We start from the raw sequence: 104,300 nt of genomic DNA, 5'->3' as shown, positions 1-104,300 counted from the left end.
TCTTATGTTACTCAAAAGGTTTTTAAGGGTTAATGAGCACCTGTGAACCTCCATCCTCATCTGGCCTCCAATGTTTAATTAGTTATAAGTCTTTTGGTTCCAAGTCCCTTGGCCATAGGGATCCCACCAAAGAACAGAATGAGCCTGGGGCAGGTAACCACACCACCCCGGCAGTGACATGAGACAAAATAAATGTTTGGTCATCAATATTGCCTCTCGCATATCTTGGCTAAAAGGGGAGAATGTCAAGTAAAAATAAAATCCTAACACTCCTCCCCTACAGACTGAATGGACCCCCTGTTGGCCAAGGGGATCCAGAAAATTCTTAAAAACAGAGTTCCCAGCCATGACAGGACAGGAGGTTAGACACACCTTGTTATACTCCCTTCCCTTTTTTGGTTTACAGACAATTGACGCACATTAAAGTTAAAATAGAGATCCTAAGATTGACAGAACAGATTCTTTGTGGCAACAACATAACAAATTATCATGCCAGGCCAGGTTATGTACCCCAACGCTTGACTCATGCAAGGCAAGGGTTAAGTTAGCACCCCTATGCTTAAAGAATAAACTAGGTCTAACTGCCACAAGGTTTCTCTCTAGCAGCTAAACAAGCAGTGTCCTCACCATCAACACTACTAAAACGCTTGCAGCCCCACCAGATGCTGATGAACTTAACTCTACCAGCCATAACTACAGCTTTGACTAGACAAGAGAGTGATTTCAGTAGCTTTCTCCTGTTAAGAAGCCCACCGACCATGGACTGGTTCTAGTGGGTTTACAGAGATTGCGTACTTTGGTGCCTTCCTGTCCTGAAAAACCTTTTGATGTACTGGGTCTGACTGTAATATTTACATGCCAAGTCTTCCCTGTGAGATGAACATGGCTCACATGTAACATGCTTGTCTAATGTGCATGCATCAGGACCACCTTCAAGAACATTCACAGCTCCTCCTGTAACCTACTGAATATGTATATTTAGACAACTTGTTCAGCATAAAGCTCCTAACCCAACCCCTCCTCCTTTGAAGTGCCTGTCTCTGGGCTTCTGCTGGGGGAGGCTGTGCTTTCCGGCTTGCAAGATAACCTGACAGGCTATAACTCTTAAGAAGTAATAGTTTCCTCTCTCCTTTTCCAAACTTAAGGATTTGTGATATTAAAAAGTTAACATGGCTTACTTCATTGTGAGTGTTACTTAAAGGAACTGATTTTAAATCTCAAACACACACACCAATTACCACATGTATGGTAAAACTGAAGTCTATGAGGGTGAAGCAATTTCTCCGAGTTTCCACAGTAAGTGAAGGAGCTTCAAACTGCCATGCCGTTCATCAACTTTGGATGCTCTGCAAGTGGAGATTTCTCCCTCAGGCAGTGGCAGGAAGAGACTCTGCCCATCTCACTTCTGCCCACTTGATACAAAGGTATGGGATTATTTCTCCTCTTTTTCCACAAAACAACATCAGGAGTGGATTGCTAAGTTTCTCCATTACCGTGCATGGGTCTCACTCCTCAGCTTTTTCCGGTACAAGGTAGACTCTAATCTCAGAGGTGAGCACATTCTATTCTATTCATCTCTAGAATACAAGCCACAGGAATTTAGTGTTGACAAAGATGGTTCTTGGTGTTGCTAAAGCTGCAGAAATGACAGGAAGGACTCAGGAGAGCTTCTGCTGTTTTTGTTTTGTTTTGTTTTGTTTTCAGCTCCTATCAGACATTCCCAGGTGGAGCTGGGGTATTGTACCATCTGGCTTCAGAAATGCCCTAAGACTCCCTTTCACTCCTACCATCTGCCAACTTCTGTCAACACAAACTGATAAGAAAGGGAACCTATTTTTCAGCCTAGTATTCTTACTATGGCAGAGATAGAGAAAAGTCATGCACATATGATGTAAGATTGTCAAGATCTGCCAGGGATTCACCCTCTGCCTCTGAGCAAGACTGTTTCTAATGTGAGTAGGAAGACACCAGAGAAAGGAGAGAGAAATCGTTTCCTGTTTTCAACATCTCCAGAGCAGATCCCTCAGTCAAGAAGAGTCTTAACCCCAGTAACAGACACAGCATCCTTGAAACAAACAACAAAAGTGATGTGGCCACATGGATATGTGTTTAATTCTTTGACAGTGTATTTGATCTTGCCCCAGTTTGGCCTCACTTAATCAAACTCAAATCCAACAGCTTGGAATGCAATTTTAAAATTCTGGGCAATGGCAAATGTCTCACACATGCTACCTTTAGTGCTTTCCTGGTCAAGCTATTATCCAGTTATTTTCAAGAATAGAGTTCATTTTTGTTCTTACTTCTGAATGGGGAAATGACACGAGGCTTGATTTTGGCCACAGGGGAGGCATGGACGTTCAACCTAAGGAGGAGCAGAGTTTGCTATCACCTACATTTGATGATTTCAGGTCGAAACAGCAAGGCATGCACATAATCCAGAGATGACCAGACTCTCTGGGCAGCTTGTTTTCACCCTTGCCCTCCTTGAAACAGGTCACATTCACAGCACTTATATGCATCCCCTAAAAATACCAACTCCAAGCACATTAGTGAAATGCATGTTGCACTGAATACTCAGTGGGGAGATGAAAATTCACTCATCCCAGACAGAATAACTTAAGACTAGGATGCCTATGGACATTTGTGCTTCCCCAAGCCCCTAAAGCTGCCCTCCCCTGCAGCTGTCCATTGCTGTTGTCTTCACCCACTTCCATCTCTAAAATTCTCCCCTTATTTAAAGATAATCTTTATCAACACCAAAGCCAGTAAGCAGCCAGAACATCTCCCCTACCACCAAGTTCCCCCAGAGTGCCATCTTCCTTCTGCTTTCCTCTATCTTGGTGCCACTGCAATGCCTCAAGTAGTTCATCAACGTATTTATCCAACAAACCAGAGCTGTTCCTAAGGGAAATTCTGCTGCAAAATAAATTTTAGTTTTCATCCTATTTTGCCAAGCTATTAATATATGCTGTTAGCAGTATGTGCTCATTAATCTTAACAATAACCCTGTAAGCTGTTATAATTCCCAGCATACTGAAAAGGTAACAGGGAGGGGTGTAGAGAAATTCAGACTTACCCATGCTAAGACCCCCATTCCAGGTCTGCCAGGGTCCTTACCCACAATACAAGCTGCAGTGCAAAGGTGAGTGGCCCTGGGCAATGTAAAATGGAAGGCTGTGGACAGGGCCTGGGTCTGGAGCTGCTTTCTCAACACTCCAAGCAGTACCCGTTCACATAGTCAAGCAGCTCCTGTGAGTTCCCTTTGGCTGAGAACGTCCTGTCTTCTCCTGGGCCACCCTGCCCACAGATAAAATGGGATTTATTTTGTTGCTTACAAGGGTTAAGGGACTTGCGAAGGTCACATAACTGTTAAATGCTATTGACATCTGGATTTAATAAACCTAAAATATCTAACATCCAGGTGGCTATTTAAAGCACTATGTCATTATGTCTCTTGAAAGGAAGTGTAGTCCTGGGTTACGTTTAAATGAAGGAGCATTTCTTTCCTTTCCAAATTGACTGTAGAAAGCCAACTATCTAAGCAGGGATTAGCAATTCTACTTCTGATCAGGTGAACTGACCTATATGGGGTAAAACTGCAGGGTGGGGGAAGCCCTATTTCCCCATCGCCCTCCTAATATTCCCCTGCCTGCTATAGGTAGGACTTACAAAAATGGCTGGAGACTGAGCTAGATTTATTACAGGTCGTTAAAATCCCTAATAGATTGTTTAAACATCATATACATTTCCACTTCCTGCTCCATGCTGTCAACCAGGCACAAGCACCACGGCCTACTTTTTTTTTTGAGACGGGTGTCTTGCTCTCTTGCCCAGGCTGGAATGCAGTGGTGTGATACAGGTTCACTGCAACCTCCGCCTCCCAGGGTCAAGTGATTCTCCTGCCTCAGCCTCCTGAGTAGCAGGTATTACAGGCGCCTGCCACCACGCCCAGCTAATTTTTTGTATTTTTAGTAAAGATGGGGTTTCGCCATGTTGGCCAGGCTGTTCTTGAACTCCTGACCTCTAGCGATCCACCCACCTCTGCCTCCCAAAGTGCTGGGATTACAGGCATGAGTCACCGTGCCCAAGGGCCTACTCTTTCCAAGCAGGCCCAATGAGACTTCTTCCCTGTCTTAGGCTTGGCAGTCAGTTGGTGGTAAGATCTGGATGTAGGAGGCAGATGACAAACCTAAGCCATGAGCCACAACCTAGCTGTTCCAAAGATCTCTGAAGTAAGCTAATACAAGGCAGTATGTTGGTTTCCATTTTGCTGTCTGCTCCTTGTGCATTTGGCTCCAGGAGGGAGTTAATAGGAGAGGGGTGGGTGGCAAGGCAGGATATGACCATTCCCTGGGCCCTGGTTGTGATACTAACTTAATATAATCAAAACCTAGGGTGACCATATAATCTATAATCCATACCAGGACAATTTTGAGAGTGAAAAAGAGCACTATTAATTATGCTAGGTCAACAATCCATCCTCCGTAAGCTGGAATGCATGGTCACCCTGTTAAAAGTAAGAAAACCTACCCTGGGTCCTACCCTTACCTTTGATCACATGGAGACTTTAATTTTTATATATAACTAAGAAAACCTAAGTCCAATAACAATAGATGATTACAAAGACAGCACTGGAATACTCAAGGTCTTAGAAGAAATAAGGTTAAAATAAAAAAACAGCAGCAGACCTATTTAAAAGTTGTTATGTGGCTGGGTGCAGTGGCTCATGCCTATAATCCAAGCACTTGGGGAGGCCGAGGCGGGCAGGTCATTTAAGGCCAGGAGTTTGAATCCAGCCTGGCCAACATGGAGAAACCCCGTCTCTACTAAAAATACAAAAATTAGCCAGGCTTGGCAGTGCATGCCTGTAATCCCAGCTACGTGGTAGGCTGAGGCAGGAGAATCGCTTGAACCTGGTCAGTGGAGGTTGCAGTGAGCCAAGATCGAGCCACTTGCACTCCAGCCTTGGTGACAGAGTGATACTCTATCTCAAAAAAAAAAAAAAAAGTTATATTCTTCCCAGGCCCTGGATTTGAAGTTTTCATGAAACCATCTCATTTGTAGAAAGCATTTTAGGTTACAGTACTTCTATGGGCATGCTCTTACTAAGCCTGTGAGGCAGGTCACAGGTTTAGCGCCGTGACAGAAGCCATGCAGCAAGCAGCAGAAGTAGGACTCAAGTCCAGTATCTGGGTTAGCCCAGTGTTTCCTCCTGTACTCATGCTGTGTCCCCTCATGGCATCTGCTCTGCATGGGCCACAAGCTTGTGTCCTGAACTTAGAATATCTGGGGGAATGCAGGGGACCACATGAAATGACGCCCACGGGAGACAGGGAACCAAACAGAACATCTGTTGCCTGAACCAAAATTAACTGCAAAGCCAGTCATTAGCACTGCACATCATCAAAACAGAAGGAGAGATCTGTGTCTATTTATCTTCAAAGTCATCCTGGACTTGGGGGAAAAAAAATGCTGCCTAATCCCAACACGATTTTTCAATTAGTTTTCCAAGATTCTAAATCTTTTATGTAAATTAACTGGCAAAGGATTAAAACCCAACATTTAAAATAGTGATACTTAATGAGGGACAGCACATACCGTCAAGGGGGCATTTGGAAATGCATGTCATCTGAGTTGTGACTTGGGTCGGGGGGGGGGGGGTCACAAAGAGGATGACTCCTTTTCAACTCAACAAATTTTAGTGACATAGAAGAAAAAGGTGGCAGGGAGCTCCACAGTCAGTGACTTGCAATTACAGATAAGCCTATCATTTGTGGGATTATTGGGCTTCTAAGGGGCAGCCCATGGCAGACAGAGGACAATACAGCACTTGCTGTCCTCCAAGGCTACACTCAGCCGAACACCTGGGAGTTCTGTAGATCTGCCAATCTCATTTCAGGGAAACAGGACTTTCATGTGTTCATGCAAAACATGCTGTCCCTCCTCAAAACAGTACGCTCTGATGAAGTCTACATAGCACATATACTGTGCCTGTATGAAATGGATTTGGAAAGTACATGACTCATTTAGTTCTTTCTCTCCTTAGCCTGTGAAACTAATTTCTTCCTTGAGGTATTCAGATTTAGGTGAAACAGGGTTAGAGAAGCACAAATAATCCTGCTACATTCAAACCAAGTCAAAAAGTATCAGAAGATCTAAAGGACTAAGTTGATTTAAACTTTTCCTGGCATGACAAAAAGACAGATGTTTCCAAAAAGAAATTCCCCAAACTGCCAAAGATAGGGGCTGCTGACAGAGCCATACTTACTGATCTGATTCATATTGCTGGGAGGATCTGATAAGAGTAATGAAGATTTCAGAGATAAAAGTTTCTACTCTGTGGTTCTAAGAATGTCTCAGTTTTGTCCAAGTCACAAACAACCCCTAGGCTTTAACTAACCAGAAACTATGATGTCATCCTCTGTTGGGGTTACTTTAAATGGGCACCTGTATGTCAAGTTTGATGCAAGTGTGTAGAGTATTGACAGGATGGCCTACAAGCCCAAAGTAAAGCACTCCTTTCTCTCCTCAGCTAAATGAGTGATGTTCTACCTTGCAGATCCATTTTCAATCAATGGATAAGGGTGTTCAATTCTCAGCAGAGCACTGAAGAAGTCTTTTGCAGACAATAATTAGCAGCAATTCACAGAGAAACGAGTCATTTATGCCTTTAATGTTACATGTACAAAATAGTGTATTAGCGACCACTTAAGAGGGTGCTGAAGACAGAGGTGACTGGGCACCAAGAAGTCTGTACACCAAGCAAAGAGGAATTGGAACTCAAGGCAAGAATGAGGACAAGAAAAAAAGAGAATAAGGGCTTTGTTATTTTCTTATTTAGTAAAGGAGACATCATCCAGAAAGATGAAAGTTGACTTAGGTAGAAATGGGAAAGACCGAAAAGTTACCCAAGTGTTTTAATATAACGAAACTTTCTCTCCTTGAGGCTCTCAAGTAGAGAATCGTAAAGTGATATAATTCTAACTATTGTAGTAAATTTCTCAGTTTTTGAGTTTTTAAAGGTTCACTGATATGGCAGAGACTGGGCCAAAAGAAAGTCTTTTCTTCATGAGACCACCATCATAACTTACTGCTTAAAAGGAGTATGAAGAGAAATTGTGCTCCCCTTCCCACCCCACTTAAAGAAAACCACCTATATATACAGCCAGAGTAATGTGGTAACTAAAAGGCCTCAATTACAAAGAGAAGTGAGTCCGTCGTTACCCATGGTTTTCCTAACCCACCTGCTTGTTGGGAGGAAGCAAATGCTATTGCTTGCTCAACATCAGTTGTGACAGCTGTTGGGAGGATCAGGCAAAGGAGGACTCTGGAAAGGGTTAAGAAACTCATCAATAACGGTGCCATGGTTCCACATGAGACACTAATCACATCACAAGAGCTGCAATTTTCACCGATATACTAGTACTAGGTCAAGAAGATAACTACTTTCCAGAAACTTCAAAGCATGTATGTAATATACAAAGATCAGTAAGACCACAGAAGAAATAATACACCAACCAGAAAATAACAATGACTCTTTATAAACTTGCATGGGGTCTAAATTATCCCTTGTAATATATATGTGTGTATTCATTCCACAGAGAATTAGGTGATCCGCCTTCAGGTAACCTGCTGGGAATTTCTTGAGCTTCTGGCTCCCCTTGAATGGCTGCATCCAACTTGTTTTGTTAGAACTCCCAGCATCACAGCGATGGCAGCTCTCTTAGATTCCCCATACATCCACAACCTATATCATGTCCAACTGTAAACAAGAACAACACACTTAGAAAGGAACCAGGACAATTTCATACCACTGCTTCTCTGGTGAGAGAGGGTTTAATGAAAATGACTCTCTACATTGGAAGACATGCATGTACTTGCTCATTTATTCACTGCTCACTATTTTAGGAGTTAAACATCCAGGTATCCACTCATTTTAGTAATGAGAATGTCTCTAAAAAAGGTTGACATCATAGTATATAGTGTTTGTTGGACAGTTGTCATATGAAGCTTAAAGGCGGGAAGTTTCTAAACATTAAGGATAGATATAAAAGACAATATTTACTACACAGCTTCTCAGGCATCAACAACATGGTGTAACGGGGTCCAGAAATCCTCAAATGCCTATCAGTCTATTTTGTTTACATTAAGTTAATTGAAAACATTTAAGAAGTAGCCTTTTTAAAGGCTGTTTTTATTTGTCAACCCACACAAACTGCATGTTGTATTACTTATTTTTGGCTAAGAGCAATTTCAATGAATTACAACATTTTGCTACTAATGGAATAGCCTCCCTAGTTCTTTTTCAGCCCTTCAAAGGAAAGGATTAATCTGAATGAACAATATAGCTGACACCATGAAACACAGGAATTTCCATTATGAAATTACCTATCTGATTAAATGTATAATGGCAATTAATAATGGTGTAGGGAGCTTCCGGTGTATTGAAAATTAAAACACAAACAAACAACGAGTCTATGATAATCAGCCTTTGTGGCTGTATTTACAGCTCAGGCGACTTCAATCACAGAACACCAGGTGCATATTAAAAGTACTTACTAAATCGTCCACATCACCACCTTCTTCAAATACAGCTGCTGTGTCTCCACTTGGTTTGTCTTTGGGGGCCAGAAACTGTAAATAGAAAGTCAGTTATCACACCAAAATGGTATTTTTGCCCCTTTGAAGGAGGGAACAATCTGCTAGCATTGCCACAGGGAAACCTAAGGCAGCCTGCTTGGCAAAGTCTCACTGCAAACCGCCCAAAAGAAACATCATCCTGGCTTAAGTTCCTTTATTTGGCTTTGGGTGAGAGGCCCAGTTTTGAGGTTCAAGTAGTCCATACTAAGTTATCACCAGAAAAAGTGCTCATGAAGAGGGAGGAAATGACATGGCTTGTCAAGACAGTAACTATGTGTAGGGTCCTGTATAAGCATGGTGGACATCTGCTGTTTCCAGTTCTGCTCCCACAGGAAATAAGTTGGCTTGCTAAGGTTAAGAAAATAACCAACCATCCCAAACTAGTATGCTCTTTTGAAAGGAGCATGAGAATCAAGTCAAAATTAGAATAATCTCAAGTTGAATGATGAAGAATCGGGGGGGGAAAAAAAAGATTAGAATAATCTATTCTTAAATTCCACTGTGGACAAAAGCAGTACAAGGGGGACTTCTTATGAGAAATGGATGAGAAAACCGTTCAGCATCACTGTTCAAGATGTGGAGCTTCTGAAAGGCAGATATGTAATAAAACATAATAAAACAAAATAAAAACAGATACATAATAAAAGTCCAGGAAGTGAAGTCTGTGAGGATCTAGGAATGACACTCAGATTTTAAAAGGGTAGTCAGGTGAGTGCCCTTGAAACTTATCTGAACACTCTTTTTCCATCCTGTCCCTCCAAGGGATAGCAGTGGGGAGCCTTTTCCTTCAAGGCATGTGGCAGCTGCCTCTAAGAGCTGGGTTCTAGCAATGCGTATCTATCTTAACACAAGAAGGTGATCTTCTGGTAGCATGCCTGCCTGTAGAAGTGAGTGTTTTAGAGGGGGCAGTGGAAGGTGGGGCACTCCTACTTTTCATTTGGGGGCCAGAAACAGTAAATAGAGTCAGTTATGGTACCACAACTGGCTGGCCCCTAGAGGCATTCTGGCATTCCTCAGGGTGAGAGTGCATGGAGCAGGCATGCGGTAAGCGAACCTTTCAGCCCACTCATGCTCTCCTGTAGTTGCTTCCACCCAAGAGGAAAAAGTATAGTTATACTTTCCTCACTCTCTCAACATGAAAAAATGGTAAGAACTGCCATTCTCTATATTCCTGTTATTTTTATGGTACAATGGACACAATCATGACCTCTGAAACCTAAGACCTATAAACTAAAATATGTCTCTTTAAAAAGTCAAACCAAAGTCAACCATGAAATATGAGGCTGCATGCAGCAAGTTTCAGGAAGCAAGAAAGCTCTGGCTGTCCTTCCATTCCTCATATACAAAAACACACACAGGTAACAAAGTGGTAACAATGGAGGTCATGTCTGCCTTAAGTACAGGGCCTTCGTCAGCACCATGGACATAATTGTTGACTCAACCACTCTCTTGGACTTTGTTTTCCTTCAGTTAAAACTACCTCACTATTCATTAACTTCTTTTTTGACTGAGCGAATAAGGAATTTATCTTCTTTTAAGGACATTTGTGGATCTTTCCATAGTCCTTTGTTGACCCTAAACTGGGCCATGTGCAAGACTGAGAATCTATGATGTAAGAGACAGAAAATCCCAGCAATGGGGGCAGACAATCTGTAAGGAACTTCTGTTTCATTCATTCTATTTATTCTGGGTGATTATGAATAAAGATATCTGAGAGCCAAATACAGATAAATTAATAAAAAATCTATACATTCACTGGCATATGATTTATGTGTAAAGGTTAAATAAACTGTACTTTATCCTAGATACTGAAATTGGTTTTAATTTGGGGTTTTCTGGGTTATTATCATACTTTTTACGTTGTACCTCTCCTCTCCTACTCATTATCATTAACCCCTGCAGGATTTTTGTGATATCACGACTATATGGCTACAGGATAAGACTTATCCAGTTGAGGCAAGAGAATAAAAAGCAGAGTTGCATCCGGCCATAAATCTCTGTGGGGCCACAAATGACCAGTATCTTCCAAACATCTGAAAAACTCCATGGGCTCAACGGTTCTGTAGTCCACTACACCTTGTATGACCCCTTACTTAAGGACTTATTGATGAATCTAGAAAAATCCCTGATGTGTTTTGGCACTCAGCCAAATTTAGAATTTGCGATTCTAAAATCTCAAATTCCCACTCCCTACCAACCTGCAAAGCCCCCTTCACACTGCAATTAAAGAATAAGTTAACATAGGACTGGTGGCACAGTATGACCACGGTAGATATACTTAAGCACAAATGGTACATCTCTGAGACTAGGCCAAATTCCTAGGAAGAAAGGAGCAGCAGCAAAAATTTTCATCAAGTGCTAAGTATTGTCTGCAACTGATTTGTCTGACAGATCTGCTTCACATTTCTGTGTAAGCAAATTATGTTTAAAAGCTGGGCTGCCATCCATTATCCTTCCCAATGCCCCAGGCAAGGCTGATCTCTTCCACATATCACTCCTCATCATCAGTGTTTGTAACTGTAAGTAATTCCAGCCAATGCAGTGACAGGGAAGCAAGATAGAGCAGAGAACTCAATGACTGGCCTGCTTTCTCAATAAAAGCAAGAGATTCTCTGAATCTCTTCTGCAGAGAGGGGTAGGAGTCAACTCTCATCTTTTTTCATGTGTTCCTTCCCTCTGCAACATGCTGAGAAAGTAGAGAACAGATAGAAAGGGCACGTGTGTGACATATTCCTTCTTCCTCAAACCACCACCACTTACCCGGGGTTACCATTAAAGTGCCTCCTTACCTGAAGAACTTTATGAAATGGATAACCTACTACTTTACAAGTACACTGAAATATAATCCTGGCCACAAGCAGAGAAATGAAATCAATAACCTCTATATAGAAACTGCCAGTCCTACCTCCCCATAAGACTAAAAAACTATCATCTTGTGCTCAGACCCTTACCAACCCCCAAAGTAAAAACACATGACTTCCACTGGGTTGTTTCCAACACCATCAGGTGATTCCAAAGGATTACTCACAATCTAGATGTGTAAAAAAGCATCAAAAGTCAGTTTGCATGTACTCTGCCTAAAATGACATGTATTTGGATTTCATTAATGCCACTAGTAGCTTAATGGATGCTATAAACACTAATATGGTGCAAGAGGGAAATCCTGTAGCCTAGTGTGGAGAACACAACTCTTGTCAGTTTCTCAGGAACCCTAGGCAAGCCACCTGACCTTTTCATAACTAATTTCCCTCAAAAATAAAATGTGAATACTACTACATACCATACCTATCTTAGGGGTTGTATGAGTCTCAGATAAAATAAAGTATGAAAAAGTATTTACGGTATTGTAAGTTTTATGTTCTAATTCCTAGGAATACACTTAACATATGTCCACCAAGTGATATGTACAAGAATATCTACAGCATCTTTATTCATAAAGCCAAAGGATAAACAAGCAAATGTCCATCATTAGGAGAATGGATGAATAAATTGTGGCAAAACCATAAAAGGGACACTACATAGCTATAATCACATAATTGGTGAAAAAAGGCATGATTCCAATTATATGAAGGTCAAAAACAGGCCAGACGACTCTCAAGTGACAGAAGTCAGAACAGTGGTTCCCTCGAGGGATGGGGCTTCTGACTGGGAAGGTACCAGGGAGCCTTATGGGGTGATGGAAATGTTCTATTATTTTGTTCTGGGTGGTGAGCACCCAGGTATATGAATAAGAATTTATCAAGTTGCACAGTTAAGATCTGTGCATTTACTATACACATGTTCTACCTCAATAAAAAATTTAATATCATATCTTAAATGTATCAAGTCTTAAATAAACAATGGATAACACTGTGATATTTTCATTATTACTTTTCTTGTACTAGCAAACTACACCAGAGAATTAAGGCAGAAAATGAAAGCAGAAAAGAGCAAAGAAAAATGTCATAGGGTCCAACAGGGGCCAGCAGTTTGACAAAAATGCTCTCAAGAAATGATTCTTAACCTTTGTCTTCAATCCTTCACTAAGCTTTGGAGAATTCCTGTGCGCTCTCACACACAGAACTGGATGTCCTCTTGACAGAGGGAGCCTGGGCATCCTTTCTCTAGGTAGATGTGGTCGGTGGCATTATAAGTTGAAGGCGTGAAGAGTTGGCACCATGGTGTGGTGATAAGGTGACTGTAGCAGGCATCTGGGGGTCTGGATTCCAGTCAATTCTGCTGGCCACTAGCTTGCTGTGAGGCACTGAGCCAGAAAACTTTACCTCTCTAGACAGGGGTGTTGGTAAAATGGCCACATTGCTATCTATTAATGTCTGTGATACTAAGGTGGAAAATCCATAAATATCAACAACAAAGAAGGATAAATTAGGCAGTTACAAGAAAAACAAGAGCTAAAATAATAACTATTTTTTTTTCATAGAGCTTACATCAAATAATTATTTAGACATAGCTCTCAGCCTCTTGGAATCTGGTAAAAAAAAAAAAATAATAATAATAATAATGATCCCAATGCCATGGAGATAAATCCTCTTTCTTCACTGCTTTCTCAATACTAAAGGATAATGAAGGACTAGGGCAGTGCTAGAACTAGATTCCAGGCCAGTGACTTACTGTGAGCTCTCAGACACACCACTCAACCTCTTCTACCCACTACAGAGCCGGGAGAACTGACAGATGAAGGGCACACAAAGGCTATACAAAGATTCTACCAAAGAGCAAATGCTAATGCCATATCCCATCATACAAACTAGAAACAGAAAAACTGGATGAACTGACAGCTTATAACGATAATAAAAATGAACATTAAAGAATGATAATATTTATGCCTAGGTTTCAAAATTAAATGAGAGGTACCAGGAAACTTAAAAGAAAGTGACTGTCTAAACTTATGCCATGGAAAAACTTTCTATTTCTGTAGCAGAGCTGACTTCCTTCTATTTCTCAAAGGATCATACAATCCACATATTTCTAGAACACACTGGAGGGTAATAGCTCTTAAGATGTTATACAAATGTAAAGTTGTAATTTAATTTTCACTTAAAATGAACATCCCTGGATAATTACTTCCTTTCAAATGTCAACATTTAATAGCAAGAATTTGACAGCTTGCTAACTTTAAATAACTTATGGGAAATACCTCAAAAGAATTTAAATGGACTGTGAGGATTGTTCTTTAACCTCACTGATTATAGTCAAGTTTCCTTAAATGATTATTTGGGAAGTGACCAAATTGAACATTTGAAGGCAATATAAATGAATATTTCAGTGCATGGTCAAAAGGGATTATACTTCTCTCACTTGGCTAAGAGAAATAGCTAAAGCATGTCTCTTCTATTAAAACCACAAGGAATCAGCTTCCTTGAGCCAGAATCTTCCTCCGTAATTCTCCCCATTATCATCTACATGTATACTCTTTTTTCTACACTTCTCTCCAAAAATCAACAGATGCCATTTAAACGCATTTTCAGGCCAGGAATGGCTGGTATTACATGCCTGTAATCCCAGCACTTTGGGAAGCCAAGATGGGCAGATCACTTGAGGTCAAGAGTTTGAGAACAGCCTCGCTAACATGGTAAAACCCCGTCTCTACTAAAAATACAAAAATTAGCCAGGTAGGGTGGTGAGCACTTGCAATCCCAGCTACTCGAGAGGCTGAGGCACAACTACTTGAACCCGGGAGGCAGAGGTTGCAGTGAGCCGAGACCATGCCACTACACTCCAGCTTGGGCAATAGAGCGAGACTCTGTCTCTAAATAAATAAAGCATTTTTAATACAAAAGATCAAGTTTTCACTCTGGAAAACAAAATAAAGGGTCATGTGATATTAAAGCAGACACAAAAGCATAATCTCACAGTCAGGCACAATATAGTGACGGGCGGTAGGGGGGTACTCACCACTACACTAATAAGAACTGACAGACATAATACAGTGTACACTGAAGGTGAGTCAAAATTACAGGGTCTACTCTGACTTTCCAGGTTATTCTAACCACCACCTGGTTCTAGGCCCAGAAAGTCATCTGTTGAAATGAAGCAGACAGGGACTACTGTATTTTAGAAATGACTGGTCCAAGATTCCACTTATAAAACTTAATCCACTTGAAAATGAAGGTCTGGTGTGGTGCACAGGAACATGCATTTTAATTCTCTTACTACCTCCGTGAGCTCCAAGTGTAACCTTTACCTTTCTGGGACTTGGCTTCCCAGAGGTAACAGGGATGGTAGTTCCTGCTCTTGGTAATTCTTAGCAGATAACTGTGAGAATCACAGAGATAATACTGGGCTCTTTGGTTCGGGAATTGAATACAAGTAAAATTCTACTACTCTTATTTTCTACCATTATCTAGATATGATGTATATAGTGTTCTAGGTACACACCATACAAAAACAGTTCTTTAGAAGTGAAAGAGTTATATAAATACCTGGCATACCTACTACATTGGCTGAAGCACTGATAAATGTGGGGGGAAAAAAAAGGAAATGGCATTTTCTAGATGTGAAAGAGAGTCTGCTAGGTGAATGTGCAATGTACTTCTTTTGGAGGCTATGAGATAATATATATCAAAGTGCTTAGCACAGAGCTGGTACTCAATACATTTTTGTTGAATTTCCTAACTTCTTATCTGCCATGACAGTGAAGTTCAGTGTTGCTGGTAGTACTGGAAGCATACTCTCTGTGCCTTGACTATCGAAACACTATGCTCTAAAGGAAGAAGAGGCCAGTCAGAGCAAGGCAACCCATGGCTGAAGTAGAAGAGATTCTCTCCACTTGTTTTTTATGATGTTCTCTCTATTCAAAGATGGTGACATTTTGAGAGGTTTTTTTTTTGGAGACTGAGTTTTGCTCTTGTTGCCCAGGCTGGAGTGCAACAGCGCGATCTCAGTTTACCCCAACCTCCGCCTCCCGGGTTCAAGCGATTCTCCTGCTCCAGAAGAGTTGTCTTAAACTACAACTGACATCAGTTCTGGTGATACCAGAATTATCTAAGGACACCATCTTATACCTACCCGGTCATTAACTGAAATTTCTTTCTATAGCTTCATCATCAGACATTAAAATTCCTCATGCTTAGGCTCAGTGCCTTTACATTTCAAGGAAGACATCCTATTTGCATTATAGAACAAGCCTTGCACAATTTGCAAGTGCATCATCCGTTTTCAGATTTCTTTCCTGTCTAATACTCTGGGTTAACTTTGGCTAAGATACGCTGCTGGGAGGAAACACAAGCTTTTTTAGGTCACGGCTCCTCATTTCTTCCAAAAACGAATATGTACCCCATTGTCACCTGGATAACAAATTTTCTTAATGTAATAACAACAAAAAATATTTTTCCTGATTTACTTGTTTAGCAAAAACTGATTGATAGGTCTTCATGCCATGTGACAATTAATATTATGTGTCAACTTGGCTAGGGTATGGTCCCCAGTTGTTCCATCAAACACTAGATGTTGCTGTAAGGGTATTTTGTAGATGTGATTAACATTTACAATTAGCTGATTTTAAGCAAAGATTACTCTTAATAATATTTGTAGGTCTCATCCAATCAAGTGAAGGCCTTAAGAGCAAAAGCTGAGGTTTCTGCTTCAGGACTGTAACATAGAAATCCTGCCTGAGTTTCCAGCCTGCTAGCTTGGTCCTACAAATTTCAGACTTGCCAAACCTACAATCACATGAGCCAATTTCTTAAATTCAGCTAATAAATCTCTCTCTATATATATGTGTATATGTGTGTGTGTGTGTATGTGCACACACACACACGCACACATGTATGTTCTCTTGGTTCTATTTCTCTGGAGAACCTTGACTGAAACAGTCCAGTTCGAGGAGGAGATATTATCAAACATTGTATAAAGTGACAAACAGAAATAAAACCGAACAGTTAAATGGCATACTCAAGCCCATGGTGCTCAGTACTGACTGTGGCAGGGGGTACAGACACCATGGAATCCCTTCTGAGATATAATCACCACCTTACGGTATGCTTTGAAAATTCCAGGATCCTACTCCCTGAAAGTAGGGATGACATCTGTTTTGTTTTGTTTTGTTTTTTAACAAAAATCTTTTGCTAGGCAAAGTGCTTAATAAAAATTCTTGTATATTTTAATTTCTCTTTCAAACCATACTATGGTTTCTGCCAAATGCCTTACTTAGTTGAAAATTGAAGATATTTAAATTTTGGCCTGAATTTAGCCTTCTGATTAACATTTCCAGCTTTGCGTCTGTCACTTCCCTAACAGATTCCTATCCACCAGCCCCAGACCAAGCTCTCCCTTAGTGTGTATAGTTATTTTCTGAGTCTCTGTTGTTTCCCTCTGCTCCATTTTAACTGCCTGAGCTTCTAGAGGACAGGGGTGCTGTCTTATCATCCAGCACAGTGCCTAGCGCATTGTAGAAGCTTAGTAATTGAGAGCTGTCAGGTGCCAGCAGGACTACATTAGTCAGTGACTGTAACTGAAATTGAATGTTATGAAGTACATACTTCTGAGCTATTCAACTTAATTCATTAAAATTTCATCACAACCTTGAGGTACAATGAAGGATTACTGAACTAAATAACTACATGTATTTGACTCATGGCTGAATCAGATTCAATACACACCTAACAAGGAGGCCTAGGCCTAACAATGTGTGTGAATAAAAAGTTCATGGGGACTGTACAGGGTCTTTAACTGAAAATACCTGGACGTCCCTTATGCTAGAATACTAGTGTTTCTCTATTCACTTATAATACAATCACCGGAGGGGTTTTAAAATGCAAACAAACCGGCTGTGCTCAGGACCCATCTCAGACTAACAGAATGTCTAGAGTAATTCTAATTTTTAATCAGTATTAACAGCAACAGCAACAAAAAGAGGGAGGGAGGGAAGGAGGGCTCACCAAGTGACTAATGTGTGGCCAGGGTGGGAATCACTGTGAATTTCATAGCCTTTACCAGGGCTGAGGCTAAGTTTGTGCACTATGGAGTTCAACAGCATGCTCTAGAGGTACTGAAGCTGGGATTACAGATGAGTTCCAGAAATATAACCACAGCCTACAGGAAACTGAGTAAGATTATAATTTCTCCCATGAGGATGCTGTGATTGAAGCAATTTACATACTGAATACAAAATGAGTACACTCATTTAGTTACCCAAAAAATTTAACTTCTTCGAGGGCATCAAGAAAATAAAGTCCACTATAATAATTCAACTGAAGACAAAGAGTTACCCCTCAATACCTTTTTGGCTTCGTCAGCTGTGACAGAACTTCCAGAGGCTTCCTCTTTGGTGATCAGAGTAATTCCATCTAAAAAGTAATTCAGAGTAACATCTAAACACAAAGAAACAACCCCAATCCCATTTTCCTTTCCACACCTCCTCCGACCTTTGAGTTGGAGATTTCTTTTTTTTTTAAAATAGAGACAGGGTCCCACTATGTTGCCCAGGCTGGTCTTGAACTCCTGGGCTCAAGTGATCCTCCCAAGGAACAAAAGTAGGTCCTTGAATAATGTTGTTTCATTAAAACATTGATGAGAAAAAAAAATGGTTTCATTATGTGTCATTTTGCTTAAAGTCAGAATTTTCAAGAACCTATGGACAATGTTAAGGGAGGACTTACTGTAGCACACAGCAGAAGTTCAATAAATAAATTATAATTAAATGCTTTTGTTCAAACCATCAGGCGCCCAATATGGAACTATGCATACATTTTGTCTTGTGGCCATGTTACTGCCGATTGATAGAGTGGCCAGAGGACTAGGGAGGAAGAAAACATGGTCTTCACCAAGGGGCATGTCTATCATTTAGGATAGTTCATCAATTTTTAGCTCAGTAAGAGCAAATCAAGGGTAGGAAATCTACTCTTTAGTTTGCTCTTCTTCTTAAGATATTTTCCTACATCAAATGGCTGATGATACCTGACATACTGTCCGAAAAGCATATGTGTTTAACATCTATTTGTACCTATGAATGGCCTTGGCCATCTGTATTCTGTCAGTGGCATATAAGCTATCAGAAAATATGGATTTTGCATATGTCCTATAAGTTTCCTTTTCAGCAAATATGCTATAGGCATTCAATAAATACCAAAACCAATCTCCTTCATTTACTGGGTCAACAGCAGAGACACAAAAGTGATCTGAGTAAGCACCCTTCACTACCCATTCCAATTCCTTTTGTTCTCCAGTGCAGAAGTGAAAGGGCTGAAAAATTAACTGTCAGAAAAACGGTTACCTGTGTGATGAAGAGCTACCCATTAGAAGGTGGACAGATAGGTATGCAACGCTTTTTATACAGAATTTGCACACAAAGAGAGACTGAAACAAATTTTGCATCTCTAGTATAAGTGAAAAGTTTCTCTGCCTCATAAACATCATCATTTTCATAATATGTATTTTAAACAAGAAATATCTTATCCTTGGGTTCTAAAAGAAAATCAGGTCATGTTCTAAAAAAGGTGGGGCAAAGGGCATGAAAAAAAGCAAAGATCAAGCCTAACACTGAAAGAATGTGTGCTGTCTTCTTTCTGAGTTTAATTTGCATTGGTTGCTGTGCAAGTGAGGAACTGAATGGTTTTGGTGCATGAAGATGCTGGTCCGCTGAAATGGAAAGTCCAAGTAAATGGTAACCGAAAAATAGCAGGGAGATAAAATCTGGGTGAGGTCAACCAAAGGGCTGTGGATCCAGCAGGAGTGAAATTGCCTAAGGATCTGAGAAAGCGGACAATGTTCACCCACACAGCTGCTCCATTCAACAAACAGAAAGGCACAGCCCTGAAATAGGTCACACTGAGTAAAGAGTCTAAGATGGAACTTACATGTTTGTTTATTATTTGTCACTTTGTATTTATGCTTATTAAGGGAGAGTTTGAGTTCACTGAACACTGAGCATTTCCCAAAGCCATGTAGAAAGTCATCATGTTTCCCACGTAACTCATTATACAATATAGTTTATATTTAGAATTTATATGTATATTTAGAATAAAATAGCCTAAGTATTTGCAGAAAAAGACAAATGACAACTTACCCTGAACAACAATTTCCCAGAAATGATTTAACTGTTTAATTTCCACTTTCTCTCGAAGGGCTTTCAGGAAGTTGTTAAAGCGCTGCTCTTCTGAAAACTGTGGTAGCAAGTTGGGGTAGAGGAGGCGGCAGGTCAGAGCAAACACAAAAACAAATTCAGCCCCAGACCAAACAAAGTATTGTATATTCTGAAGCACCTTACTTATTACAAAAAAATAAAATGTTCTTCTTTGGTACATGGGAAGGGGGCATTCCAAACTGAGGTGTGTTCACTGGGGACCAGAAATCCTTCCATCTGTGGAAGGCACAGAGCTTCCCAGAGTCAGTTTTTTTGTGGTGGCCTAGCCCTTTGTTCTTAGCATTCAATGTAGAAAATCTCAAACAAAAACAGAACAATTTTGTGAGTGCTCACACACCCATAACCCAGCTTCAATAATTATCAACTCAAGCCGGGCATGGTGGTTCATGCCTGTAATCCCAGCACTCTGGGAGGAAAGGTGGACGGATAACCTGCGGTCAGGAGTTCAAGACTGGCCTGGCCAACATGGTGAAACCCCATCTCTACTAAAAATACAAAAATTAGCTGGGCATGGTGGCATGCGCCTGTAATCCCAGCTACTTGGGAGGCTGAGGCAGGAGAATCGCTTGAGCCTGGGAGGCAGAGGTTGCAGTGAGCCAAGATCCGTCACTACACACCAGACTGGGCGACAAGAGCCAGATTCTGTCTCAAGAAAAAAAAAAAAAAAGAAAGAAAAGACAAAAAGAAAAAATAATAATCTCTCCATTAAGATTGAATGATATGTCACTGAAGTCTCTTCTGCTCCTCTCTCTCTCTGTTGTTTTTTTTTAAGAAATACAACGTGACCTGGTATTTTTAAGGACACTGGGTGGCAACCATGCACAGAGGTGTTGTAAGACACCCCATCTAGCCTGGGTAGTGCTTTAAAAAAACAATACACTTTTACTATCTCTCTCCATCTAACCAAATCTTTCTCTACCAAACGGAATCATCTGCAGGCTTGTCCTGACTCTACTTTTCCAAAATTTGTTGTTATCTGAAGAGTATTCAGGTTATCTACTTCTGGATCTTTTATTGTAATCTAATTTTAATGAATTTTCTATTTTCTTGTCACTCTTTGTAAACACCTAAATTATTTAAGCATTAATTTATTCATACATTCAGCAAATATTTAATAAGTACCCACACAAGAACATACACTACAACTGTGCCCACTTTAAAAACATACTTTCTAATTTAAACTTGCTCACTTCTTACCTAAAGATACAAAAGCCTATACAAAATTTGGAAAATGTTTAGAAATATTCTCTAAAAATTCCTAATAAAACAATCAAACAGACAAAACCCACACAAAAGGCATGGGAGGAACTTACGCTCAGTGTTCTTTTTTTTCCTGACATTTAGATACCTACTCCTGTCTTCATAAAATCTTTCTCACTAATTATACCAATATATATTTTCCATCAATTTTCCTAAAATACCCCTTCCTTTAGAATAAAGAGCAGGCCACCAGAGGTTATAATGGAAATTTCCTTGGTTCCCTAAATAGGAAAAGAAAGCAAAGGCCAGGGCTTCTGTATAATAAAAAGCCAACTTTCAGGGATAAAACATCCTACCTACTCATCTTTATTCCACCTCAGAAATGACAGTGATAGTAACATGAGTTTAAGTCATTTCTAGTTCCATTGGCATACACTGCTATTCACATTGAAAATGATAATTTCCACGGCCCAGGCTCATTTCCGGGATGCTGTATGCCTCTTTCCCTGTGATAGTGGCCAACTGTTTAGGAAGAAAAGAGATGCAAGGATAACAATACCTTAATGGCTTCTTCTCGGAAGGCTCGGATGCAGTCCATGCTCTTCATAAAATATGGTGTTTCGTTAGTATCCAAAAACTGTTCAATGTGATTTATGAGCTGGTTACTCGCTAAAACATAAGACAACACATTTTCTTAGATTTGAGTGATGCTTGAGAGAGGGTATGCTTCTGTGTTTGTGCCTATAAGTATGTATTATAGTTCACAAGACTCATGGTCAGCAAGTACAATTGCCATACTTCTTTTAGGAGAGAGAGGAGATGCAAAATCCTGAGTTCAAAACTCTATATTTGAGAAGTCTGAATAATATCTATTGATATTTGTCAATAAATTAATTTCTAAAATACTGAGAATTACAGTTGAAATACTCCTTTTTGGGATATCAGAACCTAGGTTGTAGATGTTTTTAAAATTGTTGTTGTTATCTTATTTTCCCCCAGAATTTAGGGGCCATTTGGATAATTCAAAACTGCCTTTCCTATTGTATTCACAGAAAACAGATCCTCTAGTCCCTCCCCTAATTCTACTCAGGATAACTGTCGAACAGTGCTGGGCAGTGAAAAACAACGAGCCAGGGACACCCCATCTTCTACCAATCCAAGGTTAAATTAGGAAAGATCAGCCCCAGTCTTAACAAAATAACCCTTTTGAATGAGAAATCATTACTATCTATCTTATGCCCTTAGCTGGACCTGAATATTCTCCCTATTGCTCACCACTCCGAAAGCCACAAATACTTAATAAACAGTAACTGTCAGCAAGCAATGTCATAAATGCTACAGAAGGAAAAAATGCATTCACAGTGTTATCATTTCCAAAGTAGGTTACAACTTATAAAGAAACAAAAAATTATTCAGTATGAATAAAAAGCAGAGGAAAACGGAAATCTAAGTCATGAGGAAGCTTAATTTGCTGTGCAGATCAAAACTGACCCTTAAGATCTGTGTGGAAGAACAAATCAGGGAGATGTGGGTATTCATGCCTAAAGGCTCCCTCTCCTGTGTTCCCTCAAACCATTCACTATCTGTGGCTGTTTGGCAATTTATGCTGAATGTTCAAGATAGTCTATGACTGCATGTTTCCCCAAATCACAGCCTCCTGTAAGCATTCTAGCAGCTACGTGTGTGTGCACAGTGCTAAAGAAAACTACTTTCAAGCTTTACTAATAAAGACCCCAGGCCACTAACTCTGTGAATCACAGTGACCTGAACATTACTGAACGCCTTCCTTATTAAAAACATGAAATGGGTGCTAAGAATCTACTTATTTCCTAAGGACCACACAGCATATAGAAATGATTACAAAACTGGATGAAGTATTTTTTAATACAGCAATTTTCCAGCAAGGGAAAAATATCCCCAGTAACCGTTTCATCCCTTCTACCAACTCGGAAATTATGATCTCCATTATAAGAAAGCACTTAACAAACTTGAGGGATTAAAGAAACATTTCCCTGCAATTTCAGAAATCTTTACCAACGTATCCCGCAGCAGGGAATTAATATCCAACTACAATTCAAAGTAGAGAATGTCCAGATGAATCTTTTTAAACAAGATAAATAATACAACCCTGATTAGCAGGCAGAGCAGAAAACCATCAACAAAAGCTCAAAGCAAACAGAAGTTATCTCCCCTTTTCAGCTTGAAAAGTAAAATAACAGAAATGTTCGATAACAGAAAGCGGTGTACTTTCCCAGATCATTTGATAGAAAGTTCACTCGAAGTTACATATCTGGGCACAAATAAAAACCTTTACAGGCCAAGGACAATAATCCTAGAGACTCTAAATTCTCCATTTCTTTTGAAATGAGAATAGGAAACCTTAGGAAGCTATAATGGAAACGTTTCACTTTGTTTGATAGTATATACTTACTGTATGACTACTATGTAGAAGATACTATGTTATGTTCTATGGGAGACAGAATTAAGTTGAAGATAAGGCCCTTGCCTTTGAGGAGTTTGCAGTTGAATAGGGGATATAATGCATTTACATAAAATTAACACTGGGAAATAATGTGAAGAGAGCTATGAGTTTTAAGGAATTATATTAATTGGTTTGAATTTTTAAAAAATCTTTGGTGATTACAGAAAGTTTCATAAATCAATATGGCTTTTTAGTTAGGCAATGAAAAACAGAATCTGGCAATTACACAGCAGGAAGCAGAATCAGCCTAAGTACGAAGAAGAAAGCACAAGGTGTGTGTGGAGAAAAGCAAATGGCCTCATACATGGACAGAAATAGGGGAAGAAAAAAGAGTGAGGATTAGACAGAAAATGGCTGGAGGAAAGGGAGTTCCAAGAAGACAGTATATGTGAGAGTCCTGAGGTAGGGGGTAGAGCTTGGCTCCTTAGAAAGTGTAGAAGAAATAAGAAATTTTAGCGGTTGGATCGTGGAAAGGAAGCTGAAGAAGGCGGCTAAGAAGAATTAGTCACAGAGAGAGAGAGAGAGAGAGAGAGAGAGAGAGAGAGAGAGAGCGAGCGTGTGTGTGTGTGTGTCAGGAGTTCATGGCATCACAGATACTACGAGAAGAGATTACTCAAAGGAAAGAGTTGTCTGCTGTGTCCAAACTATTGCAAAAAGACTACAAGGAAAAGAGTATAAAGAGCATAGGTAATTAAGGATAAAAACATAGGGAATCCTAAGAGCTTGGAGCCCATGAAATGACTACACAGGTACTAAACTGCTTTGCAAAAAACCAAAGCAAAACAAAAAAACAAAACAAACCACCAGCTTCCTGATTCATTTTATCCTGAACTATGATAGAACACACACACACACACAAACACACACGCACACACATGCTATCTTACAGAGAAAAATATTCAAAAGAAACAAAAATAAAGCCAATACCCAAGCCAACAATCCATTTGCAATGATACAGGAAAGAAGGTAGTCCGGTCTGCCGTAACTTCTTTATAAAAGGCAGTAGCAGGAGTCTTAATACCCAGTTTCTTTGTAAAAAATGAAGTCCTAATGTATCTGTGGGCCTATTTGGATTTAGTTTTTCTTATTTACACGTTAGACTGTTCTGCTCCTTCCTCCAGAGGGTTCACAAACACAGATGGATAAACATATCCAAACTTCCAATAAACCAGTGAATACAAAGAACCAGATTTTGGCCTTCTAGGAATACTCAGTTACATGGCTTGTAAATCTGGTCCATGATTCTAAATTCTGTCCCTCTACCCAGACTACTTCTGTGGATCACTGACTATGATGAACCATTTAACACCAGGGAATAGCTGTGATGGATGATGTTTGAATATACTGAGTATCAAAAGGGATACAGACAAGAGACTTCCCTTCCAAAGTTTTGTGGCAGTTCACATTTCCCTGCCATTTTTACTAAAAGTAAAATGCAGAAATGGCTAACAAAAACAACATTCCACTTTGGCTGGATTACGCTTTTGATTCCCCTGCCTCACATAAAGGAAACGCTGATCATCAGGATGCTTTTCTCTGCTTCTACATCAATTACAGGGCTAAGGAACAGCTTATCAGTCTTCAAACTCAGTAAATCACCGCCCCAATTATAATTCACCAAAATGCTCTTCAAAATTAGTCAGTGACTCAATAATACTCATTAGTAGCTAAAATAAAAAATGGCCATTGGAAGGGCCATCCATCTTAGGATACTAAGTCAGGCAAATGGCTGTTATTTATTTCCAGGATTACTTCAAATGTCGGTTTTGGATTTTGAGGTTTTAGATATGGGCATCATATACTAACCCAGTATCTCACATGAGTACAGATGTTGATAACCAAAATTAATCTCAATACTTTAGTATCATATTCAAAATGTTATCAAGATTTAGAAAAGTTACAGAAGAGGAAAATGGCAGTTTTCTTGTTTAATCTGAAATACACATTCCTCTTCTCTACTGAAAACATTCACTACCACCCAAAGTCCCATAAAATGGACTACACCTCCCTTCTCATTGCAGTCTCCAAGGTCAAAACACCCAAGGCCATGTGCATGTCTGCCTCTGACTTTACATTTACTCACTACCTCTGTTCTTTGCAAAGATGTTTCCAGCAAAGTGAAAGGAAGTCATTTATTGTGGGATTTTCTCCTCCATCTGACAGAGCTCAAAAAGCAGTAAGTTCCCTCATCTGTCACAGATTATATATAAAAGACTGTGAAGACACCTCAAACAATTTGGCTGAACTCAGCCATCATTTAGGATATTTCCCAATTTAATTCTTCTCACTTTCTCAATGCCTCATGTAAATGTTACTTATTGAAATGCTGTACATTTTGCAAATGTCAGCAGTTAAATAACTTTTAAATGTTAAGAACAAATTTATGGCCGGTCGCGATGGCGCAAATCTGTAACCCTAGCACTTTGGGAGGCCAAGGAGGATGGATCACTTGAGATCAGAAGTTCGAGACCAGCCTGGCCAACATCGTGAAACCCTGTCTCTACTAAAAATACAAAAATTAGCTGGAAACCGCTTGAACCCAGAAGGCAGAGGTTGCAGTGAGCCGAGATCATGCCACTGCACTCCGACGTGGGCAAGAGTGAGATTCCATCTCAAAAAAAAAAAAAAAAAAAAAAAAAAAAGAAAGGAAAGAAAAAAACAAATTTATATAGCCAATGACAATCGCATCTTTGTAACACAAAATTAAAAGTGACAATAAAAATCAAGCACTTAAATCAAAATAAGTATAAGGACAGGTAATTCATTATTAAGAGAATAAAAAGGAGTAACGCCCATCAGCAAATAAAACTCCAGGCAAGCAGTCCAGTCTCCCATAAATTAAACCCACTTATAAATTACAATCATTGTTTAAGCCAGAAACTTATAAAAGATATTTGCTTGATAAGAAAGAAAGCCTGTTTTAACACAGGCAATTTAAGAAACGTATCAAAAACAGGCTTTCTTTATGCCTCTTTACTATCGGATATAAATTGGCCACTGTGGGTAGACGCAGTATGTACATCAGTCAGGGTCCAACACAAACAATATAAATCATTCCAAATATTTAACACAGGAGATTTAAGACAGGCAATTGTTTCACAGGTTATGAAGTGTGTTAAAGCCAACTGAAAATGGTGCTGTAACCCAGGGACTGGTAACGGCAAGAAACCCTTAGCATCCCTTGGTACACAGGAAAAAGAAAAGAAAGGGTATAAATAGAGCTCTGAGGACCAAAGATGCTACCCAACACAGAAAGGGAGGAAGAGCTACCCTGGTTTCTCCCTCCCTACTTCCCACCAGTATCTCTCATGCTGAACCCAGTAGGAAGTCTTTAGACACGGGAGCCTGGAAAATGCAACCTACAGGAGCCAGCTCTGCCCACACCTCCCTCAGATGCAGGGCATACAGAAGAAGGGAGGGGGAGGAGGGGATCTAAGGGCACAGTGTGTTATGAACTCACAAGGGGATGGCCCATTTTATGAACTGGATATTTCCAGGAGACAGAAATGCAAGGGATCAGGCTGGGCCCAGTGGCTCACGCCTGTAATCCCAGCACTTTGGGAGGCCAAGTTGGGTGGATCACCTGAGGTCAGGAGTTCAAGACCAGCCTGGCCAATATGGCGAAACCCTGTCTCTACTAAAAATACAAAAATTAGCTGGGTGTGGTGGCACATGCCTGTAATCCCAGCTACTCAGGAGGCTGAGGCAGGAGAATCATCTGAGCCTGGGAGGCAGAGGTTGCAGTGGGCCAAGATCTCACCACTGTACTCCAGCCTGGGCGACAGAGTGAGACTCCATTTCAAAAACACAGAAATTAGCAAGGCATCATTTAAATTATAAGGGAAGCTAAAATATGCAGGTTTCTTTCTTGCCAGCGAGGTAGGATACAATGAAATTCAATTAAAAGTTACTGAAGAAGTTCAAAAGCATATTTAAAGCTTTTCCCAGCCATTTTATTTTTTTTTAAAAAGCTGTATTTCTGTAAAAAACAAATTACGTAAAAAAATATTGTTTTCACTTCTACTTGAAACATCTTTAGAGCTACATACATTTCCTTTCCTTTGGGTCTAACATGGTTGTGACATGCAACTGTGTGGACCATGACAATAAACAAGAGGTAATGGATGCAACTGAGCATTTCCCATGGCATTCTGGTCCTCTCAGAAATCAAATGTACTTCTGAAATTTTAAGTACAAAAAGAAGGTATCTTAAATATTTTTTCTCTAAATCACACACACACACAAAGACACAAAATGCTGACTTATTTCTTAAACACCTTTCTTTCTGCTTCCACTTCTAAAGAGTTCGGACTGAAGAGTGCTCTTTGCTCTTGGTATTCTTTGTTTTTTAGTTGTATGGTCTTTAACGAAATATTCTTATTAAGGAAAAATAAATCACTGGATGGCAACAAAAGAGAACTAGGAAAAAAGCATAAGCTTGAGTAACCTCAAAATGACATTGGAATTTGTCATCTTTTTTAAGCAGCTGGACTGAGAAGCAGACATAGCTCTGCTCTTTGCCTTAGCCTGCCCTTCTTCCACCTTCTAGAAACTATTCTGTAAGCTCTTTGCCCCAAACTTCCTCAATCTAACAAAAAAGAAGTTCCCTGCCTCCCTTTCAGAACAGAAAAATCAGTAGATAGGATAGAGAAAACACCACAGACATAATATTATGTGTGACCAGTGGCACAGGAAATTGGACTAAGGTATGCAAAGTGCTGACCACCTCAACACACAGATGCAGTCCCGTATTTTTAAATTATTATTACTATTCTTACCAATAACTAAAAAACTCAATTAAAACCTCACCATTTAAGTTCCACAAGTTCAGTCAGAACCCATTTTTTCATGCTTAACGATTTTCTCATTAAGTGCAGTAATTTCTTACAAATTGCAGTAATAAAAGTAAGTCCGGCTGGGTGTATTCCCCCCTTTTTAAATGCTGCCTTTTCATTGATGTGTTAAATTAAAACCCCAGGCACAAAGAACAGACTAAATGCAAGGTCTTTATTGTCAGAATCCATTCCTGCAGACTATGAGATCTCTCTCCTTTTATTTCTGTTTTTATTTGAGCTAGCTGTGAATCCTACTTTGTAGCCACAGGAAGAATGATATGGAAGGTCTCTTGGCCTTAGCTCACTCTGTATAACAAATATGGTAGTGGGAGCTAATGAGAAACTAGAAAAATGATATCCAGTTAGCCCACTGGCTGTAAGCTCATTTTATGTAAGACAACATTATGATATAACATTTTTATTGTGATGAATAATAGTTCTCATCTTAAATAGCCTGGGTTATGACTAGATCTGTTACCAGGTCAGCTGGCAAATTTTAAGTTTCCTGGTAAGTGGAATAGTTCTGTGGCATTCTACAGTCTTGTAATTTTTTATTAAAAATATTCAGTTTAACCATTAAAAAACCACTGAACATATCCCACAAAGCCTGAAGGTCATCAATTAATATTTACAGGGCATACAACAGTTAACTAAAGACCAAAGAACATGCACTGCCTAGTGTAACTAATTTCCCCCAATTCTACAAAGGAGTGCACTTAAAGTAGAATATTGAGACATTATGCTAACATAAGAAAGAAACTAAAGGAAGACTTTCTCATTAAATGAGGAAATATCTTTCAGCTTTTTAGGAAATACGTATGTCACATGCCTGAAGGAATGTGTTGTGGTGGGGAGTGAAGGCTAGGGAAGGCAGGGAAAGAGGGTCTCCACAATTTTCCAAGGTCCTAGAATTCTAAAACTTGGCAAGGCTTACTAGAATTGATAGAGAAGAATTAAGAACCTTATCACCATGCTTGATTCCATTCCAAATGAGCAGTAGGGGAAAGGAAAAAATGCAAGATAATAGTCATAGGTACTGTAGCAAATTTATAGTATCTATCTAGCTTCATACCTGAGTAAATGTCATCAAACTAACACAGGAAGTAAGTAGAAGACACCAAGAAGTCACAGTAACAGTGCAGCCAAGAGGAAACAGGAACACAAAACCAATCTGGCAATGGGATCCAATTAAAAGTTGGTAATTGAATGGAACTGAAACACAGGTATCAGTTGAAGAGACAGAGTGAGTGATGAGTCAGACTCCTCACCAAGGAAAGAAACAGGCAGCCATTGCTGAATGTGCTTTTGGGGAAGTTGGACAATGGGGACGCAGCACACAAGTCTTCTAGGATGCCTCAAGAATTTCAGTCTTTTTTGAAAGGAAATATTAGGTACCAGAAATTTTATAAAGACAGTATTCTATCTGATAACTCATAAAAACTGATAAATAATGCCTTGTGTTTATACGGTCTCTTTCCTTAGGGACCTCTCAGATTCTTCCTTCTTTTCATTTTCCCCCCTCTATCCTTTCTGATTTTATGAAGGAAGTTTTATAATATTCTAGAGGTCAAAATACAGACATGTTAGATTCTCTACTTCTTCTTTGATGCGGCTAAGACTTAGGAACTAATCCAAAGAACCAGAGAAGTAAATCTGCTACAATTCAAAAATTCAAATCATTATTACTCCCAAGCGCTGTTTTATTAAAGTCGGCAATGAAAAACAAAAAAGCCAGATGAAGGTCATTTTGTCTCACTGATGGTAGAGCACCAGCAGTATCTAAGATAATGAATCATACTACAATAAAAATACAACACGGCATTGGGATCCAAAGATATACTGGTTCTCAAATCACAGACATCTCTTTAGAGTAGGATTTGGGGGTAAATACAAGAATGGTCATTTTTAATGAAGAGTTAATCAGCTTTAGAAAGCCAATGCTGCAAGGGCATTAGCAGGAATATGGTTTGAATACAAGGTTCATAGAGGGAATCTGTATAAGAATGGGTCAGGAGAGGCAGAATGGGACCAGATTGTGGCAAGTCTTGAATGGGGGACTGAATGGGAGTAATTAATAATGGTTGACGCAGAATAAAATCTGTGCTATAAGAAGTTAAATCTGTACAAACATATGGGCAGGAATGAAAGAGAACTTTGAAGGTTATTAATGAAGGATGCTGGAACTGTCCAATGACAAAATAATGAAAGCCTGAGTTAGGATAGTGATAGGATGAAAAGGAAGAGACAGACCTGAGAAGTAAATTAGAAGACGATTAGAAAGCAGAAGAGAAATGGATACAAAGTTGTCAGAAATGCTCATTAAACTCAAGGCCAGCCATGGTAGCTGATGCCTGTAATCCCAGCACTTTGGGAGGCCGAGGCGGGCAGATGATCTGAGGTCGAGAGTTCGAGACCAGCCTGACCAACACAGAGAAACCCCGTCTCTACTAAAAATACAAAATTAGCTGGGTGTGGTGGTGCATGCCTGTAATCCCAGCTACTCAGGAAGGCCGAGGCAGGAAGATTGTCTGAACCTGGGAGGTGGAGGTTGAGGTGAGCCGAGATCACGCCATTGCACTCCAGTCTGGACAATGAGAGTGAAACTCCGTCTCAAAAAAAAAAAAAAAGATACTCAAGGGGCAAAACAACAGCAACAACACCGCTTATTTCTAGAAAGTCCCACTAATAGCATCAGGACATGCCATCGCTTAGGTGGTTGCCTTCCTTAGAATGCCCTTCTTTGGGCCCTCTCCTATCCACCTGTACCATAATGGACCAGGTTACGCCAACCTCCTCCAGGAATTATTTTTAAGACAGAGTCTTGCTCTGTTGCCTAGGCTGGAGTGCACTGGCATGATGTCAGCTCACCGCAACCTCCTGCCTTCCAGGTTTAAGCAATTCTTGTGCCTCAGCCTCCCGAGTAGCTGGGACTACAGGCCCACGCCATCACGCCCGGCTAATTTTTGTATTTTTAGTAGAGATGGGGTTTTGCCATGTTGGCTAGGCTGGTCTTGAATTCCTGGCTTCAAGTGATCCACCCGCCTTGGTACGCCAAAGTGCTGGGATTACAGGTGTGAACCACTGTACCTGGTCCCTCCACGAATTCTTCTTCAAAGGAATCACCTATCCGCATTTGCACCCATAATTCTGCCTTCCGTCCTATTGCCTTTGCTGAACTGTGTGTTATCTAAGTTACCCCCTTCCCCTTGTGCCCTAGATCCCATGCCTCTCCGCTACTCCAGGATTTCTTCCAGTCTCACGTCTTATAGTCTCTATGGCGCCTTCTCCATGATTTATACATACAACTCAGATCTTTTTCCTGAAGTCCGGACCTGTGTGACCATCTTCCCCTTCTCAGCAAATGGCAATTCGTCCAGTTGCTCAGACTAAAAATCTTGGGAGTTATTTTTAACCTCTTTCTCTCTCACACACTCTACATTCAAATGATCAGCAAAACTTGACAATTCTACTATCAAAACAGATAAAAAATTAGACCTCTTCTTACTACCTCCTGTCACGTGGATTAACGCCAAAGCCTTCTAACTCATCTGCCTACCTTAACCTTGCCTTTTTCCTCAACATGGTATGAAATATAAAATCAGATCATCCGCTACTTCAAACTCTTCAACGGTTTCATATTTCACTCAGAGAAAAGCAAAAGGTCTAGGAGGCCTTATGTGATTATGTACCCCAGCCAGCTCTCTGATCTCAGCTCCTACTTTCTTTGCTCCAGCCACACAGGCCTCTCTGATGCTTCTAGCCAAGCACACTCATCTTGAGCTTTTCAAGAACATGCTGCTCCCTCTGTCTGCAAAGCTCTTCCCAAAGATATCCACTAGGTTCTCTCTCTCTCACTATCCTCAATTCTCAGTTCAACAGTGAGGACTTCCCTAATCCTCTACATAAAATTATAAGCCCATCTCAACCCAGCATTCCCTATCCCACTATCCTGCTTTAACTTTTCTCTATAGTGCTGTCACGGGTTGAATAGTATCCCCACCCCGCCCCCACATTCCTGTCCTTACCAAAACCTCACGTGACCTTATTTGGAAAGAGGGTCCTTGCAGACTTGTGATCAAATTAAGATGAGGTCACTAGGAAAGGCCCTAATCCAACAGGACTGACATCCTTATAAGAGGCAAATTTGGATACAGACATACAAGAACTCCCTGTTAAGAGAGAAGCAGAGATAAGAGTAATGTATCTACAAGCCAAGGGATGCAAGAATTGCCAGCTGTCACCAATGGCTATGAGAGAGCACTGAACAGATTCTCCCTCACACCTCTCAGAAGGAAGCAGTCCTGTGATTTTGGACTTCAGTCTCTAGAACTGCAAGGATAAACTTCTATTGCTTTAAGGCACTCAGTTTGTGGTACTCCATTACTGCAGCAATAGGACACTAACACAAGTGCTTATCACCATTTGACATATATTTTCTTATTTGTTTACTGTCTGTATCTTGGTATGCCTGGCACACAGTAGGCATTCAACAAATAACTGTTGAAGGGATGAACAAATGGTGTAGGCCTCACTGGTTTACTCTTCTAAAAGCCTAAGGAATGAACATGTCTTTTTGTTGTTCGTTCAATTTAAACCTGTAGGCTGTGTATTTAGTACTGGCTGCCCCTTAGGGGAGTAGACAGTCTAACGCTCTCTTTTATCCCCCTCCCTGCCCTTAATTTTACAGAGATGGAAATAGTTACAATAAAGCTCTACTGAAGGGGGAAATGCTGAAAGAATAACAGGCTATGTAAGAGATATATGCAGATGCACAGGGATGAGATATCACATCCAACATTATCATGATTATATGCATGAAGACATCTTGGCTTTTTATTGTTGCTTACTAAGTATGCCTCATCTCATCTTGGTGCACACCTTTTTCTTTTCTTAGCTCAAGCTGCTTGATGCCACTGGGAATGGAGAGTTCTCCCAAAATGTACTGTCTCTGACTATATCCCCAATTCATTATACCCGAAAACAATTAACCATCTTGATCACAATACAGGGCATTAGTAGGGATGAACAGGGTTATTCCTATGAAGACAGAGAATGTGGGTATGGGCAGAGTTTCAAAGGGAGGGAGACAATAAAGAAGATGTCCACTTTTTAACTTTATATGCTATTATATTACTATTTGCCTTTTCCCCCATATAAGCATGTACTTATTCTTAATGAGAAGCCTAAGCAGCAAGTAAATCATCTCGAAACAGTTAAGAGATTGTCATACAAGGAGACAATAAACAATTGTTTCTATTTCTAGTGAGCTCTCAACAGGAAGACAATTTTCATGGGGTGACACTTAGGATACTTCTATTTCACTGATCCTTTTCTTTCTTTTTTGTTTTATTCTTTCTGAACCAAATACTTTGTTCTTTTCGTTTATTACTCATATACTTAAAGAGCAGTGGTAAAAAAGGCCCTTAGAAATAATTTCGTCTACTGTCCTCAGGAAATTTGAAGCAGGTCTGCAGGCATATCTTATCTTTGGTTTGTGGCTTTTACTGTTCTTACAATCCCATACATTTAAAATTCCTATGTATACGTCTTGCTGGCTTCATTACAATCCACCTAAGAATAATCAGACACAGGGCAAATTGTGGGAATAATCCAACCTTAGTTATATTTTCTTCTCAGTCCATGAGACAAAAAAGGAGTCAAACAAAATAAATACATGCTTGACAAAAATGGGACAAAAGAAGAAACAAATGAAAGGAATAATGAACCTATAAATTTTCAAAATCTATAAACATCGATCTAAGACTTGATGTACTTGATATACCTGTTGCCACTAAAATGGACTTTCATTTCTCACAACTAATCACTTTTCTGCTCCAACAAGTTCCTAAAATCTACACAATTTTTCCAGTACTGAGTAAACTTATCCTCTACTAATATAAATTTTTCCTCGAAGCAAAGGATTCAGAAACACACACAAACTTGCAGCACACATAGCTAAGTTTATTTTTCTTAAAACGCCAATACCTGAAGACCCGTATTTAAAATATACTCTATTACCTGAACTGACAATGTTTTCTTTAGTGTTACCCTGTAAAAATTCACTAGGATCTCATGACCCAAGCTGATTTAGCTAGGTGAGACAAAAATCATAAAGGTCTCACTAGCACACAAGGTCTCAAGGTGAATAACTTTCAATACTCAAAACATCACAGAAAACAACTCGATAGAGAATCAAAAGACAGATTTGAACAAACTATCAATCAAATTGCCCTGACATTTCCAGCACACTTTACCTAGTAACAGGAGAATACACGTCCTTTTTAAGGCCATAGGGAACAACTGTCAGAACAGACTATATGTGAGACCACATAAGAACAAGTCTGAATAAATTCAGAAGGACTGAAGCCACTCAAAGTATGATTTCCAATCACAACAGAATTAAACATCAACAACAGGAAGAAACTGGGAAATCTTCAATATTTGGAATTTAAGAACACATTTAAATAATCTAAGAGTCAAAGAAACAATCATGAAAGACATCAGAATATATTTAAACTGGATGAAAACAAAAACATAACACATCGCAATTTGTGGTGTGCAACTAGAAAACTGCTTAGCAGGACATGTATAGCTTTAAATGCCTATATTAGAAAAGAGGTTTCAAATCAATAATCTAAGCTTCCCTCCACCTTAAGAAACAAGAAAAAGAAAAGTGAACTACAGCCAAACTAAGAAGGAGGAACGGAATAATAAAGATCAGAGCAGAAATTAATTAAATGAGAATGGAGAAATCAATAAAACCAATTAAAAGCTGGGATCTTAAAAAGATAAAATCCATAAGCCTTTACCTAGACTGACCAAGAAAAAGGGAAGATACAAAATCCCCAAATCAGAAATAAAGAACAGATCTCAAAAATATTATTATAAGGGAATAATAATCAATGTTATACTAACAAATTAGACGAAAGGAAAAATTCTTATAAAGACATATTACTAAAACTGATTCAAGAAGAAATTTTAAAACTGACCAGATTTATTAGTTGAAAAATTGGGCCCGGAGCAGTGGCTCACGTCTGTAATCCCAGCACTTTGGGAGGCTGAGGTAAGTGGATCACTTCAGGTCAGGAGTTCGAGACCAGCCTAGCCAACATGGTGAAATCCCGTCTCCACCAAAAATACAAAAATTCGCTGGGTGTGGTGGCGGGCACCTGTCATCCCAGCTGCTTGGGAGGCTGAGGCAGGAGAATGGCTTGAACCCGGGAAACGGAGGTTGCAGTGAGCCAAGATCATGCCACTGCACTCCAGCCTAGGCAACAGAGTGAGATCCCATATCCAAAAAAAAAAAAGGAAAAAAAAATTGAATTAGTAATAAAAAGCTTCCCACAACCTCTTCCTCACAGTTCCATACTGAACTTGAGTTGGAGGAGGCAAGTCTAGTCTTAAAATGCAGGTAAAACCACTACCCGGTCGCCCCTAGGCTGGCTCTGGCCATTGTCACTGCTGCTGCCACCAAGAGGAGGGAGGCCATGATCCAAACGAACCCAGCACGGTTGAGAAAACTGTTTATCGGTGGTCTGAGTTTTAAAACTACAGATGGGTTAAGAGAACATTCTGAGAAAGGCAGTACGCTCACAGATTTGTGTGGTAATGAGAGAACCCCCAAGCAAACATTCCAGGGGCTTTGGTTTTGTGGCTTACTCTTGTGTTGAAGAGGTGGATATAGCAATGTGTGCTTGACCACACAAGGTTGATGAGTGTGGAGTGGAACCAAAGACAGTTGTTTCTAGAGAGGATTCTGTAAAGCCCAGTGCCCATCTGACAGTGAAGAAAATTTTTGTTGGTAGTATTAAAGAAGATACAGTTTGAGAAACTACTCTGAAAACTATAGCAAGACTGAAACCATACAAGTTATGGATGACAGGCAGAGTGGAAAAAGAATGTACACCTTTAACCTTTGATGATCATGATACAATTGATAAAACTGTTGTTTGGAAACACCATACTATTAACAAGCACAACTGTAAAGTGAAAAGGGCCCTTTCTAAACAAGAGATGCAGTCTGCCGGATCACAGGGGTGACGGAGGTGGATCTGACAACTTTATGGGTTGCGGAGGAAACTCTGGAAGTGGTGCAAGTAATTTTGGCTGTGGTGGAAACTTTGGTGGAAGAGGAGGCTCTGGTGGTGGAGGTAAAGGTGGTGGCAGCAGAGGTGGTTATAGAGGATGTATTGGTGGATATAATGGATGTGGAGGTGAGGGTGGCAACAATGGTGGTGGGCCTGCCTACAGCAGTAGTGGGGGCTATGGAGACTGTGGACCAAGATATGAAAACCACGATGGCGGGTATGGTGATAGTGGTGAAGGATATGATGGTTACAACGAAGGACGAAATTTTGGCAGTGGCAACTATTGTGGTGGTGGGAACTATAATGATTCTGGAAATTTTAGTAGACAAAAACCATCACATTATGAACCCATTAAAGGGTGCAGTTTTGGTGGAAGAAGCTTGGGTAGTTCCTGTTGTGGTGGTTATGGATCTGGTGGTAGACGTGATAGATATGGTAACAGAAGGTTCCAAAAACAGCAGAGAGGGGTTACATTTCTTAGCAGGAGAAAGAACAAGGAGTTGTCAGAAAAGTTACAGGTTATTTGAGATAGTCATCCCAAATGCATTAGAGGAACTATAAAAATCTGCCGCAGAAGGAATGATGATCCATAGTCAGAAAAGTTATTGCAGCTTAAACAGAAATCCCTTCTTGTGCAGGACTGTCATAGCCAGTTTGCAAAAGTGCAGCTATTAATGAATGCAATATAGTGTCAATTACATGTATATTCCGGAGTTCTTTTATCTGTTGTAGTTTTGTCTGTTTCTTCTTCATTACATCAAGTATATTGCCCTGTAAATTGTGGTAGTGATACCAGGAACAAAAAAATTAAGGAATTTAAAACTTTTCAATATTTGTGTAGTTTTTCTATATTTTAGTACAGAAACCTTAACAAAATGCAGTCTTGAAGGTATTTTCTTTTGAATTAACAAGTAAAGAAGATTATTGTTAATTACTATTTTGTATAAATTTTGCTAAAGTTAATTATAAAGAAACATATGCTGACTTGCAGCTTAAGGGGAATCTACTGTCCCCATTTCCAAACTATGACATGAATGGGCACTGACACGTGAAGAGAAGAGATATTTGTATGTTTGCAATGTATGTTTTAGATACACAGGATTTGGTATTTAAATTAGCATATTTGTGAATTTAAGAGCATTAAGGTGACCTTCAAATGAAACAATCTCAAAATTCAAAAAACAAAACAAAACAAAAGCTCCCCACAAAGAACTCAGATGGCTTCACTGGTAAATTATATGAAATATGTAAAGAATAAACAATAGAAATCTTGAAGAGAAGGAAACTTCCTAACTCATTATGAGCCCAGTATTTTCCTGTCACCAAAGCCAGACAAAGACATCACACAAAACAAGAAAACTACAAACAATATCCCAACAAAATATAAGCTGTCTTAGTCTATTTTGTGCTGCTGTAACAGAATACCCAAGACTGGGTAATTTATAAAGAACAGATATTTATTTGGCTCACAGTTCTGGAGGCTGGGAAGTCTAAGATCATGGCACCAGCAGCTGGAGGTGGTCACCCCACATCAGAAGGTAGAAGCAAGCCAGAGACAGAGAAGAAATGAGGCCGAACTCATCCTTTTTATAACTAACCCACTCTGGTGATAAGGGCCTGAATCCTTCCATGAGAATGACGCCTCCACGATGTAATCACTTCTTAAAGATCCCACCTCTCAGCACTGTTAGAATGGGGATTAACTTTACAACACATCAACTTTGGGGGACATTATTCAAACTGCAGCATTAGCTAAATGAATTCAGTATATATAAAAAGGATTTTTTAGAATGACTGGATTTTACACTTGGAAAGCAAGGTTGATTTAGCAACTGTAAGTCAATTAATGTATTGGCAGAAGAATAAAAATCACAGTCATCTCAACAGAGGCAAAAATGCACCTAACAAAACCCAACATCCAGTCATAATAAAAACTTTCAACCAATTAGAAATAGAAGGAAACTTTCTCAAGCTGACAAAGGAAATCTGGGTAAAACTTACAACCACCATCATACTAATAGTGAAAGACACAGTTTTTTCCTTAAGATCAGGAACAGGGCAAGGATGTTCACGTTTATTTCTATTCAACACTGTGCCGGAAGTTCCAGCCAGCATGATAATTAAAAAGAAAAGAAAAGAAAAACAAAGAAGTTAAAAAAGAAGTAAAGCCTTCTGTATTTGCAGACATGATCCTGTATGTAGAGAATCCTAAGAAGTATATTTTAAAAAACCACAAGAACTAATAAGTTTAATAAGGTTGCAAGCTATAAGATCAATAAACAAATAAATAATTTCATTTATATATACCAGCAACAAACAATCCAAAAATAAAATTAAAAAACAATTCCATTTACAACATCATCAAAAAGAATACTTGGCAATAAATTTAATAAAAGAGGTGTACGGCTTGTACACTAAAAACTATAAAACATTATGGAGAAAAAGAGCTAAATAAATAACTATTCCATGTTCATGGATAACTCAGTATTATTAAAATGGCAATTTTCCCTTAATTCTTCTATAGGCTTAATAAAATCCCTATCAAAATACCAGTGGGCTTTTTCATGTAAATTGAAAAGCTGGGCTGGGCACGGCAGCTCACGCCTGTAATCCCAAAACTTGGAGGTCAAGGCAGGTGGATCACCTCAGGTCAGAGCTCGACCAGCCTGGTCAACACAGCGAAACTCCGTCTCTACTTAAAAAATACAAAAATTAGCCAGGCATAGTGGCTCATGCCTGTAATCCCACCTACTCAGGAGGCTGAGGCACGAGAATCACTTGAACCCGGGAGGCGGAGGCTACAGTGAGGCAGGATCATACCACTGCACTCCAGCCTGGGAGACAGAGTGAGACTTTGTCTCAAAAAAAGAAAAGAAAAGCTGATGCTAAAGTTTACATGGGAAATGCAAATGACATAGAGTAGTTAAAATATTTTTAGAAAAGAACAAACTTGGAGTGTATCCAAGTACTCTATTTTTTTAGTCCTTTTTTCTTAAACTTTTCCTTCTTAGGCTCTTTGTATTAACTTTTTAGTTACGAAATAACAACCTTTACTCTCCTCCCTTCCACCAGACACTCCCTTGCATTGTTAGCTTGTCTAATTATGTTTGCTTAGAAGTCCCAGAGACAATCCAGGTATCTGTAGAATGTTCCACCACCAGGTGATTACTTGAAGGCTGCAGCTAATTTACAACTAACTGGTCAAGCCCAAGATGGCGCCAGCCCATTCAACAGATGGGGCAGTAACTCAAGATTATCAGAACAAGTCATGTAGGCCGGCATCACCTTGCAACCTCCCCCCACCTGTGTGCACTCCCAACCCAAACTGACTATGAACAGGTTCCAGGGATTTTTGGGTGTGAGAGAAATGTTCTTTGAACTGTGGCGATAATTTTACAATTCTATAATTTACAAAAGATCATCAAATTATACTTACCAGTATATTTTACAGTAGAAAATTTTACTTCAATAAAGCTATCTTAAAAAGTAGAATTAATAAGTGCAATTTAGGAGACTTGTAGAGATTTACCACAGACAGAAGAGAGAAACTAGATGTTTCTATCACAGAATAAGTATGAAAACTTAGCATAAGTTACTCTCAATGTCCCAAGAAAACACTATCGGATTCCAAGAGCAAGGGAATTGTAAAAAAGTAGTTCTTATATGAGCAATGGCTCCTCTGACTTCAACGGCTACCAATGAAATACAGTAATTATCCTGAGTGTTATGGCTGAGCCTCATTACCACTGAGAGACATGAACAGATAACTACAGATTTCAGTAGTTTAATCTGACAGAGGAAAATGAAAACGGACCTTTAATTATAACTATTAACTGAAGATTTTTCTCCAACTGTCCATAAGGAACCTCTAAAAACAAGTTAAATTTTCTCCAATTTCCAAAAACATCTAAGCTGGTAATATTCTCCAGCCCTGCTGAAACTGTTCTACAAAGGAATTAAACTCCCTTCCCTTTTCTGGCCAAAGCAGCAAGCATGACATTTTTCTAGGTTTTATGTGGACACGCATGGATCTGACAGGCTAACTGTACCAAATTACACTTGCCACTTCTTTCTGTGTCAGCATATTTTTTGCCTTGGGCATGCAATTTGAAAGGGGAGGACCCAAACACTTTTATTACATTTAAGTGGAACTCTTAGCTGTTTCTTGGCTCCTCTTAACACATTTCAGTTGATTAGTGACTATTTTAACAAAAGCCTAACATCTTTTCCTAAATATCTTAATTGGTTAAGAGTTTCTGTTGTTTGCCACTAAAATTGGAGGAGACAATTTTCCCCAAAGACCACCTGAAGTCATTGATTAAAGCAGTTTGCACATCAGCACAATCTGAAATCAGTTTCCTTTTTCAACCAGCTGGGCTTATGGAGCAATCTTGAAGACAGCCCAGTTCAAAGAGAACCAAGTGCAACACCCTATATGACAATGATCTACCATGGAAGGAAGAACTGCAGAATCTATAGGAGGTGGGAAGAAAGAATCAAATTGCCATGAATAAGTACTTGAACTACTCTGCCTCACAAATCATACTCATTAGCACTTACCGCAAGGGTGAACTCTAACAGCAAGCTGGATGCCCTTTCTCCTAAGCACTCAAGAGTTCTGCGTTTCCATCAGAACCAACTGCGAGCACCTGCCTTGTTGCACTGATGGCCCAAGTCACTGATGCAAGCTGAAGTGATATGGTTCGGATTTGTGTCCCACCCAAATCTCATATCGAATTAGAGGAGGAATCTGGCAGGAGGTGAATGAATCATGGCAGAGGACTTCTCCCTTGCTGTTCTTGTGACAGTGAGTTGTTTTGATACCTCATGGTTTAAGTGTCTCTCTCTCTCAATCTCTCTCCTTCATAAAAGATTCGTACCAGGAGTGGTTTAGTATATTAAACAAAGGCTTGAATGGACTCTGGGCTCATCTAGTTCTGATGCTGAGAAAGCCTTCATGAATTCCACATTTTCAGCCAGATGGGAAATTATCCTTTCCATTTTTAATATAAAAAGAGAAAAATTACTCAGCACATTTAAGGGAAGCAACTTTCCTATGTAGCACGAGAAAACAAAACACTAGGAGAAAACAGGACACTGTCATATATTTCATAAAGACTTTTAAAAAAAAACTCTCAGGAAGAAATTCAGGTGCTCACAGAAATGTAAACTAAAAATCCCAAGCTCTCCACTGACCAAATGGACCCCTCTTGACAAAGTGGACCCCCGAAAACCTTAACTGAGTTTCTGGCCATGACACGACAAGGGGGCAGGTTGCATTTTTTTCTTTCTTTCTTTTTTTGACACAATCTTGCTTTGTCGCCAGGCTGGAGTGCAGTGGCACGATCTCGGCTCACTGCAACCTCTGCCTCCCGGGCTACAGGTGCACGCCACCATGCCCAGCTAATTTTTTTTTTTTTTTTTAGTAGAGACGGCATTTCACCATGTTAGCCATGATAGTCTCAATCTCTTGACCTTGTGATCCGCCTGCATTAGTCTCCCAAAGTGCTGGGATTACAGGTGTGAGCCACTGCGCCCGGCCAGGTGCATCTCATTATACCCCTCCTTTTTGCAGTTTAGACACAACCTTCCAGCATTAATGTTAAAGTAGGTATTATAAGACTGAGATAACCAATTGTGTAGTAAACAGGACCTAAGGCCATGCCAGGCGAGCATTAAGTCACGGCCCTACATTTAAAGAATAAACTATGTTCTAACTGCCAAAAGGTTTTTCTTTTTCTTCAGCAGCTAAAAAAGTACTGGCCTTGGGATAAGTAATATTGTTTTCAAAACAATTTGCAGCTCTACCAGACGCTGATTTTCTGAACTCTGGTTCCACCAGCCGTAACTACAGCTTTGATTGGACAAGAGAGTGATTTTGGTAACTTTATCCTGATAAGAAGACCACCAACCATGGACTGGTTCTAGTGGGTTTTACAAAGATGGCCCATTTGTGTGCTGTGTCCTGAAAAGACCTTTTGATGTACAAGGTCTAATTGTAGTATTTAAATGTCAAGTCTTCCCTGTAAGATGAACATGGGTCTTATGTAACATGCATGTTTAATACTCATGCATCAGGACCACCTTCATGAATATTCATAGCTCCTCCTATAACCTGTTGAATATGTATAGTCAATCAGGTCAGCAATAATGCTCTTACCCCAAACCCTCCTTCATAGTGCCTGTCTCTGGGCTTTGGCTGGAAGCTATGTTTCCCAGCCTTTGAATACACTAGGACTAGCCTTTCCCAGTCTTTCATCAAATGTCCTATCAATAGGCACAAGGTTTCAGATACATGACCCTATAATGTTGTTTTAAAAAGTGTAGGAAAAGAAGGCATTAGAAATCAAAAGAGATAGTATGGCTAAGTAAAAAATCCAGTATTTGAAAGAGACATGTGTTTGAATTCCTATGTGGTCTTTGGGGAAAACTGTCTCCTCCAATTTTAGTTTATCCATCAGTAAAATGGGGATATTAATACTTACTGTAACTTGCATGCGATCTAGGGTCCACTTGGCCTTGCTATTTCCACCTTGCAAGCTGTAACCCTTTATAAGAAATAAAGCTCTCTTTTTCTAAATTTATAGATCTTGTGATTTTTTTCAGTTAACAGAATGTAACTACAGCAAACATGCTTTCATTTTTATGGTACCAGACATTTCTCTTTCTTAATGGATAGCCACGCTACATTTTACAAGAGCTATATCCTGTAATCAAGGATATTCTGATACAGATTGACAGAAACTTAAAAGGATTTTAAAAGCTGGGTAAGAATAGATGAAAGCCTTTTAGGAAGAGTTGCTGAAAAATGAAAATACTTAAAAGTATTATGTGTGTATAATGGTCTTTAGTTTCCATGTCATGTGTTTTTTGTTTTTGTGTTTTTTCTTTTCATCTTTATTTCAATGATTACATTTAAATTATTTGGCTGCCGAGTTTCATTATATTAAGATGTAAACTTCAGGGTGGTGCCGTGCCATCCAATAAAATATACACAACCAGTAAAAAGGTTTAAGCCACAGAGGCTGAGAATTGGCTCTCTGGAATTTGATCCAGAGTCTTCCACATATTTGCAATTATCTGTGAAAAGTCATCCTAACTACTCTGGGCCTCAGGCCGCCCACATGGAAGATGAACAACACTTTAAAGGCCAATGGTGCATAATTACTATGTCAGATAACACACCCTTTCAGCAGGTATTCTCTACAATTCCAGACTGATTTTTGTGTTACAATGAGACCACTTGTCTTGATAAATGAAGCATAAAATAAGCCTGGATCATCAAGTTCTGAGGTTGAACAACTTAAAATGAGTCAAGAAGAAAACCAGTGAAAAACAAGTGAGATATTTAATAAAAATACAAAGTACAGACTAAACCTCTAGAATCCTAAATCATGAATTTCTCAAGACTAGATGTATCAATGCTATTTGGAGACAGGACTAAAAAAAGTATGTCAAATTCTTTAAGAAAAAAACTTGTATAGGGCTAAAGATGTTTAAAATTTTAGTGACTGTATGTATTTAGTATCTTTCCTTTTAAGATGCTCAAGGTATTTGAAAGAGCTGATTTTTCATAAATTTACCAGCGCTGTGTAGAAAAACGCCATATTTTTATCTTCTTATCTATCTGGGCAGAGTATAATTGATTATATAATTCATACCCAAGATTACATAAATCAGGATCAATTAAAAAAAAAAAATCACACACACACCCCCACCCCCACAAACCCACACCAACACGAGAGAGATTTCTGCTAGATCACAATTCTCTAGGGTTTATGGTTTAGGGTTTGACTCCTGGCAGAAAATCACATAATGTATGTAAGTAAACAGCTATGCAAATGGCATAGTGCTATACCATACAAAAACAACACTGAAAACTCTCTGGCTTTGATGAATATATTATTACTAATTGTACCATATTCTATCTAGTGCTGAAATTGCTTGGAAAAGTGAATTTTAGGAAATACCTTTTAAAAATGAAAAGCTGTTTCTGATAAGTGAGATTAAAGAAGGTTGGAGAACAAAGGCAAAAAGACTCTAGGATGAGATGTAATCCAAATAAAGTGAAAGGGGGAAAAAAAAATGAACTGATCACCTTCTAATCAAATGGACAAGTACATATTACTGCTCTCTTATACCTAAGTCAAATGTTAAGGCTGTTTGGGGCCTGTACTATTTCTACTTAGGTCTTCTCTTGACAGACTTTTTTTTAAACCAGTTATGCTCGTGTGAATTCAATTTGGTAACATGGAGCTCTGCCACCCTGTCACTACACGCAAGCCTAATACAGAACCTACAATCTCAGTGAAAAATCAAGGTCCCTGAAAGAGAGAATCATCTCATTATAAAGTTAAGTTACATTCCATCCTTTTATCTGTCCCCATATATCCATCCTTTCTGGCTCTTAAGGTCCTCACAAAACCTGTTTTTGACACACCAAGAACACTGAAGCTATTTTACATGATCTCCCATACTCAGTGGGAATTTACAAATTCAGACATAATCACACAGGAATTGTCTGGAGGAAAGAAGTAATGTGGCTTTTCCTTCTCGAACCTGCTGTCTATCTTTTGACATTTTATTACTTTATTTTAGCATTCTTCCTAAGTTGGGAAAGGGCAAGGAGTTGAAAACCATGGCATTCCTCCTTAGCAGCTCTGTTGATTAGCTGGGTGGAAGATGTCCAAACAAGTGGATAAACTCAATGTAAAGAGCCCCTGGAGACTCTGTGAAACCCACAACTACAGATAACAAATCCCAGATGATGGCATGATGTGCTTATGAATAGTGTATGTAGGGAAACAACCCTACTTTCACAACTGATAGATGATTATTATATATACAGCTGTGGTCAAAATTTTTTCTGAGCTGGGCTTGGTGGCTCACACCTGTAATCCCAGTACTTTGGGAGACCAAGGCAGGCGGATCGCTTGAGCTCATGAGTTCAGAACCAGCTTGGGTAACATGGCGAAACCTCATCTCTACAAAAACTACAAAAATTAGCCTGGTGTGGTAGTATGCACCTGCAGCTCCAGGTACTTGGTCGGGGGGCTGAGGTGGTAGAATCACTTGAGCCCAGGAGGTTGAAGCTGCAGTGAGCCGTGATCATGCTACTGCACTCCAGTCTGGCCGACAGAGTGAGACCCTCTCACAAAAAAGGAAAAGAGAAAAAAAATTGTTTTCTATTCTAACACTGTGGTGATGGGTAGGGAGAATGGAGGAAAGGGGCTGGGAAAAGGGCAGCCAGAAAGAACATGCTTCCTGGGGTTCAGGGCACTGGTTCTCTCCTCTGTGCCAGTAAGCTTAGAACAAGATACATCCCTCACACTGAAAACCAGAAGTTAAGAAAACGTGCAGCTGCCTACTATAGAAAAATGTCGACTGCTGATGTCGGGGAGAGAATCACAAGACCCTCAGTCTGACTATGCTACTATTAGGCCTGAGAAAAGTAACTATGCCCATATTTTAATTTATAATGATAGGTAAAACAGCCAAGTTCTACCTAAGGGTCAAACAATCTTACTATCTATCTATCGCTGATCACCCTTTTGACACCTGAATTTTAAAAAATAAATTTACTGGAGAAAAGGGGAAGGGATTCCTGTCTCCCGACTCTGGACAGAAATCTCTCTAAAAGAAGATCACTACTAGGGAGGGAGAACACTTGGGGCCTGCAAGAGAAGTGAGTCTCTGCTTATAAAGGGCCTTAGTAAAAAGATGCCCTAGCGGAAGAACAAACAAACAAGATGCCCAAAACAAAGAACAGGACATTAATAAAGAAACAGAATTTCTGGAGCTGGCACCAAGAACGGCAGAAGGGATAAAAGGGAAGCCAAGTTAGAACCACGAGGAGAACTAGTTGCTAAGAAGTAGTCCCATGTTCCAACAGCTCTGTGGAGAGTCTGGTTTTGTGACATCACTAGAGGGCTCTGATTTACCATGTCTTAGACGGAGGTCAGAGGGACATCTTTGTTGAAATACTAGCAACATGCTGGGTCTCAAAGTCACATTCAATATAAAAGGACAGTCTATTCATCAAAAGTACTATCAGTAGGCACAAGGTTTCAGATACATGACCTTAAAATGTTGTTTAAAAAGCGTAGGAAAGGAAGGCATTAGGAATCAAAATAAACAGTATGGCTAAGTAAAAAATCCAGTATTTGAAAGAGACATGTGTTTGAATTCCTGTGATCTTTGGGGAAAATGCATCTTCTCCAGTTTTACAGTTTATCCATCAGTAAAATGGAGATAATTGATACTGTTACTAATTGTAACTTACATGCTATCCAGGGCCCACTTGCCCTTGCTATTTTCACGAGACTGCTGTGAATCCCCAATCCCGTGGCCAGGGGTAAGACATATTTTCCTAAGATGTGAGTAGATTCTCAGGAACTGACTCTCTCCTGGTCTTTTCAGACTCTGGCCTCGTGTGTGCTCAAGTGCTTTCTCTGCTCTGCATGAAACAATGCAAACTGCCAGTTTCCCCAAATACAGCACTTAAACCTGGCATTTCCAGAGTTTTATTGACACTGAGTAATTTGTGGTCGTGAGTTTGAAACGTATCGTAGAAGGCCGTGACTGTGCGTAAATTCACCCACTTTGTCTCCCTGCCTCTTTCTCTTCTTCTAAGTCCCTCCTCTCCTAAACTAGCTCCAGTTACTTATATGATGCTGAGGAGCTTCCCTTTCCTCTGAAGCCTACGGACTGGCCAACCAAGTTTGAGGATGGGGACTCATTCTCTACCCTAAGCACTTATCAAAGTTATTTTCCCAAGTAAAGCAATCCTCTCAAAAATTCTGGCAAAAGCTGTTAAAGCTCTAACATTTTCTTCATTTCTTCACAAGATTTTGCAGAACTGCTAACGCAGGGTAATTAAAATAACATAATAAAGTGCTAGCACAATGCCTTTAACATAGTAAATATGAAACCGCTAGTGGCTGCCATATAATGGTGATGACAGCTAGATTCAGTCCCTGAAAAGACCATACCTACACCAACCAGAGTCTAATCACTTCCAAACGGGGGACCTTGGACTTTGGCTGAGGTAATTGACGACATACAACTGAAAGACAGGAAAGTCTCAATTTTCCTTCAAAAACACAATAGTCTTGATAAACAAGAGTTCATTGACTTGTCACAGTAGCATCTCTGGCCCTTTCCAAACACCCTGTAACAATATACAGCTGAACAGACAACAGGTATAATACGTGAAAGTCTCTTGAGCACTTCAATACATTAAAGAGAGAAATTCTGAAGTACTGTTTTCACCAGTACAAGAAAACTGTCACTTAGAACTTTAGATCTCCTTCTGTTTACATGAGATTTTGTTTTGTGCTAAAACTCAAAGTTTTTCTCCTATATGGCAACTTTTAGCAGGACAAAAAGCTCTTCTTCCATCTCAAAACCGAAAACATATACACCCCACTTAAGAGACTGCAGATTACTATGATAACGAAGCTGTTCTTCCTCTGGAGATTCTCATGGGTTTGGCCTTTGGCATTCCTGCTGACAGGATTTAGCCTGGTAGACTGTAAGCTCTCTCTGAGGTTCAGCTGCTCATGCTTGCCTCTGGGCAACAGCACAGTAGATCTGGGGATCTTGCCAGGATTCCTAGACTCTAAGTAGTAAGGTACATTAGACCTACTAGAGGCAGTAGTGCTTCTAGGCATTTAACTCTCATTTTTGGGCCAGGCACAGTGGCTCATGCCTGTGATCCCACCACTTTGGGAGGCCAAGGTGGGCAGATCAGTTGAGGTCAAGAGTCTGAGACCAGCCTGGCCAACATAACGAAACCCCATCTCTGCTAAAAATACAAAAATTAGCCAGGCATGGTGGTATGTACCTGTAGTTCCAGCTACTCGGGAGGCTGAGGCATGAGAATTGCTTGAACCCAGGGTGAAGGTTGCAGTGAGTTGAGATCTCACCACTACACTCCAGTCTGGGCAACAGAGCAAGACTCTGTCTCCCCAAAAAAAAGAAAAAGAAAAAGAAGTAATTTTTGGCCAGGCATGGTGACTTACACATGTAATCTCAGAGCTTTGGGAGGCTTAAGTGGGAAGATCACTTGAGGCTAGGAGTTCTAAACCAGACTGAGCAACATAGTGAGACCCCATCTCTACAAAAAATTTAAAAATTAGCCAGGCATAGTGATACACGCCTTTAGTCCTGGCTACTCAGGAGGTGAGGAGGAAGGATCACTTGAGCCCAGAGGTCCAACATTACAGTGTATGATCCTGCCACTGCACTCCAGCCTGGGTGACAGAGCGAGACCCTGTCACTAAAAAAAAAAGTAATTCCCCTGCCTCTGGCAGGATGTTGGAAGAGAAAGTTCTATACACACATGAACAAATATGAACACTCACATACATAGAAGTCAGCTCGCAGACAGGCCAGATTTGGACCAGCAATAATGAATATAATAGTTTATACATAAAGCTGCAGGATTAACTGCCAGCTGCCATCATTTAAAGGGTAAATGAACAGAAACCTGAATGCAATCAAGTGAATGAATGTTAGTCCCAGGCCCTCTGTGCATCCCTGAAAGCTATTTTTATGTTAGCCACAGCCTAAATGAGATTCTAGGTACTATCTGATAAGGAAAAGTGACCATGTAGTCATTTTGAGAAGGATTAAACTTAGGGTAGCATCAAGGTCTTTCTGGGTCTACTATAAAAGGGCCACAAACTCCTAGGACTGGAACAAGAATTACGTGTCTCCAAAAATAGGAAGATGTGGCCGGGCATGTTGGTTCACGCCTGTTATCCCAGCACTTTGGGAGGATGAGGCAGACAGATCACCTGAGGTTGGGAGTTCAAGACCAGCCTGACCAACATGAAGAAACCCCGTCTAAACAAAATTAGCCGGGCATGGTGGCACACGCCTGTAATCCCAGCTACTCGGGAGGCTGAGGTAGGAGAATTGCTTGAACCTGGGAGGTGGAGGTTGCGGTATGCCGAGATCGCGCCATCGCACTCCAGCCTGGGCAACAAGAGAGAAACTCCGTCTCAAAAAAAAAAAAAAAGAAAGAAAATAAAATAGGAAGATGTGAGATAAAAGTGTTTTACTTATAGCTCACCACAAAATCCTAAAAAACTTCAATGACGTGGAGCTATAAGCGCCAAGGTGTTGGCCCAAAGTTTTTTAGTACAGAGACCTACAAGTTAGTTCCTTTTTGGGAAAATCTGTGCTGAGTTCACTTTCATGTGCTCATAATGTTGCCTCAGTGAGCTCCCTAACAAGGGAAACCACAAAGATCCGCCAGTAAAGAAAAATGCTAAAGTGTTACAACAAAAGGCTACAGTTCTTAATCTAGACTTTAAATCAGTTAGCTTAACTAAACAGCTTCTCCTAAATGCAAAGCCAACCACTCACCTTCCTCAAAGCTGGCCTTCTTCTGTTTCACTAGAACACGGAAGTTTTCAGCAGGATTCACACTTCCAACCTAGAATATACCAACAGATGATAAACCTACAGGTTATTTCTTTTTAGCAGTACCCCAGGCAATACAGGATGGCTTAACGTAGTAAGTGTGTTCTTATAAAATAAAACCAAAGACAAACAGAAGGCCTTTTCTATTCATATTCATTTCTAGGGCCGGCAGATTTCAGTGGTCCAACAGCTGCCCTCTGTGCTTTCACTCACCTTGCTTTATGCAAGCTGATTTCTTTCCAGAGGGGTCGGAAAAGTATTACAGCTCAAGCCACCAGCCAGCCCAGCTGGAAGGCTTTGTGTAGCACAGACTACCTGTATATCCTGTCACCCAACCAATTAGAAAGTGGAGGATTCTGCAGTGTGGGGTCGGTTTCGAATATACTTGCCCCACTAAGATAACATGAGAAATACAGCTTAATGCCTGATTCACCGAAGTGCCCATTAGTAGGACTGCTGCTGACCCTTTGGCACTGAAGTTTTGGTAGAATATACAAGCATATCCAGGTTGAACCCGTCCTCAGAAAGTAAAAGCAGATTATGTACAAAGATGTACTGCAGTGCTGGGTGAGGAAGTTTGAAAGACGAAACCCTGCCATATTATATGGAACTTTGATTATACCTCTGTTTTTCATCTGCTGGCCCCAACCCCTCACAGGGCCGAAGAACCACTCAGCTCATAAGAAAGAAAACGATGGGGTTCCAAAATATACTAAAGCTTCCAGTTTGCTAGGGTATTGGAAGCAGAAAAGCTCTCAGAACAAGATCATGACTTTTTCCTTTACTATTATATATAAAATATCTAAATGAAATCTAAAGAAAATTTAAAAAAATTTTTTTCACACATTCAATTTTTCTTAGTTTCTGTTTGAGGTGAGAATAAAGGCATGCCCTTTATTCCCTGACTATCCTTCCTAGTATATTTTGTTAAAAAGTTATTGGCCAATTTTTAAGTTCTGTTGATTCACACTAATACTGCTTAAAAGAAGGCACTATTTGGCCGGGTGCAGTGACTCATGCCTATAATCCCAGTGCTTCGGAAGGCTGAAGCGGGCGGATTGCTTGAGCCCAAGAGTAACATACTGAGATCCACCTCTATGAAAAATAGCTGGGTGTGGTGGCATGTGCCCTTAGTCCTAGCTACACAAGAGGCTAAGGCAGGAGGATCACTTGAGCCCAGGAGTTCAAGGCAGCAGTGAGCTAAAATCACACTACTGTACTCCAGCTTGGGTGACAGTGACAATCTATTTCTAAAATTAAAATATTCTTCCTCCTGGCTGAGCAAGATATAAAAATAAATAAGTAAATAAAATAAGGTAGTATTTTCAAGTTCCAAAAAATTTCTCATTAAATAAAAATCTCATGTATCAAAGGATACTTTCTTGGGGAAATCCTAAACTTGTGAATCCTATTCTAAAGTTGTATGTTAGAAAATAGGAAAGTTACACTAACTTAAATTGTATGTACTTGAAGATTAAGGCTCATACCACTAACCCCCACTTATCCTATTATTTTGACTAGCTGAAAAGCTGCAAAATAATGCCAACAGCAAAATCTCAACACTGAGATGTTCCATGTTCTATAGATTATAAAGAGCTCTATATACCTTATGTCATATAGATAATTCTATAGGCAATTCATGATAATAATTACTTAAAGAAGTATGGAATGGGTCTTTATGGCTTCTATAGAGCAAGGACCAGAGAAAGTGATCATGATCTTATTTGAAAGTGATAAGAACAGACTAACAAAAATTGATGGACTCTTCCTCAAGCCCCAACCTTCCTGCAAAGGGGGAAGCACACTTGAAAAGCTTTGCTTACAGAAGTGACACTGCCTTCAGCCAGACTGGAGACGCTGAAGTGGGCACCCCCTTGCTCAGTCTTTAATTTTTTAGCGGTAGGTCCATCTTCATGGCTAGAAAAGAAAAAAAAAAAAAATTCTCTTAAAACAGAACAAACAATACAAAACCAGATTGCTATTGTGAAACTTACTTTCCAAGCACCAAATAAATAAATAAATTAATTAAATTAAATAAAGGAAAAAAAAAAGAGGAAAAGAAAAACAATAGCTACATGTAGTCCTCTTACAAACGAAAGCTGCCTCCCTTTCCCAGTCACCGGGCTCCTAAGGGCCTAACTTGAGGCAGCCCTGGCTTTGTTTCACAGCAGTATGAGAATCAGAATTAAGCAATGACATCAGAAGGTCCTTGCAAAAGATGAAACTGCAAGCACAGATAACGGAAATTTAACATTTAAGTAAGAAATCCATTTACTCAGGCCGGGCGCGGTGGCTCAAGCCTGTAATCCCAGCACTTTGGGAGGCCGAGACGGGAGGATCACGAGGTCAGGAGATCAAGACCATCCTGGCTAACACGGTGAAACCCTGTCTCTACTAAAAATACAAAAAATGAGCCAGGCGAGGTGGTGGGCGCCTGTAGTCCCAGCTACTCCGGAGGCTGAGGCAGGAGAATGGCATGAACCCGGGAAGGCGGAGCTTGCAGTGAGCTGAGATCCGGCCAGGGCACTCCAGCCTGGGCAACAGAGTGAGACTCCGTCTCAAAAAAAAAAAAAAAAAAAAAAAAAGAAATCCATCTACTCTTCAGATATTATTTTCTAGTTCCTGTCTCAGAATTGACAGCTATTAGCTTTCCATGTACACAGAAGACCTTTGTGTCTAACAACCCATGTTCTCCATCATGTATGTTAGAGCTTTATAAGCTTGTTTACAATTGTCAAAACTTACTAGACAATCCTTAATTAACTATGCAAGAGCTTTCCCTCTTAAAGAAGTCATAAACTATAAAAAAACACTTCCCCAAAAACTTTCAATTTTTTCTTTTATAAACCTGTGTTTTGTGCAATATGCTAACAGTCCAATAGCATCTGTATGCTAAGGAAAAGTGTATCAAACATCTTGCCTCAAGTAACATACTGGCTTCAACAGCCTGTCTTAAAAGTCAAGAGGAGGTCAAGTTAATTGCAAAAGAGAAGAAAATCAAATCCAAAGACTGCCTGTAATCTGCCTTAAGCTGCTGAACATAAAGAAATGAAGATGCAATATGGGACAAAAGCAGCCATCAGAAATGGCTAAATGATAAGAGAAATTAGTAACCAAGATCTAGAAATTTTAAAAATTCATTTATTTTAACAAATAAAAACTGCATATATTTATCACGTACAAAATGTTTTAAAATAAGCATTTGTGAAATAGCTAAATTAAGCTAATTATTGTATGCAATATTTCATTTACTTATCATTTTATTATGAGAACAGTTAAAATTTCTCAGCAATTTTCAAGACTAGTATTCTAAATGTGTTTTTTTGCTCAAAGCCCCAACCTTCAGACAATGAGGCTTGAAAATGAAGTCATTTTAAAAATGAAGCAAAAATAAATTTTAAACATAAAATGAAGCAAAGAATAAATAAAACATACATGGGCTTCCTCAATTTCAATAATGAATTTCCTCTTAGAGGTAGGTAAAACAACTAAAGTAATCATCACAGCCATACATCCATGAATTAAAACTTTCACTATCTGGCATCTTTCCCATTCACCACTAAACGTTTTCCCTTTGAGAAGTAGACAAGAGCTAAGTAGAAGACAGAAGGGTGGGAACCAGGAAACATTACAAGGCATAAGTCACCCAGAACTCTTTTCTTGCAAATAGAATAAAAAATAAACAAAGCCTTCATGGAAAAAATGAAAGAAAAAAAGCAGAAATCCAAGGTAGGATGAAATTCTATTAGAAGTTGAGTATATTTAAAAAAAAAAAAGGTCAGAGCCAGTCATTTCAATTAACCTTTGCCAGTTCTTCCCAAGAGACAAGTCAACAACATTAAACTACTGAAGAGTTGGAGTCAAAAGACCTGGATTCTAGTCTCAATTTTGCCACTGACTAGCACTAGAATCTTACACCTTCTTGATGGCGTTCACTGTGTACTAATTTTTATCTGTCTAGACTTTAGAGTCCAGTAAGCTACAAACCTCTCCGAGCTTCAGTCTGTTCCTTAGGAAAGCACTATAATGAAAAGTACCATCAGTATATCGACTACTCTGTTCCAAAAATACAGATTAGCTTACATAGTAGTATTAAGAAGGATTACACATAAAAAGCTAAGTTATGTGGGTATATGAAGTTGAATCACATGAATAATTTCTTCAACCCACCCAAAATGAGGTTCTAGGGAAGGAAGGGTAAACAGACATACAATTTTCCCGTACCAGGCAAGTAAAAGTAGCCCGTCATATGTAGAACATAGTAAAATTTAGTATGGGTTAATATTCTCCAGGCCAAATCATTTAATAGCATTATTAGGAATTTTGCATATACTAAATTAATAATGTCTGTGTGAAGTGGGAAAAGGTAATGACTCTCTTCCCTAAATTATCTATGAAGGAACTAAGCTCTAAAAAGTAGAAATTTATACACACAAGATCACAGTAGACATATAAATGTCGCAGTTGGCGCATTTGGATGATGAGACCATGGGTAATTTGTTCTTTTTCCTTTCTTATTTTCTTTCACAAACATGTATAAATTTTGCAACTCACTTATTTAGGCTAATATTTACTGAATATGTACTATGTATCAGTCACTAAGCTAGACTTTAAACTCTCAATATACAAAAATTAATATACTATCAACACCTTCAGCCAAATAAAAATTTAAGTATACATACAGACAATTAACAAAATACTGTGATAGGCAGCCTATCTCTTTCAGAGGATAGAAAACAGTTGTATTGGGCTAAAGCATAAGGTGCAAGCTGGGAAGTAGCGAGAGATGGAGCTAGAAAATACATTAATTAGGAGCATTAAAAAACGTGAGGAAAGAAAATGGTTTTCTCTACATAGCATGTGTGCTGTCTGTCCTCAGTCTGGTGGCTTTGTTGCTGGGCAGCTCTCAGCTGATCCCTGCTGAACTGTGGGGGACGGTCGCCTGGACAGGATCCTTCATGACCCCTTTTCTGTTCCTCCATCATCACGGGGAATAAATCTGTCTCGAAACTCTCTGGCCCGCTCCCAGAAAGGCAAAAAGATATTCAAAAGCCCTTCTTCCATCTTCCTTCCAGTGGGCACCGAGCCCAGCATTTGCAGCACCCACTGCTGGCAGTCTGGCCAGGTGTCTTGTTACCTTGAAAAATGGCTACTGGACATGATTGTGTGGTTGCTCTCATGGACATGGACTGTTTTTTTGTTCCAATGGAGCAGCGGCAAAATCTTCATCTGAGGAATAAACTTTGTGCAGTTGTACAGTACAAATTATGGAGGGCTGGTAGAATAATTGCAGTGAGTTATGAAGCTCGTGCATTTGGGGTCACTATACGTAGGCAGATGATGCAAAGAAGTTACGTCCAGGCCTTCTACTGGCACAAGTTCGTGAGTACCATGGGAAAGCTAACCTCACCAAGTACCGGGAAGCCAGTGTTGAAGTGACGGAAGAAGTCTCGTTTTGCTGTGATTGAATGCACTAGCATTGATGACGCTTACGTAGATCTGACCAGTGCTGTACGAGAGACTACAAAAGCTACAAGGTCAGCCTATCTCGGCAGCCTTGTTATCAAGCACTTAAATTGAAGGGTTGCCGGAAGACCCCACAACAGTGGAAGAGACTGTTTCAGAAAGGTACCTCCATAGGATATTGCTTCTGCTTCCTGCCTTTGCAACCTGCTTTGCTTGGTCATGCTGATTCTCCTTGGAATAACTAAAAGGAACTTAACCTACGGCCTGAATGAATCACAAGGACTCACATGGAAGGATATACAAATGTTCTTATCTTCCCAGGTATACGGATGTTGAGAAGCTGTGAAATCTGTATGAAAGTAAATTTTTCTTTAGATATAACTAGGGCAGGTTAGTGTTATAAACAGAAGGCAGAAGGTTGACTGCGCACTTTGTCATTGGTAGTTTACATCATTGTAACTTAGAGTCTTGGCTTCTTCATCTATAAGAAGGGTGAGCTTTTTAAAGAGGGACCTCAGGTATAGGGAATTCAGTCACTCAAAATTTCTAATCACTTCTTAGCCCATTATCAAATACGGGCTGTGCAAGGCCCTTCTCATTGTATTTTACTATCTTTCCCCTTCATAGTGATTTTCCCACTCCCTCTGCACCCCACTTACCCTCTTGTACCCACAGATATATCAGACGTATCTTAGATATGTACATATCATTATAAGTTACACAGTACTGCTTTGTGTATGTGCCTTCTAATTACAAGATGATTTTGTGCTATTATAGATCTCATTCTTTTTCTTAATTTTCCTTCAATGGTGACCTCAGAGATCTGTCGATGTGGTTGTTACTTGCAGCATAATCCATGATATGGATCCACCATGTTTACAGATCATTTTCCCTAGTGACAAGTTCACTGGTAGCTTCTAATGTCCTACTCAGTTTACATTCCCCCTTGGCAGTACACAGAAGTTCCTGTTTCTCCCATATTCTCACCAACAACTGGTCTCATCTAATGTTTAAAAATATTTGCCAATGTTTGTTTGTTTTGCTTTGATTTACAGTTCTCTGATTACTAATTGAGACTGAAGATCTCTTCATACACTTGTAAGCCAGCTGAGTTTCTGCTCCTGTGATTTGCTTATTTATAATCTTTGCCTGTTTTTCCATGGAAAAATTTTTTGATTTTCCAAGAGGTCCTTGTATAGGTCCTTGTATATCCTAATTATTAGTTCCTTGTCTTTTTTTTTTTTTTGAGATGGGAGTCTCACTATGTTGCCCAAGCTGGAGTGCAGTGGCTATTCAAAGGTGTAATCATGGCTCACTGCAGCCTTGAACCCTGGGCTCAAATGATCCTCCTGCCTCAGCCTACAGAGTAGCTGGGATTACAGGTGTGTGCCATCATGCCCAGCTAATTTTTATATTATTTGTAGAGATGGGGTCTTACTATGTTGCCCAGGCTTATATATATATACACACACATACATATATATATATATTTTTTTAAAATTTTCTACTTGGTTATTGATGTGTTGTGAAATGATAAATGGTTTCTTTAAATAAGTTCATTTTTTACTTGCTTTACAAAAAGAAAACGGTTTTCTCTAGATAATTGGATTATGAATAGATGCCTCTTTTCTTTCTGCTTATCTGGATTCTCTCATTTGTGTAAAAAAGTTTGACATTATGCTGAGGATAATGGGAGGCCATTAAAGCAAGGGTTTTTTAATTGGGGGTCCAAAGATGACATCAAGGAATCTGTGAACTACCAGAAATTATAACCAAACTTCAACTTAGTATGTTAAAGCATTTTTCTAGGAAGAGGGTTCATAGATTTTGTATCAAGTGAGTTCACTGCACTCTCTCTCTCTCACATATGATTAAGAATCATTACTTTTAAGAATTTTAGGCCGGGGATGGTGGCTCACGCTTGTAATCCCAGCACTTTGGGAGGCCAAGGCGGCTGGATCACGAGGTCAGGAGATTGAGACCATCCTGGCTAACATGGCGAAACCCCGTCTCTACTAAAAATACAAAAAATTAGCCGGGCATGGTGGCGGGCGCCTGTAGTCTCAGCTACTCGGGAGGCTGAGGCAGGAGAATGGCGTGAACCCAGGAGGCAGAGCTTGCATGAGCTGAGATCAGGCCACTGCACTCCAGCCTGGGTGACAGAGCAAGACTCTGTCTCAAAAAAATACATATATAATAATAATTTTAAGCAAGAGAGTGATGGGATCAGATTTGTTTTTTAAACTCAGGTAACAGCATGGATTGGAAAGGGTAAGACAAATTAGGGAAATTAGTGAAGAGGTTATCTCAGTGAGGCAGGCTAAAATGAGAAGGCCTACATAAAAGCAGTGGCAGTGGGCGATGCTATTAAGAGCTTACATTTCTTTTTAATGCTTACCATGTGGTAGTCACTATGTTAAACACATTTAAATTACCTCAGTTAAACTTTGCAACAACCCTACGAGTTACTGATTATCAGCATCCTTTTACAGATGAGCAAACCAAGCCTCAAGAAAGTTTGATCTCTTGTTTAAAGCACACAGTAAGGGGAAATAACTAATCCTGTACTCATCCATTCTATCCAACCTCCGGGAAGGCAGGCATTTGTTATTGCCACTTGACACTGAGTAACTTGCCAGTTTCAACTGCTTTTAAGGGGAAACGCGTGAGTTTAGCTCCAAATTCGACCCCAAAATCAACGCCATTAGCCACCAGACTAACCTTAAGTGAAAGGGTTAGACTTGAGGTAAATGTAATACAACTTGGTAAACCAATTTACATATAGAATGTAAAAGAAAAGGAAGACTCCCAAGAAATTAGGTGTCATTCACTGAAGTAAGAGAATAATAGCACAAAGAGGGGTTGGAAAGGAGCAGGAAGAAGAAAGCAGATAACAAAGCCATTTCTGGCATACTGAACTTGAGGGGCCCACAGGCACCTAAGCTATTTAGTGGATAGGATACAAATCTGAACTGAAGATAGATATTTAGTAGTTTTGAGGCTCTGAAATAAAAAAGAGGTCTTGGGATATGCACTGCTAAGGCAAAATGGCATTACAGTTTGAAGTACAAGCTCTGGAGTCAGAATGCCTACGCTTAAATCCTTACTCTAACACCTACCAACTACAATCTTGGGCAAGTTTCTCATCTTCTCTAATCCTGCGCTCTAATCCTGAGCTTTAAGTTGGGGGTCAATAAAAGAATCTATTTCATAGGATGGCAAAGTGGGTCCAAACAGATAATGTGTGTAAAGCATTTAGCATCATGCAAAGCACTTAACATTAAGTTTTGAAGTCTGAATATAATTTCAGGTAGTTCACAGATTTCTTGATGTCATCTTTGGAACCCTGATTAAAAACGCTTGCTTTAATGGCCTCTTCAGCATAAGGTTCAATAAATGTTTGCTGTTTCTGAGGATAAATCCTACAGAATATCAACACAAAAACACACAAAAGCAGCCCCCACAGGAATCTGAGAGGGAGTTGCCAAAGACTGAAAAAAATCTGGAGAAGCTGAAGTTAAGACAGATACATGAGTTTTAAGAGAGAAGGAATAATTGACAGTGTCAAGAGTTACAAAGAGGTCAAGAAAGCAAAGGACCACAAAGCAGAAGAGTCTCAAGGATGTGGTGGGGGCAGAAGCTGGTGAGAATGAGAGCTGAGAAAGGTTGCAGAGTAGACTATTCTTCTAACAGCCTGGCTTCTGGAAGGAAAGATAATAATTAGATTAATAATTAGTAACAGGTAGTAATTAGAGGGAAGCAGCTAGGGGATTATTTTATTTTGTGTTAAATGAAAGAAATTTAACATGAGAGAAGAAATGAGCTGGTGGTAGATGGGGAGAAGCTAAAAATACAGAAAGAGAAAAGAAATTATTAGTGGATTAAAGTACCAGATGAGGCAGAAAAAGGAATCCATCCTAGTGAACAAAGTAAGACTCTCATCTTGACAAAATATAAAAAAATTAGCTGGCGTGAGCTACTCAGGAGGCTACTGAGGATCCTCAAGTTGGGAGATCACTTGAGCCCAGGAGGTCAAGGTTGCAGTGAGCTGTGATCACGCCACTGCACTCCAGCCTGGGTGACAGAGAGAGACCCTGTCTCAAAAACTAAAATCAAAAAAAAAAAAAAAAGAAAAGAAAGGATCCAGGGCACAGGTAAAGGAATTTACCTTAGGCAGGATGAAATAAATACCCTATTTCACTGAGACAGGAAAGAAGGAACGTAAATGCAAAAACATGTATTTTGAGATAAGATGGGCCAGAAAACTGAGGAGTTCCTACCTGCTTTGGTTAGGCTTTGTGTTCCCACCCAAGTTTTTCCTTTTTTTTTTTTTAAGACAGAGTCTCACTCTGTTGCCTAGGCTGGAGTGCAATGGTGTCATCTCAGCTCACTGCAAACCTCCACCTCCTGGGTTCAAGCAATTTTCATGCCTCAGCCTCCCGAGTAGCTGGATTACAGGCTTGTGCCACCACAGCCAGCTAATTTTTGTGTGGAGACAGGGTTTTACCATGTTGGCCAGGCTGGTCTGGAACTCCTGACCTCAAGCAACCCATCTGCCTTGACCTCCCAAAGTGCTGGGATTATAGGTGTGAGCCACTGAGCCCAGCCCCAAATCTCATTTTGAACTGTAATCCCCAAGTGTTCAGGGAGAGACCTGGTGGGAAGTGATTAGATTATGGGGGCGGTTCCCTCATGCTATTCTTGTGTTAACGAGTGAATTCTCACGAGATCTGATGGTTTTACATAAGGTAGTTTCTCCTGTGCTGATACATACTTGCTCTCGCCTGCTGCCATGTAAGATGCACCTTTGCTTCTCCTGCCATGATTGTAAGTTTCCCGAGGCCTTCCCAGCTATGTGGAACTGTGAGTCAATCAAACCTCTTTCCTTCAGAAATTACCCAGTCTTGGGTATTTCTTCATAGCAGCATGAGAAGAGACTAATACACCACCTATTGGCCTCTACTGTCATTGTCACTGCTAACGTGCCAGGCACATGACTAGGATTTTTAAAATCATTTATTCCAAACTCCATTTACTCTTACTATTTGCTAGGCACTTTGCTGGGTCCTAGGGATATAACAGTGAACAGCATACATTGCTCAATTAACCCCCATGACAACTCTATGAGACAGATACTCCTATTATCCCTATTCTACCCATGAGGAAACTAAGGCTTTAAGAGGATAAGTCACCTATGCCTAAGGCCACACTGAAGAGCAAGGGGTCTGACTCATATTGACTGACTCTGGAGTCTGAAGTCTTAACCATTAACCAAGTGAGGATGTCTGCTGAGAGTAAGTGAGGAGTCTTCGTGGACCTGAAAAGAGCAGAAAGCTTTAGACTATCTGCATAGAGATAAACAGAAATCAAGATCACGTACACATCAGCTGCATAAGCAGGATTAGACCTGAGATGTCCGAATTCTCATGCAAGTTCCCCGTCCAAGAGATGAATTTTCATTTCAAGGGTGTACAGCAACATTAAGGGAAGCAATGCTTTTATTTGATAAGGGTAATATTTAGTATATTTGGGACTACAGCGTCAAATGGTGTTCTTATCCTCTTGAAACGAAGAAATCACTTCTAACACTAGGTATTCAACAAGTCCAAGACAAACATCAGATCTTCTCAAAGATTCAATGTTTTTATAGATAATGATACGATTATTGCTTTAGGTTTTGACTATTGGTTTCCCTCCAAATACATTCATAGGCCACAAAATGATGTTTTGGTCAATGACGAGCCACATATACATGGTGATCTCATAAGATTATAATGAAACTGAAAAATTCATATCGCCTTGTGACATCAGGGCTGTCATGACATCACAGCACAAGGCATTACCTTTTCTTTTTTTTTCTCTTTTTAAATTAAGATGGAGTCTCGCTCTATAGCCCAGGTTGGAGTGCAGTGGCGTGATCTCAGATCACTGCAACCTCTGCCTCCCAGGTTCAAGAGATTCTCCTGCCTCAGCCTCCCAAGTAGCTGGGACTATAGGTGCATGCGTTCATTTTTGTATTTTTAGTAGAGATGGGGATTCTCTACTAAAAATGTTGGTCAGACTGTCTCGAACTCCCGACCTCAGGTCATCTGCCCACTTCAGTATCCCTAGGCATCTAGGCATCTATTATTAGATATGTTTATATATGTAAATACCTCTGTTACAAATGCCTACAGTATTCAACATAGTAACACGTTGCACAGGTTTGTACCTTGGGGCAAAAGACCATACCACATAGCCCAGGTATGTAGTAGACTCCACCATGTGGGTTCATGTAAGTACACTCTGTGACATTTGCACAACGAAATCGCCTAACGACACGGTTCACAGAATGTATCCCTGTCGTTAAGTGAAGGATGACAGTTGCTCAAAGTGCTTTAATATCTGTGATTTCATTGTTATAATATCTCTCGAGATTTTTCTTTAGGTGAAGAAAATCTCATAAAGGTAAAATTATTTCACCAAAATCATATCGAGTGAAAAAACTGGAATGATTCCCAGCTCTTAAGACGATTAAACTTCCCGAACAGACATCTGTCCACTCCTGATCTTAGGCCCTCTCCAGGTACACTGGAAATACGTACCCTGGATCCAGAGATGATGAATATATACAGACATTGCAAACTGTTGGCAATTTTTTCTTTCCTTGGAAAAATTACCTCTAGAACTGACTGGAGGTTCATCATCAAAATTGAGGGGTTTTAGAACCTTGTAGAAAGGACTGAATCATTCTTCTTGAATACAGGTGGTATTCAATATTTGCTAAATGAATCATTTCTGCGATTCTTAAAAACTAAGCTTTCTCAGAAGAGAATAGGAGCGTGAGCAAGTGTGTGTGAATAAGACACTTCTCAGGCCCCTGCAAGAGTAACTTAGCTATGCTGCGAACCATTATGGGAGCAAAGAACAAGAAGCTCAGCACACCCAAGCTTCCAGAAGAGTGCTAGCAGGACCAGAGCCAAAGGTGTGATCACAGCACGGATCAAATGACAGAACAGCATTCTTCTGGGTCTGTGTGGCGTGCTTTTTTAACTACCTGATTTACATTTTAATCAAAGGGAAGAGGAGAAAAATGGCCCACTTCTTTCCCACTGCGCCAGAGTAAGATCATGGACTGGAGCTTTAACACACACAAAGAGAATAGCCCTGTGATTGCAGTAAGACTAGAGTAAGGTGTCACAGAAGGAAAAGGCTGCAGACTTTTATTGAACTGTTTTAAAATACAAATCCAGAAGGTAGATAAGGATAGCAGAGGGAAAGTGAATTTTTAGGGACAGTCTTCTTGTGTAGAATGATGATAGACTAAACAGAAACGAAAACTTCTCCAGGATGTATAAGGAATGCACATCATAAAAATCTATCAAGAAACAATCTATCAATCTCCTTGAGAGATGGTCTTACGGGGGGCAGGCGGTGTGCGGGGAGGAACCAAGTGCATGATTTTTTTTTCAATTCTGACAAAGCTTGGATGTTAATCTTTAGAAAGTCACAGAATGTGCAAAGCTTTCTATTCAATTTAGACAGTAATTCTCTAAATCAATGATTTATAGAAACCTGTGAAGATTTCCGGAAATTACTCAATACTTCTCCACTGCAGTATTTATAAATAAGAAGCTTTGTAAATAAAGATAGTTGTGGAGAGAAAATCAAAAAAGGGAAAAAAAGTCATGGTTTACAATCAGATCTCAAAATACAGCCAAAAGAAAGGTATAGATTATTCTGGCTCGAGGAAAAAAAAAGTCACCAATAACTGGTTGACCTAAACCCGGTAAAAATCAATTTTACATACTCAAATAATTGTGGATGAGCAACAACAATTTCTTGTTTTATTTTTGTTTTGAATGGAAGCTGACACAGATTGTGAACAGAAGAGGGAAAAAACTTAGCCAGTTGTAAGCTTGATTTAAGGGTATATGAAAAGCATTTTGCAAACCTTAAAGTACAAATACCTCCCCAATAGCACAACCAAGTACATCACTGATACACTAACAGAATGGCTAAAGAACTGATAGTTTTTCACTCTCGTTCCCACTTTTCCTCCAAAAAATCTCATTGATATCATCAACATCTAATCTCCTCCCAACCAAAAAAACCTATGCTCTTCAACACAGTCACTCTCAGTACTTTACTTTAAAAAGTCTAAAGTATTTTTAGACTTAGATATTCAGAAACTTATCTGATTATACATTATATATAATTCACCAAAGAATCTGATGTTGATCAAAAAGTCATCAGCCCAGAAGGTAGCTCTAAATCCAAGGTGAACAGCAAGGATAAAATACGATCACAGCAGACAGATATAAGAAATCGGTACTTCAGTGTAAGGGCCAAATAGCAAAAGGCTTCTTCCTCCTACCTTTTTAATTCCATAGACCCCTATGTGACACCTCCAGAGCCACTCCAAAATGACCACAAATCTTACATACCCCAATGTTAAATGCAACTATACCGAGTACTTACTTGTCTTGGAAAATGTCCTGAGCAGTTACTTGATCCTTTTTCTTGGCTTCAATCAGAGGAAAAAGGGTCTTTATTTTAGAGAGAGGAATCTGACTTTTCGTTGTCACCTCAGCGGGAGGATTCAGCATGTTCCAAATATGCTGCTGAATTGGGGGTAGAGGCTCCCGGGGATGTAAAGCTCTGTGCAGCAGACACTGTTGGAAAAGGTAAGGATTTTAAAACACAGATGGAGACATATATGGCTTCTTTATATTTTCTGATCAAGGATCCTCCATCTTTAGTGTGGGAGGGCTAAGTGATTCATACCACATGTAAAAAATAACAGAGGATTCACCCAGAACCACCTTTCTTGGCAGGATATTGGTCAATACCTAACCAATTGTAAAAACAGGTCCAAACCTAGCAACAGTATCTTCTGCTCTGGACCTCCTGGAAAGGAGCCTCACCTTATAAATCAAAGCTGTTGCTTTTACTACTTGGGGAATATGCAAGATTCCCTAAAATACCTAATTCCAAGACCTGATAATCTGGGATTGTAACTTTCTTGTTATAATCCTTTTATCTCTCTAAATCATGCTGTGCTTTCTCTCACTTAATCTCAGAGAATGCCATGTGGTGGATGAAACAGGTTGCTACAGGGAAGCTGCCCATGCTCAGTGAGTCCCAGAGAGAAGTCTGCGAAAGAGACGAGAATACTAAGTTGTCCCCGAGTGCTGAGTCTGCACTTTTCTCCACAAGTCCATCCATCTTTCTCCTTCCCCACTGCTACCATTCTTGCCCGGGACCCATCACCTCATCCCTGGCCTACCACAGTCACCTTCTAACTGGTCTCCCGGCTTCTCCTTCCACTGTCTGACTGGAGGTGGTACGAGAATGAACTGCTCACTATACCCTAGGGTCCTGTGACGCAGCCCTGCTTGCCTCCTTGATCGAATCGCCGGCCACTTGTTCTCCTCACTCACAATCCCAACAGGCTGGGCTCCTCCTGCTTCGCTCTTACACCAAGCTCATCCCACCTTTGGGGCCTGGACCTAATGCTACCCCTGCCTCCTCTGTCTTTCCCTAAACCTCGAAGGAGTTAGCCCCACCCTCATCCCTTTTTGTTTTAAAAATCATTTTGGTCTTTGCTGATACTATCCCCAAAGAGAGGACTTCCTTGACACTCTATATAAAGTAGCCCCTCCACCCCATCCTACCACCGTAGTCATTTTCTGTAACTTCCCTTATTTTATATTTTTATAGCCTCCATCATTATCTAAAATTATCAATTTTCTAGTTTACTTGTTTATTATCTAACCCTCCTCCTTAGAAGTAGGGCTCTTCTCTTCTTTACTGAATGAATTCTAAGCATCAAAAATATTACCAGGCACATAATAAGCACCTGGCAGATAAGGCCTGTGCCAGGCCTTGGCCTGTCCAGAAAAGGTAATGCTTTAAAAGGAGTATAGAAAGGTAAGCAGTAACATTAGATGTCATTAAAAAACAAAGAAAGAAATGAAACTATCCATTGATTGATGTTTTCCTTCCTTCGATAAAGATTAATTCCAAAATTAAGGTATAACTATTCCCACTTTTAAACAACTTATAAATTTGTAATTCTGAAAAAAACAAACAGAACACCAGGGAGCTGAAGAGCTCCTGTAAATACTACTCCTATCACAAAGTATACGATTTATACTATCCCATGGACTCCTCTCCTACACTGAGGAAAATGTAAGCTGAAAGTTTCTATTCTAAAAAAATAAAAGATGCTTAGGCTTAATAGTAAGTATCATCCAAGAGTCAATGTCCTGTAAGTTTCAAAAACCCTGAGGTAGGAATTAAGTACCAATTTCCTCCAGAAATTTCATGCGCTTCTCCCTGCTCTCTCCCCATTTCAACCACCAACCACAGCTCTTCCTCCTCCATAGTACATATTCATTCCTCTCAGTTTGATGCTTGCTTTATTCTTTCCTAATTACTTGACTTTCCCTTGAGCATCAATAACATCAGGCCTATTCAATGTAAAGCAAGATAATCCCAAAATTGTTTAAGCAAATCCAAATGATCCCAAACTCTGTGAATCTACCCGCTCCACCTTCTTATTATGCATAATCCTTTATTCATAGTGCTCTCCCTTGGTTCATTAAAATATCTCAACAGCTTAGAAAGTCCTAAAGATGTAAAGCAGTAATCAAACACCCAACATAGCGGACTACCTCTCATAAACTCCTAAAAGATTCTGTGATATCCAATTGACATGCCTTGGAAAAGGGCTAGAACAACCAATGGACAAGTATCCTACCCAGCCTTCCTACTGAAAAACATTCCAGATTTTCGGCATAAACTCCAGGCAATCTTTTCAGTGTCATCATCCATAAGTCAATAATAAAGGATCTACAAGAGATGTTCTGAAGTACCAACCTCCCTCTCGTATTTTCTGAAAGGTCACATTTTAGGCAAATTAAGCTAAGCGAGATACTTATAAAACTCATTCAGGTAAAAATTCCCAATGCATTAAAAAAATGGGATTATGAGAAAGTGACATTTCTGAATGGCTGGGAAGCTGAAATCACAGTTCTTGACCTATTTATTTCTCTTTTAAACAACTGTTACTCGATGTGATTTTTACAATTTGAAAAAGATTAGAGGAAAAGCCTACAGACCACAGTAGCTCAGAAGTTACTAATATACTGATTTTAGCAACATTGCATGAATTATTTAAAAGGCGGTTTTAACCGTTATATATTTTTAGCATTTCTTCCCAAAATTAGAATCTCTTGATAACAAATTGATTATTAATCTCTCTCTCCTTCTCCAAGCTCATTTACCCTTAGCTGTAGGTATTTCATTCAAAAAGAAAAAAGTAGCCTTCTTGCGTCCCACAACCTCCTACAGATTACTGTGTCCTCTCTTTCTCTCCCTTCATCAGGAAGTCTTTCTCATCTAGGCATTGTAACCTGGCTTGCACACTACTACTCAACTGATTCTGTGTCCCCAAAGTCCTCAAACTGGACTACGAATTCCTAAAGACCCTTTGCTAAGCTCACCTCTACTCGCCACTATGCATCTGACTTGGGATTCTTTCCTCTCCAAGTCTTCTCTTCCTGTGCCTTCCAAGATGCATTTCTCCTAATTTTCTACCTTGCTGATTTTTGTTGGGGGATGGAGGTAGGAGCATTTGGTTTTGTTTTGTAACAGCCCTTTTTTATATGTCTAATTGTTCACTCATATGTTGGGGTTCTCTACTTGGTTCTCTCCTTCTCACCCAACGTGTTCTCCCAGACGATCTGACTCACTTGTCTTTCTGCCTCAATGAGGAGGACTCTCAAATCTGTGTGTTTAGACCTGACTTGTCTTCTGCGCTCTGCAACCGTTTCTAACTTCTCACTGAGTGACTATACCAGGATATCCAATAGATTTTCTCAAATTTAACTCTTGTGAAAACAAATGAATTATCTTTTCCACCTGCTCATTCTGTATTCCTTATCATATTGAATGGTGACATCATCTTTTCAGTCACCCAAGCTAGGATCCTGTTATCTTCAATTCCTCTTTATTTTCCATCAATCACTCAAGTTCTAGCTATACCTTCTAAATGCCTTAAGAATCGATTCTCGTCTCCACTTTCTCCATCACTGCTTTAACTCTTAAGCCTTCAAGTGGGCCACTGAAAATTCTTTAATAATTACCCACTGCTGTAAAATCCAAATGACTGAATGTGGCATATAAGGTACTCACAACCTACCTACAACTTACCTTCTCTGTCACCTTTTCCATCATTTTCCCATACAGAACTTATACTGCAGCCAAAGGGATCCACATTCTAGCTCTTCATATTTTCAAGCTTCTCCACATAATTTATTTTGCATGGCATGCTCTCCTTACAACATGCATCCCCTTTATTCTTTTAGAACTCTGTCCGAATGCTCATTCCTCAGCAAAGCCTTCCTTAAGTCACCCACTTGCAAAAATCTTTTTCTTCTTATTCTCATGGTGTTTTCCAACCACTGTTTTAACTACTGGTTTTTTATCTCTGTACTTTTCTCATTCTTCTAAGGGGGGTCCATAAAAGAAGTAAGCTTGGCTGGGCGCGGTGGCTCATGCCTGTAATCCCAACACTTTGGGAGGCCGAGGTGGATGGATCACGAGGTCAGGAGATCGAGACCATCCTGGCTAACATGGTGAAAACCCGTCTCTACTAAAAAAAAAAAAAAAAAATTAGCCGGGCATGGTGGCGGGCGCCTGTAATCCCAGCTACTTGGGAGGCTGAGGCAGGAGAATGGTGTGAACCCAGGAGGCAGAGCTTGCAGTGAGCCAAGATCACGCCACTGCACTCCAGCCTGGTTGACAGAGCGAGACTCCGTCTCAAAAAAAAAAAGAAGTAAGCTTATAGGATCTTTAGCATGTGGTCCATTATTAGTACTCAATAAACAAGATTTTTTTAAGTTTATATGTCCTAGTAAAGATACGTCTTTATATAGATAAGCCATATTAAAAGCTCTCCCCCACAAAACAAACTAATAAAAATCAAAGCTTGTACTTGCAGCCACTTTGGAATATAAAAATGCCTGCATTTATGGCTTGTATCTGTCTGTAATTCCAAGAAACATTTATTAAAGATAAATACAAACTACCCTAGATAAGTGTGCAAAATAGTATTAATAGAAGTTTCTCTTTTTCTCCACAGTGAACCATTTTGGGAAGCTTTGAACTGGTCTGCTCCTACCTTTCCTACAAATGGCATAAGGCTTTAGGTCTTCAAGTACACTTGCCAAAAAACACCAAAGGATTTTTATATCTGTAATTTATACTTCATTACACTTAGCATGCTGCAGTACAGATGGTCCCTGGTTTATGATGGTTCAACTTACAATTTTTCTACTTTACAATAGTGTGAAAGCGATACTCATTCAGTAGAACTCAGTAGGACACTTGCAATGCTGGACAGTGATATCAAGCTGCAGCTCCCAAGGGTAGACAATCTCTACAGTGCATTAGGCTGCCAGATGATTGTGCCCAACTGTAGGCTAATGTAAGAGTTCTGAGCACATTTAAAGGTGAGGCTAAGCTATAACAATTGGTAGGTTAGGTGTAGTAAATGCATTTTCAACTTATATTCTCAATTTAGATGGGTTTACAGGTGTGTATCCCCATCATAAATTGAGGGGCATGAGTATTCAGAGTAAAGTCTTCACATGTTAAGCCTCACATTTCTAATTTTAGAACAAAAGATTTTTTTCACTACTTAAAAGAATTAAAAGCATCAAAAAAACAGGCAGTTTCTCTCAAGTAGAGGATCCCTCAAATCAAAAGCCCCAATTCGAACTTAAGTTAGTTACAGATGTTTCATGAAGTGAGTCAAAAGGGAGAATCTGTGGTCTCTCCAGCACACGCCCTGTTACCCCCAAGCTGCAGAAGAGGGCCCTCTACTCCTCTGTGAGCAACAGCTTGCCTAAAACAGCTGCTTATAATCTTTTTTCAGTTTTGTGAGGCTCAGAGAAGCCTATGTCCTGCTCTCATCAACTAAATCCAGGACTGGAATATTCCTTTCTCCTTCAACCATGGTCTAGCCCTCACCTTCCTCAGCATAAGTCAGCTCTCTTGTCAACTTCTCCAGTTTACCTTAATCCAATCTCTGCCTTCCAATTCCTTTGGCCTAAGATTCAGAAGTACATTTTTTATATTTTCTGTATTGTAATTATTCTTCACTATTTTCACAGTATAACCTCTTTATCTGACCCCATGCTCCCTTTAATTATGAACTTTTTGAGAAATGTGGCACTAGAACACGTCTTCTCTAACAATGTTATTAGAGAGTTCACACAAGCTCTCCTACTATTTTGATATAGAAAATGAAGAAAAGTGTTATTTACATACAATACAGGAGAAAACCCTGAAAAAATATAAAAGAGGCATCTGGCGGGGGCAACGGTACACACCTGTAGTCCCATCTACTCAGAAGGCTGAGGTGGCAGGAATGCTTGAGCCCAGGAGTTAAAGACCAGCCTAGGAACCTTTTTTTTTCTTTTTTTTTTTTTTTTAAAGACAGGGTCTCACTCACCTGGAGTACAGGTGTGTGATCTCGGCTCACTCCAACCTCCGCCTCCCAGGTTGAAGCAATTCTCCCACCTCAGCCTCCCGAGTAGCTGGGATTACAGGCGTGTGCTACCATGCCCAGCTAATTTTTGCATTTTTTGGTAGAGACAGGGTTTCACCATGTTAGCCAGGCTGGTCTTGAATTCTGACCTCAAGTGATGCGCCTGCCTCAGCCTCCCAAAGTGCTGGGACTACAGGAGTGAACCACTGCACAACAGCCAAGAACTTGTCTTTACAAAAATTTTTAAAAATTAGCCGGGCATGATGGCATGTGCCTGCAATCCCAGCTGTTCAGGAGACTGAGGCGGGAAGAGTGCTTGAGCAAAGGAGTTTGAGGCTACAGTGAGCTATGATCACAACACTGCATTCCAGCATGGGCAATCGGCCTTCCTGTATTTTTTGTTTGTTTAAGTAACCTTCTTCCAGAAAAAAGAAAAGAAAGAAAACATTCTAACTTTATTTTTCTTTCTAAGAGCTCAGAATATTTTTACCTTTTGAAGTAAGAGAGAAAGATGTTATTCTTCCATTAAATAGAGCAAATGGGGCCTTTAGAGAATAAAGACATTTATTTAGGACTGGCCAATGATCGTAACTTTGCACTGAGTTCTCTTTCATTTAAAAGAAGTAAGACTTGTTCATTCTTCCTCTCTCACCTGAAATAGTCTCTGAAATCGAGGATTTGGGATTTTGGTGGTTGGAAACAAGTCTTCAAGGGTGTCTGTCTTCTCATCTTTCTTTGCCAAGCTCATGGAGTCAATCAAAGCATCAACAGCATTCAACTGTGCCTCTTAAAGATAGAGAAGCAGAAAGAAAAATGGTTATTTTCATTATTCTCCATGAAAACAAATGCTTTCTATGTAGAGCTATCCACAGCAATATTGGCAGGTTATACAGTCCTGGCCCTGCCAAAGTATTCTCTAGCTATGCACGTATTTAACCCAAGTCTTGGTTTTCTTATCCATGAAAAGATCAATTTAGAGTGATGGATTGATTAGGTTCCAGTTCTACCACTCAGTGAGCCTTTGACAACGGAGTATCAGATCAAAAGCAAGAGTGTGTGTTTCAGAGGAATACAGCCATATAAAAACCAATCCCTATATGGAGATTGGAACAAAATATTTAGTATCCATTGACCTAATATTTTAAAAACTAGTAATTAGCTAAAGAAGAAAAACATTAAAAAGAAAAAATCTCTCTGGTAATGAAGTATTTTAAGGACTTTAATATAACTTTTATCAGAGTACAGTGTCTTAACAGGAAGATACCACTGGATCAGGGTGGGCTGATTCCTTCACAATCCACCAAGGCAGAATAAGCTCTCTTCTCTCTCAATGCCTCCATGAAACTAATCACACCTGAGTACATGTCTTATCCTACTCCATTCAAACTCTCAGGCTCCATGAGAGCAGAAATATGACATCCTCTTTCCTTAGATCTCTCCTAATACTAATAGAAAATAAGTGCTCCTCAATAAAAATCTACTCAGTCAATATAAATGGCACAGCCCAAAGCAATATGGATGAAAGGCAATGCTCCCAAAGATACTTCTGCCTAAACTACCGTGTATAACTTTGATTTTGCTGATTTATACAGCAGTTCAGCTGTTGAACCTGAGGCACTATTTCTGGAACATCCACAGTCACCAGGCAAAAGGTGGAAGAGAGTAAGCAGTTTCTAAAAAGTACATTATACTTCTATTCTGCACCTTTTCAAATATCCCTTTTGTACAGCTACAACAAAATAAAAGAGCATACAGATATTTATATTTCTTTTCTACCTGTTTATGGACTTTTCAGGGTAGGTTTCAGGCAATGGCACAGCCAACACCATCTTGAACTTGCTAATTCAAGGCCCTCCCAGCAACAGGTAGGAGGCAGTACTTGTACATGTGAACATTCAGTGATTTTTCACCTACTACTATAAGGTAGTAGGAGGCCAGATCATCCTGACATTGCATCCCTACATAGACATCTACTGGGAAATACACGAAATAACTTTAATGGTCCATTTTTCCAATGGAGAAAATGTAAACAAATGCTAACTGACAGAAAATAGATAACAGAAGATATTTAATGTTTTAGATCCTGAGTGATTTATGTCAACAAAATAAACTACTAACAAAGTGGGTTTTTAAAAACATTCTGGGCTGGAAGTGATGGCTCATGCCCATAATTCCAACACTTTGGGAGGCTGAGATGTGAGGACTGTTTGAGCCCAGGAGTTTAAGACCAGTCTTGACAACATAGTGAGATTCCATCTCTACAAACAATTTTAAAAATCAGCCAGCCATGGTGGCGTGTACCTGTAGTCCCAATTACTTGAGAGGCCGAGGAGGGAGGATTGCTTGAGCCAAAACTGGCTGTGTCCCCACCCAAATCTCAATTTGAATTGTATCTCCCAGAATTCCCACATGTTGTGGGAGAGACCCAGGGGAGGTAAACAAATCAGAGGGGCTGGTCTTTCTCGTGCTATTCTCATGATAGTGAATAAGTCTCTAGATTTATTCACTTCAGATCTGATGGGTTTATGAGGGGTTTCTACTTTTGCTTCTTCCTCATTTTCTTTTGCCACCACATGTAAGAAGTGCCTTTCGCCTCCCGCCAAGATTCTGAGGCCTCCCCAGCCTCTTTTTCTTCCCAGTCTCGGGTATGCCTTTATCAGCAGAGTGAAAACAAACTAATACACAGAGAGTCTGAGCTATGATCATGCCACTGCCCTGCATCCAGGTGACAGAGTGAGACCCTGTATCAAATAAGTAATTAAATTAAATATTCTACTCATTTAAGTTTTGGAATTATCAAGAAGTAGAGACAGAGTAATACTGTAACACAGTGGCAACTTCCATACAATCAGGTCCATGCCTGCCTCCACTGTGATGCAGACAGACTCATTTGTAGAAGGAAGGTAAAGATACAGGCCCTAGGAAACCAACTGATTCTTGGCCTGTTGAGCACACTACTTCCAAAGGGTCTAGCCAAAATAACAGAAAGAATTGAGTTCCGAGACCCACCTCACAATTCCCTAATCCTGCACTGACACAGACAGTATATTTAAACTTGTAAACTAAAACATCTACGCATCATTTGTTGTTCTTTTTGGTATGTTTTCTACTTCTGCCCCCTATTATATTTTATTACAATTGTTTTAAATGACAGACTCTCTGAAAGACTGGACCTGTGGCTGTAAGAATCATTCTGTATAGGACCCTGTCATTTGCAGCCAGATGCTCAATAAGGGCCTTTCATACCAAATCTGAAGTAACTCCTAAAAGCCAGAAATAAGTAACAATGAGACTTGGACTGTTGGTGCAAACTACAAAAAAAGGAGCAAAGAGGAAAGTTAATCTTCAGCACTGTCACTTTTCATCTCAAAGCTACATCAGACTTTACATAGAACACTAAAATCACAGGTCTGATACTACTCAGATTCACTTCAGCAGGGGCAAACTCTGCTCACAACTAGAGATGGACATCTATTACCATCAAGTTTTCCCCTAGGTACATGCTCCAAGGCAAAAACTGAACAGTGTTGGATGAGTTTAGGGCAAACCTATTTCTACTAGTGGAAAAACACCAAGTAAACCACCTTCATCATTATTGTGTGTATGATTGGAAATCCAACTAATTGAACCCTGTAAATACCTGGCCCCAACCAAAAACTAGCAGACAGGTGATTTCCCAAGAACAGTGTGTGTAGAGTAAATGAGTGATCTAAATGAAAACAAACTCACCAGTGGGAGCATATTTCTTACTGTTTTTCAAGGATGAAAACATGTATTGCCGCAAGTCTTCCATGAAAGGCAGCTGCACATACACTAGACACTAATGAGAAAGAAAGGGGGTAAATGCAGAAATGATCAAAGTAACGAAAAAATATAAAACTGATCCCAAATTCTGTGAAAGTAGCATAACAGAAATATTTCAAACATCAGACAGCCCAATTCTGGCACACGAAAATTGAAGTGTTTTGACTTCTGCTATTGGTTGTTCACAACTGCAAACAGTATAAAGAATATTAAACATAAGAGAAACGCATAAAAGAAAGACTACTACAGGACTGCTATAAATTGCATGACCAATACAACAAATGAGAAGATTGGGGTGCAGAAGGTTGACCTGGATGTCAAGACATGTGCCTTCTCTTTCCATTTCTGCCACAGTAAATTCTCTGAGACAGAGGAAACGATAAGGAATTTAGAACTGTATTTTACACAAGAGAGCCCTAAATAAACTGTATCACAAGGATCACAACAAAATGACATCCTCAACCTGTATTCATAGTTCTCATTTGTAAAAATGGAGGTAATTTCTCTTTCTATTTGGTTCCAATAAGTCAAGAAGGATGAGAACCAAGAAAAGGCCATGGTGAACCTTTATGGATTAGATTCTTTTAATCTAAAAAGATTTTCATAATACTTAGTAAAGAGATTCTTATAATACTTTATAATTAAAAGATTCTTATATTATTTTTATAATGTATACTTTTTCCTCCAACTGAAAGTGTGGTTCACAAACCAGTATCAGCATTTTTTGAGAGAAATGGAGAATCGGTGCCCTGCCCCAGAACTACAGAATCAGGATCTGCATTTTAATAAGACCCCCAAGTAATTACCATGAACAATAGCAGCTGAGAAACACTGCTTAGACTAAAGGAACTGAAGGAAGAAAAAAAAGCATTAAGACTTTGGGTTTTACCTCATAGTTATGCTTGATATGAGGAAAAGCCACACCGACTTGAGGATTAGCTCTTTTGTCATAAGCATATCGAACTATGGCCACCATGTCTAAATCATCCAAAGCATGAATCAGGGAGGAAAGTGCAACTGCTGCTGCCTGGTAAGAAAGATGGAAGTATTAACACATATTCAACATGTGAGAGTTTTCACAACAGAACTAAATACTTTATGACTGTTATCGCTTTCTTTCCATTTTATATTTTTTAGGTGCCCCCTTACTTTAAGGACGAACCGCACACATTTGCTTTTGATTACATTTACTGCAGCTCTTCTGGGGCTAACCTCATTAACTAAATCCTGTCTTACTTCTCCAACCTTCCTTCTCTAAATTTATCTTTACCCTAAAAATAAATTCGTCTCAGCCCTCCTAAACAAAATCTTTTGTCCCTCCCACTCCATAAATTGCTATCAGTATCTTTCCTGTCTTTACCTCTAAATTTCATAAAATAATAGGCACGCTGTTTCCACTGCTTAGTGCATAACTATTCTTCAGTCTAGTCCAGTTACTGCCCCACTTCCTTACTAAAATTATCCTCTGAAGTCACCCATCACCTCCTAATTGCCAACTCCTTGGTTCCTGATTTTTTTGTTTGACAGTAGCATCTCACCATTCCGCTGTCTCTATACTTTCTCCTTCCTTGGCTTCAGAAACAGCATCCTCCCGATTGTTCTCTCTTCCCCAATTTGTAAATTCTACTTTAGGCCTTTCTCTCTTCCTCTCACTCTAAAACTCTACTTGGGGATTATTTCATCCAGTCCCATGAGTTGATGAATCAAAAATCTGTACATTCTTTTTTTTTTTTTTTTTGAGACAGAGTTTCACTCTTGCTGCCCAGGCTGGAGTGCAATGGTGCGATCTTGGCTCACCGCAACCTCCGCCTCCCAGGTTCAAGCGATTTTCCTGCCTCAGCCTCCCAAGTAGCTGGGATTACAGGTATCCACCACCACACCTGGCTAATTTTTTATTTTCTGTAGAGACGGGGTTTCTCCATTTTGGTCAGGTTGGTCTTGAACTCCTGACCTCAGGTGATCTGCCCGCCTTGGCCTCCCAAAGTGCTGGGATTACAGGCATGAGCCACCGTGCCAGACCTGTACATTCATTTTTAAAATTCTCCTAAGATCTAGACTTAGATTGCCTACTAGCTGGTGGATATTTCACACGGCATACTCAGTTATCTCAAACTGTTCCGTACGAATGGTTCACATTCACCACGACAAGACTAAAACCTAAACTTACTATCTTTCCCCCTCAATCTCCTCCTGGATTCCCTATTTTCATTAACATCATTACCCAGTCAACCAAACTGGAAACCCCAGTCTTTGATAATGCCACCACACCATTCTCATCTTTCACTTTTTTGAGACAGCCTCACTCTGTACCCCAGGCTGGAGTGCAGTGGCACTATCTCGGCTCACTGCAGCTTCTGTGTCCCGCGTTCAAGCAATTTTTGTGCCTCAGCCTCCTAAGTAGCTGGAATTACAGGCGCGCACCACCATCCCCAGCTCTGTATGTTTAGTAGAGATGACGTTTTGCTATGTTGCCCAGACTGATCTCGAACTCCTGACCTCAAGTGATCCACCTGCCTCGGCCCCTCAAAGTGCTGGGCTTCATCCCTCACCTTTTAAGTGTTCACGAAACTCTACCAATTCTACGTCTACACTGTCTCTCAAATCCATCTCTTCCCTCACAGCCTGCTCTGTTCACAGAGTTCATCACGTCACTCCCTTCCAGTGGTTCCTCTATTCTGGCCCTACTGAGCTATCACCGATTGGGGGCAGGTCTCATACTTGGCCTCTGCTCATACCATTTCCTGCTAGTTAGAATGCCCCCTTACAAATCTCTGGCTATCCAGCTTCTAATCTTTTCTCAAGGCTTAGTAAATTGATACCTTCTCTATTCCAGATTTACCTTAGTCAGCTCTCTCTCTCTCTCTGTAGAACTACCCAAACACTATGTACTTTTCTCACTATCATGGTTAACCTTATCAAAGTTAAAAACCTATGACCTCTCAGCCATGCTGTTGTAAAAACAAAACAAACGAACAAAAAACCTATGACCCCAAGACCTGGCCATTAGAATCCTTACAAATTTCATAATAGAATCATTACTTTTTCAGTTCAGTTCAAAGGCTATTTTACTCAGTGCCTGTTCTTTGCCAGGCACTGTCTTGAGCCCTGTGAAAAAACAAAGATGAGTCCCTGACCTCACTTAACTAATACATTCTTTACTAGCAGAAATGAGCTATGTAGGTATGTAGCAAATATGGAACATGTATGTTCTAATAGTTAAGTCCCATATGAAAGGGCTAGATAAACACAATGAGAATCTGAGGAAGAGATTACTTTCAATTTGTTTGAAGTTTTTTTATTTATATGTCTTTGATAACACCAATTAGGATGTTTAAAAGAAGGAAGGGGCCAGGCATGGTGGCTCACGCCTGTAATCCCAACACTTTGGGAGGCCGAGGGGGGCGGATCGCCTGAGGTCAGGAGTTCAAGACCAGCTTGGCCAACATGGTGAAACCCCGTCTCTACTAAAAATACAAAAAGTAGCCGGGCGTGGTGGCAGGCGTCTGTAATCCCAGCTACTTGGGAGGCTGAGGCAGGAGAATCACTTGAACTCGGGAGGCAGAGGTTACAGTGAGCCGAGATCACACCACTGCATTCCAGCCTGGACTACAAAGAGCCAAACTCCGTATCAGAAAAAAAAAAAAAAGGAAGGATGGGGCTGTGAATGACTGCTACATGGTAAGACAGTACTATACCTGTGTATAACTCAACTAAAGCTCCATTTCCTTCCTTTCTTTCCCCCCTTGTTTTCTACACACAGTGCAAATCAGCACATAAAAGTATAGATTCTCAATACAAAAAAGTATATGCTAATGACCAGAGAAAACTGTAAGAGGGAATTATCCAAAGAATCAGAATTATCCAAAGAATATTTGAGCTAAAAAACAACAGTATTGATCTAGTTTAACAACCCACATGTACATCTGACTGGGGGTGATAAAGACTTTTCTTGTAAACTTACAGAAATGGGGATGTGACCATCTTACAAGAAAACAATCCAGTGAGGACAGTAATTCTTGTTGACAAAATAGTTCTTCATCTTGAACAAAAACCATTACCTGCTGTTTCCAGTTCACCCCTCTAATATGAAGCAGAGTTTAATTTCTATTCTACAGGATAATTCTCCAAATGCATGAAGAGTGCTATTATGTCTGTCATCCCTCCTACACTTGCCTACCTACACAAGTCTCCTCCAGGCAATTTTTTTTTTAACTGGAAGTCCTCATATGACATTGTTTCCTTACTCCCTTGCTTATCTCATAAGCTCCAATTAGATATTCTCATTTTTTGACTACATCAAAAACTGACACTAGACAGTATCCCTTTGCCATTAGGAGATAAATTTTTTTTTCTTGAGTTACCTCAAAGTGATCCTATGATATACAGAAATTAGTGTCTGTATAAGGCCAGATTCGAATTATGCAATCCACAAGGCTGCCCTTAGCTAGCAAGTCTACATAATTACCCAACATGTGTGTCTCAACACAGCTTTGTGATTCCTCACTGCATACCCACCAAGTCTCATGAAGTGATCAGAATGTTCTTTGTGTAATGAGACAGTAAGTGGAAGTTAAAACTTTAGCAGAAGCCAGGAATGGTGGCGCACACCTATAGTCCCAGCTATCTGGGAAACAGAGGCAGGAGAATCACTTGAGCCCAGGGGGTTCCAGGCCAGCCTGGGAAACATAGTGAGACCTTGTCTCTTAAAAAAACAAAACAAAATAAAACTTCAGCTAAGTTGTGGTTTGACAGTATATACCAGACTTCCATGATTCCCAACAGGATTTCACTCAAGAGAAATCCATGAGCTAGATTCTCAAACTTGAAGATTCATGTATGCTAATATCTGCTCTAATAATTCATTCAGAATAGCGTAGAAGCCAAACATTTTCTTCCCTTAACTGTTCTGAGATAATAATGGCATAGTCATTCACTACATCAGCAACCAGCTACTTTCCAGAAGTGAGGAGAAAAAGAGAACTATACTAGTTATACCACCACCCTACCCCCACCTCAAACAAAAAATGTGCTTCTACATCCAGTTTATTAATTGCAAATGTAAATACTTCAGGATCTTGGAAACCTGCTTAAGTTGCCTTAAACAGATAGTGGACTGCAAACTTCCAGTTAAAATCAACATCTCCAACAAAGTTAGTTCTAACTTGGAGATCAAATAGAAAATATTTACAAAAAGGGCAGATGTGAGTGCAGAATGCAGCAGTCATGGGCTGTTAGCGAGAGCAAAACCAGCCTAAAAACAAAGTATCTTGGGGAGGCAGGAAAAGAGCGCTGAGAGAGGAATAGAGAAAAGACACATTTCCTCAATGACGAAAGCAGTCTAGTGAGTCACTGAAGTGCACATCCAGGATGCTTATGACAACACAAAATGTCAACGTGACCCCAACCCTCCTTAACAATTGACTGTGAAATTCACATACTTAAATGCAGTTGTTCAAAATGTTTTTAATACTTCCTTGGTCTCCATGTCCTCGGGTCTTGTGCCCATGCTAACACAAATTCATTTACCATATCTCCATTTTCAGTTAAAGATTAGTGGATTTTCCCACTCCTATTGCAAGAATTCATGTCATTTTAAACTACAAAAGCCCCAAACAACTCGCTTTCACAGACTTACAATTCAATTCTGTAGCACTACCTCAAAGACGTGCTGCCAACTCACCTCATCATCTCTTGCTGCAAAGACCTTTAGAACTTGATTTCCCATGAAGAATCTTCTCTGAACCTACAAGAGAGGAAAAGAATTGGTTTTGATCCAAAATAAGTAACATGTATAACTGTAATGCCACACATTGCTAAGAAATTCCATTCAAAATCCTCTTACTGAAAAACATTCAGATACTAAAAACATCTTATTACGTGAATTTTAATTCAATTCAACACAACAAATATCTGAGCATCTAGCATACGTCCAACATTGAGTACTATAAACACAACAGTGAACAGAATATAATCTTGCCCTTGAGGAGCTTCGATAAATATGAAATTAACTGCAGTGCAGTATTACAGTCCAGGTTACATGGTGCTATAAGAGCACATAAGGAGGGCAATAAGCCTGGTCATGAGGGATTAGGGAAGGTTTCTGCAAATGGTGACACCTAAGTTGAGATTTAAAAGGACAAAGAGGAACTAAGAGAAAAGTCTGGGCACAAGCGTTCCAGAGAAAACAGTAAGAATCGAAGTCTGGAGTGCTGTAAAAGCATGGTACATTTGGAGAATAGCTCTTGGAGTAGTATAGTGCCACTGTGTGAGGGAAAAGGTGAAAAATTAGATCAGAGAGATTAGCAAAGATCAGACGATGAAGTCTAAGAACAAAGCTAAGTGGTTTGCATTTCCTAAGAGTAGCAATGAGGCACTGATGAACAGTAGAGGCCTGAATGAAGAATTAGAGGGGAAGGGCTGAAAGAGAAATTAAATCGAAAATGAGTACTGCATGCCTCCCCCCACCCGCTTAAATTCAATTAACTTATCTAGCACAGTATCAAGAGGGGTCAAAACAGCTCTACTAATATCAGATTAGAAAATGAGTATTGAAGAGTTCTGAAAATCATAACCACTTGCACTTATCTATCAAGATGAACTTTGTCTCATCTATGAAATCTAGAGCCTGGGGTTTATTTTAAAGAACATGCCATGTGCTGTATTGGGCAATGTTTCTCACGTATTTGTTATGCCCTCTCACCTCTAGAGTTGAGACATTATGAGCACTTTCACCATAATACCAGCTCAAGAAGACTGAGTCTCAAAGGGATGAGGATTAGGCCCATATAATTCAAATACCCCTCATCTCCACTTCCATTCCCCATTCAAAAACCATCCTATATTTTTAGTGTACTATGCTCATATAGATTTACTTAATGGCTCTGAACCTCAATTTCCTAATGTATAAAAAACATACCACGGCAACATCAACCCCCAGACTACATTTCAGAAAGATTAAAAGTAAAACAAGGCCGGGCACAGTGGCTCACGCCTATAATCCCAGCACTTTGGGAGGTTGAGTTGGGCGGATCACCTGAGGTCAGGAGTTCGAGACTAGCCTGATCAACATGAAGAAACCCATCTCTATTAAAAATACAAAATTAGCCAGGTGTGGTGGCACACGCCTGTAATCCCAGCTACTTGGGAGGCTGAGGCAGGAAAATTGCTTAAACCCGGGAGGCGGAGGTTGTGGTGAGCTGAGATCATGCCATTGCACTCCAGCCTGGGCAACAAGAGCGAAACTCCATCTCAAAAAGAATAAATAAATAAAATAAGTGAAATAAATATACCTTACAAACAAAATGACCAATCAAAAGCACACCATTTCAAGTAACAGCTAGGAAAAAGCTCATTCATTTTGTTCACAACTGTACCTGAGAAGATTTACAAAATCCCAAAACAGAGAAGCACTTCCCCTCCGATTTATATTTCATTTGCTCCTCATCCACTTTAGAGAAAGGAACTATATCACTTCCATAGCGGAACCCTGGAGAAAAAGGGAAGAGCATCTGTTAAGCATATGGGGCCTCATTTTCTACAAGCTGAAATTAGCTCTACGCATACATTAACAATACATGCACACGCCAGACCAAGCCTCCATCTTCTATTCCCTGAAATCAGATTACTGCCCCTTGTGATCAATGGTGAAAAAGCAGCAGCAGATACACAAACCACATATACAATACAGAGACAATTAAAATCTAATTACATTTTTTAAAGTAGCGTATTTTGCAATCTAGTTACTTTAATGATTACCCAGCCTAAAAGAAAAAATCTGGCAAACGTAACATACCAGTTATCCTCCAAAGATAAACTATGGTTGACTGAAGTACAGCATGACTTGTAAACATAAAGACACATTATTCAGAAACCTAGAGACCTACCGAGAAAAATGCCAACAGGAAATTTTCAGAACAAAATGTTCTCAAAAACGCATGCTGGAGATATGCAATGCCTGACAGAAGCTAAAACTCTTCTGTTTGGAAATATCTAATTGATAAGTTGTATACTTTTCTATATTTAAATTTATTTTATTTCTGGGATTTAATTGTATCTTTTTCTTTTTAATTGCATAGGATATTTACATAAATATAGGCTCTTGGCTTCTTGAAAAAAAAAGTTCAACCCTGTTCTGTAGCCTGTATTCTATGGAAAATCACGCCCTTTCAATACACAGTATATGTTTTGTGGGATGAAGGAGCATCAAAATCCAAGGATTCTGGCCTTGGATAAATGCAAAGGAAAAGCACATGCATCTTTACTCCAAGACACAATAAAACTTTCATATCCAGGGACAGATTCTGTGATCTAGTGTTAGTCTGTTGATGACATCTATTTTATTAAAAAGAAACACATTTTTAGGCTGGGCACGGTGGCTCACACCTGTAATCCCAGCACTTTGGGAGGCCAAGGCAGGTGGATCACAAGGTCAGGAGATCGAGACCATCCTGGCTAACACAGTGAAACTCTGTCTCTACTAAAAATCCAAAAAAAATTAGCCAGACATGGTGGCACGCGCCTGTAGTCCCAGCTACTCAGGAGGTTGAGGCAGGGGAATCGCTTGAACCCCGGAGGTGGAGGTTGCAGTGAGCTGAGATCGCACCACTGCACTCCAGCTTGGGTGACAGAGCAAGACTCCATCTCAAAAAAGAAACACATTTTTATTTCCATTTATGTCTTTTTTAAAAAGCTAGTGACAAAACCAAAAATTCCAACAAAAATTAACAGGGAAACGTATGGCACATGATTAAGACTGGTACCTAAACCAAATGTTTGTCTTAACTTATCTCTGTCATCAGTCATCTTCTTGCTTGAATCGTGTGAATCATGTAACTTGTAACGAACATTCTAACTAAAACTGTTCTATATTTTCTTGTTCATTTACTTAAAGGGCATATAACTACAACTTTTGTACATTGCATACTTACAACAGACTACAACATTTAACCATATTCCTTTGCACACATGTGTATACTGGTACCTTAGCTCAAGAAAAAAAAAAAAACACACACACACAAAACCGCTAGCTGATTAGGGGCTGGAAATTGGAGGATAGACAAAGGAAGTAAGCTGGTAACCACGAAAAGGTACAGGAGAAAAGATTCACTTCTACCCTCTTTGAATCCAAGCAGTTTTTAACTCTTCCCTCTCCATTGCCCCAGCAATAAATTTCCTTTTTGCCTAAGATAACCAGGGATGCCTTCTTTGCTAACAACCAAAAGAACTGGCATTCATCCTCATCGCTAGGTCCTTCTTCCAATCCACCCTACAACCAGTTGTCATATTAATCTTCCTAAAACATAGCCCCAATGGTTCCTCAAAACCGTAAGTGGCTCCATGTTGTTTTCAAGGTTATGCATAAACTCTTAGCCTATTATCCAAAGCCCTTCATTACTCAGTCCAAATTCAGAATAGTATGCAGTCACAGACTCTGAAGCAGTACAGGACTAGATCCAAGTCCTGCTAGTTGAGAGCTGTGTGGCTTTGAATATGTGAATGAGAGTCTTTCAGCCTCAGTTCCCTTATCTATAAAATGGAAATAACAAAGAATGCCTGCTTTATAAGATGGTCGTTGATGATTAAAAGAGAAAATGCAGGCTGTCCATTAGATGCTACCGCAAGTACTAACCTGTACGTGCTCAATACACCAACCCAACTTAGTATCTCTGAGAAGTCCCTCTACTTTCCTGGTCTTGTGCCTTTAATCATGCTATTCTTCCTACTATGAGCCAGTCATTATACTAGGATCAAATGATTAACCAATGATGGAACCATGATTCTAACCCAGGTTTGATTCCAAAATTCATGTTCTATGCTACAGAACTGAACTCAATAATTAGTAGAAATTGTAGGGTATTAATTACATTCTATACATAATCCATCAGAAGAAAGGAAGGAATCATAATCACCACCACCTTTAAACAACCCCCTCCTCCAACACACACAAACATACACGGTAAGATGAAATACAGTGTCACAGAGGAAAAGAATTCTTTCCAAGACTTGCAAATCAAAACTATACTGGGTAGTGAATAGCCTGGCAAAACATTTATTTAAGGACTCTGGTTTCTATCTTAACCATCATTTGGTATCTTAATAATTTTAGGTCTTGAACATACAGATATCTTCAGCTAGTTTCTAAGTCCTCTGGATAAAGATGCCATCTAGACACACTATTCAATCTAAATGGGTATAGTAAAGGAGTACAATTTTTAAAAAAATACTATTTAATATGAAGTAATATAATAAATGCAAATAATTTTCAGCCCCTAAATTAAGGAAGCATATCTGGTAGGATATAAAACCTGAAGTTGGCACTTAGAAGAATAATCACCATGAAAGTCAAAAATAAAATAAAAAAACCTTAGTTCAGCCATATTAAACATTCTCCTAGCTAGTGCGTTTCAAACTTTAAAATAAAGCCAAGTATTACCACTTAAGACATTTAAAACTCAGAGATGGAACACCCAAGCGTAATCCTGAGAACCAACCTGCCTAAGACCCAACAAATGAGCTAAAGGACCTAGGGTCTCATTATCCTTTCAAACTGTTGTATCTCTATAACTCAAAGACGTAACTTTAAACAAATAATAATATAAACCCCAGCCGGCATCGTATCACGTTAGATAAAATGTCTTTTAGGCAACAGTGAAAACTCTTTCTTACTGACATACCTTGAATAATATCCTCTTTTAAAACTTCAGTTTCATCATCATCATTTAAGCAATAAACTGTTTCTTTTTGAATATCTTCTTTTTTCAGGGTTTTTGCATCCACAACTGTCCAAGTCTTTTTAACTCTCTCCTGTAGAATCTTAAGTTCCAAAACACAAAGAGAAAACAAGGAAAGTTGGGATTCCGATTGATAGAAGATGAAAAACCTAATACACCCTCTGACACAGACAAAAATCCAGAACAATTACTCTAGCTACATTATTTTGTTTGCTCATGCCTATTATGAAATTTTTAGTTTATTTCATAACAAAATATACTGGATAACTTTCTCCATATTTCATTTTCTCCCAAAGGTAATCCAGAAATATTTACGTTCACACTTTCTATACAAAACCTCACACTGTCTAATATTTTTATTTATTTTATTATTATTATTTTTTGAAGGCCGGGCGCGGTGGCTCAAGCCTGTAATCCCAGCACTTTGGGAGGCCGAGATGGGCGGATCACGAGGTCAGGAGATCGAGACCATCATGGCTAACACGGTGAAACCCCGTCTCTACTAAAAAATACAAAAAACTAGCCGGGCGAGGGGGCGGGCGCCTGTAGTCCCAGCTACTCGGGAGGCTGAGGCAGGAGAATGGCGTAAACCCAGAAGGCAGAGCTTGCAGTGAGCTGAGATCAGGCCACTGCACTCCAGCCTGGGCGACAGAGCAAGACTCCGTCTCAAAAAAAAAAAAAAAAAAAAAATATTTTTTGAGATAGAGTCTCGCTCTGTCGCCCAGGCTGGAGTGCAATGGCACGATCTCAGCTCACTGCAAGCTCCACCTCCTGGGTTCACGACATTCTCCTGCCTCAGCCACCAGAGTAGCTGGGACTACAGGTGCCCACCACCATGCCTGGGTAATTTTTTGTATTTTTAGTAGAGACGGGGTTTCACTGTGTTAGCCAGCATGGTCTCAACCTCCTGACCTCATGATCCGCCCACCTCAGCCTCCCAAAGTGCTGGGATTACAGGCATGAGCCACCACGCCCGGCCTATTTATTTAAACTTTTATTTTTTGAGACAGAGTCTTGCTCTATCGCTCAGATTGGAGTGCAGGTTGGTGTGATCTTGGCTCGCTGCAACCTCCGCCTCCCGGGATTAAGCGATACTCATGCCTCAGAAACCCAAGTAGCTTGGACTACAGATACACATCACCATGCCTGACTATTTTTGTATTTTTAGTAGAGACAGGGTTTTGCCATGTTGACCAGGCTGGTTTCAAACTCCTGGCCTAAAGTGATCTACCCACCTCAGCCTCTGAAAGTGCTGGGATTACAGGGATGAGCCACTGCACCCAGGCAGACTGTCTAATAAAAAGAGGACTATATATTTTATCATAGTTTTCAATAGAAAAAAAAAAGCAATATATCTGTGTCAGAAATCAACAAAGAAATTTGAAAAGGAGCCCAAAATAAGAAAGGAGGGAGACTGTAATCACATTCCTAGGGACACTATTCTAGGCTTTGATGGAAGCTGAAATAAATAAAGAACTACCCCAAGGTTCTCAAGGATATAGCATGTATTTTGGAATTAAGCTCTTTAATACACAAAGAAAAAAACTGAATACATAAAAACATGTTTTTGTATATTTATGTCTAAAATGTTCCTCTGCATTTTGAACACTTAAAGGGAAAAGGCAAGGAGGCTCATATGGAGGCACCAATCAGATTCCTACTCAAACTAGAATTTCATCAAATAATCACCAAAGGCAATTCATTTTTTAAAGTGTGCTATTGTAAATAAATGTACATATATTATAAAATGCAATTTTACAGTAACAAAACTTTTTTTACATTTCACAGATGTTATTACTGTCAGATCATTCATAACTAAATTAGGTGTGACTGAAGCTCTAAAACTGAACTTAACTTTGGTGCATAATCTACATTTCTGCTATGATACTACAATAACACAGCTTAATGCATTTCACTTTCTTTCTTTTCAAAGAAAGAGAGACGCCTAGAACTTACGATTAATAATCAATTACCAAAGGAGAGAAACTAAAAGAAGAGGGAATCAAACTCTATTATAGGCAATTTTTTAAACTTCCTCTCCTAGCTTGCCTTTTACATAAAAAGCTAAACACAAGAGATTAAATGAGCAGGGAGAACAACTAGAAAAGCAGCAATTACAGTTCCGAGTAACACACACACGAATTGTCTGTTCCTTATATACACATATTTATCTGCCTGCTAACATTTCTGTTAAAAATGTGTACCTGCCACTTACCGATTTATAGGCTGCAATCCTTATAGACAAATTGGAGCCAATGGTCAGTCGGCAGGGCCAGTGAATGGAATGCCTCTCAATTTTCTTGAAGACACACAGTTTTCTCAGACTCTCACTTAATAAAGAAAAATATAAAATGAAAGCAACAATTTTTAAATGTTACCTTGTTCTGGATGATGCATTTGATTTTCTAGAATGAGAAGCGAGCTGTTGTTAATTATAAAGAGAGAAACAGCAAGGGATGGCAGGAAAACAACAACCACAAGTTGGGAGATAGCCAGGGCATGAATGAGTTGGCTTAGAAGGAAATAGGAGCTACATTACTAACAGGTGAAAATGAACAGCTCTATCTTCCCCTTATTCAGTATTTTCTTTCAACTTTGCCAGAGGTTCTTAACATTTTTTCAGGACCAAGGACATCTTTGAGTATGTGATGAAAGCACATTCATGAATGAGTCTGCACACAATATAAAGGGTTCACCACCAACTCCCTGAAAACCATGGACCTAAGAATAAGAACCTCTGCTCAGGCCCGGCATGGTGACTTACGCCTGTAATTCCAGCACTTTGGGAGGCCAAGGCAGGCAGATCACCTGAGGTCAGGAGCTCAAGACTAGACTGAGCAACATGGAGAAGAAACCCCATCTCTACTAAAAATACAAAATTAGCCAGGTGTGGCGGCACATGTCTATAATCCCAGCTACTCGTGGAGGCTGAGGTAGGAGAATCACTTGAACCTGGGAGGCGGAGGTTGCGGTGAGCTGAGATCACGCCATCGCACTCCAGCCTGGGCAACAAGAATGAAACTTGTCTCAAAAAAAAAAAAAAAGGAAAAAAAAAAGAACCTCTGCTCTAGAATATCCAAGGGAGGGCACCATCCTATAATTATCATCACTGTTTACAACTCTATAATTCATTAATTCCAATTCTGAATATTAAAGATACATGTTTTTATATGTATATAATAGGGAGAGTTAAAGACTCTCCAAGGAATAAAGGAATTTAGTTCACATTTAGTCTTAAGGTAAAACAGGTTAACTCTAGGTTTCTTACTGGTGGGAAAGGCTGGGAGAGGTGTAAACAGTGTTGTGGAGTGCTGCTTCATTTAAACAAAAGTGAAGATCAATCATATTTTCATCTGGCCCCTAGTCAAACACGACAGGGAAGACGACAGCACATAGGTGGAATTTGTGGTATTCACTAAAATCAGCAGCAAAGGAATTAATGACAAAATACACTCAAAGCATACAGTCCAGACTTTCTGGCTGAACTCCTTGGTATAGATAAAAAAACAGATCTACAAAGTGGTAAAGAGTATTATTTTACATTATCCACAGGGTTATGGACAGAGAGGTCTCAAGAGACTCCAATTTTCAGAAATAATTTACAATGAATAATAGATATCTTACCTGACACCCAGCTTCCAAAGCCTATGGTGCACAATGACTCTGGATTTGTTAAGGAATGAATGGGTCTGAACCAGGTCTAACCTGTCTCATACAACATTACTAGTCAAACAGAATATAAACCTCATGGCCTAAAATCACCATGAGGTTTAGATTCTATTTCAGGGAAAATTCTAAAGACTGGCATCCAATATATAAGATCTGAGTAACTGGGCGTGGTGGCCCACGCCTGTAATCCCAGCTACTTGGGAGGCTGAGGCATGAGAACTGCTTGAACCCGGGAGGCAGAGGTTGTGGTAAGCCGAGATCACGTCACTGCTTTCCAGCCTGGGTGACAGAGCGAGACCCTGTCTCAAAAAAAAATCTGAGAACAACTGACTCAGTTTTGCAGTAGAGCTCAATCTCCTCAAGCAGATGTCAAGTTCTGTTCCTAAGATCTATATGGAGATAGATCTAGTCCAGTGCTGTCCAGTACAACTCTCTGCAATGATGGTAATGTTCTATTTCTAACCATGCTAGCCCAATAGACACTTTAAACACAGATACTATGACTACAGACTCAATTTTAAAATGTATTTAATTTTAACTAACTTGAATTTAAATAGCCACATATAGCTAATGGCTACTGTATTGGATGGTAAAGTTGTGGTCTATACTTCACTGCAGACCTAAAATCAAAGCAGCTTCGAAATGCTAAAACAATGCATAGTCAATAATTTCCCTACCTGATATGCTACAGAAAATTTTAAAAAACAAACAAAACCACTTTTTAAAGAGTAATCTATATTGGCCTCTAATTTTTCTTTTCTTTTTGAAAGAGAGTCTCGCTCTGACACCCAGGCTGGAGTACAGTGGCATGATCTTGACTTATTGCAACCTCCACCTCCTAGGTTCAAGTGATTCACTTGCCTCAACCTCCGGAGTAGCTGGGACTACAGGCATGCACCACCATGCCCAGCTAATTTTCTATTTTTAGTAGAGACAGGGTTTCGCCATGTTGGCCAGGCTCGTGTCAAACTCCGTCTGACCTCCAGTGATCTGCCTCCCAAAGTGCTGGGATTACAGGCATGAGCCGCAATGCCCAGCCTGATTTTTCTTTATGATATCATGGGTAATATGTTTAGCTTAAGGCATTTATTCGCAAATTTGAAAGAGAAACAACTTAGGAACACATATCCGTATATATTGTGACAAGAACACATTATGCCAAGAAACTTCACCTCACAGGATTCCTCACTGATTCCTAGGGCAATCCTGTGGGCAATTACAATTCTGTTTCCTAAATTTCCATTTACCTATCATTTTTCAAGGCTGTCTGCATTTAGAAAATCAGAATATAGTTTTTGTCAATTATAGCTCATCAGAAATATTAAAAACATTGAGAAAAAATATTAAGGAGATATACACTGTAGCTACTTAAAAAAATTCCAGTTGTTGAATCATTACTTCAATGTGCTTAAACACCCTGTATTTTGTGTACAGGGTGTTTAATTATTTGGAAATAATTCATGAATATCAAGCAGTATTATCCCTGATGATTTGAACCACCCAAGCCATAATGCTATGTAAAGTACTCTATTGCCACTTTTACCAAATTGAACCCCATAGACACACACTATTCTAGACGCCACCAATCCTTCTTAGGTTCTTTGCTCAAAATGCATGTATGTCCAATTCCAACCAAGAATAAGATAAAGGAGACAGTTTCTTCCATAGTCTCTAGCTGGATGGTTGAAAAAGCAGTTTGCTTTATCGTTACATGGTACTTCAAGGAATTCACTTGTCTTAAATCATTCTGCCTTTCCAACGCCCACATAAAGTAGGCCATGAACTCTTTACATTGTAGGTTTTTGGGTTTTTTTTTTCACTCAATCAAACTGCTTTGTGATCAAAGTTTTTTAAAAAATCACTAAACCATAGTATGCTACTTTCTAAAACCTTAAATGGATGATAAGAAGATAGTGACTATCTCAGATCTGAGACCAGTTTCTATAATTAAGAATGTTTTTTGTAGATGTGTAAAAAGAAAGGGCCCAAGAAACGTATCCCAAGCTTGGCATAATGAAGAAATCTACTACTTCATCTTTTGCAATTTGACTTGTTAATTTCTCATGGTATCTATATATTCCTGAACTTTGCTGACACAGGTCCTGGAAATAAATGAGAAACACATGCCAAGAACACAAACTTTAAAAAGGGTGATTAAGGGTGGGTGTACTATTTATTTAATAAAACTCAGAATATTAAGGAATGACTAATTCAAGAGTGGCCCAGAAAAAGGAAACATTTGGGAGACCTCTAATCAAAACAGCAATTTATGAGGGTACAATTAAAAATTCCCATCAATTTTTTCAATTCTTACCTGAATGAATAAATTTCATCCAACCCATCTTCACCTTCTAAAGATATCATCACCATTTTCACTATCTCAAGACCTTCTTTTTGCTGTTCGGTAATTCCTTTTAGTGGAAAGGAGGGCCCATGGCCACCCAAGCGAAAGGTGCCATCTCCTCTGTCCCCACTTCCATCTTCCATGCCAAGCGAGAAAGGCAAGCTATTAAAGAAAGATCAACAGTAGTTAGTGTTCTAATCCTGTAACTGTAACTCATCAGGTATGAGCAAATGAGCACATCAGTCAACCTTACCAAGTTTTGAATTTCTCAGCTGTCAAACGACTATTATCTACCTTAGACAATATTCTCCCAGTTTCAAGTGACTGAAACGTCTTTGATTTGTAAAAGGGGAAAATCACTGGCTACTACATAACCAAGTAATTGAAAGGGCAGGGTGGCACAAGGCCTTAGAAAGTCCAGACCCAGGGTCTCAACTGTGGCAAGGATTTCCCTCCCCCTCTCTCTATTTTACCTTCATTTGCCTTTATGCTGGCTTCCCTCTCTCAGACTGGCCTCTTCCACATTGTAATGGTCTATACGTGTCCCCCAAAATCATTATTTTGAAATCTAATCACCAATATGATACCATTAAGACAAAGGCCCTTCAAGAGGTAATGAAATCCTGAGGGTGGGGAACTCATAAATGGAATTAGCGACCTTAAAAAAAATGGAGAGGCTTTTTGCCATTTTTGCCTTTTATGTCCTTCCACCATGTGAGAACAGTGTTAGCCCTTTTGACATGGGACGACACAGCAACAAGGCACCATCTTGAGAGCAGAGATCTCTCAGCAGATACCAAATCTGTTAGTGCTGTGATCTTGGACTCCCTGGCCTCCAGAACTATGAGAAATAAATTTGTTTTTAAGATGATTTCTCATTTTATTTGCTACACTTAAAACAGGACTTTCTGTTCGCAATTTTTCTTCATCTACTTAGCAAACACAGCATGATGTAATTTGCATGTCCTACATTATTTATCAGGTAAAAAGTTTCCAGGGAGGAAAGTGTGACACACAAGGTTTGCATCAGGTTACTCCTGTTTCCAAAGCAACAACCAGAAAAGGACAAATGTCATAAAAGCGAAGGGAAAGGAAGTTATCCTGGAAAAAGAAATTACAGTAACAGTTCTGGCTATTCTGCATTAGATCAGAAATAAGCTTCCTCAGTAGTCAGTAGAAGAAACTAAAAACTACACCAGGCATAGTGGCTCACGCCTGTAATCCAAGCACTTTGGGAGGCCGAGGCAGGTGGATTACTTGAGGTCAGGAGTTCAAGAGCAGGCTGGCCAACATGGTAAAACTCCATCTCTACTAAAAATACAAATATTGGCCGGGCATGGTGGCACACGCCTGAAATCCCAGCTACTAGGGAGGCTGAGACAGGAGAACTGCTTGAGCCTGGGAGGCAGAGGTTGCAGTGGGCCGAGATTGCGCCACTGCACTCCAACCTAGGCAATAGAGTGAGACTCCATCTCAAAAACAAACAAACAAACAACAACAAAAAACCTAAAAACTGCTGGGTAACATGCATCTGTAGTCTCAGCTATACAGAAGGCTCAGGTAGGAGGTTCACTTGAACCCAAGAGTTTTAGGCTACAGTGAGCTACAACTATGCCACTACAGAAGAAGACCTCATCTCTAAAAATAAATCAATTAATTAATTAATTAATTAAAAACAGAACACAGTGCTTCTCTGGGCTGCCGGTATTTTTTTTAGTCCAATTACAACAATCAGTTGTACATGGAATACAACAAACAGTAAAACTATGAACTCTACTTTGTATGCTGGAGGTTTGTAGCACAGGAAGAAAGCACATTACCAAGAAAAAAATACAACCAAATAAAAAGCAGATAGGTTATGCTTTCTCTTCTGCACACTTTTCTGTATTGCTCATCAAAAAAAAAATGGGTAGCTCTTTCGAATGACATTCACAGAAATGCAGTATGCTTCTAACATGTAAAGGCATCCTGAGATTATGAAAAGGGACCAGAAGCTGAGCTGGGCTTCTGAAGTACTGAGAAAAACCTCAACTCAATAAGAAGTGTCACTTAAAAGCACTTAATTTCTCTGAAGTACCATCTTAACAAGTACTGGTTTGATGGGTTATTCTTTTTTTTTTTTTTTTTTTTTTTGAGACGGAGTCTCGCTCTGTCGCCCAGGCTGGAGTGCAGTGGCCAGATCTCAGCTCACTGCAAGCTCCGCCTCCTGGGTTTACGCCATTCTCCTGCCTCAGCCTCCCGAGTAGCTGGGACTACAGGCGCCCGCCACCTCGTCCGGCTAGTTTTTTGTATTTTTTAGTAGAGACGGGGTTTCACCGTGTTAGCCAGGATGGTCTCGATCTCCTGACCTCGTGATCCGCCCATCTCGGCCTCCCAAAGTGCTGGGATTACAGGCTTGAGCCACCGCGCCAGGCTGATGGGTTATTCTGAACTCTTTTTCCAGTCATACAGAAAAGAGATGTCGCTCAGTAGTTTTAAGAGAAGACTACTCATACACGCAAAACAAGTTCTTCATGTCCCCTGGCATTTTATGAAGCCAAAGGCTTACTACTCTAAGCTACAGGCTTCTTGACATAGCTCTCAATTTGAAAAACGAGTATTCCCAGAAGATTAATAATTCAACATCCTATACCACCACTCAATTGTCACCAAAAATAGGACAAGAAAAAATAGGTTCCAAATGCAGCAAGAAGGGTTAGTGTAGTGAAAAGAAATTTTTGTTAGGGATATAACACACAGAAAACAAATCCTGGAGGGAAAATTCAAGTTACTGTGCGAGGAAGAATTCTCTCCCTAACAAATTGTGAAATACATATTTTTCCCCTAAAGTTTTATACTCCATCTCTGAATAAACATAAGCAAATCAAATTTTATATATGTGTCTATATATTTTGGATCTGTAAAGAATTAAATATAAACATGTTATGTATTTAGAATGATTCCCAAGTTGGCATTCCTGTCTACCCTAAAACATCCACTCTCTATAGGACACAGTTCTCTAGAGCTGTTTAAAAAAAAAAAAATCCATCAATCTGCTAACTGTTTGGGTAAAGCCTTCTATGCAGGAAGGAGACAAACTGGATATCCTCAAAGGGTTCTTCTAATCCTCAATTCGTTGAGTCTAACAACACTAAACAATGATCTGCCACTAAGCTCAATTCTTCTGGATCACTGACTTTCATCTTTTTGTCACCACCACTCAGAACAGTTCCTAGAACACAGAAAGTAATCAGCAAATGTTTGCTGAGTAGTCAGTCATCTGACAGATTCAGCCTTGGAGCAGAAAGTGAAAATTCCCATAAACCAAGTACTCTTTTATAAAGAGCTCCCATTCACTGCATTAGGAAATCACAGGATTTGTCTACATGCATTATTCTTAGGCTCTTACAAGAATTGCAGGGAGATGTCACATTTCTTCAAGCTATGAATTATAATATCCAGCTGACTTTTGCTGAATCGGCTGCTGAGGTCAGTGAATATTTCAATATGCCTCTTCTCAAACTTCTTTCCTCTAAAAGAGAGAGTTATCATATTAAGAAATCATTCTCCTGAATTATTATTTTTCTACAAATTCAAATATACTTGGTCACTGAGGACAGAAGCTTAGAAACGGATCTGGATAAAGTTAATAAATGTGATTACATTCTAGTAGTCCAATGAAGTTCTCATTAAATTCATAATCAACCTGATATACTTTATACTTTGAACACCTTGGCCAAAATTTCTGAGCATTATGGAAATATTATCTTTCTGGATCCGTAACTCAAATGTGATGAAAAAATATCCCTTCCCAGCCTCCATACAGGCAGAATGTAAACAAAGAATTATCCCAGCATACTATAACTTCAGCCTTGCTCAGGTTCACTTTCTACATATCCTGCTCTGATTCCATGCAGATTTTGTGTGGCGAGATTCAGCAGAGGATAGGCAGAGACTAAGAAATGATTATACAGATTTAGGCCTGGGATTTTAGTGCAAATGATTTCCCTGACAGGCAAGAGGTATGTGTATATGTACATGTACGTCTCCAGAGATACATTTCCAAGGCACAATAATTAAATAATGAATTAGGAAGCAGGCCAGGCATAGAGGTTCATGCCTATAATCCTAATATTTTGGGAGGCCAAGATAGGAGGACTGCTTGAAGCCAGGAGTTTGAGAAAACCTGGGCAAAATAGTGAGACCATTTCTGCAAAAATAAAAATTCTAAAATTAGCTGGACTTGGTGGCATGCACCTGTAGTCCCAGTAGCTCAGGAGGCTGAGATGCAAGGATCTCTTGAGCCCAAGAGACCAAGCTGAGGTTGCTGTAAGCCATATTGGCACTACTGCACTCTAGCCTGGGTAACAGAACAAGACCCCAACTCCAAAAACAAAAACAAAAACACCAACATACACACACAACAAAAAAGGGAAGTTGGCCAGAGTTACTATGCACTTAACGACATATGGCTTATACCACTTAGTGTTTTTTAAAATTCCTGGTAATCAGCTTAAATCTAATAGGAAGTAAACTGAAATAAGTCAAATGTTTTACTTCTCCCAGAGAAATACTCACCGAGTATAGCCCTTCCTCTTTTAAAACTCTTATAAAACAGAAAGGTTGGACTGAACCATTCAATTCTATAAAATGTTTCTCTTGCCACACAAACATGTTGCTTGATTAACAATGAATCACAAAGTACAATCAATACATTAACCCATACAATTTTTGCAGAAAGATTCACTTCTAGCTCTCTTCCTTGGAACACTTACATTGTTTCATGTTGAATCACATCCATGCTCACGATTAGTGCATCCAGGACTCAGCTAGTTAAGGACAGGGATATCACCAAACAGTCTCTTCATGCCATGAACATGCAACTCTTTCCAATGAAGTCCACTGTGCTGTAAATTGTGGACACTGAACTATGTGATGACTTAAAAGTACGTGCCTGAATGTCCTTCTTCCAAAGTTCACTAACATATATTCATACATTCTATATATCAAAGTACATATTCTGCCAAAAACAACCAAGAAATATAAACAAAAAGTAACCTAACACATTGCATTCATTTAACCAAAAATTATGTCATTTAATAGTATCTAGAACCCATTTTTGGTGGTCACAGTTCATTTTTAAATACGAAGCGAACCATATGTAGCATTTGCAAGTCACTCCTAACACAACAGCACTTCCCAGTGATCAGGAATAGCACTACTAATTGATTAGAAAAAGAACAAGAGTGATCCCTTAAAATTAGGGGACCTGTGGAGTAAACTGGAAATCTCACTTTGGGTATCAATCTGATTTCTGGTACAAAAACATCTTCCACCTAGAAAAAAAGTAGAGAACACTGGGAGGATGCTCTTTTAAAAATATCTTTTATCGGCCAGGCGCGGTGGCTCAAGCCTGTAATCCCAGCACTTTGGGAGGCCGAGACGGGCAGATCGTGAGGTCAGGAGATCGAGACCATCCTGGCGAACACGGTGAAACCCCATCTCTACTAAAAAATACAAAAAAACTAGCCGGGCGAGGTGGCGGGCGCCTGTAGTCCCAGCTACTAGGGAGGCTGAGGCAGGAGAATGGCGTGAACCCGGGAGGTGGAGCTTGCAGTGAGCTGAGATCCAGCCACTGCACTCCAGCCTGGGCGACAGAGCGAGACTCCGTCTCAAAAAAAAAAAAAAAAAAAATCTTTCGTCCACCTCCAAACATTTCTAACTAGCACCCCTAAAACCCTCTGCATATAGTCAATGCTCACATGTGCTCCCTAGGATCTTCCCTCTTCCTATGCCTCCCAACCTCTCAATATCATCACCCATGCAGAGAATAGGGAAGTGAGTGGAGGGCTAGGAACCCAGGCACCGTTTTAAACTGATTAATTTCACATTAAACCCTATTAACACATTACCTCCCCCTCCTCAGAGCAAAATATACCCATATACTCATAGCTGAAACTCTGGGGGTGTCTCATCAAACTGCTTTACGATTCCCGGAATAAAGGAAATTTCTTAAAGTCTTCTCTGGCAGAAAAAGGATACAGTCAGCCTGTTGAGAACCTGGTTGGATTTTGCTTTCAATGTCCTCCAGTAAATCAAAATCTGGTAGCATCAGATGTCTGTGCACTGTGATGTTCTGATACTGATCCCCACCAGAAAGGGGATTGTCAGTGCCATCCGTACCAAACAGGACTAAAGCAATCTCATCCTTGTTCTCAGCAAACACCTAGAAAAAAAAGTCAGATGGCAGAAAACTATATTAGAACAACCTGGAAGCAATAAAATACCCAACCTCAGGGAGCAGGAAAATCAGACCTCCCTATGGCAGATCCCTGGGGTCATATAGTACTGGGCGGGATGAAACATGAGACTTACAGACAATGACAATTCTTAGGTTCTAAACAGATTTTTTTCATTGACTATAAGTCTCACCCTTCCTTTCAGCAGAAGTTGGGGTGTGGAAATAGGAGGGTGGTTAAGTGCTCTTGATGACTTCCAGCCAAATCAAACTCTAATTCTCAATTAGAGAACCAATCATGAATAATTTGAAAAGATTTTAGTATGTCTTTATAGAATGTCTAAGGTTTAAATTTTCCAGAGGTTTAAAAAAAATGCAGGATAGCCTGCATCCCAGCAATTTCACCGGCAGGCATATACCATATACCCTAGAAAAATTATGTACAGATAGGAAGTTTACACTTTTGCACCGTTTTAATGGGGCAAAAACTGGAAGCAAACTATCAATAAACAGGAGAATGCAAAAATACATTGCAGAATATTTATACAACAAAATACCATACTCCAGTAAAAATGAATAAACTTGTGCAACACATATCAACATGAAAAGATCTTTAAAAAAGGCTGATAAAAGATATGCTACAGAATTACATGTACCATATAAAACCATTTACATACACTTTTGACAGCTTTATACAATACTAAGTATTTATCAGTATATACTCATGTCCAAGTATAAAATATACATGGTACTAACTACCAAAATCCTGAGAAAAGGAGAAGAGAAAAAAAGGGTTAGCAAGGGCCTTCAAGTTTATCTGTAACACTTTATTTAAAAAAAAAAAAAATCCAACAAATGTGGTAAAACATGAAGATTTACAGCATAAGACAATGGAAAAATTGGTTACCTGTATACTCTCTGCATTTGCCTCTTTTATGAAATACTTCATAATAAAGTATAAAAACCAAAAATAGTATCTGACACAAAAGACAGGCTTGTCCCCATCTAATTATTAACACAGGCCTTTTTACATTGATGGGGAAGAGTGCTGTACGAATAGATAATTGAATTCTGTCATTCTTCATTTTTGTAGGGTCTGTTTAATCGTTTAGTCTGTAAACAACACAATTACAATTCCCAGTTGTACATGGAGTAAAGGTGTCTGCTGCTGGATTCAAACATGTCTAGCATAATGGCTGAGCAAGTATCTGCCGCCTAGACAAGCATCCATCTTAAGGCAAGGGAATCTTGCCCTAGAGAAAATCTGTCATGGGAGGGGAGAAAATTCAGAATGTAGTAAGTGAGTGGCACTAAGCTCCTGATTCTGACTTCCTGATTCTTCCTCCTTAAAACAGAAACAAACAAAAAAACACCTATACTCTTGTTACTGGGGTGTGAGCCGGCAGTTATCTAGAGAAACTCCGCAGCGGCGACTCTGCAGTAATCTCGGTTCTTGGTCTTCTCGAAGTAAAGAATTCAAACGACAGACACAGGCAAGATTTAAAGCAGGAGGAAAAATTTATTTTTAGCAAAGTCAGAGTTTACTGGAGAAAGCAGAGTACGCTTGGAAGAGAACCAAGAGGGCGACATAAAAAATCAAGCGCGCTGCGCCCTTCTTTGTTTAGTTTTTAGACAGCCCCGCCCCCCCGGCGCCATCTTTTCCCGAGCTTCCAGTTTCCTTTGTTCCTTCCTAGAGCAGGCCGAATTAATCAACGCATGCGCACTAGCCCTGCTTAGGAGTGGGCCGCACGCGTAATGTGTTTACTAGTCATGCGCATGCTCAGTAGAGGCAACTCGCCCTTTTTGCTCGAGCGCCCCCACAGGAAGCTTTTATACCGGTTAAATTTCACCATCTTGCTCTTTTACTGCGCATGCTCGAAACCTTAGGGATTGTGGCTTGCTAACTCCAGGTGTTTTCTGTCTGTTGTTAAAATACCTGGCGCCAATCATGGCCACTTATTACCTTACAGTGATATTTTATGCCCGCCTGTCTTCCCCTCAGTGAGAACCTGACAGCTTTGGGGACCCTCCCTTGCCCTGCTCATCACTTCAGAGGGACAGATTTCTAATTGCCTAACCATGGTTTCACAAATGCCCAACATTCTCGGAGGCCCTCTCTCCTGCCCTGCTCATGTCTACCTACCTTCTCTAACAGCATACTAGGGCACTGCCACGCTACTTGAATTCCACCAACACAACCATAACCAAGAACAGGGTTAGAGCACCTTCCTTGACACAACACCTCAAGGATTCCAGGTCATCAAGATTTTTAAAAATCTGGAATGACAGTTGGGACGTACTAGTGCTCAACGGAAGTGGAAACACACAGAAGAACAGAAGTGTCCAGGAGGAGCAGCAGTAGACAGTGAAAGAAGCAGAAACTCATGGACTTAGCAAAAGTGGCAGTCATACCAAGTAGAAGGGGCAGAAATAAAAATAGCTGATACCTACATAGTGTTTACAAAATTCCAAGCACTATTCTAAGCACTTTATCTACATTAATTCTTTTATTCCTCAAAACAACCCTATGTGACAGGTATTATTATTCTCATGTTACAAATGGGACACTGAGGCACTGTAGTAGCTAACCTCAAGATAGCCACCATCCGTTCTTTCTCTCCGTGTATTTGCAGGCTACTCTTTAAGAAAGGGAGTCTAATTCTCCTCCCTTAAATGTGACCTAGCCTTAGTGTCTTGTTTGACTAATAAAAAACGACTTTCTGGGGTTTTTAAAAATAGGTCATAAGAAGCCACATAGGCAGAGTCTCATAGAACGGATACTCCTTAGAACCAGCTGCTTCATGTGAGAATTCAAACTATACAGAAACCACATGTAGAGGTTCTAATGGACAGCCCCAACTGAGCTCACAGCCACTAGAAAGCACGTCTTCCAGCCATGTGAGTGAGCCATTTTGGACATCTCGTCCAGTTGAGCCTGTGGATGACTCCAGCCCCAGATGCCATCTGATTGCAACTGCGTAAGGGGCCTCAATAGAGAATCACCCAACTGAGCAACCCAGTCATCCCACAGAACCAAGAATGATGATTTTTTAAAATGTGAGACACTATATTTTGGGGTAGTTTATTACATAGCAAAAGATAACTAGTCACAAAGAAGTTGAAGGACTTGTTCAAGTTCAGGTTAGTAAATAACATGGCAGAGCAAGGATTCAAACCCAAGTCATCTGTCTCTAGGGACTGTGCTTTTAAACATTACTTTTTACTGCCTCTTGTTTCTGATAAAAACTGTAATAGTGAAGGGGCCAAAATGCGGGAAGAAAAAATATCAGACTGTAGTGGGAGGTGAACATGTATGTGAGTACACATAAGGAAACTCCCCAGATTCCCTTAAACAGAGGGCTGGACACTATAAGGAGGCTGGTATCTTGCATTAGTAAGGTAGAGACAACAAGCAATTGAAACATGGGTTACAAGCTCAGTGTCAATCTGAAACTTACCTGTCGCTGGACAAACATGGTTATCACCTTCTTTGCTTGTTCAAATGGGGATTCTACACCAGGAATGGAGTTACTCATGGTAAAGCCCACGTCCATGCACAGCACAACAGCTGCCTGAAAACAAAGTTCCAAAGAGTGTTTGAGAAAAGAAGTCATGAAAAAAGATGGTCAGAATGTCCCTTGCTTATTAATGTATTCATGAACCTGTATCACTATTTAGTAAAGATGTGAGAAAGGGATGTGTTCTACATAAGAATGTTTGTAAGACATATAAATTTTCACTACGGAAAACGCTTATATAGTCCTGGTACTTTCTAAAAGCTACAGAAGTTTCTACCCGGAGAGCAACATGCTCCAGATAGCTGCCACTCCTTTGGTCTGAGCCCCAGAATAAATCCATGATGAGTAGATATGACGCCAACTTGCAGGCCAGAGTTAAACCCAGTTATGCCCAGTATGCGTCAGACAAACTGCAGCTGATCTGTAGACCTACAAACATGAGAACAGATGTTTTCATTATAAGTCACTGATTTGGGGCATAATTTGTTATGAAGCATTTTTGTTACAAGTAACTGCTAGAATCTAGATATATGCTAAGAGGTAGACCCTGACAATTTGAGTCAGTTTGTAAACTGATGATCTAAAATAAAGACACCAAATCTATTCTAGTAAAGGACACAGAAGATAACAAATAATACCAGAACAATGTTCCATGAATAGAAGTATGCACTGGGCACTGAGAGACACAAAAGGAGCATCCACTCAAGACTGGTAGAGGGGATTACCAGAGCGGTGAGGGGGCAGAAAAAGCTTCCTGAATGTGGACTTCCTTGGGTGAGTCTTAATGAGTAGGAGTCAATCATGTGAACAAGGAAGTTACAGACAGAGGGAATCACATAAGCTAAGGCACAAGCTATTACATAGCAATCACGTATGTAGGAGACTAAGAAAACAAGAGAAACATAAACTAAATGCAATACATGTAAAGTTATTTATACCTGGCTTCCAAAGTTTACCTGAATACAAGCCAGAAGAGACCTGGACTGATGGCAACTCACAATTTCAGTGTGAGTTATAAAATCAATCAACAATGTGAAATGTCTTTTGCACCACATTCCCCGCACCTATCTTACTTCGTTGCCTAAATATGTTGGTCTGTATCAACAGTGTAGTGAATTCAAAAAGAGAAAAGAAGGGTTTTCCGGTGAAAAAAGATAATAGCAATTGGGAAACCTGGGATCTAGTCCCATCTCTCCTACCCATTAGTTCTGAGTCCTTGGGAATGTCACTTAATCTCACTGTTAATAATACTAAAAAGTAAGAAACTGTTGGACTAGATGAGGTTTAAAGTCCTTTCTGGAGTTAACATTCCTTGACTCTCACTGATAGTCCCAGCAGTGCTTTGTACCGATCAAACAAACTGTGAGCAGTTCTGGGCTAACATCTTACCAGGAAAATTAATTACAAATGAACATGAAACGAGCAGGTTAGGGAAGAATCTGAAGAATATATGATGTAAAGAACAGTAGGAAAAAACTAGATATTTAAGCCAGATGAGAAGATTAAAGGAAACATAATAGTCTTCCTCCCCATCATTTTTTTCCCTTTTTTTCTGAGACATAGTCTGTCACCCAGGCTGGAGTGCAGTGGTGTGATCATGGCTCACTGCTGCCTCCATCTCCAGGGCTCAAGTGATCCTGCTACCTCAGCCTTCCAAATAGCTGGGACCACAGTTGCACCCCACCATGCCCAGTTAATTCTTATATTTTTCTTTTTTGTAGAGATGGGGTCTCACTGTGTTGCCCAGGCTGGTCTCAGATTCCTCGGCTTAAGCAATCCTCCCACCTCTGCCTCTCAAAGTGCTAGGATTACAGGCATGGGCCACCGTGTCTGGCCTCCCCCAAGATATTTGACAGCTGTTGTATAAAAGGATTAGGTCTGCAAGAAAGACAACAGGATCAACAGATGGAAGTTACAGGGAAACTGGTGCAACTCCATATAAGGGATAAAAAAATAACATTTAGAAGTGATCAATAAAGAAATTACTCTTTTTTAAGTGACCTCTTAACCCTAGAAATGTTTTAAAAACCTGAATGAATTTCTATCAAGAAAGTTATAGATGATTTATAAATGTGGTTGCATCTCAGGCAACATATGAAAAGGAAAGATTATTTTTCACTAGTTTACAAACAACACAATGCACTAATATTAAGAGATTTCTGAAGTAAAAATAGATAATTTGAAAAAAAAAAGGTGCTAATAAACCACAAAATTCCTTTGAGAACAGTAAAATGTACATCCCAGTTTCAATGCCTGGGGCATAATAACCTAAAAAGACTTGAGTCACAAAATATGCTGTTGCACTTATTTGATACACATCCACAAAAGCTACTTTTAAACCAGAAAACTCTATAGATGACTAAAGCACTTTGTCATGAATTAGGTATGCAGAAAATGCCATCAAAGGTTTTCAAATATGGAACTTCTTGTCTGGAAGCAGAGTCGTCTATATATCCGAGTTCCTATCTGGCAGCAGCAAGAAAAGTGAGAAAGAGAAACTGGGCAGCATAGCAACTCTTCATTTCTATACCAAAGCAATACAGGCTGTTAGAATTTTACTTCCAGTCCATCTGCCACAAACAGTTCCTCCACTAGAGCTACAAAGTTTTCAGGAGCTGAAAGAGGAGGAACAAAGGAGGTGAGTGGCATTATCGTTCAAAAACGATCAAAAGCAGCATGATTGTTTTAATCAACATTTCTCAATGACGAGTGCTCAAACTCGTTTCTTGTTTATCTGTAGTGAATGAATTCATTAATCCCTGGAACCACATCTCCCTCTAGTGACCCTTCAGAGACAACTACCACCCTTTGATGTTGAAAAAAAAAAAATCACTTTAAAATTCATTGTAATTTCTGTTATTGATCTGGGACACCAACGGTCATAGATTTCTAGCAACACAGGGGTTCTCCAGGGCCCTGAAACCAGACTGTTTGGATTCAAATCCGGATTTCACCACGAAAAGCCCACAGTTCTTTATTCCTCGGTTTTCCCACTTGCAAAATGGGGGTAGTTTTCACTTTAAGGGGTTGTGAAGATTAAATGAGATAGGAATAAAAGGTTTACATCCGTCCCTCACAGAGTAGGCTTTCAATAAATGCGGGATATTACGTTATTATCAAGGTAATAATACGACACTTTGCATTTTAAGTTATTTTAGTCACAGATAGTCCTTCTCTTAAGTTTTACAACAAGCCCTGTGGGATAGTTGCTTTATCACAGCTAATTTTCACTCTCATAGAGATCTTAAGAACCCAGGCTCAGAAGTAATAGAGGAAGTGGGGTTAAGGAGTGGAATGGGATAAAGGGAGAGAGGGGGAGGCGGGTGGGGAGGGAGGTGAGACAAAGAGCAGAGGGAGAAAAGGGATGGGATGGGTGGGTAGTGGAAAAGATGGAGTCGGCGAGGCTCAAATTCAGGTCTTGGAACCCCAAATCCCCAGCTTTTCTCATAGCGCATCCCTCGGTCCCGGCCCTCCTGACTGAGCCCACCACCACGATCTTCTCTTGCCCCATTCTTTGGCATGGCCGTGATCCCACGATTCCCGCTTCCGAACCACCCTCTCCGGATCCCCCCGCAAGGGTAAGGCCCAAGCCCATGGCTTTCTTTATACCTTATTCCCCGACCGCACCATGTTGCCGGTCCTCAGGCGCTTTGGTCGCTTCTTCCGGGCGGGAACCTGCCGTCTCGCAACTCGCTTCCGGTGGACTAGCGGCAGATAGCGGGAAGAGCCGCTTCGCTTCCTGCTAGGCCTGAAAGGGGCGGGGAAACCGTGCCCCGCAGCTCTGAGCATGCGCAGACTCCCGCCGAGCTTGCGCAGACTCCCGCCGAGGTTGCGCAGATTCCCGCCGAGCATGCGCAGATTCCCGCCGAGTATGCGCCGATTCCCGCCGAGCATGCGCAGACTCCCTCCATTACACCCTGCTCTGGAGCCTGTGGTTGTTGAGTCTCTTGAGACGCTAGTACGACAAATTTACTGAACGATTCGCTTAATCACTTAAAGATTCACTTCCCTTTTCACTCATTGAGAAAAACACCTACGGCATTTTGTGTCAGAGCTGTGGAGTTAGATTTTCTTTTCTTTTTTTTACTTTTTAAAAAAATCTTTTTTTAATTTCAGTTTTTCATTTTTTTTAACTTTTTATTTTTTGTTCTCTTATCATTTGTGGGTTTTTTTCTACTTTTTATTTTATTTTTGGTTATTTTGGAGTTACATTTTCTTGAGTATGAATGCAGAAAACTTTCTTCTAAAATGTGTA

The 104,300-nt window shown here is 39.8% G+C and overlaps 1 protein-coding gene across 1 annotated transcript; it reads right to left on the bottom strand.

The window, feature by feature from the left end:
* Positions 1–7,525: 7,525 nt before the first annotated feature.
* On the bottom strand, positions 7,526–103,783 carry XRCC5 (X-ray repair cross complementing 5). The gene is made up of 21 exons (XM_007966202.3): positions 103,655–103,783; positions 99,986–100,099; positions 96,332–96,515; positions 95,065–95,113; positions 93,699–93,821; positions 90,281–90,472; positions 86,513–86,627; positions 84,241–84,379; positions 80,941–81,053; positions 79,248–79,310; positions 74,457–74,594; positions 73,493–73,583; positions 70,416–70,549; positions 63,685–63,878; positions 51,582–51,675; positions 49,702–49,771; positions 21,483–21,592; positions 19,646–19,742; positions 17,860–17,927; positions 8,560–8,634; positions 7,526–7,762 (listed from the first exon to the last, which is right to left on the bottom strand). Exons 1-21 carry the CDS (start codon positions 103,673–103,675, stop codon positions 7,748–7,750), a joined length of 2,199 nt encoding a protein of 732 aa, XP_007964393.3. The 5' UTR covers positions 103,676–103,783; the 3' UTR covers positions 7,526–7,747.
* Positions 103,784–104,300: the final 517 nt, after the last annotated feature.

Source organism: Chlorocebus sabaeus, chromosome 10 (assembly GCF_047675955.1).
Source record: "Chlorocebus sabaeus isolate Y175 chromosome 10, mChlSab1.0.hap1, whole genome shotgun sequence".
NCBI classification, from domain to species: Eukaryota; Metazoa; Chordata; class Mammalia; order Primates; family Cercopithecidae; genus Chlorocebus; species Chlorocebus sabaeus.
This window is presented reverse-complemented; position numbering and strand designations above follow the sequence as displayed.

Coding starts and splice junctions, on each gene's coding strand:
- XRCC5 (XM_007966202.3), bottom strand. CDS start 103,675: ATGGTGCGGTCGGGGAATAAG. Junction 100,100..103,654: donor TGGTGCGGTCGGGGAATAAG/GTATAAAGAAAG, acceptor CTTTGTTTTCAG/GCAGCTGTTGTGCTGTGCAT. Junction 93,822..95,064: donor GTGATTCAACATGAAACAAT/GTAAGTGTTCCA, acceptor TCTCTCTTTTAG/AGGAAAGAAGTTTGAGAAGA.